The sequence below is a fragment of the Lampris incognitus genome, chromosome 21 (assembly GCF_029633865.1).
Source record: "Lampris incognitus isolate fLamInc1 chromosome 21, fLamInc1.hap2, whole genome shotgun sequence".
Classification (NCBI taxonomy): domain Eukaryota; kingdom Metazoa; phylum Chordata; class Actinopteri; order Lampriformes; family Lampridae; genus Lampris; species Lampris incognitus.
Window position 1 is genome coordinate 28,956,424 of NC_079231.1, and position 144,179 is coordinate 29,100,602.

The window sequence follows — 144,179 nt, forward strand, 5'->3', positions numbered from 1 at the left end:
TACTGTCAGGCCCTATACAGTTTAGTTTGTTTGGGTTTTGACGTCCTGTTTTAGTTTTGTGGATACCCTCACTTCCAGTCTGTGTTCATTCTAGGTGTCTTGACTCCGTGTGTTTGATTGTCCATTGTCTTCACCTGTGCCTCTATCTCCTCCCCTCGTGTGTATAAATGCCTGTTTCCCCAGTGTGTCTTTGTCAGATTGTCTGCATCACTTGTGAGTAGCTTTCCGGCAGTTTTCTTGTGTATGTTTCCTCGTGTTCCGACCCAGTTTTTCCTCTTAAGACCAGTTTAGTCTAGCGTTCTGTTACCGTAGCCTTATCCCACCGTTTGATGGTTTTGACTCTGGACTGTTTTTTGGACCTACCTTTCTGCCTCGTGTTTTTGTACTTCTGCCTGAGCTGACTGCCTTTTGTGTACCGACCCTGGACTGGTTAATAAACTGCCTCTCCACACCTGTCTGTCTCCGGTCTGCTCTGTGGGTCCCAGTTTGTCTGTCTGAACCTGACAGTGGTATGATAAAGTGCGGACAAATCAATCCTTGACAGCAATGTAGCATCGAAACTGGTGTGTAGAAGTAAATATGTGTTACTTGTTTTACCAGAGCAAAGGGGAGACTTGCCTTTTTGGTAAGCACAATGCACCGAAACAGGTCTTTGTATAATGTAATTGCTCGGGCTACTGATCTTAATTTCCTCTGAAGAAACTGAGGAAGGCTGTGTCAAGCCAGCTAGTTTACTTTGTTTACCGTCAATTTATTTTTTACAAAAACTGCTCATGAACGTCTTTCACTGTGCTAATATGATTGTTTTGGTTTTGTCTTGCGACCATGCAAGCCCGTTACAGCAATAGTTAACGATGGCTGTAACGATGCTATGACCAAATGTGGCAGTATGAGACACAGGGGTTCATTTGCAGCAACATAGACGTTATGCCATCATGCTGTTTAACTGCTGCAGCAACATGCTGTCTGTGCACTGTGACTGTCAAATGAATATATCACAGTCCGCTCTAGTTCTGGCTACTTTATTTTCCTTCCCGTTACAAATCGTTCTTCTTGTTTTTGCATTGACACAATTCCGGATGAAGTTGTTTTCTACTATCTAGCCACAGCTTCCCTCCCTATTTTCTCTTAACTACTGCATTATAGCCGTTTAAATCAACAATACAAATACAATGCAGTCTCTATAACAGATTAACAGAAATTAATGTACTACCTTCGGCTGCTCCCGTTAGGGGTCGCCACAGCGGATCATCCGTTTCCATTTCTTCCTGTCCTCTGCATCTTCCTCTGTCACACCAGCAACCTGCATGTCCTCCCTCACCACATCCATAAACCTCCTCTTTGGCCTTCCTCTTCTCCACTTCCCTTGGAGCTCCATATTCAGCATCCTTCTCCCAATATACCCAGCATCTCTCCTCCACACATGTCCAAACCATCTCAATCTAGTCACTCTTGCTTTGTCTCCAAACCGTCCAACCTGAGCGGTCCCTCTAATATACTCGTTCCTAATCCTGTCCTTCGTTACTCCCAATGAAAATCTTAGCATCTTTAACTCTACCACCTCCAGCTCCTCCTCCTGTCTTTTCATCAGTGCCACTGTCTCCAAGCCATATAACATAGCTGGTCACACAACCATCTTGTAAACATTCCCTTTAACTCTTGCTGGTACCCTTCTGTCGCAAATCACTCCTGGCAATCTTCGCCACCCACTCCACCCTGCCTGCGCTCTCTTCTTCACCTCTCTTCTGCACTCCCCATTACTTTGGACAGTTGACCCCAAGTATTTAAACTCATACACTTTCATCACCTCTGCTCATTGCATCCTGACCATTCCACTGTCCTCCCTCTCATTCACGTATTCCGTCTTGCTTCTACTGACATTCATTCCTCTTCTTTCCAGTGCATACCTCCACCTCTCCAGGCTCTCCTCAGCCTGCACTCTACTCTCGCTACAGATCACAATGTCATCCACAAACATCATAGGCCATGGAGACTCCTGATTGATCTTGTCCGTCAACCTGTCCATCATCACTGCAAACAAGAAAGGGTTCAGAGCCGATCCTTGATGTAATCCCACCTCCACCTTGAACCCATCTGTCATTCCAACCACACACCTCACCACTGTCACACTTCCATCATACATATCCTGCACTACTCCTACATACTTCTCTGCTACAATACCACACCTTCTCTCTCGGCACCCTGTCGTATGCTTTTTCTAAATCCACAAAGACACATTGTAACTCTTTCTGGCCTTCTCTACACTTCTCCACCAACATTCTCAAAGCAAGCATCACATCTGTGGTACTCTTTCGTGGCATGAAACCATACTGCTGCTCGCTGATCATCACCTCTCCTCCTCTTAACCTTGCTTCTATTACTCTTTCCCAAATCTTCATGCTGTAGCTGATCAACTTTATACCTCTGCCGTTACTACAGTTCTGCACATCGCCCTTGTTCTTGAAAATCGGTACCAGTATGCTTATTATCCACTTCTCAGGCATTCTCTCGCTTTCGAAGATGGTGTTAAACAATCTAGTGAAAAACTCCACTGCCATCTCTCCTAAACATCTCCATGCCTCCACAGGTATGTCATCAGGACCAACTGCCTTTCCACTCTTCATCTTCTTCATAGCTGCCCCCACTTCCTCCTTGCTAATCCACTGCACTTCCTGATTCACTATCCCCACATCATCCAACCTTCTCTCTCTCTCTCTCATTTTCTTCATTCATCAGCCCCTCAAAGTACTCCTTCCACCTTCTCAGTACACTCTCCTCGCTTGTCAGCATATTTCCATCTCTATCCTGATCGCCCTAACTTGCTGCACATCCTTCCCAGCTCGGTCCCTCTGTCTACTTAGCCTACTTCATTTAAGGCTCTTAAAAATCTGTTCCTGGTCCACATTAAATTGGAGAATTCAAAAGTGTTTTGTTATATGCTGCAAAGTAATGTGCCAATTGCCAATTTGAAATGGTAAATAATGTGCTGTTCTGTTGTATTAAGTGCAGTTGGATTAAGTGCAATTTTGTCATTTCTAGGAGCAAGCTGATCTTTTTTGCATATTAATTAACAAAATGACAATTATATAGCTAATTTATTATTTATTCATTGATCTCAATTTTACCAGGTGGAATCATTGACAACACGTTCTCTTTTGCAAAGATGACCTGATCAAATGTGGCAATAAACTTCAGCAAAGCCAACAGAAAACCCATGAAAAGGCAAACAAGACATTTTCAAAATAAAACATTAAAATTTCAGCGCCTCTAAACGGACAGCGCTCCGACATGCGGCGCCAAAACTCGTTGAGTAAACCGAGAGCCAGACTAAAGAGAAGCGCCACTTTGTCGTATTTCACGTCATTTTGCGCTTCTTTTTTGCAACCAGTTACAAGTACCTTACCGTTACCGGTTGTAACGGTACGGGACGGTGTAACGATGGTGTAAGCACCAGTTACTGGTTACACCGTCACTCATTAACCGGTAACTGGTAAGTCGCCGGTTCATGAGTGACGGTGAAAGCAAAATTAACCAAAAGTGACATCCGTGGTTCAGACTGTGGTGGAAATCATCAGTCAAAGAGATCATTACAAGAAGAAAGCCACTTTATTTTACACTGTACCTTATAAGGAATTGTATTCTTACAATGAATTTGTCTTCTGCATGTAACCATCCTATTGTACAGGAGCAGTGGGCAGCTGCAGCACCCGGGACCAACTCCAGTTCTTCTTTCCGTTCCCTTGCTCAGGGGCACAGACAGTAGTATTAACCCTAACATGCATGTATTTTTGATGGTGGGAGGAAACCCACGCAGACACAGGAGAACATGCAAACTCCACACAGAAAGGACCTGGGACGCCCTGCGGTTCGAACCCAGGACCTTCTTACTGTGAGGCAACAGTGCTGACCACTGGACCAACGTGCCACCCCTATAACCTTCAGTCTGTGTTTAACCAGTGTGTAGTTAAAGATAATTCTCTGTGATCCAGAGCAGATTCTGGACGGTCAGTATGAGCTGTTACCACCAGGCAGACGATACAGAGCTCAGCGGTGCAAATTGAATCGATGTAAGAACTCCTCTGTGCCTATCGGAATTTTAAACAGTAGCAGGTACAGAGGCTGTACTGCAGGACAAAAACACAAACTGACTGATGCCTCAGGTTCTGTATTTTGTTTTTAACGTTCCCCTGTATGTGTACTCTGTCTTCTGTTTGCTGGTGTTGTGTGCCCATCTATTTATCTATATATCACACACAATGCAAGGTCATTAATCAAAATGCAGGTCGGTCTTAGGCCAAATCTGACAACATAACTAAACCTTTTTCATGCCCAAAACATGTGTAAAAGTCAAGCTTAGTCATCAGACATAATCGTTGTTTGTATCAAACGTTCAATCTGTTTGCAAAAGAAAAGATCAATACATAATTTTAATCGCATGAAAAGCAGAGACACCTGTTGGGCAGGTGGTGCTACAATACTGCAGCTATGGAACTGGACATTACTAATTTCCCGCCCCATAACTAGTGTTCATCCATCCACTATCTGAACTGCTTATCCTGCCCCAGGCTCGTGGGGATGCTGGAGCCTATCCCAGCAGTGACTGGGCGGCAGGTGGGGAGACACCCTGGACAGGCCGCCAGGCCATCACAGGACACCCACACACATTCCTAGGGACAATTTATTATGGCAGAGTCACCTGACTTACGTGTCTTTGGACTGTGGGAGGAAACCGGAGCAGCCGGAGGAAACCCACGCAGACACGGGGAGAACATACAAACTCCACACAGAGGACGACCCGGGAATGACCCACCAAGGTCGGATCACCCCGCGGCACGAACCCAGGACCATCTTGCTGTGAGGCAACCACGCTAACCACTGCGCCACCATGCCGCCCATAACTAGTGTATAATACAGAATTACTGGAACGGAACCCTGAAGAAATGAATTCCAGTGGTTTGATGCTCCACCGGGCCACAGTAAGAAGGTTGATGCTCCACCAGGCCACAGAAACAAGGTTGATGCTCGACCAGGCCACAGTAAGGTGTGATGCTCCACCAGGCTACAGTAAGAAGGTTTCCTGCTCCACCAGGCCACAGTAAGAAGGTGTGATGCTTCAACAGGCTACAGTAAGAAGGTTTCCTGCTCCACCAGGCCACAGTAAGAAGGTTGATGCTCCACCAGGCCACTGTAATAAGGTTGTTGCTCCAGCGGGCCACAGTAAGAAGGATTGCTGCTCCACCAAGCTACAGTAAGAAGGGTTGCTGCGCCACCGGGCCACAGTAAGGAGGTTGATGCTCCACCAGGCTACAGTAAGAAGGTTTGCTTCTCCACCAGGCCACAGTAAGAAGTTGTCAGAAAAGGAGCAGATTAAGAATTCCAATAAGAATTATGATGATGATGAATACTGAATTAATTACCCTGTTACTGCAGGGTACTTTATATCAGCATGTGGCCACATGCATGCATGTCCACGAGTGGCAGCATGTCTGTACAAACACACGCGTGTAGGAAACGGTGAAACAAACAACCCTCTGATCTACAGTCTCTGAATCACACAGTGAGCACGGTCCCCGGCATCTGCCTACCCTGCTGGGATGGGGAGGCTTCATTAACATGTTCTGTGGAGCAACACCTCCGTATGTGTTCTGTAAAGATTATACACCAGTGAAAGGAAAGCGGTCGTGAATTATTCAGTGATGGAGGACTTGAAATTTTCCCTTACATGCAACAGAGGATGACAGTGAAGAACCCTCGTCCACATTCAGACCCAAGAACCGTGCAAACCAGGCGCTGGCTTGGTGCTGGGGTGCAAGACAAAGCTTCTTAGCCACGGTCCAAAACACTCTACTTTACAGCTCGGCATTCATTGTGTTCTGGGAAATGGCAGCATACTGAATAAGAGCTGAGGCCCTGTGGAAACTTAACTCAATTACAGGGCACGTGATAATTTAACTTAAACAAAACTGTTACGGGTGTTATGCTCGCGCACCAGAACCTGACCCGTGTGGCGAAACCCAAGACAGACAGACACGAGATGACTTCTAAATCTACAAAGGGGGGTTTTATTGTGGGAGGGAAATGTATGGTGAAAAAAGGCGTTCTGTTAGTGGGATGTGTGAATAAACTATGTGTGGTGTCCCGTGGTTTGCGTGTATAACTATGTGTGAGTGTTTTTAGCCTATGTGTGGTGCGGTATGTAAATGACCAGGAGGTGTTGAAGAAATGTGCGTGCACCTGGCGAGAAGGTCCAGTCCGTGATCCAAGAGGGGTTGTCCGAGAAAGTCCAGGTCCGAGATCCGGGAAGTCGAGTCCGAAAGGAGGGGTCCAGATAGAGGGACAAGGGGGGGAGATCGCAGGAGAGGTCCGGGGAGAAACGTGAAGGTCGCTGGGGACGAGGGAGACGCGGGGAGCCGTGGAAATCGCGGAGGGAGAGTCTTGGGAGGAAACAGAGACACGAAGATAAGACACTGGGGAATAAACAGAATGCAAGGAACGCTGGAGGGCTTGTCAGAACTTTACCGCAGGGTTCAGTACGTCGAAGCACTGAGAGACGTTCTGGGAGGCTTCTTGTAGAAGGCTGCCTGATTGCCACAGGTGTGCCTGATGGATGATGGCGAACACCTGGTGCAGTGCAGCGCTCGTCTCCTCAGAGCGCGAGCCGAGCGCTCGGATGTTTCCGGCACGTCCGAGCTGGGGGAGTGGCTTGAACGTGCCGGGGAGACAGCTCGGGGCGGTGTAACCACAACAACGGGTCAAGTTATAAAAATATACATATTGTTATATTTAAGGGAATGATTAATGTTGATTGTGAGGGCAGACACAGACAGCATGTATGTAAAGCAGCATGCTCGCTTATTCACAATTTCCTTGACAACGAACAGAAAGTATGTGCTGTAACAATTATTTTAAACATTTCTGTCAGTGTATATACCGCACATTTGGAACGAACCATGTCGTCACCACGGATGGGGCAATTTCCCAGTGCCCATAATTCAAAGAAAATAAATAGAAACATTGATCTTAGGTGAAAAACGGCCAATCTGCATGTTGCCTTGTGCCATGTGAACTCACGATACATTCAGAAGGCTGAACATTAAATAAAATTGATGCACCTTACACACAGCTTGCAGAATAGAATAGAATAGAATAGAATAGAATAGAATAGAATAGAATGTTGCTGCACAAAGCCCTGCAAAGTATTACAATAATGTCAATGTTAAGTACCTTTTGGCCGTGCAGATGGAGGACTCTGCAGAACGGAGTCGTTGCCACAGGTGGTGTTACCGACACCCAACAGACTGAGATCCACAGCGGCGTTCGTCGACACGTTACACCGATCCCGCGCGCAGCCGACCGGGAACTCAAGCGCGCTGGCATTCGTCGTGTTGAAAGCCATGTTCGTACCGCGTGTTCTGAACGGAGAACAAGCAAGCAAACAAAACAAAAAAATGACGGCGAGTAACTTGTCACATTTCTAAAAATCGACGTTCTTGTCGTCCAGTTTGACTCATGGTGTTGTCAAAAACTTTGCTTCTGCGGATGAATTCCGCCTGAGAGCACAGCGTGATGCGCTGCCTCTGGTATAAGGCGACTGGAGGGGAGCGGGATGAGGCTCCATCCCTTGGCCCCCCACCCACCGTCACTCAGCAGAGAGAGAGAGAGAGAGAGAGAGAGAGAGAGAGAGAGAGAGAGAGAGAGAGAGAGAGAGAGAGAGAGAGAGAGAGAGAGAGAGAGAGAGAGAGAGAGAGAGAGAGAGAGAGAGAGAGAGAGAGAGAGAGAGAGAGAGAGAGAGACTAGTTGACTTGTCCAGACGCATGCTGACGCTCCTGTGGCGCACTGCAGGGCGGGCTGCGGGAGGCTCGCCCCCACGCACGTGTAACCCACATGATTACATGTACCCTGTGACGTATGTAAGTTCCACGAGTGGCCTCTAGGAGGCACACGAGCTACAGAGTTTAAACCATGCAAACAACCGTCGACAATAGAGAAGAGAAATACGGATATTTAGAAATACGGACAACTTTGACTATGGATACCTGAATTATTGATATTTGAACTACGGATATTTGAGCTACAGGACATTTGAACTACGACAAAAAAGATCCCTCCCACGAAGCTTCCTTGGTGAGCCGCTAGCCAAAGCTAAAAAGTAAACAGCTTTCTGTGTTCCATGTAATCATAGCCATTTACGTAGGATGTCTTGATTTTATCCAAAGACAGATGATCTCCCGTTGAAGGAAGAAGGAAGACTCTTTTCTCTTGTGTTTTGTACGCTGCTGGAATCCTGGTGAGATAAGAGTTTAAAATCTTGAAATCTAAAGACTGACAATTTTCCATTGGTTGCTAAGCTAAGCCAACCCAGCTAAAACATATATCTATGATCCTTAGCAGTTCCCATATGATTCAGAGCTTTAAAACCAGTCAGGACACCCGGTCCATAGGGTTTATTTGATGTAGGAATGTTAGACATTTTAAGATAATACTATGCTTGTTGTTAAAAAAAAAACTGTAAGCTCCAGTTGCCACTAGCCACCGAGCCAACTCGGGCTACATGGCATGCATGGAACCCATAGCAGCCAGCTAGACGTGAATTCACGTTGATAGTGCCGCAGCCTGGCTGCGATGACATTTTTTTAACTGTTCTTACAGCAATAGGCTGTTGTCATTCAGCCGCATATTAGTTATGTGTAGGAAATGATTTAATTCTGAGAATTGACTCTCGATTTGGGTATTTTTATTTTGTTTGTAATTGTTTGATAGAGATTGCAATTAATAAGGAATCTGTACAATTTTGTGCAGACTGGTTTTTTTAGTACCCCGAACAACCCCCCTTGCGACACCCTTTTGGAACCCTTGGATACCCCCTTTGGATTGCCCCATCATCGCCCTGGATTTGGATTCATCATCATCACCTCTACATTAACTTGCCCCTGTGATTGTGGTAGGATCTGGACATCGCACCTTGCACAGATTGGAAGACTGAATCATTGCCCCTTTTCTTTTCTTTATTATTTTCTTTGAGTGCACTCATACTTTATTTTGGATTATTTTCTTTAATTTGTTAGTGTAGAATATGGCTGCATAAGTAATATATTAGAAGGGTATAAAATAGAATATAGATAGATATAGACAATAAATAGAATATTAGGAAGAACTTTTAAAAAGTATAATAGAGTAAAACATATATATATATAACACATCTAATTTAGTATTGATATTGAAATAACTTTACTTTGAACTGTTGAAATAAATTGGTTTTTTTATTGTAAACTATACCCACGAGTGTGTGTGTTGTCTTTGGGGTGAGTACTAGAATCCGGTCTAGAAAAAAACCTACACCAATCTCCACTGAACTTAGACATTAGACTGTAAACTGTCCCTGCGCAAGCATAGGCCCATTCCCCTGTCGTGCAGGTTACACACGGATCGTTTGAAGCAGCAGATCAGAACCCAACCCAGTTGTGTCTCTGGTCGCCGGCTGTTCTGTCGGCGCGCCAATATCAACACATGTTCGCTGTTTGATGCGCCAATTAACAGGTCTGACGCGCGTCTGGCCAGTGTTTGAATCATTTATGCTGCTGATACAGTGTGGTAACATGTTCAGCACGGCTGCTGTCAGGAATGGTAACCTGTTTGTTGCTGGCTGTCTGTACATCCTAGACATGAATACTTTGGCGAGCCGGTGTGGAAGAATGAGACATAGAGATCTCTCTTATAGAGAGATAGAGATCTTATTCTCAACTCCCGTGTGCCACACACCGCACGACACCGAGAGTGCTGATTAATTTTAACACCCCGTCAGAACCGAACGGAACTGACGGGGAAGGGGAGGCAAGAGACAAAAGAGATAGCTAATGTGTTAGCTGTGTCCCATACACCGAACCCAGGAGCGCTCCTTTATACTGCCCCTCCCCATGGTTGCCCAACAATGGCTTCCCATAACTACGTTATCGTCGAACATACACATATCAGTCACGGTACAGTCAGTCCATCAGATGGTCGTCCAAGTCAAACATCCAAACAATAACAACAATAATAATCACTACATGAACACATCATTTAAACATAAATCAACAATTTCAACGTGAACGTTTAACCGTCCCATAATCCCTCGCGCTTCCCCAGCGCATAGCCGTCATCAGTTCAGCGACAGTCTTCCCCGATCGCTACCCACCTGAGGGGTCAGTTGTCCTCGACAACCCCATCAACCAAGACATAGTCCCTCAAATGTCCTTTGGGCGAACAGTCCGCCCAAAGCACCGGAGCCGGCAATGCACGCGCAGCTCGTTGACAGCCAGGCCAGAAGAACCACCGCAGGAGGCGGTGGAGGGTCTTGGCGTTCCCATAGTGCTCCGCCCCCCACCGAACCATGGACCACCTGGAGAACCTGGCGACTTAGCACACGAGGCACCAATATCTGCAAGAGGCCACTCCCTCGTCCGGGAGCCTGCCACCTCCGGTGGTTGCCCCACTGCGAGTAGGCCCCTGCCTCAGGCCCTAGCGCTGACACCTCCGTCCACTTGGGGCGCCGCCCTATCTCCAGCCAACCCTTCACCAACGCAAGGGCCACGTCATCCTCCTGCTGCTGCGTGGTCAACGGGAACAACCTCTCCTCATTGCTGGCGGTCTGGACGGATGTCACCAGCGGTCTGGACGGATGCCACCGTCGGTGTCTAAGATCACTCAAACCACTCTGTGGTGGGCTGGCCTAGTGGTTGTGCCCAAAGCGAGATCAAATGAGAATATCAGGTTGCGTGTAGATCTGATACCCCTGAATAAGTGGGTCAAGCGGGAGAGACATGTCCTACCAGCTGTGGATCACACGTTAGCTATGCTCTCAGGAGCAAACGTTTTCACCAAACGGGATGCCATGTCAGGATTTTGGCAAATTCCTTTGACTGAAGACAGTGCTCTTCTGACCACCTTCATAATCCCATTTGGTTGCTACTGTTTCAACAGGCTGCCACCGCTACTCCACAGAGATGCATGGGAAACTGCAGCCGCCCAGGATACCCCTGTATGGTCCAGGCAGGCAGCCTTCGAATGTAAAAGGATATTTCAATGGAAATTTAGGGTTTGGAAACAAGACAACTGAACAGAACTGAACAGATGTGGTGGTCAACCTGATGAAACCGCTGTTGGGGCTTCCAGCCACTGAGGCCTTGACTCTTGTTAAATGAGTGCACACAGTTCAGGTGGGTGAAGATGTCAGAAATAGGTACCCCAAGGTGTTCAAAGGGTTGGGGAAGCTGAAAGACTCATACAAGACTGAACTGGAGCCAGGGGCCACACCATATGCCCTGTCTGCCTGACGTCGAGTCCCTCTTCCAAAGCGGGATAAAGTCAGGGCAGAACTGAATTGCATGGAAGAGACAGGAGTGATATCTAAGGTCACTCAACCCACTCTGTGGTGTGCCGACCTGGTGGTTGTGCCCAAAGTGAGATCAAATGAGAATATCAGGTTGTGTGTAGACCTGATACCCCTGAATAAGTGGGTCAAGTGGGAGAGACATGTCCAGCTGTAGATCACATGTCAGCTATGCTCTCAGGAGCAAACGTTTTCACCAAACGAGATGCCATGTCAGGATTTTGGCCAATTCGTTTGACTGAAGACAGTGCTCTCCTGACCACCTTCATAATCCCATTTGGTCGCTACTGTTTCAACAGGCTGCCATTTGGGATATCCTCAGCCCCAGAACATTTCCAGCGATGGATGAGAAAATTCTAGAGGGCTGTGAAGGAGTGGTATGCCATGCCAATGACATGTTGGTGTATCACAGAGATCAGGCTGAACATGATACCAGGCTGAACCAGGTACTCAGGAGACTGAGAGATGAAGGGCTAACTCTGAACAAGGACAAATGTGAGTTTGCCAGGAGAAAATTTGTTTTTTGGACACTGCATCGCCACTGAGGGAGTTAACCCTGACCCAAGCAAGGTCAAAGCCATTCTGGAAATGCCAGAGTGTTGCCGACATCAGAAGAGTGACTCCACATGTATCGGAGGAGACATGTGGGAGTCTGCAACCCTCCCCGGATCGGCAGAGAGGGTGGAGCAGCGACCGTGACGGCTCGGAAGACTGGGGTAATTGATTGGCAGGATACAATTGGGGAGAAAAAGAAAAAGGGGGTCAAAAAAATTAGGCAACGCAAATACAACATAAACACTGATGCACAAATAAACACATTTTTAGAATATGTTAGTTCATAGTTTATTTCATACAGTGCAGTAATCCAAAAAATGGTTGTTTCTAAAATTTATTTCTAGAAAAAATGTTAAGTATTGTTTTTTTATTTCTAAATGCATTACTAGTTTTCCCCCTTATCCCACCCGATTAACCCAATGGCATATGGCCGGAACTCTTATCGAATAACTCCCCTGGCTCACGTTTCCACAGGAAGGAGATAGTCGTTACACCAGCTTCCTTCAAACTAGGGTCGGCTGCTCTCGCTATTTTACATGCTGAAGCCTCGCATGGATTGCATCACCTTCAGGCCGCGAAGGAGGCTTAGGGAGAATGCTTTCAGTTGCTTGGCTGCAGGCGCCCGGGTGGGCCAGAGGGGTCGTTGGAGAACGACGAGTCCTCGAACACTAAACCGATCTACACCCACTATCCCTCGGGTAAGGGTGGCCTAATGAATGCCTAACGCCGTGGACGCTTTGGCCGTGACCGGTTACGGCGAGTCTGGGATACCAACCTCCCCGCCACATGACGAGTGGTTGCAAGAACTGCGGTTTATTCCGCTCGGCCACCAGAGCGTAAGTATTGTTTTTTTACCTCATGTGGGCATGATGAGCAATCACAGAGTGGCTAGTAACGAGAAAACCTAAGAAACAATAACAGTCAGCGTGTAAATACGTTGGACAGTGAGTGAAGTAATACTTGGGGTAGTATTGGTCGAGGATCAATGACCACACCGGGTTATAGAACTCAGGTTTAATCGTGGCTCAGTAGGCAGACGTAATAACCATACATGGTAGTGGTGTAACCATAATAACAGTCCGGGTAGTACATAACACCTAGTGTAGTTCCAGTAGATATAAATGGCGTTATATCACTACATCCCCCCTGTTTAGTTTTCAATTTTTACAGTATCAAAATACTCTAGAACATTCCAATGTGGTATAATCATTGATTGATCAGCATTGTACAGTCATTACACAGAGGTTGCCTTCTCTTTTTTTGTTTTTTTGTTTTAGACAACACACTCAGAATTGTCCATCTCAAAAAACAATAAACATATTCAGAGCCCTCCTTTTGTGTGTGATTGTCTCTACTCATAGTCCCTGTAGTGAGCTGGTTTGGAAACAGCTCTTCCATATCTTGTGCGTACTGTCTTGTGTGTTTCACAGGTTTGGCTGGAAGAAGTTCCAGCTGCATGAGTGTCCCGTTGAGGTTCTGTGAAGCGGGTTCTTGCGCTCCTCAGTGTATGGGGGTGGTGAATTTCCCGCAGGTGGCTCCTGCCACGTCTGAGTTTGTTCCCATTTGATGTTTGCACAATGTAGCTCCTTGGCTCATCGCACTTTTGTACGACGGTGGCTGGATACCAAGTCCCTTTTTCCTTGTTTAGGACAGATACGTGCTGTCCGGGACCGAGTGGAGGTAGTTCTCTGCCGCTGCTGCGGTCATGATGTTCCTTCATGTTTGCTGTTCTCTGCTCCAGGTGGAGTCGGTTTTCCTCCTTGCCTGGGTCCCCTCGACTCGGCAGCAGGGTGGTGACTGGCCTTCCGAAGATCAGTTCTGCTGGTGATGGTAGTTTACTGTCGATGGGTGTTGCTCTGACCTGTATTAAGGCCACTTGTATGTTACCTCCTTGTGTCATGGTTTTCTTCACAATGGATTTGATGTGTCGCACATGCCTCTCAATGAATCCATTGCTTTTTGGATAGTGGGGTGAGCTTGTCACGTGCCTGATTCCCCAGTCAGCCGTGAATTTCTGAAATGCGTGCCCTGTGTACTGGGGTCCATTATCTGTAAGTATCTCGTCAGGCCTTCCAAAAAGAGACATGTACATTTCCATTTTTTGTGCAACTGCCCGGCTGGACCCATGCATGGGCATTTCATCCACTAGAGGGAACTTAGAATATCTGTCCACGATCAGTAAATACTGATGTCCATCGATCTCGAATAGATCAGAAGCTAGGGATTGCCATGGTTTTGACGGTGTGTTGTGTGGGTTGAGAGGTTGCTTTGGATTTGCATCCTGATGTTCCATGCATATGCTGCATGACCTGCAGACTCTTTCAATGTCATCGTTCATTCTGATCCAGTAGACACTTTCTCTCGCCAGTCGCCGTGTCTTTTCGATGCCCTGGTGTCCTACATGCAGCTGTTCGAGTATAGAATCAGTCACGGAGTCTGGGATGAGCACCTGTCTGCCTTTGAATATAACTCCTGCTTCAACTGCGAGCTCATCTCTGAATGACCAGTACTCACGTAGTTGTCTTGGTAGATATTTGATGTTGTCTGGCCATCCCTGGTGGATCAGCTCTTTCAGTGCATTGAGTCTGGGGTCGCTGGTGGTTTCCGTGCGGAGTGCGTCCTGTTTCTCGGGAGAGAAGTTTATCATTGCAACAGTGAGCATCTCTGGATCCTCGACTTCTGCCTCTATTCCGTCAATGCGCTCGTCCAGCTCGATGTTGCTGTTGTTCTCAGGGTTGGGTAGTCGGCTGAGTGTGTCTGCCAGGACCATCTGGTTTCCTGGTCGATACGTGACCTCGTAGTTGTATCCTTGTGTTTTTATCAGCATTCGCTGAAGCCGTGGCGGGGCGCCATGCAGTGGCTTTGTGCATATGGTAACGAGGGGTTTGTGGTCTGTAACTACAATGAATGACTTCCCATACAGGTAGGTATGGTATCGCTGCATTCCATAGACTATGGCCAGCATTTCTCGCTCTATGTTGCTGTACCTGGATTGGCAGTCGTCCAGTGTCTTTGAGCCAAAAGCTATGGGTCTTTTGTTCTGCACTAATGCCACGCCCAGTCCTTTCTGTGATGCATCGACCTGAAGTGTCAGAGGTGTGCTTGGATCATAGTACTTCAGGCAGTCATGTTCGTTGATAACTGATTTCAGGTCCTCAAAGCTCTTTTGGTGGTCAGTGTCCCATGTCCAAGGCACGTCACTTTTCAGCAGCACCCTCAGTGTGTGTGCTTTGTCTGCGAACTTTGGGATGTAGGGTGACAGGTAGGTCAGCATCCCCAAGAATCTGCTCAGTTCATCTTTGTTCTGGGGTGTCGGCATTTTCTGGATGTCCCTGATTTTGGCTGGGTCAGGTTTGATACCTTTGTCTGTGTACAGGTTGCCAAAGAATGAGATGCTTGTCTGTTTGATTGTGCACTTGTTACTGTTGAACACAATACCTGTCTTGGCTGCTCTCTCCATCAGGTTGGTCAGGTTCCTGTCATGCTCCTCTTCGCTTGCTCCGTAGACTGCGATATCATCGGCTATGCTGACGACACCGTCGAGCCCCTCCAGGATTTGGTCCATCTTTGCCTGGAAGAGATCTTGAGAGACACTGAGACCAAATGGCAAACGTTTCCAGCAGTATCTACCAAATGGAGTTCGGAATGTGGTTAGCAGTTGTGACTCTTCCTCTAGGTGTACTGACCAATATCCAGCTTTTGCGTCAAGTTTGCTGAATATTTTTGCATTTGCAAACTTCGGGTTCAGTTCCTCCACAGTAGGAATCTTGTGTGGGCATCTCCTAAGGCTGGCATTAAGCTTTTGGGGGTCTAAGCATATGCGAAGGGAACCGTCTTTCTTTGTGCTGTATGCCAGACTCGAGCACCAGTCTGTGTGCTGTTCTACTTTTCTTAACACATCTTGTTCGACTAGGTTATTCAGTTCATCTTTCAGTTTGTCTTTGATGTGAATGCTGCACTTATGTGGTGGGTCTATGAATGGTTCAGCATCCTTTTCAGGAAGAGCTTGGCCTTTCCACTGAAGTTGCCAATTTTGTCAAACTGGTCTGGGTATGCTCTCTTTAGGTCTGCACTGTTAGATATGGTCATTTTGGGTTTTGTCTGTCTTGTGTTGACTTTTTTCTGGTTTGCATGTCCTTTCTCGGTCACTGCATCTACATTGACAGTCACTAGTTTTAACAGTTCACATGTTGGCAGCCCAACTATGGCTGGCCCTGGTACGTCTACAACATAGAACTTTGCATTGATCCATTTGGATTCTTTGTACTGGCATGGAATGTCAATGGTACCTAGGCAGGGGATGGCGTGACCACTGTATGCAGATAGCCTCCTGTTGGTTTTTTTCAGTCGTTTCTGGGTGCATGCATTTTCACCGTACATCTGCTTGAAGGTACGCAATGGGAGTGTGTTGCCTGACGCACCTGTGTCTATCTTCAGACGTAGTGTGTATCCACGACCAGGTAGGTCAGGTGGTGTCACCTTCAGGACTGTGTACGCCTCCTCTCTGGCCGGCTTGCTGTCTATGCTATGCATGCACTTTTCACTGATAGTTATGGAGTGGAACTGTTTCTGGTAAGTACTTTCGTTCTCACTGTCTGTTTCACTGCTACTCTCTACAGCATGTATGCGAGTCCTGCTCTGTTGCTTTTTGTCTATATAGGTTTTGCGCTTGTGCTGTTTGTCTTGTGGTGTGTGGGACTTACTTCCCCCACTCCTGCTCTGGCTGGAGTGTTCCTGGCGCTCTCGTTTGGCCTTCCTGCAACACCGCTCCCAGTGACCTTTTGCACCACATGCATTGCATTCATCATCATATGCAGGACATCGACGTGGTTTGTGGCTTCTCCCACAGTTACGACATATGCGGTCCCTGTCCACAATGTGGATTCTCTCATTGTGTGACAGGCTAAGTTTGTCTAACTGTTCATTGCATGCTGTCAGGGCTTCATATTTTCGTCCCTCGGCCAGAACCTCTGCTAAGGAATATCCTTTTGGTTTGCTGTATAAATCATTCCTCAGGGCATCATGGGGAGTGCTCGCAATAATAAGCTCAATCATACGCTCGTTAAGCTCTTCGTCTGAAAACTGACATTTCTGTGCTAGTGTTCTGGCTCTGGTCACAAAATCATCAATATTCTCATCTGGTTTCTGTCTGTGTTGCATCAGTTGCAGTCTATGGACTCTGAAATTTACGTTCAACTTTAGCTGTTTTTCAAAGAAGTCCCATAGTTTGGCAGGCTTTTTCTTTTCATCATCGGTGAGACCACTGGCGTTCAGTCTTTTTAATCCTTCATCTCCGATTCCACGACATATTTTCCTAGCTTGTTTAGCTGCGCCATTTATTTCTTCATCTTCTAAATACAGAGTCATTTTCTGTTTATACAGTGAAATTGCCTCACCCAGGTCCGGGTCTGACCAATTCATCGTCGGTAGACGCGATGCCATGACGTCTCCTGTTACTAGCTAGCTAGTTAGCTTTGCGGCTAGCTTAGCTCCGGCGCACTCTTGCTTGAATGATGACAGAAATTATCCACGGACAATTTTATCAGTCTATCTTCATTCTTCATAGAGAGTACTTTACCGCTGCCACCATGAAGTAATACTTGGGGTAGTATTGGTTGAGGATCAATGACCACACCGGGTTATAGAACTCAGGTTTAATCGTGGCTCAGTAGGCAGACGTAATAACCATACATGGTAGTGGTGTAACCATAATAACAGTCCGGGTAGTACATAACACCTAGTGTAGTTCCAGTGGATATACATGGCGTTATATCACTACAGTGAGTGGTGGCGAAGCAGTGTTTATGAGTAACTTACTCTGTCCTACGTTTTAAAGCGTGAGCGTGTTTCCACACGTGAACGACTTCATGCCCGTTCTTGACAAAACACCTGCAAAAAAAAAAGTGTAACAGCGACCTCTGTGGTCACACATTTCGGTGGTTACAGATTACGGTCATTTGACACTTCTGTGGCGCACTGCGTGGCGGGAGGTTTGCCACCACGGGTGGATTTAACCAGCTGTGTTTTTGGTCTCTGGCTCTTCTGTGGACGCTCCAACACCGGCACGTTCGGAGTTTGACGCACAGATTAACGCGTGTGACGCACATCCAGCCGTTTAAAACGGTGATGGCTTCTGCCTCACTGGAGTCAAGGGAACTAGACTGACGGACAAAGGGGGTTTAAATGTGTTCAAGTCTCACCTCTGGTTTAAACTGATATGGGCGACTACATTAAATCACTATGTTGCGCGTTTTTTAAGGTAGGCTTATTCAAAGATAAACCACACGAACACAATTTTTTTTAAGCTACATATAAGTGATGTAACACAGCCTTAGTTCCAATAGCTAACAAAAAAAAAAATGTGTCCGAGCACTTCTCCGCCCGCTGCGGGAACCGATCCAGGGTGTATTGCGCCACAAGGCGACGCCGCTAACCGCTCGACTGAAGGGGGCCGACCCACTGATGATTGGCCAGTAGGTCTTTTTTGTAGGATACAGTATTCACCCACACCCTGAAGCGTGCCCTCGCGATTCGTTAAACACGTGCTCCGAAGAGACTTATGAGAATCTGCGCGCTTCCGGATCCCACCGCTACCACCAAGCACATTTCCGCCTGCTATGGGATTCGATCCAGCTGGTACTGCACCACGGGGCGACGTCGCTAACCGCTCGACTAAAGGGGGTGAACCCCTGGCAATCGGCCAGTGGGGTGTTTTTGTAGGTTACATTAGGTCCATACAATGTTTTTACCTCCTAATGAGGACAATTCTGATTGTGATTCTGACTAGGCTAATGTTAGAGCACAGCCAGGCTAGGCTAACGTTAGAGCACAGCCTCACTAGGCTAATGTTAGAGCACAGCCTGGCTAGGCTAATGTTAGAGCACAGCCTCACTAGGCTAATGTTAGAGCACAGCCTGGTTAGGCTAATGTTAGAACACAGCCTGGCTAGGCTAACGTTAGAGCACAGCCTGACTAGGCTATCGTTAGAGCACAGCCTGACTAGGCTATCGTTAGAGCACAGCCTGACTAGGCTAATGTTAGAGCACAGCCTGGCTAGGCTTATGTTAGAGCAAAGCCTGGTTAGGCTAACGTTAGAGCACAGCCTGGCTAGGCTAACGTTAGGGCTAATGTTAGAGCACAGCCTGACTAGGCTAATGTTAGAACACAGCCTGGCTAGGCTAACGTTAGAGTGCAGCCTGAGTAGGCTAACGTTAGAGCACAGCCTAGGCAGAATTCTCTAGACCCTATGTTGTATCGATCCACCAAATAAGACTCATTTCAGCCAATTAGAACTTATTTGTCAGTGATAAGCGACCATGTTTCTGTCCCATCTGATATTGTGTGTGTGTGTGTGTGTGTGTGTGTGTGTGTGTGTGTGTGTGTGTGTGTGTGTGTGTGTGTGTGTGTGTGTGTGTGTGTGTGTGTGTGTGTGTGAGTGGGGTGGGGGTCAGAACAACAAGAGCCTACCAGCAGTGAGTAACATTTTAGTGTCTACTAACTAGTGTCCTCTTTTTTTGAAAACCAAAATATGGTCACCCTAGGTAAATATTAACTTTACATATTTATCATGTTCACATAATCTGTTGAACCGGTCCGCTCACTACCTGTGGGACAGCAGCGCTCCCGAATTACATTTTGTTTCAAGAGAGGAGAGAAACCTCCATACCCCGAGTAGCACTTCCCCGTATCTTTTCTATTTTCTTCTCTCAGCTTTAAGATAAAGTGTTAAACTTCACTTGGGGTCTTGTCTTTCTTTCCAACATCTCAACTCGGTATGGGCCACCTAACTCAAAAGCTGCTCTTTCACTCATCTGAACATTCACATATTTCCCAGCTATTCAGTTATAATGCACTACACAAAGTTCCCCAAGTCCCCAAGGGTCAAATCATGTCATGCATGCCAGGCCAAGGGCCAAAACGTCCAGGTGTTTTTCCATTGTGCCAGCAAAAGTTGTTGTATGTGCAGATGTAATTGTTGCTGCTATTACAATTAGCAGTAGTAGTAACAGTAGTAGTAGTAGTAGTAGTAGTAGTAGTAACAGTAGTAGTAGTAGTAGTAGCAGTAGTAGTAGTTTTAGTAGTAGTAGTTTAGGCCTGGGATTATTAAAGCCTGTGTTGAGGGTCATAAGAAAAAAATGCACTCTTGAAACAAAATAAGCCCAAAAACCAACCATTTAATTATGGAAAAAATGGACAAAAAAAATGAATGTAGGTTCGCCAGTCAGTGAGAGAAGTGAGAGTGACGGGATGAGGCGATCCTTCTGATGTCAGGCCTGTATTCTGTTGTGGCAAGCCTGAGGCACTGGCCAAGATGTGCACTGGAGAATCTGTTTCTTTCCTGGTTCTTCATCGATTTAATTGAAGAAAACGATGACTCACGTGTACGTGGAGGGGAACATTGTGAGTAGGAGCATTGCAACAGCGCTCATGGTTTTGAATTGAGCTTGGGGAACGATGTTGATCCAAAAGTCACTCACCCCAGCATCATCTTGTTGTGCTTTGAGCAAATCAGATGTTCCCATCTCCAAGACCTCCATCTGAAGAGTTGCCTCATCTATGGAAGGTACCAGCCTTCTGGCCTCTGCAGTCCACTGGTCGTCAGCCAAAACGGAGAACGGCTGTCTCAGGAAGAGGAGGATTAACATGGGAGTTTAGGGGAGCTTTCCAATCATTCCTTGAAGTTTTCTGCCAGGCTCGTCATGAAATCCTTCATCGCTGGATCCTCCCGCGTTTCATTCTCTCGCAATGCTCCTGCAGACATGGAAAGTGCAACTTTCTCCCGTGAATGTCTCTCTGCAAAAGGTTCAGCTTTAACCGGAAAGCTTCAACCCCCTCGTACATGTCCACAACAGTGTGGTTCTTGTACATGTCCGCGACAGTGTGGTTCTTGCCTTTTAGTTGCAGATTAAGGTGATTTAGATGAGACATGACATCATATAAAAATAACATGTGCCATCACCTTATTGTCACTTATAAACCTCTGATATTCGTGGGCTTTTTGGCTCCGCAGTCTGGATAAAAATGACACAAGCTCATCGTGCAGGTCGTACACCCTCTCCAACACACGGCCTTTGTTCAGCCAGCGAACATCATTATGCAGCAAAACATAATTGTGTTCCGCTGACATTTCCTGCAGCAATGCTCTGAAAAGGTGATGTTGCAGACTAAAACTCTCGCGAACTAAATGTACCAGTCTCGTCACAGTATCCATCACCTCCTTCATTTCCCCACACAGTTTAGTGCACAACACTGATGTGTAAATGATGCAATGAAATGCTAAGTGCTGGGTTAACAGCAGCAAGCCTGCTTGCCAAGCCCTTGTGTTGTCCTACATTTGACGGAGCCCCATCGGTGACAATGGACACAGCTTTGCTCAAATCCAAGCCACTCTTCTCAAAGAACTGTTAATTCTTTGAAGAGGATTTCGCCAGTTGTATCCCCAGACAGAGGAAGCAAACAAAGTAGTTCTTCCCAAAAGGTCTTCCCATCAAAACATCTCGTGAACACAGATTGCTGTTCCATATGGGTTCGGTCACAGGATGAGTCTATGGCTAGTGATTATGGCTTCTGCCTTCTTCAAATCGGTGAGTAGATTGGAAAAGCACTCCTCCACTAAAAGTTCTACTCTTCTTGTTGTTAGCCGACAATGGCACCTGCTTTAATAGCACCACAACCGTTTTCTTGTTTTCTCATCATGACTTAAAACTTCACCAACCATATCAGTTGCACACGTTTTATTCAGCTCAGCATCAGTGAACGTCTTCTTAGCTTCAGCAAGGTTCCATGAGACATGTAGTGATGCAGCTGCTGCAATCTCTTGTGCCGATGTTGATTTACAGATGGTAGAAACAGAGTGCTTGTATGGTGTCATCATATTTACTGTTTCTTTATCTGATTTTGTAGGGTAGTTGGCATTAAAACTGGCAACATACATAGTGTTGAAGTGCCGCTTGAGATCATCTGCCTTGCAGACAGCTACGGTCTGCATGCGTAATTATTATTATTATTATTATCATCATCATCATCACTGTTATTATTATTATTATCATCATCATCATCATCATCATCATCATCATCATTATCATTATTATTATTAGTGTTGTTGTTGTTGTTATCTCAAGTGTAACCTACAAAAGAAACCTACAAAACACTCACTGGCCGATCGTCAGCGATCGACCCCTTTAGTCGAGCGGTTAGCGATGTCGCCTCGTGGGTGCAGGACAACCAGGATCACAGCGCGCGGAAATATGCTCGGTTACACAAGCATGTCAGTTTGCCACGTGGTCCAGTAAAATAAAACGAAAGTGATCAGTGTTATGTCTGCACACATCGACAGTGCTTCATTTGATTTGGCGCTGTTCTATTGTGTTGGGATCATTTGGTGATGCCTGTGGCCTCTGGGTCAGTGGAAATAAACAACGCAACGGAGAGGTTGTGTCGAGCGACAGCGCTGTGTCCTGACGTGATTTCTAAATACAATATTGGCGACGAGGATGGCTGATATCTCTCTCCCACCACCTGCCCCCTTCCTGGCATTACCTGGCGAGCCTCCGGTTCCATGGAATCGCTGGCTACATAGTTTTGAAAATTACCTCATAGCCTCAGGGCTCGACGACGTGAGCCAGGCTAGGAAGATGGCTCTGTTGCTACACTGCTTGGGAGCAGAAGGCCATCGTGTGCTCGGGACTCTGGGGAACTTCACAAACTTTGACGAAGCTGTGGGACTTCTGAACACCCAGTTCGCTGCTCCACAGAGTGCCCTCCTTCGGCGATTTATATTCCGTCAGCGACACCAACTGCCTGGTGAGTCTGTGCAGCAGTACGTAGCTAATTTGCGAGGGCTAGCTAACTCATGCAAGTTTGGCGCGCTTCAGAACGAGATGGTTCGCGACCAGCTAGTCGAACACACCAACAACGCAAAGGTGCATGAGACTCTCCTGCTGGAAAAAGACGATCTGCTGCTGTCCAGAGCAATTGCCATCGCACTACAAGTTGAGAGAGCAGCTGAGTGTGCTGCTATGCTAAATACACAGCAAGTGGCCACCTCCAGTCAAGCTGCCAACGACTTCTCCCTCTACTCACTGCTGCCCCCCGGGACGCAACCCAGCCAGAGCGAGGTGGGCGCCGATTCCACTGGGGACGTCTTGCAACTGCAACGGCGGCGTTCTCGGCCCCGCCCTCAACAGTCCTGTGGTAACTGTGGATCTCGGTCTCATGCTTCAAGGGCTCAGAACTGTCCTGCCCGTGGCCAGACATGCCGTAGCTGCAGTAAGCAAAATCACTTTGCCAACGTCTGTCGATCTTCCCCGGCTGGGTCAGAGGGCCACCCCCCCCAGTCTTAAACCGCCATCATTCACAATGTGAACTCTGGGCCAGTGTCATTCAAATCATGCACAGTCAACATTAATGATGTGTGTATACCCCTGCTGTTGGACACCGGTGCAGGTGTGTCTCTCCTGAATGTTGATACATACAGTCAATTTTTCAGTTCACTGCCACTGTCCACACCCTCAGCTGTCCTCTGTGGGTATGGTGACACCAAAATCGATTTGGTTGGCTCTCTCCAAGTGACTGTCCGCTATGGAACCAAGCTGGTGCCCAATGCAGTTTTTCATGTGGCACGCCATGGGGCCAACCTGATGGGCCTGGACCTGTTCTCCGGTCTGGGGTTCTCCCTCTTAGACACAGGGGGGGCAGCAATCCTGACTGTTGCCACGCCTTGGCAGCAGAAGTGGCCATCACTGTTTGTGTGTGGCAAGACTGGCCAGCAGGCTCCCCCACCCCTGCAACCTCTCGCCTGGCCCTCTCAGCCCTGGGAACACCTGCAGTTGGATATCTGTGGTGAGATCCATGGAGTTCCCCACCACCAACGCTTCATGGTGGGCGCCTACGATCTACACTCAAAATGGCCTGAACTCACCACTTCCGGCACTGTGACGTCACAGGTCATCATCGACTTCCTGGACTCTCTCTTCTCTTGCTGGGGCCTCCCAAAGACCATCACCACTGACAATGGCCCTCAGCTGGTCTCTGCTGAGTTCACTGCTTATCTCAAAAACAAGGGCATCCGTCATATACGCACTGCATATTACCACCCCCAGGCCAATGGCGGCGTTGAACGTTTTCACCAGTCACTGAAGAACGGCCTCAGAGCACACATGGCCCAAGGGTGCTCTTTCACTCAGGCCATCCGTCACACTCTGCTGCACTATCGGGCCACACAGCACTCGACCACAGGTGTCTCCCCAGCCTCTCTCATGCTGGGCCGGGAACTGTACATGCTCCTTGACAGGCTCCGCCCCTCCACACCCCAGGCACCTCCCTCTGGGGTCAGAGCCTCAGTCACTCGTCAGCAGACGTGGATGAAGCAACGGTTTGATCAGTCAAAATGAAACAGGGTGCCAGACATCAATGCGTCAGACGGTCAGGGTCCGCAGGCCCCACGGGGACAATAAAATGGCTTCATACTGGTCCTCTCCTCTCCAAGTCACCCGTCAGCTGGGCCCAGCCACCTACCTCCTCAGCGATGGCACTCAGTGGCACTCCAGTTGTCTGCGGAAGGTGTCAGCTCCACCACACACAGCTGGTGACACAACCTTAGCCATTCCCTCAGCATGGCACGACGCCCCGGGGCTTCATGCAGCTCCTACATGGGCCCCAGACATAGGCCTCAGCTTCCCCTGCCTTCTCCCTCCCCACCTCGGCCTGCCCAACCTCAGGCCGCCTCGTGACCTGTTCGCACACGTTTACACCCTGGCCACCTAGAGGACTTTGTGTCAAACTTTCATGTTTGAAATCCTACCGGGGGGGGGGGGGGGGTGATGTTATGTCTGCACACTGGATCACCAGTGCTGCAATTAGTTAATGATAGCATTGTTCTGCTGTGCTGTGATTGATTGATGTGTGATGCCCAGTAGTTCTGTTATTGTTAAATCCTGCCGGAGTGGTGGGGGTGGTGGGGCGGTGTTATGTCTGCACACATCGACAGTGCTTCATTTGATTTGGCGCTGTTCTATTGTGCTGGGATCATTTGGTGATGCCTGCGGGCTCTGGGTTGGTTGATCGGGTCTGCATGTGACGCTGGGTCAGCCGAAATAAACAACGCAATGGAGAGGTTGTGTCGAGCGACAGCGCTGTGTCCTGACGTGATTTCTAAACACAATAATCAGTCCAGTCATATTTGAACTGACGGTTTTCATTGTAGACGTTGCGCTTTTTCACGCAGGCCATGTTCTTGGTTTAGGACAGTTACTGATTATCTGTGACTTAACTGGTGAGAGGCTTTGGCTAGTGAGAATGTGGAGTACGTCTTATGTCTACGCCCGCTCTATGGCATAGGTCAAGTGTGGAGTGAGGTCAAAATAAAGTAGAGCGGCACACACTTTATTTCACGTGTTATGACAGGAGTGTTAGTGCCAATGTGGTACTTAGAATTTGATTTCTTAGAAACTTTAATTTGTTTGATAGTTGTTCAGTTATATTTGTTATGTTGCATTTTCATATTATAATTCATTTTCATCTTGGTTATGTTATTCAAGTTATTATTTCAGATAACACATGACAGACACCGGTGACAGATTGTTACAGATCGATTGTGCGTCGGTTGATTGGTAATGCCTTGGGGCTCCAGTAGGGGGAGATCGCGCTCCTCTCCCTCACTTAATACATGAGTGAAGCGAGACCATCAGCGTGCTGTGATTTAATCTCCTTCCCTCTTACTCTGCCTATTTTAAGGAAATTACCGTACAGAATACGATGTGTTAAATATAATTGTTATCGTACCATTAGTTGTTATTATGAACAAATGTCTATAAGTTTTGTATGTTTTTGTTGTGGAAAAGTTTAAGGCTAACTCTGTTACTGTACAAGCTAGCGGTGTTGTTTTCCCGCTCGAGCATCAGACTGTATGTATTGTTGGTGTATGAGCCTGTCCGATGTGAATTCTCTAGTTGTACTTAATGTCATATTACAACTTAATACATGAGTGAAGCAAGACCACCAGCGTGCTGTGATTTAATCTCCTACCCTCTTACTCTGCCTATTTTAAGGGTGCAACATTTTGGAGGCACCGCTGGGATGTTTAACTTGAGGACCATCCCTGACCTGTAAGAGAAATCCAATGGTTGATCATCCCTCCTAACTACCCAGGCATCAGAAAGGAGCCAAGCAAAGCAACGGAGGTGGTTGTCCGGCAAGCATTGGTGACTTGTATCCTGAAGTGAGCCAAAGTGACCACTAGGGAGCAGTAAAAAAACAATCAAGCCAGGTAAACCCTCATTACACTGCTTATGCTAACCCCTGATAAAATGGAGTCTGAATTAGAAAAGCTGCAGCTGGAAATTAAAGGAACACTATAAACTGACTGTTGAGCAGCTGACTAAAGTGTGCAATGCACTTCAAATCTCAGGATCAGAAAAAGAGCATGACTGGTAAATCAGTCGGTTAGTCTCATATGTCATAAAATACTTTGAACGGGAAGAACTAGCTGACCTAGAGGATGAAGGTATGTCTGACCTCCTCAATGTTCAGGACATCATTGATAAAGTACAAATGGCCAAAGAACAGAATGCATGTGAAATCCTGAATCAAATTGAAGAACAGGAAAGACTCCAGAGGGAGGTAGAGGCACTAAGGCTGTCATTACGAGAAAAGGAGTGTGCAATGCATGACCTGATGAAAAATAGCATGAACTCCCCTCTGCGTTCAAGCACCCCAGTAAAGACAATGGCTGCAGTATCACCAAATGGCTCTCTGTTGCGCAAAGATTTTAAGATAGCAGGCCAAATAGGGGAGCCTGGACAAAAAGATAGACTCACCTTTTCTAGTCTGGCTAGGCAGATTGAAAATGGGTTCAGCAAAGGCTACCCAGAGTCAGAGGTCACAGATGCAGTAATCCGCGCCATCACACCAGGTCTGCAGTTAAGGAGTTATCTTGAAGGAAAAGAAAACCTTACGCAGCCTGCCCTTCGGAGAATCCTCAGGTCTCATTATCAAGAGAGAAGTGCCACAGAGTTATACAAACAGCTTACCTCTGAGGTCCTGGGTAGTAAAGAGACACCTCAAAATTTCCTGATCAGAACAATGGACCTGAGGCAGAAAATTATGTTCGCTTCCCAGGAAGTTGAATCAAGCCTCAAATATGATCCAGCATTAGCCCAGAGTCTCTTCATGCATACTGTCCTGACTGGCCTGCAGAATGACAATATTAAAAGTGATCTACAGCCTTACCTTCTGCAGACAAATACATCAGATGAGTTGCTGCTGGAAAAGGTGAACATTGCATGCGCTAATGAAAAGGAAAGACAGGACAAAAAGAAACATTCAGCCCCATCACGAGTAACTAATGTGAACACTGTCCAGTCTAGTGAACCCCCAGTTGAGAAGAAAAACCCCACCCAGCAAAGCACGATCACTCTTCCCCCTGATCTACTCTCAAAAATCAAAGAAATCCGCTCTGACATGGTGCTGCTAAAAGACCTGAGAGCTGAAGTTTCACACATCATGGAAACCATCCAAAAGTCCACGTCTGCACCTCCTTAGCCTTCCTCCTGTAATACTGAGCAAACCCGTATGCAGTTTTACCACCCGGCAGCCACCAGCAGCAGTGTAAGAGTACCGACCGGCACTAGGACCTGGACATGTGAGGGAAACAGCTCAGTTCCAACAAAAGGTTCGCACTGCAGCGGTACTACCCAGCACCACGACCCTGCCCTAGGTGTTTTGCTTGCATTCAGGCAGGTGAGCAATACTGTCAGCACTGCATCAGGTGCGGAAGTAGTGAGCATTACCATGCTGGTATGTAAGAGACCAGCCAGGGAGAGCCCTTTAAACTAATAGGGGTTGCTCCCACAGGACAAGGGGCAACCAGTAGTCTAGATAGGTCCCACCATTGTGGTAGTTGTGGACAAAAGAAAGAAAGTCAGGAACTAGAATGTTGACCGTCTTTAAAACTGCATTGTATTGCTCAAAACAATGCCAACAGACACACTGGCCTACAGATAAATATAATTGTAAGCCATATACATGTTCAGCCATTCATAAACAGGAAATGCAGTCATGTGAGGAGTCTAAGCATAGGAATATTAGAGACTCAGTTAAAACATCTACTGTAAGAGAGCTGGTAGGGAAGAAGTGTGTCATCAGATGTTTTCTCCACAAACAAAAAATTCAGGCCCTTTGGGACACAGGCTCACAAATGTGTGCTATAGATGAGGCCTGGAAGGAGAGTCACCTCCCTGATGTCAAGTTAAGAGATGTAGCAGAGCTAATTGACCCGCTTGACCCCTTACACATTGAGGCAGCCAATGGAACAGAAATGCCATACACTGGTTGGCTGGAGGTTAGCTTTGAACTTGCTGCTAAGGATAAAGAGCTTTACATACCCATGCTAGTGCTAAAAGGTAATCAGCAGCCTTGTCCCATCATTGGCTTTAATGTCATCGAGCACTTCATAGTGAACCGTATACTGGATCAGTCAAAACATAGAGACAAAGAAAAACTCTTGAAAACAGCAATGATAGCTTTCCCTTACCTCAGAAAGATTAAAACAAAAGCCTTTATTAATGTAGTGAGTGCAGGGCAGCCATACGAACACAGGGTGAGAACAGTAAATGAGAGAGTCAGTGTGCCTAAATGCAGCTCCATCCAGATTGAGTGCCGAGTACAGGCTCCATCTTTCAAGGAGGACAAGACACTGATTTTTGAGCCCCAGGAGAACCCACAGTGGCCTGAAGGACTTGAGTTTTGTGACACTCTAGTATCTGTGAAGGCAGGTATGACCCCAAAAATTGTTGTCAGTGTGCAAAATCCAACCAGCTGTGACATCACCTTGCCAGGAAGAACTGTTATTGGAACAGTACAGTCCATCAGATCAGTATATCCTGCAAACATATTCAAACCAGATTGCCCACCTACTGCATCAGTCCACAAATTCCAGGCTAAGAGCTCCAGTGAGGACACACCCACAGATGAGCAATGGGATCCTCCTGTTGACCTTACTCACCTGAGTGAACATCAAAGGACGGATGTAAGTCAGATGCTAAGAGAAGAGTCACAGTCATTCTCAAGGTCCGATGATGACATAGGCTGTGTGGATAACCTGCAAATGAACATTTCACTAAAAGACAATGAGCCAGTGTTACAGATATGTCTGTCTGTCCCAAAGCCTCTGTACCAAGAATTTAAAGACTACTTACAGGATCTGATAGCGCAGGGATGGGTTGAAAAATCCACTTCATCCTAATCTTTCCCAGTAGTCTATGTGAGGAAGAAAAGATAGTACATTGTGCTTATGTATTGATTACAGGGGGCTCAACAGAAAAACTCATCCTGATCGCCACCCCATCCCCAGAGTACAGGACATTATGGACAGTCTGGGTGGAAACACACTCTTTTCACTGCTGAACCAGGGTAAGACATATCACCAGGGGTTCATGGGCAAGGACAGTAAACATCTCACAGTCTTTGTGACCCCCTGGGGCCTATATGAGTGGGTCTGAATCCCATTTGGACTAATGAATGCACCTGAAGCATTTCAGCGCTGCATGGAAGAGTGCTTAGAGGGATTAAGAGATAAAATATGTGTGCCTTACCTTGATGATGTCCTTGTGTTTAGCAGAACATTTGAGGACCATGTTAATGATGTGAGGAAAGTACTTTAGCGACTAAGAGAGCATGGGATAAAACTAAAACCCAGGAAGTGTGACCTGTTTAAAGAGGAAGTATGGTACCTTGGCATGATTGTGTCTGCAGAGGGCAGCAGGATAGACCCCGCAGATACTGCTGCAGTGACAGCTCTGAAAAACAAACAGCCGCGTACCGTTGGTGAGTCAAGAGCAGTGCTAGGACTGTTAAGTTATTACAGACAGTATGTCAAGGACTTTTCGCGAATTGCCAACCCTCTGTATGACTTGCTCAAAGGACCTGCAGAAACGGACACCCTGCAAAATAAAAGGAGAAAATGGCAAACAAAACGAAACAGCAGAGCAATTCCATCCAGTACACCTGTTGATTGGACCGACATGCATAAGTCAGTCTTAGAGCAGTTGGTAGACTGTCTAACCCAGCCTCCTGTTCTAGGCTTTCCAGATTTCTCACAACCATTTATTCTCCATATGATGCATCGAGCCAGGGATTAGGTGCCATATTTTACCAAAAGCAGAATGGAAAGCTTTGTGTGATTGCCTATGGCTCTTGGTGTTTGACTGCAGCTGAGAAAAATTATCACCTGCATTCAGGTAAATTAGAGTTTCTAGCCCTCAAGTGGGCGTTCACAGAAAAGCTTCGTGATTACGTCTACTATGTGCCATTTTTCACAATTTATAGCGACAATAATCCTCTCACATATGTACTGTCTACCGCTAAACTGAATGCAACAGGGTGCAGATGGGTATCAGAACTGGCAGATTTCCACTTCACGGTTAAATATTGCCCTGGTAAGGAAAATATTGATGCAGACAGTCTGTCCAGGATGCCCATAGATATGGAGACATTTAGGAAAGAGTGCTCAGAAGAAATGTCATATGATGTCATTCGAGTGGCTTCACAGGCAGTTGAAAATCAGGATGAATCCAGTGTGTCATGGTCCATGGGCATCTCAGCCAAGTGTGCAACAGTAAGTACAGACACACCTGTCATTCCACTGGCAATAGAGCAGATCAAACAGGATCAGAGGAGTGATTCGACTATTGGACCTGTGATTCAGTATAAATTATCAGAGCAAAAGCCATCAGGTCCAGAACTGAAACAAGTCACCTCTCAGGTCACCCGCCTCCTCAGAGAATGGGACAAAGTAGAGATGAGCAGTGATGGAGTCTTGTACAGAAAAACAGTCAACAGAAAACAGCTAGTTCTACCAGAAAAATACAAAATACAGTACTAAGGAAACTCGATAATGAGATGGGCCACCAAGATGTGGACAGAACAATGTCACTCATATGGGACCGGTTTTACTTGCTCTATATGCAAAAAGAGGTAGAGGATTATGTAATGAGAAGATGTGCGTGTCTTAAACAGAAGAAGCCATGTCGTGAGACAAGAGCACCACTGACTAACATCACCACCACCCAGACGTTTGAACTAGTCTCTGTTGATTTTCTCCACCTTGACAAATGCAAGGGTGGTTATGAATACAATCTTGTCATCATCGATCATTGTTTATTGACAATATGTGATTTAACCCCTTATTTGCACTAAAAGCAAAATGTTGAGGTGTTGAGGACATCTATTTTGAGGGGGAGTATGTGGTACTTAGAATTTGATTTCTGAGAAACTTTAATTTGTTTGATAGTTGTTCAGTTATATTTGTTATGTTGCATTTCATATTATAATTCATTTTCATCTTGCTTATGTTATTCAAGTTATTATTTCAGATAACACAGATGACAGACACAGGTGACAGATTGTTACAGATCGATTGTGCGTCGGTTGATTGGTAATGCCTTGGGGCTCCAGTAGGGGGAGATCGCGCTCCTCTCCCTCACTTAATACGTACATGAGTGAAGCGAGACCATCAGCGTGCTGTGATTTAATCTCCTTCCCTCTTACTCTGCCTATTTTAAGGTAATTACCGTACAGAATACTACATATATGTAGCGATGTCTTAAATATAATTGTTATCGTACCATTAGTTGTTATTATGAACAAAAGTCTATAAGTTTTGTGTGTTTTCGTTGTGGAAAAGTTTAAGGCTAACTGTGTTACTGTACAAGCTAGCGGTGTTATTTTCCCGCTCGAGCGTCAGACTGTATATGAAACTGTCCGATGTGAATTCTGTAGTTGTACTTAATGTCATATTACAACTTAATACATGAGTGAAGCGAGACCACCAGCGTGCTGTGATTTAATCTCCTTCCCTCTTACTCTACCTATTTTAAGGGCGCAACACCAATGGGTCGGCGCAGACCTGATATTTGGCTCTCGCGGGCCAAGTCCGGCCCGCGAGCAGCTTATTTGGTTTCAAGGCACTACGCCTTCGTCTACAATTAGGCTAACAATCAGATACTAATACAGAAAATAATCAGAACACTTGCCTCAAGTTATGTGTGTGAAGAAAATGATAATGGTGAAGATGAATAATCACAGGCGGTCAGATTATTTTGTAGTTACTTATTTAATTTACTTATTTATTTTAGCAAATAGTTAAACTTTTTTTCGAGAACATTGTCAACTATTTGTACCAAAAGTCTTATTTGCTGTACATAGGTTGTGATTCACATGTTTTAAAAATCCACCAGTATGCAGGAAATTACATGTCTGAAAGTTAAATTTTCCCGGGAAAAAATAAAAATAAAAACAAGTACAAATGTACAGCTATAAAATAAACCCGCTCTATTTATGCTTCTGGACCTCAGTTAAACGTTTGCCCCGGCTGCGGCCCTGAGTGTAAAACGCCAACTCTCCCTCCAGTTCTGTGTTCTACTGCCATCTAGTGGCTGCTTCACACATTTTAGGGTATTACTTCAAAGTGAGTACAGTGGGTGAACAAAGCAAATAAACATGACATGAAAAACGATTTCAAGGCAGCTAAACGGGCAAGTTGACTGTCAGTCAGCACTCTGGTATGCGAGCTTTCAAAGTCACATAATGAACTCACGTGTGTACTACATTATGGTGTAGGCCATTTATACATCCATCTATCTATTATGGTATAGGTCATTTATCCATCCATCCATCATTATGATGTAGATCATTTATCCATCCATCCATCCATTATGGTGTAGGTCATTTATCCATCCATCCATCCATTATGATGTAGGTCATTTATCCATCCATCCATCCATTATGATGTAGATCACTTATCCATCCATCCATCCATTATGATGGGGGTCATTTATCCATCCATCCATCCATCCATCCATTATGATGTAGGTCATTTATCACAGTGACTTTCTCAATACTATCTCATCATACTATCACATATCAATCAATACCATACCATTCTCAATAAATCACTTCCTCATGACTAATTTAAACATCTCTCTCTCTTTCTCTCTCTCTCTCTCTCTCTCTCTCTCTCTCACTCACTCACTCACTCACTCACTCACTCACTCACTCACTCACTCACACACACACACACAAATTGTTTTTCTATACTTGTGTGGACCATCATTGACTAAATTAATTCCCTTGCCTCCTAATATAAACTTAACCGTCAGAACTACATGTCTATCCTTAAGCCTTAGCCTAACCGTAACCTAATCCTGACCCTAAACACAAGTCCTAAACCCAAGTCCTAACCCTAAACACAAGTCCTAACCCTAAACCCAAGTCCTTAACCTAAACACAAGTCCTAAACCCAAGTCCTAACCCTAAACACAAGTCCTAACCCTAAACCCAAGTCCTTAACCTAAACACAAGTCCTAACCCTAACCCTAACCCTATACTCAAGTCCTAACCCTAAACACAAGTCCTAAACCCTAAACACAAGTCCTAACCCCAAACACAAGTCCTAACCCCAAACACAACTCCTAACTTTAAACCCAAGTCCTAAAACTAAACACAAGTCCTAAACCCTAAACACAAGTCCTAACACTAAATTCAAGTCCTAACCCTAAACACAAGTCCTAACCCTAAACCCAAGTTCTAACCCTAAACCCAAGTCCTAACCCTAAACCCAGGTCCTAAACCCAAACACAAGTCCTAACCCCAAACACAAGTTCTAACCCTAAACCCAAGTCCTAACCCTAAACAAAAGTCCTAACCCTAAACCCAAGTCCTAACACTAAACTCAAGTCCTAACCCTAAACCCAAGTCCTAACCGTGAACCCAAATTCTAACCCTAAACCCAACTCCTAACTCTAAAATAGACCCTTAGAAAAGTGAGAACGAGCCAGAATGTCCTCGTTTTGCAAAACTTTCCTCGCTCTGGTGGTTAAAAACTCATATTGGCCCTCAAAAGTACAGCTGAACAAGAATGCACACACACACACACACACACACACACACACACACACACACACACACACACACACACACACACACACACACACACACACACACACACACACACACACACACACACACACACACACACACATCTGCCTATAGCTGCTGAGGACTAACTGGTCCTAAAGCCACTGCAATATGAACAGCCACATGTAATAACCCTATGCAAGATGTTGAACTTTAAAAGCCACTGCTATCTTTTATTGTCTCATTATCATTTTTACTTCCTCACTTATTTATACTAAATGTTGTTTGTCCTGTTTTTAACCTTGTTTTTTTTTATATCATTTACTTTGTCTAGTGTTGCTGGTCTGAGAGTCACCAAATGCAATTTTGTTGTGTGTACACAATAACAATAAAGTATCTTATCCTATCTTATCTTATCTTATCTTATCTTATCTTATCTTATCTTATCTTATCTTATCTTATCTTATCTTATCTTATCTTATCTTATCTTATCTTATCTTATCTTATCTTATCTTATCTTATCTTATCTTATCGTGCTTGAGAAGCTTGCATGTACCAATGATCCCAAGAGCTGTGCCGTCTGGAGCTTGGCTCCTGGTAGGGTCACCCTAGGTAGATAGGTCAAGGGGGAGCTTCCAGATGAAGCACGATCCAACAAAGATCCAACAAACACCTCAACAGCGGATCTGGTGGAAGATGTCTCCAGGTCACAACAGCAGTGAAGGCAGGTGAAGTCTGCAGCAGAGGGTGGTCCCCAATCGTCTTGATTCTCCATGCCATTGGACTCTGAACACCCCCTGCAAAGGACCGTGTGGTGGCTGCAGGAGCATCAGCCTCTCCAAGTAAAAAGCTGTCACGCACAGGCGTCCTCTCATTATGCGGCTCCAGGATCAACCTCTACACCCACTTGAGGACCCAGAGGGAGGACGGTCATACTCGACCCTGAGTGACCGCCGATGATGACGTAAATTGTTGCATGTTAGGCTTTTATAATGTGTTATTGGACGGTATGTTTTACATTTCTGGTTGAGACACCCAAGACTCTCTTTCATGTTCATATGTATTCTGTCTTGCTCCTACTGACTTTCATTCCTCTTCTCTCTAGTGCATACCTCTACCTCTCCAGGCTCTCCTCCACCTGCACCCTACTCTCACTACAGATCACAATATCTGCAAACTGCAAACAAGAAAGGGCTCAGAGCTGATCCTTGATGTAATCCCACCTCCACCTTGAACCCATCTGTCATTCCAACCACACACCTCACCACTGTCACACTGCCCTCATTCATATCCTGCAACACTCCTACATACTTCTCTGCAACTCCCGACTTACCACACCTCCTCTCTCGGCACCCTGTCGTATGCTTTCTCTAAATCTACAAAGACACAATGTAACTCTTTCTGGCCTTTTCTATACTTCTCCATCAACATTCTCAAAGCAAACATTGCATCTGTGGTGCTCTTTCGTGGCATGAAACCATACTGCTGCTGCTGATCATCACCTCTCCTCTTAACCTAGCTTCTATTACTCTTTCCCATATCTTCATGCTGTGGCTGATCAACTTTATACGTCTGTGGTTGCTGCAGTTCTGCGCATCACCCTTGTTCTTGAAAATCGGTACCAGTATGCTTCTTCTCCACTCCTCAGGCATCCTCTCACTTTCCAAGACTGTGTTAAACAATCTAGTTAAAAACCCCACTGCCATCTCTCCTAAACACCTCCATGCCTCCACAGATATGTCATCAGGACCAACTGCCTTTCTACTCTTTATTCTCTTTATAGCTGCCCTCAGTGATTAAAGTGGGCCGGAGCTACCCGGATCCCGACACCGGCACTTCCCCTCCTCCCCCAAGTCAACCGGAGCTGAGATACGGCACTCTGTAGACAGGAGTAATTTCAACCTTTTTGTCACAGTAAAATTTAAAACAAAAAACATGATGCAGCCAATTCACAAGCATTACAAAATAAATCGCAAATAAAGTCGTTCTTCTATTTTTATACTACTTTACTTTTTCTAAAAGTTTGAATGATATCGCGTCCTCACGTGACCCGCACCTGCCTGCTGTCTGGCTTCACCAGACTTGACATCAAAAGAGACTGGCTTCACACTCACGGGTCAGGGTCAGTTCACCACACCAGGCAGACAAGACTCGAGAGAGCGTTAACCTGCTACCTGCACTATTACCTTGGATTGGGGGGCATAAAGAGTGAGTATCTTCAGTGTATTTCCAATAGTATTTCCAATAGTTTTGTCTAGCTCTGCTGTGGTTTTCATTCAAGTAACTAACGTTAGCGAACGTAACGTTAGCTAGCTAGCTAACTAGCTATCTTCCACCCGGTAACATTGCTAGCTAGTTGTTGACGTTGCCGGCTAGTTGTTTGAATGCTGCTAGGCAAGCTAACTATCGGTAGCGTCCGGTAACGTTACCGGTAGCTAGCTAGTTATGTTTGTCCAACCTTAGCTCTGGCCATGCAATATTTTCATTCAAATAACTAACTAGCTAGCAAACCTTAGCTACCACTAGTTATTATTAGCTAACAATGCTAACGTCGGGACTACTGGACCAGTGGTTAGCTAGCCTAACGTTAGCTAGCTACCTATCACTCCCGCACTTTTGCCCACCTCTCTAATACAGAGATCCCCCACTTACCAAATCCCACTTTAACCCCTGGCTGCCCTCACTTCCTCCTTGCTAATCCACTGAACTTCCTTATTCACTATCCCTACATCATCCAAACTTCTCTCTCTCTCTCATTTTCTTCATTCATCAGCCCCTCAAAGTACTACTTCCACCTTCTCAGCACACTCTCCTCGCTTGTCAGCACATTTCCATCTTTATCCTTGATACTTGAAGTCTGGCGCTTCATTAACGGGGTGTCCATATTACTCCTGCTAAATATTAAGTCATATAACACCACCTGTGTGAGGCATCTATCCAAGATCTCAGGAAGGACTATAACATGACTTCCATAAATCGTATCGACAGATCTTAAATTATTACCGTTACTACAAATCAGAATATAAGCACATGGTATTGACTGTACTTCAACCGTTCCTCATTATATATTACAACACAATATTTACTATGCACAGTTAAGAGTGGGTCAAGTTACTGATAATTTATTAAACTGAATATCAGTCATAAATGCAGCGGTCATCAGCATGGTTTTTAGTTTTTTTGTTTTGTCTGCCCGAAATGTAGATGTGCTTCTATCCCGCCCCCCTTTTTTTCCTCCTCAGTTGTATCCGGCCAATTACCCCACCCTTCCGAGCCCTCCCGGTCGCTGCTCCACCCTCTGCCTATCGAGGGGCTGGTGACAACCCATGTCTCCTCTGATACATGGGGTGTCACCAGCCGCTTCTTTTCACCTGACAGTGAGGAGTTTCACCAGGGGGACGTATAGCAAGTGGGAGGATCACGCTATTCCCCCCAGTTCCCCCTCCCCCTGAACAAGCGCCCCGAACGACCAAAGGAGGCGCTAGTGCAGCGACCAGGACACATACCCACATCCGGCTTCCCACCCGCAGACACGGCCAATTGACCTTTCGCAAAGTCCCGCCCCCTTAGTTACTGTTGCTATGCCCGTCAAGCATTTCAGAACTATCCGGAAAGTAGCCGGAAAACACCAAAACATGAAGGAAGAAATCAGCGCATTGTGTGGGTAAAAGTAACGGTAATAATACGTTAGCTGTATTAGCTATCAATAGTAGCTAGTAGCAAGCTTAGCTTGGAGCAGACAGGTATTTTTGTTGATTTTGGATGGATTAAGCTGGCCATGGGGTCTGCTATACTGCCAAATCTATTGCCGACATTGCGCTTCTTGCGTTCTGTGTTTCGGGAAGGGAAAGAAAATTACACCCCCTCCAAACTTTTCAGATATCTAGTATCCGATTTGCAGATCCCATAGGCACACCGTTTCAGCATTTTGCTGTGTGTTTGAAAGCTTGACGGACAGTTGCTAAGGTAGGATTGGACAAGTACCGTTTTGGGGTGGTACTTTGCGAAAGGTCAATTGTGTTTGCAGGGACGCACGACCAAGCCGGAGGTAACACGGGGATTCGGGGATCCCCGTGTTGGTGATATTAATATTTTTAAGCATTCCTTTCAAAATGAAATGAACTGTATCAAGGTAATTCTTAGGTCGAGCAAAACCTTCCCATGATGCCTCTTGTCCATGGATGGATCAGTCAAGTCTAATTGGCTCAGGCCCATGGGCCGGAAGGGTCAGGACTCTTCAGCCAAAGCCTCTGTGTGAAGTTGCTGTTAGTAACTTTTGATTTCTCGCTGCAGAGTTGATGGGCTCGGTCATTTGTCTCAATAACAACTAGCCGTCACTGTGATTTTAGGCTCTGTCTTTGTTAGTATTAAAATTACTTCCGGCGTGCGACCAACGGCGGCGCGAACTGGCTTTTGCGGCGGCCTCACCCAGTGCCGACTATGCAGTGTCTTTGTCCACGTCTGCATCTAAGTTTGTGTCTCCGTGTGAAGTTTTTTATTTTGTTCGTCGATTTTTTCCGTTTAATGGCAGGGACAGTTGGTGTTGGATCTGCTGAGAGAGCTCACGGCCCTTTCCAGCGCTGTATGGCCCTGCCGGAGCTGTGCCCAAGAGGAAACACCGAGGCGGTCTGGCGGCGGCCTCGCCTAGCATCGACTGTGCAGTGTTTTGGTCTGCGTCGTCGTGTGGAGTGCGGGGGAGGTGTGTCGAAGGGGCCGGGCTGGGAGAGCTGCGTTGGATCGGCTGACGGAGCCTGGTCTGCTTCGTTCGATGAGCCCAGGGACCACGGCCCCTGCCTGGAGCTACGTCCGGGGAGGAAACACCGAGGGCGGTCTGGCAGGACGCAGAAGCGGGGCAGGCTAAGCTAACTGCTAGCCTGCAGACCGGCAGTTCCGACAGTCCTCCTGGCTGGAGTTCGTTCTCTGGACAGTGTTGGACTGCAGCTCACTCTACCAACTCATCTTCATCTATGTGAGAGCGTAGTCCTGCGTGTTTGTTGATAAAGCAATAGGAGAAGATGTTCGGTCTCAAAACCATCCGTTTTATTTAGCAGTAAATGGATAAAGCATACAGAGCTCTGGGTCTAGATCTTCCTATCCCTGACAAACAACAGATTGTGTCAGTTCACGAAGTCTGACTGTCTCTCCTTTCCCTGACCCAGTCTTTATACTATACAAAGTGTTGACTGAACATGAATGTGTGGTCTTCTTTGTGATTGGTCCGTTCATCTGACTCCATTTCCACCTCACTGATATCCGGACTCCAGGTAATCTTCTTCTACATCTGCTGTGACCTCCTTGTTGCAGCTGCCGTCGTAAAATCCTGTTCCTATTTCTGAAACCACAAATCACAGCACATCTTGTCTCTACTCCCCCTTGGCCGCAACGCCCTTATTGTTCCCTTTCCTATTCAGAGCTGCTAACCTTATCTAAGGTCAGCGACCCTCACTCCTTCCATGGAGATCGACACACTCTCCTTCTTGGGACATCTTATCCTTTTATTGCCCCCCACTTATCTTCCTATAATTTACTCTGCATCCCTCTGTCTGCTAACATACTCAGTACTTTTCCACTGCCGCTATAGCCCCTCATGTCCTTGTAACAAGCCCTGTTCCTCATGCAGATGCTTTCCCAATGATTAATATATCCTTATATCCCTTATTCCAATTAATACGTTGTAATCATCATTATTAAATATCACACCATTACATTTATCTACAACAGAGGAATTTTTTTTGGACTGTCTGTGTTTGTATGTTTTTGGTGGTGCCGTTTTGGGAAATTGTGGATGTGTGTTTCTTGTGTTGCACTGCTGTGGGCTGGGAGAAACGACATTTCGTTTCTGAATTAGCATGAGCCGATGTCGTGTTGGGGTGAGAGAGCTGCATGTCATTAAAGTGCTGTTTGATTTGAATGAGAGGCTTCTAGGCCTCTGTGTGAGGGGCCCATCGTCTCATAATGCACATTTACTGTTGTCCTTCCCCTCGGTATCCAGGCAGAAGGTCCGTGAATATTGTGTGAGACTTCAGGCAGTCTGGCCTGTTCACAACACCCTCCGGACAAAGCGTCTGTGTGTTAATACTTGTATTGTCGAGGCTTAAATATGCGAACTTTAACATTTCTCCATTAAAAAAGTTATTATATCCATCTGGATCGCTGAGTCGGGTTACATAATGACAACTGGTATCTTTACATAGCAGGAGACACTCTCCAGAGTCCGTATAACGCAGGTGAATTAGTTATGAGACCAGGTAAGACAACCACTGGTGCAGCAGCACACAAGTACGTGTTGGAAACCACTCCAGTAGGAAAACTACTGCGACGTGATGCCAGCGTGTTTTTGTCACACAGATGATCAATATAACTGTAGAACAATGTGAACAATGCCCCAGTGGTCTGCACTGTTGCCTCACAGCAAGACGGTCCTGGGTTCGAACCCCAGGCCGTCCCAGGTCCTCCTCTGTGTGGCGTTTGCATGTTCTCACCATGTCTGCGTGGGTTTCCTCCAGGTGCTCCGGTTTCCTCCCCCCATTAAAAAGACATACATGTTCGGGTTAATACTCATGTCTGTGCCCCTGAGCAAGGCAATGGAAAGAAGAAGTGGAGTTGGTCCCCGGGTGGTGCAGCTGCCCGCTGCTCCTATACAATATGATGGTTACATACAGACAACACACTCACTGTAACTGTACAATGTCAAAATAAAGTGTCTTTCTTTCACTTCATTTCATTCATGTGCTGATGTAGTTTGATGACATTGAGACTGCCTCTGTTAGCTTTCCTCTCAGGATCCATTGTTACCAGGGTGTAGACTATTTACTGGTGAGCTGACGGCATGCCAGTAAATAATGGCTGCTACACCTTGTTTGTAGTCCTGCTACACCTTGTTTGTAGTTCAAAGAAATGAGTGTCAACAGGCCTGTTTCTCTCTGCCTCCTACACCCAGTTATGTTGGAAAGCTGTTCTACTGTAATATCTACTGATTGATCTATTGCTCTACTGTAATATCTATTAATATATGTATAGATCTACTGTAACATTTACTGATTGATCTATTGATAGCTATTGATTGATGTATTGATCTACTGTAATATTTATATGATTGATGTATTGATCTACTGTAATATTCATTGATTGATCTATTGATCTACTGTAATATTTTACTGATTGATGTATTGATCTACTGTAATATCTATTGATTGATCTATTGATCTACTGTAATATTTACTGATTGACCAGCAGAATCACTACATCGTCATCACATATCAGATGGATAAAACAGGTATTTTAACTGTTAAAGTGTGAATGTTGTTTCCAGCCATGCAGTCAATCAACCACCTATAACTGCTGTAGCATAAAATGAGAGTTGTGGCTGGTGTAAAAAGTGGAATGATCCTTTAAATGGTGTTGCTATTAGAGAGGGGTGTTGATTGACAAAAAGAAAACAAACTTGAGATGAAATGTGTACAGCTGAATATATCTGAGGACAAGGATTATCCTGAAGACGATGATCAATACATGATCAATATATGAATGGATTTAGAGTTGAGCCAAACCTGCACACCTAGTGCTGAAAAACAATAGTATTTTCCGCCATGTTGATGATCTGTCAGCATGATGCTCAGCGTTTAGGGAGGTCAAATCTCTCACTGCATATTAAACTTTTTATAGAATATATTATGTATAATATACAATTATATATTATATATAATGATATAAATATATAAAATATTATTATATATAATTAATAATATATATAGTGTGTGTATGTATATATATGTGTGTGTGTATATATATAATATATTCATATTTATATAATATATATAATATGTATATAATATGTATCACAAAATAATATTGTATATATAGTATATATAAGACTTTCATTATCATGAAAGAAAATAGAAATATTCATATTTATCAGATCAGATGAGTTATTTTGTGAGATATATCTGGACAAGCAGCCTAATGTTAATTTTGAATTTCGTATTTCAGGACTTTGTCAAACATATCCCCTGCAGTCCTCCCCTGTGCATTTAACAAGCTCATGGTGAAAACTATCTAACACAACTTTAAGGGCAGGCTGAACTGACAGCTTCCTGTATATGTTGCAAGTGTTAGAATAAAAATCATCACAACATGTAAGTTCCTCTTTTTCAAACATGAAAAAATACAGAACGCTCACACCAGAAGGACCATTGATGACCATATAGATGTAATGATTCTTAGTATTACTGCACACGTGTGTGTGTGTGTGTGTGTGTGTGTGTGTGTGTGTGTGTGCATGACTGGTGAGTGATGATGAAAGTACAGAGAGGGTAAATCAGTGACTGATGTTGGCTATGTAGTGGAGCTGTGTGAGCAGTCCAAGGTGAAAAGCCGTCCGGGGAAAGGTTCTCCCGGGTGTTGTAAACTGGATACTGCCTCACAGGAAATACTTGGCTGGCTTCACTTGATGTTGTCATGTTTTATGGCTTCCCAGTCAGTTATCTTCTATCATGTGGATCATCCACTCATCTCATCTCATACCTACCATCCACTGCTGCACTTTTCTATCATGTGGATCATCCACTCATCTCATCTCATACTGACCACCCACCCACTGCTGCACCCTTCCATCACCTGCAGAACTGGAAGGCAAACGTTGATTTGAATGTGTGCTCAGAAACCGAAAATGAAGATTAAACAGAAATGGGTAGTGACAGGTACAATGTAAGGTCCCCACAATAATAATAATAATAATAATAATAAGGTCCATAGAATTTCAACACCTCCTCCACATGGCACGGACCGGGCAACGCAAGTATGGTAAGTCAGCAATACGAGCGGCCAAAGGGGCTCTGACAATTAAACACAATGATGCAATTACGACTAACTAAATCACCATACCGCATCGGTCGTCACGCGGGTCAACAAGGACTGCGATCCCCAGCGAGGAACCAGGCTGGGATCGAAAAGTCTGCTACTGGAACAAACTCTACCCATCAAGTATATAGGTACTCCACACTGAGGACATTGCTCACAGTGGCCTTCTATGTACAACAACCAAAAACCCAACAAACAGAACAAGACAGAAATGGTCTAGGGAAGCGTATAAAGATGTCATGGAAGTCCTCTACCCTGCTTCACTAAACCCGACAGTAACGTCAACGTCCAAAGCTGCCTACAACATCTGGCGAGAAAAACACCCCACGGACAAATTGAATCTGGGAGCCAACAAACTCTCCAATGTCAGGCGAGACTGTCGCAATCTCATTTAAAGATGTTTCCAAAAACCATCCAAGGTGAGAAGAGGAGGTCGTTCAATCCATTGTGGTATAACCTGCATTCATGGCTTGAATACTCGCCAAGGAAAGATTCAGCCTACTGTTATGCTTGCAGACACTTCTCACTGCCAAGTGTGTCAGAATCTGTTTTCACGTCAGAATCAGGCTTTTCACATTGGGGAAAAAAGCAATGTTCAAAGATGGTGGCTTTAAGTTGCATGAGAAATCTGAGTCTCACATGAATGCCATGTTTGAATGGAATGAGCACAAGAGGGTAGCACTTATAGATTCTTCTATATGTACACAGTATTGTGTTTATAAGCTGGTGAAATTGTTTTTTCCTTGTAACTGTACAGTCTGAGGTTACGTTTAGATCACTGGCCTTAAATCTGAATTAGGTTTTTAAACAACTGAAGATCCTGCATATTACAGTGTTTAAGCAAGATTTGCTGGTTAGGATAAATGTGAGGAGGGGTGTGCGTCCTTTTTTTCCTTTTCTTTTTTTTTGTCAAGTGAGCGAGTGTGAGTTGAGGTCTCTGTTGGTGAGATTACTGCAGTGTCTTTTCTTCTAACCAACTACACTGTAGCACATTTGAAGTTTTGCACAATTTTCTCAAGTAAATACTTTGTCCACACGGGCTTATTTATTTTAATTTTGTTGGCACTTTATACTGTTGTAGCACTCTCAACACCTATTGTGTGTGAACGAATTGCTTTTGGGTTCTTTTATGAAATATTTTGTTGAATCTTGGATTCTTGAACTATGAAATCAACTATAAATCCACCAAAGTAGTGAATACTATTATTTACAAAGTAGTTGTAACTATTAAAGGTACTACTAAATTCACTGACTGCTCCTTTAATATTAACCAGGCAAACAAGAAGAATTCTTAATAAAAGGCAAATTATTATTTTCAAAAGTGAAATAAAATCAAATACAGCAACCAATTCAGCAATACAGCCTTTCAGTGGTTATCTGAAAAGTAAATAAAAGTAGATATCAGTTTACCGTTTAAGCACACACAGGAAAAACTAAACAACTTCACATTCACTCACATCACTACCAAAGGCTAGCAATTTCCCATGGCGCGCACTTAGCTTCCTAGCAAGCTAACAATGCTATGGGCCCATAGTCTTACACTAGCCGGCCAACACTGCCCAAAACCCCACGTAGCAGGCCTGGCTCGGCGCTCGTGTTCGTGGCGGCCCGGTAAGACAGAAATTGGCCTCTTCACTCCGTAGAGCAAAACAAAAAGAAAACGAGCGTCTACCTTGCTCTCGTCGAACGTGGTCTTCTTCCGCTCAGTGGATACCTCGTTCTGGCCAAACTTGGTCAAGAAGCTCTCTCAGTGCGCCTTGGATCGTTTGGCCAACACAGGAACAACTCACACAGCGAGCACGGAGTCCATTTCGGAGAACTAGCCATCTCTCTCGTCCTCCAGCCTTCGCTAAATCACCGGTATCTCTCTCGTCTTCTCTCCTTTTCGAACTATCGCTCTCTTCCCATAATTCTCAAGTATAACCCAATCAGAATTGAGTAAATCTCTAGCAACCAATTAGAATTTACTGACATTACATGTATCTAGGCAGACATAGTTTCAACAGGTTTTCACTCACTAGAAGCAACAGATTTCCATACAAATTAAAGGAATAAAAGGAAACTTAAACATTATGCATAGGAACAATAATAATATGGCTATTCTCTTTAACAATACAGCTTCTGTAATGAATGAAAGATATTATTATTTTGAAGGTCCTGTCACGTGTTTAACTTGACCTACTCACGGGTGTACGTGCAGTGCGTGTGACGTATACAGGAAGTTAGACGCGCATGTTATGAAGGTTGTATGTTGGATGAACGCTAGTAAAAGCTACACAGTTAAGAACCTACGAAGTCGGCTCATTCTTGAATTATTCTTATGTCAGTTAGACAAGGCGTCTACGGACATTACATGGTGTCAGAATAGTCTGTGTATCTGAACACGAGCGGTCATGCCGAAGTTTAATCCGCCGAGTGAATTCAAGTTTGACTGCCCCGTTGAATGGCCGGAGTGGAAACAACGGTTTTCGCGCTTCAGGCTCGCGACAAAGCTGGATAAAGACGACGGGGAGATTCAAGTGAGTTCGCTGATTTATGCAATGGGCAGCGAGGCTGAAAAGATAATCAGCTCGTTTGACTTCGCGGCGGAGGGTGATAAAGTGGACTATGATATCGTACTGAAAAAGTTCGACGACTACTTTATTCCCCGCCGTAACATCATACATGAGAGGGCGTGCTTCTATCAACGTAGCCAGCAGCCAGGAGAGACAGCGGAGATGTACATCCGGACATTGTATGAGCTGTCTGAACACTGTGAGTTTGGGGACAAGAGGGATGAACATATCAGAGACCGTCTGGTAGTGGGCATAAAAGACAAAGTGCTCTCCCGTCAGTTCCAGCTCACAGCGGACCTTACTCTGGTGAAAGTCATTGAACAAGTGCGCCAGGCGGAGGCAATAACAAAGCAGCTCAGCCTCCAAGCTAACCAACCAGAGGCCCAGCTGGCTAACGTCAATATTGTCCGACGGCGGGACGGACGCCAAAAGAAAAAGGGCGGACAGCGTCATGGTGGCGGCAGTCCTGCAACCAACAAAGTAGATGAATGCAGGAGGTGCGGCAAGACGCAGCACACCGATGAGCGGAAGTGTCCTGCAATGAACAGTAAGTGCAACAAGTGTCATAAAAAGGGACATTGGGAGCTTGTATGTCACTCTAAAGTGGTGAGAGAAGTCACTGAAGAGGTTAAACAGCTGTACTTTCTGGGAGAAGTTGGCAAAGAGAGCAGTCAAGAGGATTGGACTGTTAGTTTAATAATAAGTGATGTACCAATAACCTTTAAAATTGACACGGGGGCTGACGCTACTGTTATCAACCAAGGGACATTTAAAAAGCTGAAGCCAAACATAAAACTGGGACCTCCTGACACATGCTTCATAAGCCCAGGTGGAAACATCAGCTGCATAGGACAGTTTCAAGCCACAACCAACTACAAGGAGAAACAATACTCCTTTCCAGTGTATGTGATCAAGGGGAGAGGCAGCTGTCTGCTGAGTCGTCCAGAGGCAGTGGAGATGGGTCTAGTGAAGCGGATGAATGAGGTCAGTGGAGTTTTCGGTTCAAGTGGACTGCTGAAAACAGACCCAGTGAAAATAGCTCTGGTGGAGGGTGCCCAGCCATACGCGGTGCATACAGCCAGGCGGATACCGCTGCCACTTGTACCACTGGTTAAGAAAGAACTGCAGCGCATGGAAAATGAGGGCATTATTGAAAAAGTGACTCAGCCCACAGAATGGTGCGCCGCTATGGTGCCGGTGCTGAAACCGAACAAGAAAGAGGTTCGCTGCTGCGTTGACCTCAGGAGGCAGAATCGAGCGGTGAAACGTGAGAAATACGTGCTGCCCACTATGGAGGAAATAATGCCAAGGCTCGCAGGGTCAAAGTTCTTCACAACGTTGGATGCAGCAAGTGGGTTTTACTAGATCCCCTTGCATGAAGACAGCAGGGGGCTCACCACTTTCATCACCCCATTTGGGAGGTATGCTTTCTGCCGCCTTCCATTTGGTATAACGAGTGCTCCAGAGATTTTCCAGAGAAAGATGGCGGAAACTCTGACCGGGCTAGAGGGCACAGAGGTGTACATGGATGACATCCTTATACATGGAGAGACTGAGGAAATCCATGACCGGCGCCTAGCAGAGGCGCTGGGGGTCATTGAAACAGCAGGTCTCAAACTGAACCAAGCGAAATGCAAGTTCAAACAGGAACAAGTCTGCTTCCTTGGTCACATCATCGACGAGGCAGGCATCAGACCTGACCCGGACAAAGTGGCCGGAATAGAGAACTTCCTCAGCCCCAGAACGTGACGGAACTCAAGAGGTTCCTCGGGATGGTGAACTATTTGGCAAAATACGTCCCAGAGCTGTCCACTGTAGGTCAGCCGCTTTATGGACTGCTTAAAGCAACGACAGAGTGGCTGTGGGGACCTGCACAGAACACAGCATTCCAAGACCTTAAAGCAGCACTCGCCACCGCCCCGGTACTCACCTTTTATGACGTCACTAAGGCTACGGTGGTGTCAGCAGATGCCAGCAGCTACGGGCTGGGGGGCGTTCTGCTCCAGCAGCACGGGGAACACTGGAAGCCCGTGGCCTACTGCTCCCGACGGCTGAGTGACGCAGAGACAAGGTACGCACAGATCGAGAAAGAGTGCTTAGCCAGCGTCTGGGCATGTGAAAGGTTCGAGAAGTACTTGTTTGGGCTTGACAATTTCAGACTTGTCACCGATCATAAACCACTAGTGCCTCTCATGAACAGCAAAGACTTGGATAATGTGCCCATTAGGTGCCAGAGACTGTTAATGAGGCTGATGCGTTTCAATGCAGTGGCTGAATACGCACCAGGCAAAACGTTAGCTGTAGCTGACGCACTCTCCAGAGGCCCAGAGCAGCGCTACGGAGATGGTGCTTCTCATGATGATGTTGTGGCACACATCGATGCCATCGTGTGCCAGGTGCCTGCCACACCTCAAAGGATGCAGGAGATAAAACAGAGCACGGATGGGGATCTGCAGCTCCAGACAGTGTTGGGCTTCATCAGACATGGCTGGCCTGAGTATGTCGATAAAGTGCCGGAGACAGTCAGAGACTTTTATCAGATGAGAGGGGAGTTATCTGCGGTAGATGGTTTAGTCATCAGAGGCAGTTGTATCGTCATTCCCACAGAGATGAGGGAGGTGATCTTAGAGAGAATACACGACGGGCACCAGGGGATAGTTAAGTGCAGAGAGAGAGCTAGCCAATCAGTGTGGTGGCCCAAAATGACAGAGCACATTACAACAAAGATACAGCAATGTCAATTCTGCAGAGAACACAAGAACACACAGAGAAAAGAGCCTTTAATGTCAAGTGAGCTCCCATGCAGACCATGGCAGAAAGTTGGCATAGACCTGTGTGAGCACAAAAAGCAAAACTACTTGATAGTGTCTGACTATTATTCCAGGTTTTTGGAGATCCTAAATCTACCAACAACTACTAGCAGTCAGGTTGTAGCTAGGCTGAAGGCTACATTTGCACGTTTTGGTATCCCTGAAATTGTAGTTAGCGATAATGGGCCACAGCTAGTTTCAGAAGAGATGAGGAGGTTCAGTGAAGATTATGATTTCATCCATGTGACTTCAAGCCCACACTACCCCCAGAGTAATGGACAGGCAGAGAGGGCTGTTCAGATAGCCAAAAGCATATTAAGACAGGAAGACCCTCTCCTCGCCCTGTTGACATACAGAGCTACACCCTCTTCTTCCACTGGAGCCAGTCCAGCGGAATTGCTCATGGGTAAGAGAATCAGAACCACCTTACCCACATTGCAGCATAACCTGAAACCGGCCTGGCCTAAAGAGGAACTGATCAAAACGGCTGACGCCGCAGCCAAATCGAGGCAGGCTTTCTACTACAACCGCAGGAACGGCGTGCGGACACTGCGCCCACTGAACTCGGGTGACGCAGTACTCACCAAACTTGATGGACAGAAAACATGGACAATGCCAGCAGTTCCTCACAGTCAGAGCTCCACTCCCAGATCGTACATAGTGGAGACAGCTCAAGGTGAACATTACAGAAGGAACAGGCGCCACCTGTTGGCCACACCCAAAACACTCACCTTTGTCAGCAAGGATCCTGACCATGTCACTCCAGGGGAGAATGGAAACACGGATGAGTCCCGAGCAGCAGAAATGCCACCTTCCACACCATATGTTACTCGCTCTGGCAGGGTGAGCAAGCCAGCAATCCGGCTGGATTTGTGAGGCGTATGGACTTGTGTACTGTGGGGGATTTTTTATTTTTTTTTGTGAAAAGGGGGTTGATATACAGGTTAGAAAATCATCTTAGAGGGGGAGATGTAATGAATGAAAGATGTTATTATTTAGAAGGTCCTGTCACGTGTTTAACTTGACCTACTCACGGGTGTACTGCTTCGCTGTCTGATTGGTGCAGGGGAACGCGTGAGCAAGCTTAGTGAAGTGGTCAGTAACCACTAAGACATCGACTGACCGCTGCTTACTGTCCTCAGCAGACCAGAAATCCATACATACAAGCTGCATCGGTGCGGAAGTTTTAATGCTATCCAGGGGCGCGCAAGCAGCTGGCTCTGGGGTCTTCCCAAACACACATCTCCGACAGCATCTGACATATGCTCTGATATCCCTCTCCATGTCAGGCCAATAAAAACGCTGCCTTGCAAGAGAGAGAGTACGGTCCTGGCCCTGATGACCAGCGTGATCGTGGATGCCAGACAGTGCCTTGTCTTTCAGACTCAGAGGTAAAACATACTGAGACCTCCTCTGCTTGGACACTGGGTCCTTTGTCACCCTGTACAAGACACCATCATTGACTTCCAACTTCTCCCACTGTTTCAACAGCCTGAGGACCTTCTGGTCAGCACCATGCCTCTCACGTCTCGATGGCCGCTTCCGAACAGCGACAAAGGGCAACACCTTGGAGATGCAGGGGTCCTGCTCCTGACTCAACCTGAGCTCCTCGGTGGATAACATTGGCAGTGTATCCTGACCACCCGACAGATGCTGAACGTGCTGGACCAAACTGAGTGCTGTGAATACTGATGCATCAGGCCAGTCACATTTGGCTTGACAAAAAGCCCTGACCTCAGCTGCATCACAAGCAAACCCAGATCGCGCACTACTCACTGTTTGGGACTGGCAACTGAGTCTGAAAACATCCTGCACAGAGTCCCCCTCAACCCCGTCGGCTTCCTGAACAAGGGCCGGGTAGGGCTCCCTAAGTAGCCTCTGACTGACGGGCTTGGAAAAAGCGTCGCGACTCAAGGCATCCGCCACCACGTTTTTCTTCCCTGGCAGGTGTTTGAGATCGAAAGTGTAAGACGCCAACTTAGACACCCAGCGGATCTCACACGCGTCAAGCTTCGGCTTTGTTAGGAGATAAGTCAGCGGATTATTATCTGTCCAAACGGTGAAGCTTTGACCCTTCAGCCAGTGGCTGAACTTTTCACAAACACTCCACTTCAGCGCCATGAACTCCAGTCTATGAGCTGGATACTTCCGCTGTGAGGCACTGAGGGACTTGCTTGCAAAACCAACAGGTCTGCCCTTGGACTCTCCTCGGGGCACTTGAGACAGCACCGCGCCGAGTCCGTCCAAAGACGCATCGACCGACAAAATGAAAGGCACCTCAAAGTCTGGATGGGCAAGCACCACACACTCCAGTAACATCTTCTTCAACAGATCAAATGCTTCCCCACATTCCACCGTCAAGTCTGCGGAGGTAAGCTTACGGAAGCTGCCATGGGGCTTCTTATCCTTAGCTGACCTCCCCCTCCTCTTTTGTCCAGCTGTAAGGGCGAACAGGGGCTTAGCCACGGAGGAGCAGTTCGGGAGGAAATGCTGGTAGTAAAATACCATACCAAGGAAAGATTTGATCCTACGAACAGAAGGCGTGCACCCATCACCTTCCATGAGATCCTGCACTGTCATGTTGGAGATGACCTCTACTTTGGAGGGATCGACAGACACACCTCCGCCATCAACCACGTGGGCCAAAAACCGCACCCGCTTCTGCAGCAGATGACACTTCTTCGGAGCCAGTTTCAAGTTGTTCTCCCTCAACCTCTGAAACACAGTGCGGAGCCTCGACAGAGCCTCAACCTCTGACGGCGCGAAGACAAGAAGATCATCAAGATAGCACAAAAGCTTCGTGAAGTTCAGATCCCCAAAGATCCCAATCATCATTCTCATGAAGGCTGCAGGGCTATTACAAAGGCCCTGTGGCATGCGATTGTATTCATGCAACCCAAGGGGAGTCGTGAAAGCAGTGTACTTCTTGTCATCTTCATGCATTGGGATGTTGAAGAAGCCAGAGGTGAGGTCCATCGTACTAAAGAGGCAGTTACCACCCAGCGCGGCAAAACAGTCCGACTGGTGTGGCAAGGGATGAGCGTCTTTCAAGGTCCGAGCATTCAGCCATCTGAAATCAGTGCAGATCCGAAGCCCGCCATCCTTCTTCCATACCATAACCAGCGGTGAAGCGTATGCGCTCGAGGACTTCCGGATAATCCCTTTCTCCTCCATATCAGTGAGAACCTGTCTCAACTTCTGATAGTGGGCTGGGGGAACCCTCCTGTAGGGCAAGCGAAAGGGGCGCTCATCCACCAGATGGATGCGATGTGTGTATCCTGTGACCTCGCCACAGTCCAGAGAGTCCCTGGAGAAGATGTCATGGTACTCGGTGAGCAGCTGAGTGAGCTGGGACTTGCATGCCTCACTAACCTGACAGGAGCTGAGATCAATGTCACTGAGTCCGAGCTCTGACAAACTCCTAGCCGGCTGGACAGGGGGACAGGCACTATCTGTGGCGTTGGACTCATGTCTCCCTGCAACTGATTGCAGTCCCTGGAAAACATTAAAGTCCTCAATCGCCAAGCATGGAAACACATCAGCCAACTTGCAGTTCCTTTTCAGTGTGATGGCTTTGTCAGATGGATTGACAACAGTCATGGGTACCCACCTATCACCCCAGAGCGGTGTGACAAGTCGACCTACGAGGACACTGCGTGGCATGGCCTTGGAGTCTGTCGGCTCCACAACAACAGTGCTTCCAGCTGACATAGGCACCTTAGCAGGAAGTCTGCCCCAGACTAAGTGCTCGTGCCTCGGTAAGAGTGTCACGGCCTGGGTGAGCTTAACAGTACCTATCTTCTCAGGAACTGCACCACCCCTCCAGCGCTCTACATTCGTGAACATGGACAAGAACTGTTCAACGTCAGGACTAGACGGATGTTCCTGTCTGGACGCGATGTCCCAGTACTCAGTACCACTCTTGAGTACATGGGCCACATGTTTAATGACGTTTGTGCCGACTATCAGATCATCATGCTGACCGGGCACGACCAGAGTGGGTATGACAAAGGAAACACCATAAAGCTGCATGTTGAGGTCATAAAAACCATCAGGCCTAGTCTCCAGACCACCGCAGCCAATCAAGACAATGTTCTCTTCAGGCTGCTGCTTCTCAGGTAAAACACCCCCAGAGCGGAGCTTCTCTACTGCATTTTCACTGATACTGCATGACATAGAGCCAGTATCCAACATGCCATTAAGCTGCACACTCTGGCTGACAAGAACAGGAGCATAGAACAAGTCACTGAAAGCCTGAATCCTCTGTGTCGCCTGAATGACCATACGCGAACCCTGAGGTGCTTTGGCACACTTGTCTTCATACAAGTGAGCCAGGTCGGAGACATCAGTGAGGGATACATCTACATTACCCACACCATCCCTCTCTAGGTGTGGATTTAGTAGTTTAACGGACGAGACTGACGACCAGCTCTTCCACCAGGCTGAGAACGGAGCTGGTTGGGCGGCTGAGGGTGAGGACAGTCCCTCTTCCAATGACCAGGAGACAAACAGTTTATACATCGGTTCTCCCGGCTGCAGTGGGAAAATGTGGAGTGATCCGGAGACTTACAAACCCTGCACAACCGCTGTGGTGCGTCTGGCACCCGCCCTGCGGCGCTAGCTGGCGGTTGAGTCAGCGTCGGTGTCCGGACTGCAGCGCTAACTGGAACCTGAGACTGCATTGTGACCAAATGGTCTAGCAAGCTCACCAAACTCCTCATATAGTCATCACCGCCAGAGACAGGTGCGGGAGACGGTGCGGGAGACGGTGTAGGAGACCTTGCACAAAATGGTGTAGGAGATGACGCATGAGCCGGGACGGGAGATGGCACCACCGGCACGGTCGTGTTCAAGTTGGGAGCCACGTCGACTACAGGGATGTTGTGACTTCTCTTATGCACACTATTGTAGTGTTACTATTCGTGGGTTACTAACTTAATCACTAATATATATAAGTACACGGAGACGAGGATGCGGCACAAGTCTGATCTTTACTGACGGAGACATCACACACTACTAGGCTCTACCAGTGTATTACAGAACTCAGTAGTGGTGACAGTCCAACACAATCGAGCACCGAGTGCTCGATCCAATACACCACATCCCTCTTTTCCAACTGAGATGTGGCCTACTCATCAGTTGCTTCAACAGTAGAACCTTTACCGAACCATTAACACTATGGCATTAACACTGAACAAGTCTTTTCTACTTGCATACTTCAATGATTAATACAGCATGTTTTTTAAATGACAGATGACTCTCATTAAACAACATAAACCATTTCCTTTTCACATTCTGGTGGTTAGCATGTAAACATTTTGAACATTCAGCAATCTTGCAACATTTCAAGTTAAACACACCTTGTACTCTTTGTTTCACCTTCTTTTTTTCTTTTTTTTTCTTAATAAACACTTGAATGATCACACAAAAGAACCCTGAGGTTAGTCATTGTATCTGGCAGGGCGCCTAACTGCTCTGCCGCACTTTGTGTAGCATGTGGGTGTACTGCCTGTAGTCACCGGAGGAGGGTCGTGTGGTGGCAGGTCATGTGGTGGTTAGTCGACTGGCACAGGCGCTTGTGAGGGTGAGGGTTGTACCTCTGAGTCAAAATGTTCATGACTGTCAGTGTCTCTGAATAGGCTCGGATGTATCTTCCTCAGATGTCGCCTGTTCCTTCTCTGCATCCTCCCAGCCGGTGTCTGCACAGTGTAGGACCGTGGTTCATCTCGCTGTCGGATGACAACGGCAGGCTCCCAGCCGCGCCGTGTTTACATGTGTACGGTGTCTCCTGGGGTCAACACTGGCAGGGGCTTTGCACACTGGTCGTAACGTTGTTTTTGGCGGAACTGCAGGTTCCGGATCTTGCTGTGAATGTGCTGTGGGACTGATTGTGTCAGCACAGCACTGGAGCACGGAAGTGTGCTTCGTAGAACTCTCCCCATCAACATTTGTGCAGGTGATACGTCCAGTCCTGTCACCGGTGTGTTCCTCAGTGACAGCAGCACCAGATGTGGGTCAGTGCCGGTCTGCATTGCCTTCTTCAGCGCATGTTTCACTGTCTTTATGGCTCTCTCAGCCATGCCATTTGAAGAGGGAAAACCTGGGCTGGAGTGTGTGAGCTTGAACTCCCATGAAGCTGCAAATGACTTCATCTCATAGCTGGCAAATGGGACATGGTCACTCACTATCTCCCTAGGAATCCCGTGTCTGGCAAACACAGACTTCATCTTCTGGATTACTGTGTATGCTGTTTTGTCAGATATGTTGAGCACTTCAGGATATTTGGTTAGGTAATCAACTAACAACAGGTATGACTGACCGTGTAGCTCGAAGATGTCAGCTCCGACTTTCATCCATGGCAGTTCTGGGACCTGATGCGGCATAAGTGGCTCAGCCTGCTGTTTGGGCTGTAGCTGCTGGAATTGCACGCACTTTTCCACCATTGCCTCTATATCTCGTGCCATGCCAGGCCAGTAGAGAGACTTTCTTGCTCTGGCTTTTGTGCGCTGCACTCCTTGGTGTGCAAGATGCAGCTTCTCCAAAATCGTGCTCCTGAAGCTCTGGGGTATGATGGTTTTGTCTCCGACCAAGACAATGTCATCTTCCATGTGTATAATGTCCTTTACTGCCCAGTAGGCGTGTAGTTTTCTGTCCAAACTTTTCTTCTTCATGGGCCAGCCTTTCTTGTGTTTCTCACACACAGCTTGCAGCACGCTATCTGCTGCCGTTGCTTTCTTTAATTGGCTGAGTGTTTCCTCGCTCAAGGCATCTGTGGCATCCAAGGCATACACAACTCTCTCATCACAAGGGTTTTCATCAATATGGTCACCTTCTCTGCTAGCTGTAGCGCGTGAGAGTGTGTCGGCAATGTACATGTGCTTGCCTGGTGTGTATGTTACACTCAGATCATACCTCTGCAGTTGTAAAAGCATACCTTGCAGCCGCGCAGGTGCTTTGCTTAGCGGCTTGCGCATGATGACCTCCAGAGGCTTATGATCGGACTGGACAGTTACTGGTCTGCCGTAGACATACTGGTGGAATCTCTTAGCAGCAAACACTATAGCGAGCAACTCTTTCTCTATCTGTGCGTACTTCTTTTCTGTGTCGGTGAGCGCTCGTGAGGCATAGCACACTGGGCGGTCGTCCTGCATCAGACAGGCTCCCAGTCCATCCTTTGAGGAGTCTGCTTGTAGAGTGAGAGGCTGCTTGTGATCGTAGTATCTCAGCACAGGGGCTTGTGTGAGGATGGTCTTTAGTGCCTTTAGCGCTGAGCTGTGGTGCGGGCACCATTGCCACGCTACATCCTTCTTGAGCAGCTGTCTGAGGGGTGCCGTGAGTGAGGCTTCGTTTGGTATGTATTGCGCTAGGAATTTTGTCATTCCCAGCAGACGTTGGAGACTTTGTTTGTCTTCCGGGGTTGGCATGTCGACAATCGCTTTGATCTTTGTGTCGTCAGCTCTCTGTCCTGCTGCCGTGATGACGTGTCCCATGTACTTTACATTATCAACTTTAAACTGGATCTTGTCCCTGTTAAATTTCACATGTGCGGTCTTGGCTCTCTCCATTACTTTCTGCAGGATTTCATCGTGTTCCCGCTCTGATGACGCTGCGATGATCATGTCGTCTGCTATAATGTACACACCTGGGATATCGCCGAAGGTCTCACAGTTCTTTTGTTGAAACACTTCGCTGGCCGATTTGATCCCGAATGGGAGTCTGAGGAAGCGGAACCGGCCCCACGGCGTGTTGAAGGTGCATAGCTTAGACGACGGCTCATCTGGCTTGATCTGCCAGTATCCATCCTTTTCATCTAGGATGGAGAAGACGGATTTTCCTGTTAGCCTGCTGCGCACGTCTTCCGGTGTAGGAATGGAGTAGTGTTGACGCTTGACTGCCTCATTCAGGTTGCAAGGATCCAAACATACCCTTAGCACACCATTTTTTTTCTTTGTGGCAACAAGACTGTTTACCATTCTGTAGGTTCATCGACAGGAGTTATGACTTTCCTGTTCTGCAAGTCTGTGAGTGTCTCTCTTAGTGAGTCCATGATGGAGAGTGGTACGTTCCTGCACGCGTGAATCACAGGCGTGACGCTGGGGTCAATGTGTATGTGATGAACTCCAGGAAATTCGCCTAATCCTGTGAAGACCTCCGCATACCTCTGCAGCAGCTCCTCTTTGGTGGCCGGAGGTTTTGCTGGTTGTGGGGACTCCACTGCAAGCGCCTCGACTCTTCTCACCAGCTGCAACTCTTCACACGCATCTCCACCCAGGATTGGCTTGTCAGCTCGGCTAGACACATGGAAGTACAATATAGCCGTATGCTTAGATGTGCGGCAATCTAGAGATGCAACACCATCTGAGGGTAGTCGTGCACCACCAAAAGCAATCAGCACAGTCTTTGTGGGCCGTAACTGAACGGGACCTGGTAGCTGCCGGAATACGCGCATAGGAAGCACATTTGTATCGGCGCCTGTGTCCAACTTGAAGTTAATTGCTACGCCTCTGACCGTGGCTGTTTCACGCCATACAGTGCCTTTAGCTTGGTGGGCTGCTTTGTTTTTGTATTTTCCAATCATGCCTATATATAAGGAATCAATTTCACTTTCTAGATTATGCACTGTCTTTGTCTTGTAATTGCCGCTTTTTTCAGTGCTTGATTTATACACCTTGGAAAAATGATTGTTCTCACCACATTTGTGGCACACTGCACGATAAGCTGGGCATTGACGAGGCTCATGTTTATTTCCACAATTGTGGCAGAGATTTGTTGCTACATGCCTCTTGCTGCTCGTTTTGTTCTTGTTCCAGCTGCCCGTGCGCGTTTGCCCTGTTGCTTTCTTCAATGCCTCCACTGAGGCGTCTTGGACAACATGTGACGTCTGCATCGCTTGTATTTGTGACTTAGCGAGCTCGGCTGATCTACATATCTCTACGGCCCTGCGCAAAGTAAGCTCATTATCACGTAACAGTCTTTCTTTCAAACGGGCATCATTTATGCTGAACACTAATTTATCCCTTATCATGTCATCTTCATGTCTGCCAAACTCACAGTCTTTGCTCTTCTGGCGCAGCTCTGTGATGAATCTGTCCACCGATATTCCTGCTGACATCGTGTGCGACCAGAATTGATGGCGTTCGAACACGATGTTCTTCCGAGGGCTGCAGTAGTCCTTGAAGGCTTTCAGAACGTCCTCCATCGATTCGTCGTCTCCTTCTGGGATGACGGTGAGTGTGTTATACACTTCCAGCGCCTCCTCGCCGATGGTGTGAAGCAGAATGGCTATTTTAACCGTCTCTTCCTTATCCAACGCACCTGAAGCGGTAATGTACAGCTGGAAACGCTGCTCTTATCTTCTCCAGTTTTCTGCGACATTCCCGGTAAGTATCAGCGGTGGTGGCGGCTTGAACTGTTCCATATTTGTGCGCAGGCTAGCACGTGTTAGCTAGCTGCCTCAGCTACCAGCGAACTCGTTGAAGTACCGCCCTCGAATTATACCGTAACTCCGTCTTCTGACACCATGTTGTGACTTCTCTTATGCACACTATTGTAGTGTTACTATTCGTGGGTTACTAACTTAATCACTAATATATAGTATAAGTACACGGAGACGAGGATGCGGCACAAGTCTGATCTTTACTGACGGAGACATCATACACTACTAGGCTCGACCAGTGTATTACAGAACTCAGTAGTGGTGACAGTCCAACACAATCGAGCACCGAGTGCTCGATCCAATACACCACAAGGGACATGAACCTGTGAACGGAACCTACGCTCTACCGCGCCTGCTTCACGTTGTCCACCTGCAGCAACACGAGACTTCCTCTCCAGCATGTACTCATCAAGCCTCTCCTGGATCTCGCTAGCAGACCATTTCCCTGCGGACTTGAACTTAAAAACATTGGCAAGAGACTGATCTGGACAGTGTTTGATAAACATCATGCTTACCTCGTGGCTTGGCTCTTCAATACTACGGCCTTGCCGCTTCAAGCATTCGTCAGCCACCTCCACTGTCTTATTAAGCCTAATCCAGTACTCCATAGGATCCTCACCTGGCTTGGGCAGCGTACTGTAAAAGTCCGCCAGGGGCATGCTCGAGTATGTGAGGTCACTAAAGTGTTGCTTCAGTACATCAAAAATAATGTGGGGGTTCGCTATGTGGTCGACAGATGTGTTGCGCAGCTTTATCCTCACCACGTCCCCTGCTTTCCCCATAAGATTAGCTAGAATATCATGTGACTGCTCACTAACTGGAATGGCTCGCTTCCTCAAATACAAAGTCATAAGGCTCTCCCACTCATGAACTGTAAACTTATCAGAGCTATCGCCCCTGAAAATAGGAGGCTCCCTAGCGTCTGTCTGCATTACTACTCTAACACTAGGCACTGTCTCCGAACGCTGTTCAGCAGACCTAGCACTGTCTGTGTGTGTGTTTCTAAGCATTTGTGTTTCCTGCAGCTTAGCAGTGATTGACTCTCCTATCTTCTCTGCTAACTGAGTAATGAGCGTGGCTAACTCACCCACTGGCTGCTCGCTGTTACCTAGCACAGCCCCTTCGCTGATACCTGGCCTGGCCCGTTCTACGTAGCGTGTGGAGGTGAACTGAGGAGTGCCAAATGTGGTCGGGTCTCTAGGCCCTGGTGCTCTGGTGTCTGGTTCCCCGCCCTCTAAGAGCTGCCCGAAACTCCTACCTACACCTAGCCGTAAACCCCCATCCACATCTAACTGGTACCCCCTCTCCATAGCACACTGGCGATCCAAAAGATCCTGATCAGCAATGTTACCCCCACCTACGTATGAACCACCGTCTGCCATGTTCCTACCTCTAACACTCAGATAAAATAAAAAATAAAATAAAAAAGTGAAAAGCTCAATTCATTTAAATAATTGAATCTAGAAAGCACTAAGAGATTGAAACAATCAGACACAATCAACAAATTCACCAATAGATTAATCACATATTCACATATCTAGTAGTTTACATCAATAGATTATTCACACGAGTCCTTCAATCACATCAACATTAACTTTTTTTCCTTTTTTTTTCGTGTGTTTTTTTTCCTTCAATATATACAAATGTCCTGTTCACAAGCCCAGCCCATGGTAACCACAGCTATGACTGTCCAGTGTCCACACAGCTCAACTCCAGTCCACTGTAACATGAGTGTACAGTCTATAGAAATACCTGAGGACGTCTGGGGCTTGATGACGACAGCAGCCACCCGCGGCGAGCAACTGATGTCGCTCTCAGGATCCAGGAGGGTCACGGCACCAATGTAACGAGGGCAGTTCTATGCTGTTCTATGCTGGTCAGCCTGCTGCACGCCCGTCACTCTCATCGTTAGCTCTGCGTTGTGTTCTAGTTGGGTGGGGCCCCAGGTGTTGTTGGGGGGGGGCCCTCAGTCTCTCATCATCATCATCATCATCATGATCAAGGAAGGAGGGGGGACACACAGGACTCTATTTGGCCCACCTTGCCATTTATTTTCTGTACGAAATCACAGGAAAGAAAAGGAAATAGAATGTTGTCTGTCTCATAACATAGCTATAGGACAGTCACCTCTCAGCTCTATAGCCAGCGCGAGCTGAATTCTTCTTTCCTTGCGGTTTCAAATCCTTCGACAAACGTCCAGTCCTCCAGCGGGAGCGGTGTTTCTTACAGACGTGGGGGTTGAAGCTCAACCACTGCCCGGACTTCACTCGTGTGCATTAGAAGGAGAAACCGTCCACGGGACTCCGATGTAAGAAAGGATAAAACAAGTATTTTATCCCACAGCTTGCAGTATCTTCTTACAGGGATACTCAAGGTTACGTTCTCCTCAACCAGCAAAACTGTGCTACGGTAAGAAACACGCGTGGCTCGGCTCGGTCGCTGCTTGAGACTCTCTCCACAAAACAAAAATGGCCTCACCCGCGTTCCCTCTTCCGTGTACCCACAAGACCTCGCTCTTAAAGCGACCGTACAGGTATATGACGGTCGTTATAAAACATACATAAAAGTAAATAATGACATAAAATAAAATGTAGTAAACACAAATAACAGCACACAGACAGGATTTGGTGATATTTCATACTCAAACAAAATAAAATAAAAACATTAATTTTAACCTGGTTACAAATACAACTCGGATCGAATCCCACTGTGAGCGGAAATACGCTCAGTTGCACTGGTGGCAGCGGTGGGATCCGGAAGCGTGCAGATTCTCAGATCTCTCTTCGGAGCTCGAGAATAACAAAGCGCGAGGGAGCATTTCCGGGAGAAGGTGACTCAGACGGCCCCCAGTAATTTTTTATTTATAATTTTCATCATGATTCATTAAGATGAAGCACAATTATAATTGTTATCATAAGACCATTACAGGTAATACAAAGATATACATATTTCTTCGAAACAATAAAATTAATTATGGTGCCCCCCTCCTCCTCCTTCCTATGGTCTGTGCGATGGCGCCTAACAAACTCAAGCCTGGCGCTAACTGAAACGTTAGCTACACACCGTGGCTTCGAACAGGCGACAGAGTCGGGAGCAGAGAAGCGAAAAGAGAAGAAGCAGCGGGGTGACGCTCGTGCATCACTTGCAGGTATGCTTTAGAAATGTTAATTCTTAAAATACTGTAAAGTGCTTAAATGTTAGCCTTGGAATGCATAACATATATAGCCTAATGGTAGGACAAATCTTGAGGCATCCAGCTTGCTAAAGTTAGCAAGCTAAAGATCTTATAACGTTAGCTGCAAGCAAATATCCCATAATCTTTAACGTTACTAGCATTGTTTAGGAGGCAAATATTGAAGTTAAGCTAGCAGTTACGTTACTTGGTTCAGATTTTCGGCAATACGGTGTATTCTGAAATAAATGATATTGCTGATATTGATGGATCTGAGATGGTGCAGGAAATCATGAACCTTCCACAACTCTCACCACAGACAACTGCCCTGGAGATGTGTTAGGGCTCGGTCTGTTGACCAACCTGGCAACCAGCAATGAGAGCGGGGGAAGGGCGCGTCTGAAACACCTGCAGCCTATCTACTCGTTAACCACTCTAGTATAAGTTTGTTTGCTTTCCAGAACTCGTCGCGAGTTCGTCCTGAACAGTCCCGTGAGTAAATTCTTCGTCTCGAGTTTTGTGACATTTCTGTGTCTCCCGGTGGAGTACAGATTGTAGTATTCTCCGTGTTTTTGCTTGTTTGACTATTCCCTTGTGTCAGTTCTCCTTGAGAGCTTGCTCGGAGAAGAACTCTCTTTGTGTTTTCCCCATTGGATTTTCCCATCGTGATTTTCTAGTTGAGATCAAGTTTTTGATATTCTAATTTCTCCTCTCTCACTGTGGATCTTATTACTCGGTTGGACTTCTACCTTAAAGGAGCAGTTTGTGTTTTTTCCCCTTTCGGACTTTAAAGGAGCAGTTTGTGTTTTTTCCCTTTCGGACTTTAAAGGAGCAGTTTACGTTTTTTTCCCTTTCGGACTTTAAAGGAGCAGTTTACGTTTTTTCCCTTTCGGACTTTAAAGGAGCAGTTTACGTTTTTTCCTTTTCGGATTAAGGGAGCAGTTTACGTTTTCCCATTTTTAAGAAGCTATTCTCAAGTTCCGCCTGAAGCGCCTTCCCCTTCTGTCCAGGCCCGGCCGGCTCTCCTCTACGAGTCCTGCCAGGTTGGTGCTTTACTTTGTCTTGTGTTGTCGCTATTGGGTTCGTTCTACAAACCATAACAGTACGAACTCGCCTTCACTATGAACCCAGACAACCCAGACGCCAATCCTGTCCAGGCTGCTCTCTATAAGCAGATTCAGCTTACAGCCTCCCACGGCCAGCAACTACAAGAGGCCGCTGTTGCCATGCAGGGCCTCCGGGCTCAGGTGCAACCCCTCCAGGCTTCGGTGGATTCTCTTTCGGCCCAGCAAGCGGCGCTCGCGAGCCAACAAGAGGAGGTTCTTAAGCAGTTGCAAACTCTCACAGCGGCTATCACCATCCAGCCAGCTGTCCCACCAGTTCCGGCCACCCCTCCTCCAGCAGTGCCCGCAGCCGTTGCCTTAGACAATCCTACCGTTTATGTTTCGGATTTCCGGGAGCCCAGTATCTCCAATCCCAAGCCTTTGATGGCAACTTTGAGACCTGTGCCACGTTCATCATGCAGTGTGAGCTTGTCTTCGCCCACCATTCCAGGGGGTTCACCACAGATGCTGCAAAAGTTGCTTACGTGACTAACCTGCTGACTGGCCGCGCTGCTCAGTGGGCCACTGCTTCCTGGTCCATGGGGGCCAGTTTCTGCTCTTCCTACGATGACTTTGTGGCTGAGCTTCGGAAGGTATTCCATCATCCAGTGTACGGTCAGGATCTGGGTGTCCGATTGAGCAGGATCCAGCAGGGCAGTGGCAGTGTCACTGACTACTCAGTCGAGTTCAGGCTGGCTGCGGCTGAGAGTGGCTGGAACGACCAGTCACTTCGGGTAACCTTCCGTAGGGGCCTCAGCGATGCCGTCAAGGATCAGCTAGCCACCCGGGAGGATCCTACCTCTCTCGACGACCTTATCAGCCTTGCCATCCGCATCGACGGACGTCTCCGCGAGAGAAGGCGCGAGCGAGGTCTACGGGGAACCGTTTCTACCTCTCAGCCATCCAGAGCTTCCGAAGGGGGCTCTTCTTCGTCGCACTCCACTTCCCCTGTGGCAAGCCTCTCCTCCTCCCAGACAGTGACAGAGGAGGAACCTATGCAGCTCGGGCGTACACGACTGACTCCCGCTGAACGTGAGGCCCGGTTCAAGGCAGGTCTCTGTCTTTACTGCGGTCTTAAGGGACACCGGATCAGCGAGTGTCCTACGCGGCCAAAAGATTAGGCTCACTGGGACCCCGGGAGATCCTAGTGAGCCGTCTTTCCTGTTCCCGCCATCCTGCTCCGGCTAACCATCTTGTGAGCGTTACCCTGGCTTGGGCAGACCAGCGGCTCACTGTAGGCGCACTCATCGATTCGGGAGCTGATGGGTGTTTCTTGGACTCTACGTTTGCTGCTCAAGCTAACATTCCATGTGAGGAATTGGAGAGGCCAATAGAGGCCTTTGCTCTGGATGAGCGCCGCCTGGCCAGTGTTACCCGACAGTCCTGTCCCGTGTCTCTCACTATTGCTGGAAACCATGTGGAGAGCCTTCAGTTCTTCGTCATCCAGTCTCCCTTAGTTCCTGTGATCTTGGGGCGTCCCTGGTTGGCTCAGCATGAGCCACACATTGCTTGGTCGTCTGGTAACATTTTGGAGTGGAGCTCCTCCTGTCACGCCCGGTGTCTTCAGGCCGCACCTGGTCCAGCAGTCCAGACTGTTCCGATTGCCCCTCCTCCCGATCTTTCCTCTGTTCCTCCCGAGTATCATGATCTCGGGGAGGTCTTCAGCAAGACGCGGGCTCAGTCTCTCCCTCCGCATCGGCCATATGATTGTGCTATCAACCTCCGTCCTGGGGCCTCTCTCCCTAGCAGTCGTCTTTACAGCCTTTCCATCCCCGAGAAGGCTGCTATGGACGATTACATTTCAGAATCGTTGGCGGCAGGGCTCATCCGACCCTCATCCTCCCAGGTGGCAGCTGGTTTCTTTTTCGTTAAGAAGAAGGATGGTGGTCTCCGACCCTGCATTGATTATCGCCAACTCAACGACATCACCATCAAGAATAAATTCCCCCTTGCCTCTGATGACTTCCACCCTCGAACCCCTGACCCAGGCGACTGTCTTCACTAAGCTGGATCTCCGGAACGCCTACCATCTCGTTCGGATCCGGAAAGGGGACGAGTGGAAGACAGCCTTTAAGACTCCCCGTGGTCATTATGAGTACCTGGTAATGCCGTTCGGCCTCACCAACGCCCCGGCGTTGTTCCAGGCACTCATGAATGACATCCTTCGCGACATGCTCGACCAATTCGTTGTCGTCTACCTTGATGACATCCTCATCTTCTCCAGGTCCCTCGAGGAGCATGTCCAGCACGTGCGGCAGGTTCTCGAACGCCTCCTTCGTAACCGGCTGTTCGTCAAGGCTGAGAAATGCCTGTTCCATTCTGAGTCAGTGGACTACTTAGGTTTTATCGTGGAGGGAGGCAAGACTCGAGCTGATCCTCGCAAGATCAAAGCGGTGGTGGAATGGCCGGATCCTAAGTCACGTAAGGAACTGCAGAGCTTCCTCGGGTTCGCAAACTTTTACAGGAGGTTCGTCCGAAACTACAGCTCTGTAGCAGAACCCCTCACCCGTCTAACCTCCCCCTCTCAGCCGTTCGTCTGGTCCCCAGCTGCTCGCTCTGCATTTCTGTCGCTCAAGGAGAGGTTCACCAGTGCCCCCGTCCTACTCCATCCCGATCCCAAGAGGCAGTTCATAGTTGAGGTGGACGCTTCGGACACCGGATTGGGGGCTGTGCTCTCCCAACGATCAGAGGCCGACCAGAAGGTTCATCCTTGCGCGTTCTTCTCCCGCCGGTTCCTTCCCGCCGAGGAGAACTACGATGTTGGTAATCGGGAGCTTCTCGCTGTAGTGGCTGCACTTGAGGAATGGCGCCATTGGCTGGAGGGGGCAGAGCATCCATTTACCATCTGGACTGATCATAAGAACCTGACGTTCATTCGGGCAACCAAACGTCTCAATGGTCGGCAGGCACGGTGGGCCAGTTTCCTCAGTCGGTTCGACTTCACACTGACTTATCGTCCTGGCTCCCGCAACACCAAGGCAGATGCTCTGTCTCGTCAACACCTTAAGGAACCTGTAACGGTGGAGCCAAGTCCCGTCCTCCCTGAGACCAAGGTCGTTGGCGTGGTGACCTGGGGCCTTGAAACGGTGGTCAAGCGCGCCTTGCGCTCCAGTCCAGCCCCGAGCAACGTGCCGCCTCGCCGACTGTTTGTTCCGGACTCAGTGAGGTCTCGGGTCCTCAAATGGGGCCACACCAGTCAGCTCGCTTGCCACCCTGGAGTCCACCGCACTTTCACTTTCATAGCTCGACGGTTCTGGTGGCCCACTATGAGGAGGGACGTCAAGGAGTTCGTCATGGCCTGCACCATCTGTGCCCGCAGCAAGGCCTCTCACCAGGCACCGGCTGGTCTGCTGCAGCCCCTTCCTATTCCCAGTCGGCCCTGGTCCCATGTGGCGTTGGATTTTGTCTCTGGACTTCCTCCGTCTCAGGGCAACACAGTGATCCTGACGGTGGTGGATCGCTTCAGCAAGGGTGTTCACCTGGTGGCTTTGCCTAAGCTTCCTTCTGCTTCAGAAACCGCTGACCTCCTGATGAGCCACGTCTTCCGTTTGCATGGACTTCCCAAGGACATTTTGTCAGACAGAGGGCCCCAGTTTGTTTCCCGTGTGTGGCGTGCTTTCTGCAAGGGGTTGGGCGCCTCGGTCAGCCTTTCGTCGGGATATCATCCGCAGACTAACGGACAGACTGAGAGGATGAACCAGAGTGTGGAATCTGCTCTCCGTTGCGTCGCTGCCAAGAAGCCAACCTCCTGGAGTCAGTTTCTCCCCTGGGTCGAGTATGCGGTCAACTCCTTGGTCAGTTCCGCCATCGGCCTCTCGCCCTTTGAGGCATCCCTGGGTTACCAGCCGCCCGTCTTCTCTGCACAGGAGTCCGAAGTGGAGGTTCCCTCCGTGCAGACTCATCTGGACCGCTGTCGTCGTGTCTGGGAGATCACCAGGGCTGCGCTGCTCCGTGCTACGGAACGTGCCAGACGAGGAGCTAACCGTCGCCGATCCACAGCACCAGCTTACCAACCCGGACAGAGAGTCTGGCTGTCCACCAAGGATCTCCCCCTTCAGTCCTCTGCCAAGAAGCTGAATCCCCGGTTCGTTGGACCCTTCGAGATCCAGGAAGTACCCAGTCCTGCAGTTGTGCGTCTTAAGCTCCCGGCCTCCATGAAGACCCATCCGGTTTTTCATGTGTCCCGAGTAAAGCCTGTCTCCGAGAGCCCCCTTATGCCTCCGGCCCCAGCTCCGCCTCCCCCTGAGATTGTGGATGGGCATCCACAGTGGAAGGTCCGTCGGCTGATGGACGTCCGACGCAGGGGACGGGGGTTCCAGTATTTGGTTGACTGGGAGGGCTATGGGGTGGAGGAACGAAGCTGGGTATCCCGCCAGCTCATCATGGACCCTGGTCTGCTCGCTGAGTTCTATCGCCGTCACCCTGACAAGCCTGGCAGGTCGCCTGGTGGCTCCCGTAGAGGGGGGGGGTACTGTTAGGGCTCGGTCTGTTGACCAACCTGGCAACCAGCAATGAGAGCGGGGGAAGGGCGCGTCTGAAACACCTGCAGCCTATCTACTCGTTAACCACTCTAGTATAAGTTTGTTTGCTTTCCAGAACTCGTCGCGAGTTCGTCCTGAACAGTCCCGTGAGTAAATTCTTCGTCTCGAGTTTTGTGACATTTCTGTGTCTCCCGGTGGAGTACAGATTGTAGTATTCTCCGTGTTTTTGCTTGTTTGACTATTCCCTTGTGTCAGTTCTCCTTGAGAGCTTGTTCGGAGAAGAACTCTCTTTGTGTTTTCCCCATTGGATTTTCCCATCGTGATTTTCTAGTTGAGATCAAGTTTTTGATATTCTAATTTCTCCTCTCTCACTGTGGATCTTATTACTCGGTTGGACTTCTACCTTAAAGGAGCAGTTTGTGTTTTTTCCCCTTTCGGACTTTAAAGGAGCAGTTTGTGTCTTTTCCCTTTCGGACTTTAAAGGAGCAGTTTACGTTTTTTTCCCTTTCGGACTTTAAAGGAGCAGTTTACGTTTTTTCCCTTTCGGACTTTAAAGGAGCAGTTTACGTTTTTTCCTTTTCGGATTAAGGGAGCAGTTTACGTTTTCCCATTTTTAAGAAGCTATTCTCAAGTTCCGCCTGAAGCGCCTTCCCCTTCTGTCCAGGCCCGGCCGGCTCTCCTCTACGAGTCCTGCCAGGTTGGTGCTTTACTTTGTCTTGTGTTGTCGCTATTGGGTTCGTTCTACAAACCATAACAAGATGCTCACATTTCTTCATGACAACCAACTTCAGGAGGTCTCTCCAAATCTCTGGATTGCTCCACGCATCGCATTACCCCTCCCAGTTACAGATGCCTCTGCTGAGCGAAGTTTTCAAAACTTAAGCTCATTAAAACATACCTGCGTTCATCAATGGGACAGGAGCGTATAAGCGGTCTTGCTGTCATCAGCATCAATGCAGAACTCGCTCAGAAGCTGTCATATGATGACTTAATTAACGATTTTGCAGCTAGGAAATGCAGACGCGTGCGTCTGTAGAGCTTCCTGCAACTGCTGAAAACGCCTATTCTGTAGTGCAATATATAGGCCTACTGTCTTTTAGTGTTTTTGGAAGCTTTGTAACTTATGTTTTGTGTGACTAATTGTATAGTTCTGTTTTCTTATTTGTATTTATATTCATTTAATTTTATCAAAAGTTGCAACATTGATAATTAAAATATAGTTATTTGGTTTATGTTAATGAAGAAGGTTGCACTTGTGTGTGAGTGTGTGTTGTTGTTATTGTTGTTGTTATTGTTGTTGTCTTAACTGTTCTATAGTGCAGTATATACTGACTTTACAAAGTTTGTGAAGCGCTTCCTGCAACTGCTGGAAATGCCTGTTCTAGTGCAATACATACTATCTTTTGCAGTGTTTGTGAAGTTGTGTAACTTTTCTTCTGTTTTGTGTGAATACTTGAACAGCTCTGTTTTTCTTATTTGTATTTATTTATATTTATTTAGTTTTAACCACAGTTGCAACATTGATAATTACATATATTTTTTGTTCGTATTTCCTGAATAAGATTTCACTTTCAAATATGTCTGTGCCATATTTTCTTACCAATACAAATATTTATACAAATATGTGGTGTGTTTTTTTTTCCTTGGGGGTGGGGGTGTGGCTGGTAGTTTGTGCACCACCACACGGCGGGGGAGGCACCACAAAGCAATTACGCATAGGGCACCCAAATGGCTAGCAGCGGCCCTGAGTACAACTCCTGTCGAATCCTGCAGCGGGCGGAAATTTGCTCGGTTACACTATCAGTGCAAGCATCCTTCAAAGGCTGACTGCGAACCGCTGTAGTGCAGACGGCCGTAAGGCTAGCTTACTATTAGCTAGCTTACCTTTAGCTTACTATTAGCTTACCATTTGCATTGTGGATAGAACCGCAAAACTGTTGCAACACCACGCCCAACTCAATTTTTTCAATATGTTCCGGGTTCACTTGAATATCGTTTTGTTTCAGCCAATCTGTGAAACTTTACACATCTGAAATGTTTTTGCCATATGGTACTTTTTCTTTTTTTTTGTAGCACATTCCAATCTCTTAAATTCTTCTTCTGTCAACTGCTAACCAAAGGGTTGGCGTTGACGGGGCAACGACAGTTTCAGAATTAGTATAACATAGCTCGATCAGTTCCCGCTGCGAGATTCGATCCGCGCTGCACTGCTGCACAAGGCGACATCGCTGACCGTTCGGCTAAAGGGGCTGACCCCCCAGTGAGTCTTTTGTAGTTTACATTAGTCACTTACTCCTGGAAGCGCGCCCTCGCGCTGTGTCATTCCGCGCTCCGAAGAGACTCATGAGGATCTGCACGGTTCCGGACACTTCCGTATCCCACCGCTGCCACCAATGTACCGTAGCTCAATCAATCAATGCCCGTTGCGGAATTCGATCCTAAGTGCACTGCACCACAAGGCGACATCGCTGACCGCTCGGCTAAATGGGCCGACCGGCCAGTGAATCTTTTGTAGTTTACAGTAGGCTTGTTATTTTCACTTTCTTCTGAGGCCAACTATTCATTGTTTTTCAGCAACACAAATGTTATCTTTTCAAATGCATCAATTTTTCTGTTTGTTTGACATGGCATTATTTGGAAGGGGTAACTCCTAGGCTACAGTGGTGGTTACTGTCAGCTAGCTAGCTGAAAAAGGTGGTCAGTGATAAGGGTCAGAGTACCAGTGAAAAACACACTTATGTGCAGTACATGTTATGTACACACGGCCATGGTAACTCTATTTAATGATCACGGTCATGTACGACCACAGATAACTCAGATAACTAGACTCGCTAGCCCTTGCCCCTGAATTCGCTACATTGGTGTCAGAAGTAGGATGGTGAGACCGTGAGGCCGTCGGAAACGCGTGCGCCCAGAAGCGTGAGAGAGTTAATATGCTGAGGCGCGGGGACGCGCTTCCTTAAAAACGGGGGTGTAACGACCACGGATGATGAGACTCGCTAGTCCTTGGCTAAGGGGTTGGACCCTTTAGTCGCCTGTGGTGCGGGATACCCGGGTTCGCCCCCGGGTATAATGAACTGGTCGTTGGTTAGGGTCGTTATGTCACTGTATTGTTTATAAGGGTCGGATACCTGCAGTCAGTTGAGACTGAAGAGGTCACACTGTGTCCAGATGAACTGATTCAACCTTCTGGGACATTTATGTTATGCCATATAACATCACGTGTAAAACCCGTTTCAACCAATCCCTTTTTGTTGCCGAACCCAACTGTTGTAAACTCCTGACAATCTTTAACTAAGCTGATATTGGGATCTTCCACAGCAGAGTTGTGTCAGTAGGGTGTATTCCAGCCGGAGATGCGTGTCTATCAGATGTGACAGTCGTACAACGTTTGCTTCAGAAGCCATTGGATAAACTTGGTACTATGCTGGCGTTTGGCGGCTTGGCTCTTCTGGTGCTCTCTCTGGCTGAACCGGCGGCCGTGGAAAAGTGAGTTGATGCATTTGTGTCATATATTGGTTGGCAGTTTTCTGAAACCGTAGAATGTTTAGTGAAACGAACACATCAAAATGTTTGTGCTCATCTGATGTACATGTAGAGATGATGTTCCTGAATGTTCTGTTTAAACGAGAGAGTTTATTTAGACAGTGACGCTTCGTTTGAAAAAACCCTGTAGCGCCGCATTATGTAATAACGCCGCATTATGTAATAATGTAATACATTTTCACATCATTATGTAATAATGCCACATTTCGTAATAACTTGCCGCATTTTGTAATACAATTCTTGAACGCAAAATGTAATAAAGTTTGCCGCATTTTGTAATAAGTTGTTACTTATTGCACCGGTTATTACAAAATGCGGATGTTACAATTTTGTATGAAGAAAATGTAATAATTTGGTGCATTATGTAATAAACCACCAAAATGTATGTCTTAATTTGAAAAAAACATATCGTCAGAACAACATTGATTTTAAGCATTCTAGCATGACTCAACTAAGAATTAATTTTACAAACTAGTAAGATGTTTCATTAGTCAAAACTTATTCAAATATAACTGTTTATTATAATCATAGAGAATGTGTTTGAATGTTCAGAGACAAAAACTGCACTAAATGCGTGTTACAGACACCAACATTATCAGTGCACTGAAATGTCAGGAGACATACACACATCTGCATTATGTTAAACAAATATTATGTGATTAGAAAGCAGACAAAAGATAAAAACAAATATGAAACAGAAAAAATAATGCAGTTTAATTAATTTAATAAACCATCAAAATTATTGTCCTTCATCTGCATTCATAATATGTATAACAATTAGGAAAAATTAAAATTCTCTAACTGGACTAGCATTATACATTATTTTTTGGTTTGGTTCACAACATAGTGGTGATAGCATGTGTGCGTGTACTAAAGCCAGCCACCAGGGGGAGATCCAAACACTTTAGCTTCAGTTTTGCCATGCCCTCTGACCACTTAAGATGGAAAATATTTGAAAGGCAACACGATGAAAGGTATGAACAAATATCAGATTTCAGATTCAGAGAATCTCTCAGAAATGTATGTTGATTGATTTGCAACTAATATGAAATGCTAACAGATTAAAGCCCAAACTTTTAAGTTAGTAACCATGATCTGATTAGCAATGATAAGCTAAACTAGCAGATGCTAGATTGGTTTTAGAAAGTTTCTGAAATTACAGATTAATTAATAACAGCAAACTACTGTAAGTTACCGTTATAACATAATACAACAACGTGATATATTCAATTAAACAAAATATTTTTGACAGCTCTACAGTTCAGCATAATTGTGGCCTGTACCCTTTGGGTTGTCTGCATGGGATATGGACAACAACAATCAATGACTAAAGATGTCTATGAAGTCATTGTGAAGGAACTAAAGGGAGAGTTCAATGTTCCTGTCAATGCACGTACAAGAGTGCAACAAAGTGCTCTGGTGAGGCTGTGGAGAAATAGGAATCTCTACTCTCTGAGCGAGGATGGAGAGACCTTGCTATGTGCCGGGAAGCCAGTAGCTATGAAGTCTGCAGTTGGTGGCATTGTAAAAAAAGGTCTGGATGACACAAAGGGATCAGGTGCGAGGAAGCTGAATAAGCGACTAAATGAGCAACACTCTGGCATTAGTGAAAGAAAGGTTCAAAAAACACTGGACTGCTCCAGACGCTACCAACTCCACAAGGCTAGATTTGGAAATAAACCCATTCCGAGGCCCATCAGGGCCAAGGAAGTACAGGATCGGCATCAGATTGACCTCCTTGATATGGGAAAGTGGAACATCAAGCATGGCCATTTCACATATCGATACATCCTCACTGTGATTGATGTCTTTAGTCGATACACATGGCTTAAACCATTAAAAAGTAAAGACAGCTCAGAGATTGCAAGACATCTTTATGATATCTACACTGAACATGGCCCACCTCAAGTTTTGCAGCATGATCAAGGCAGAGAGTTTAAAGGAGCTGTGCGAAGGCTGATGGAATCAATGCAAGTGAGAATAATTGAGAGTTCACCGTACCATCCCCAAAGCCAAGGAAAGGTAGAGAGGACCCACAGAGTGCTGAGGAAAAAGATCATGTATGACCTTGTGAATTGTCAGAGGAAAGGGGTTAACTGGGTTAAACATTTGCCGTCATATTCCCGAGTGCTAAATGAAGACCCAAAGGAAGTTTTAAGTTGGATGTCTCCATTTCAAGTATACTATGGGAGAAAAAGTAACACGGTGATGCATCCCCTGGCAGGTTCTCCATCCAGTGTCATTGGTGAACAATCCACCAATGATCCACAAAGTAATTTACCCTCCCTGAAACAGCGGCTCAGATTTGAGGAAAAACGAAGACAAAGACAAATGGCAAAGAAAGCCACTGAGCATTGCAGTAAACGGATGATCCGGCATGCATCTAAACAAAATCCTCCATCTTTTTATCATGTCAGTGAAGCTGTTTTGGTGAGAGTGAAAGATGGTGCCCATCGAGTTTCAAAACGGTATCGCGTGTTGCCTGGTAGGATCATGAAACGTAACATAAAGCTTTCAAAATACAAAGTTCAGTCCAAGATTCCTGGTGATGCTAAAGTGCAAGAAAATGGTTCTTTGTTTCTGATGTGACCAGTACAGCACGGCAACGAGAAAAAAGCGCTCTAAATCTTCGAAGTCAGTTCTAACTTTGCATCCACTTTTGATGACATACACACATGAAGACAGACTGAGGGACTATAACTCCTTAGACGTGAGTGTACGGTTTGACCCAGCACTCGATGGAAATTGCCAGTTTAGTGCCATAGCTGATCAGCTCGCTTCATTAGGAATATTCAGATCAGCAGCAACCCTAAGGGATGAAATAGTTCAAGATCTCAGCTCTAATCCATTTACCATAAATGGAACACCTTTGTCTCACTATGTTGATGGAAATGACTTGGATGTATACTTGGATAGCATGTCACAATTTGGGACCTACGGAGATCACATCACACTACAAAGGGCAGCTGAGATTTTCAATGTCCAATTTCTCATTACCTCCACACTGGGAACTGATGCCTCTTCTATTATATCTCAGTCTAACACATACTCAGAAAGCTTGCCATTGCTGGTCCTTGGACATATTGCAGAGGAGCATGGAGCACATTATCTCAGTCTGGAGGGGTCAGTGTCTTCATTCATTGAGCATATTGTGGAAGCTGAGAGGGAAAGGACATGTCAAAGATATGAGAATGGATCAAACCAAGAAGATGATGAACCAGATGTTCTCCATGATGATGCCCTGAATGAATGCCATGATGCTACGTTTGTTGAAAACCATCACCATTTCACGGATGAACCAGATGGCTGTGCTCTGGATGAACACCATAATGATTCCCTGGATATACCCCATGATGATGCCCTTCTATATGATGATGGAAATTGTGACATGCCCAACCTGCCCGACAGAATTGCTGGCATATGTTATTCAGTTGACACTACATGCTGACATGTCAAAGCTCGGTGTATTCAACAGGGTTTCTAAACTTTTGCAAGACCTTGCATCACGATTTCTTCCTCAAATCTACATCAGGGAATCTTTAGCTGAAAGCCTTCAGTTGGAACATGACAGTGACAGTGTCATTAGTATTATGAAGCTATATAAATCAGCTGGACGTGGGAGTGGTCTCTCAGCGAGATTAAAGGAGCTATTTGGAAAAAATAGCAAGTGGATGAGGGCCTGGGTCTTGTTGAGGCACACAAGCTGTGGACATTTCAAAATCAAGGACATTTTTTGGAAAACATAGTATGGGAAGGAAGGAGAGATATGATGTAAATAGTGAATGAATAAAGGAAAGAATGATAGGAGGAACTTCCAAATGTGACAGATCACATTTAACCTTGAACAGTATGTGTCTGTTGTACCTAGTTCAATAATTTTCTGACTGTTTATCTTTAATCTTACTAAGTGATGGTTGTTTTAAGAGAAGTTTATGTTGGAGGAAAAGGTATTTCTACTGTTGCTACTAGAGAAGATGTTTTTTTCAAGTCGTAAGTAAATTTCATGTATATTGGAAATATTGCAAATCTTTTTGTTAATCGGCAAGTGCGGCTAGCCTTCTTTTTTATTTTAATAACGTGATTAGAAATATCTCATTTTGATTTGAAAGATTGTTTAGGCTGTTTTTAGTCAGTTTATACTATTGTTAACCACTATAGAAAATGACATATATGTTGCATTAACACAAATGGAACTGGAATAAAGTTTTTTCTATTCCATATTTGTTTCTGTCTTTTGTCTGCTTTCTATCACGTATATATGCATAACATAATGCAGATGTGCGTATGTCTCCTGGCATTTCAGTGCACTGATAATGTTTGTGTCTGTAACACGCATGTAGTGCAGTTTTTGTCTCTGAACATTCAAACACATTCTCTATGATTATAATAAACAGTTATATTTGAATAAGTTTTGACTAATGAAACATCTTACTAGAAAAATTAATTCTTAGTTGAGTCATGCTAGAATGCTTAAAATCAATGTTGTTCTGACGTTATGTTTTTTTCAAATCAAGACATACATTTTGGTGGTTTATTACATAATGCACCAAATTAATACATTTTCTTCATAAAAAAGTGTAACATCCGCATTTTGTAATAACCGGTACAATATGTAACAACTTATTACAAAATGCGGCAAACTTTATTACATATTGCGTTCAAGAATTTTATTACAAAATGCGGCAAATTATTACGAAATGTGGCGTTATTACATAATGATGTGAACATTTATTACATTATTACATAATGCGGCGTTATTACATAATGCGGCGCTACAAACCCTGTTCTGTGAGGACAGAAACAAAGGTGCCGCGTGCTGAAAACAAATCAATGCTTGTCCGCTATGTGTAATGTGTTTGTTTGGTACATGTGTGAAACAGAGCAGAGCACGATTACTACAAATATCACCCCATCACGGAGGTGAGAACCCCCCCCCCTCCCCGACACACCATATCAACTCAACATACAGGTGCAGATGCACACACATACCTACATATCATGCTCCCATCCACAGATCACCTCCTGGATGAACAAAATGTTTAAGGAAAACCCTGATGTTGTGTCCCTGCTTGAGTACGGAAAGACCTACGAGAACAGAGCCATAAGTTTGCTAAAGGTAACCCGTCTTTCCCACAGCTCATTTCCCAATAAACCAGCATGAGGAACCAAGGCTGCACACGTCCAGAAAACATTATGAAGGTGCAAGGCAACACTTAGAACAAAGGAGTAAGGTCTACACACTGCCATGCTCCCAAAACGAATTTATTCAGCAGCAGCGTGTCCAGCCGTCAGGCCTGAGGAACAGCTGACTGAAGGAAACCTTTCCACCAATAAATTAGTTTTGGGAACATTTCAGTGCGCAGACCTTACTCCTTTGGGTTAACGAGCCAGCATTCCATCATAAATTAATTGTAATTAATTATAAAATTACTCCTTTGTGTTCACAAACCAGCATACCATCATACATTAATTATAATTAATTATAATTAATAATAAAATTACTCCTTTGTGTTAACAAGCCAACATACCATCATTACTCCTTTGTGTCAATAAGCCAGCATGCCATCTTAAATTAATTACAATTAATTATAATTAATAAAAAATATTTCTTTGCGTTAACAAGCCAGCATGCCATTATAAATTAATTATAATTAATAGTGAAATTACTCCTTTCTGTTAAGAAGCCAGCATGCTATCATGATGTGTTAACAAGCCAGCATGACATCATAAATGCACATGTGTTGAATGAGATAACGTATGGATGTGAGAAGACGTGAGCTATTATGTCCACATGGTGAAAATGTGTTCTGTTAGTCAACTAGATTCTGCACATGATGAACTGGACTAGATAGGACTCCGGTGAAATGCAAACGTGTCGTTACAAAGTGAACTACTGGTGATGGAAATGGAGAAACGTAGGGAGCAAAAGTTCTCCATCAAGATGACACTCTCCTTCATTTCTCCTACAAGATCTCTCCCTCATTTCTCCAGCAGCGATGAGACTCTCCATCATTTCTCCTACAAGATGAGACTCTCCTTAATTTCTCCTACAAGATGAGACTCTCCTTCATTTCTTCTACAAGATGAGACTCTCCCTCATTTCTCCAGCATGATAAGACTCTCCTTCATTTCTCCTACAAGATGAGAGTCAACCTCATTCCTCCAGCATGATAAGACTCTCCTTCATTTCTCCAGCAGGGATGAGACTCGCCTTCATTTCCCCAGCAGGGATGACACTCTCCTTCATTTCTCCAGCAAGATTACACTCTCCTTCATTTCCCCAGCAGGGATGATACTCTCCTTCATTTCCCCAGCAGGGATGAGACTCGCCTTCATTTCCCCAGCAGGGATAAGACTCTCCTTCATTCCTCCAGCAATATTACACTCTCCTTCATTTCCCCAGCAGGGATGATACTCTCCTTCATTTCCCCAGCAGGGATGAGACTCGCCTTCATTTCCCCAGCAGGGATGATACTCTCCTTCATTTCTCCAGCAATATTACACTCTCCTTCATTTCTCCAGCAGGGATGATACTCTCCTTCTATTGTTATTTGCAAAGCTTTTTATTAGCTTGTAGCGTGAGCTACACACACAGCGTCAACAGCATGATACACACAGTGTGCACGAACCGGAACTCTAGAGTAGAAGAAGAGGTGGTATACTGTAGAGCAGTGCAACAGTGCCATCTATTGGCGATGTCTATTGGAAAAGTACTACATTCAACACTCCCACTTACTTTTTCAATAACATTAAGTCCCTTTAAATAATATTACAGAGCCGTGCTCTCCTTCACAAAAATAATGTCATCAAACTTTAAACAACAACAAAAAATCTCCCTTTTTCAAATACTGTTGTTTACACTGTTTTTATCTGGAACTCTTTTTCACATTTCAGATTCAAGAATCACATTTTTCAGACTTGCTTTGATCAGGCAGCGTTCAGCGTACACCTGTCAAGCACATATAACCACTTTAATTAAACAGCGAAAAGTCCAATTTCTCCCCTGAGATACTCAAACTTTTGTTTGGTCAGTGGCTTGGTCAATATATCCGCTTTCATATCATTTGTTGGACAATATTGCAGTTCTATTTGTCCATTCTGCACACATTCACGGATGTAGTGATAGCGAATGTCTATGTGTTTGGTCCTGGAGTGGTTCACAGGGTTCTTTGCGATTGCGATGGCTCCTTGGTTGTCTTCCAGGATCACTGTGGACATAGACTCCACTCCGAGATCACTAAGTAATCATCTCAGCCAGATTCCTTCCTGAGCGGCTTGACTGAGTGCCATGTACTCGGCTTCTGCTGTTGAAAGTGCAACTGTTGGTTGTTTCTTGCTGAGCCAGCTCACCGCTCCTCCACTCAGTAGAAAGATGTTGCCTGTTGTTGAGCAGCGATCATCCTTATCTCCAGCCCAATCTGCATCTGAGAATCCAATCAAAGCTCCAGAGGCTGACTGCTCATACTTGAGAGCAAAGTTCACTGTCCCTTTCAAGTAACGAAGTATCCTCTTCACAGCAGTCAGATGTGAAGCATCTGGATTTGCGTTGAACTTTGACACAGCACTCACTGCTTGAGCTATGCCTGGTCTTGTAACCATTGCAGCATACAGCAGACTTCCTACCATTGACTGATAGGCATGTTGGTCCACTGGCTTACTGACACCATCACTCTTCCTCAACTTGACGTTGGCATCAGCAGGAGTTGCTACAGGATTTGCATTGTCCATTCCATATTTCTGAAGTACGGCTTCAATGTATTGCTTCTGATGAAGAATGACACAGTTCTTTTCTTTATCGTGAATCACAGAGATGCCCAGTATATAGGACAGCTCACCCATGTCCTTCATCTTGTAGTGCTCCTTGAGAGCCACTTTTAGCCCGTTCATGCTTTCAGTTGACTCTGTTATCAGGATGAGATCATCAACATAAACCGCAAGTATCTCAAGCTCTTGTCTTAATCTCACAAACACACAGGGGTCTGATGTGCTCTGTTTGAATCCAATTTCCATCATGAACTCTGTGAAGGCCTTGCTCCAGCAGCGAGGAGACTGTTTCAGTCCATAGATTGATTTTTTCAGTTTACACACCAGGTGCTCCTGTCCTGGTTTTATGTAGCCCTCTGGTTGCTGCATGTAGATTTCCTCTTCCAGGTCTCCATTAAGGAATGCAGTTACAACATCCATCTGGTGTACATGTAGATTGTTTTGAATAGCAAAGGACAGTAATGTACGAACAGAGCTGAAGCGTACAACTGGTGAAAAGGTTTCATCGTAGTCAGCACCATACAACTGAGAGTAGCCCTTGGCAACAAGCCTACACTTGTATCGTTCCACTCTTCCATCACTATGATGCTTGACTCTGAACACCCATCTCGATCCTACTGCTTTTCTTTCTCTTGGTAAATCCACCAAGTCCCAAATCTCATTTTCCAGCAGCGACTCATATTCCAAGTCAGCCGCCTCCTGCCATTCTTTTGCATTAGGACTCTCCAATGCTTCTTTTAGTGTGATTGGCTCTGTCACATGACACATATTGGCATGATGATCAACAGTCATTATATCAGCGAACTCATCATATCCATATCTCCTTGGCGCATTTCTGGTTCTGCCGCTTGTTCTGACAGTGCTGCTATCAGCAGTGACTGCATCATCTTGTGTTTCACTGTCATCTGTTTTCATGTTTATCTCGTTCTCTGAACAGGGTACTTTCACTTCCTGCTTCTAGTCGAAGTTTGATTCATCAAAGATTACATCACGACGGATTAGAATCCTCCTCTTCTCTTCATCGTACAGGCGATAGCCCTTGGCATTGTTTGCATATCCCACAAAACGAAGCTTTATAGCCTTTTTGTCCAGTTTCCGTCTCTCTTCATCTGGGACATGTGCATAAGCAATACAGCCAAACACCTTCATGTGACTCATGTTAGGTTTCTTTCCACACCATCTCTCATAGGGTGTCTCTTCCTTCAGAACAGCTGTGGGCAGCCTGTTCTGTATGTAAGCTGCTGTGGCTATAGCCTCTGCTCAGAACATCTTCAGCAACTTTGCATGAGACAGCATGCTTCTAGCTGCTTCGACCAACGTCCTATTTTTTCTTTCTGCAACGCCATTTTGCTGTGGTGTGTGAGGTACAGTCATTTCATGGTGGATGCCTTGAGCCTTCAAATATTCTTGAAACTCCTTTGAGGTGTACTCACCACCATTGTCAGTTTTCAGCCTTGCAACGTTCAGGCCACACTCATTTGAGAATGTTCTCTCAAATTCCTTGAACTTATCTAGTACCTCATTCTTCTGTTTCATGAAGTATACCTTGCAGCATCTTGAATAGTCATCAATGAAAGTCACAAAGTATTTTGCTCCACTTATCGACTCAGTCTGCATGGGACCACAGACATCACTATGAATTAGCTGCATCTTGCATTTGGAACGGATTCCTCCAATCGACTTGAATGGCTTTTTAGCCAACTTGTTCCTCCAATCGACTTGAATGGCTTTTTAGCCAACTTGCCTTCCACACATCCTTCACAAAAAGGAATCTCTTTCTCTGCGGAGAAGTCCACTCCATTTACCAGATTTTTTTAGCTCCTTCAGCTTGGTAGTGTGACCAAGGTGCTGGTGCCACAGGCTGGCAGCTACTGATGCACTGTGATAGATAGATTCACTTCCTTCAATGTCTAGCTGATACAGTCCATCAACTCTTTGTGTTCCCATTCCTTTTAGTGTTCCATCTTTTCCACGTAGGTAGCAGCGAGACTTTTTGAACTGCACTGTATTCCCTTTTTTGGTAGCAGCTCCCACTGAGAACAAATTCCCAGACAGCTTTGGAACATACAGTACAACATACATTGTGGCATTTTTTACATCACTTGATTTGAAAGTCATTTTCATGTTGACATTTCCAATTCCTAGAGCGTCAACCACCCTGCCGTCACCTAGTTTCACCGACTGTGCTTTTGAGAATTGCTGATATTCTTGGAGAATTTCTTTATCACAAGTCATGTTCTTTTGATTCTCCAGAATCAATTATCCATTCAACCTGTCTTGGTCTGTCAGTGCTAGCCTCTGTGACTACAAAAACACTTTCAGAGGAATCTTCCTCATCCTCACAGGTCATGTTTTTGGCCTTGTGAATTTTCTTTTTTGTTTTATTTTTCAAGCTTGGACAGTCCCGCTTTATGTGACCTTCTTTCCCACATTTATAACATCTCCACGTGCTTTTGTCTGCTGCTCCCACTGACTTGGAGCCATCCTGCACATTTCCTCTAAATTGTGATGACATGGCTGATGCACCACCTGACGGAGCACCACTTGAATCATTAGCATTCACTCGCTTTTGCTCTTCATTTATTAATGCTTGCTGAACAAACTTCAGTGTCAGGTTGTCAATCTTTGTTTCTAGTGCAGTGACAATCGTAGCATAGCTTGGTGGCAAACTGCCCAACAGTGTTACAATTTGATTTTCCTCTTCAATCACAGATCCTATGGCTGCTAGCTGATCAGTTAGCTCCTTCATTTGTTTCAAATGATCAGTTAAGGCATCTCCTTCCTTCATTTCACATCGGAAATATCTTTTCTTCAGGAACAGTTTATTTGCCAAAGTATCTCTCCCAAAATGGGCTTTCAGCGTGGTCCACGCCTCTTTGGGAGTCTGGCAGCTCGTTATCAGATACAACTGGGGTGTACTTACATTCAGCACCAACATAGAGAATGCTTTCTCTCTCCTTCTAGTGAACTCAGCTTGTGCTGTTGCATTAGCATCTGCAGCTAGTGTTTCAGTCTCCATTAACATACCCCATAGTCCTTTAGCCTTTAGCAAGTGTTCCATTTGAAACTTCCATGTTGCCCAGTTCTCTGGTCCGTTCAGCCTGTCAATAAACAGCTTATCCTCCATTGTGAATTCCCACAATACTGTTTACTCCACACAACCGTGTACAACAGCTTTCAGCGATGTTCTGGGCCCTTAACCTATTGTTATTTGCAGAGCTTTTTATTAGCTTGTAGCGTGAGCTACACACACAGCGTCAACAGCACGATACACACAGTGTGCACGAACTGGAACTCTAGAGTAGAAGAAGAGGTGGAATACTGTAGGGCAGTGCAACAGTGCCATCTATTGGCGATGTCTATTGGAAAAGTACTACATTCAACACCTTCATTTCTCCAGCAGGGATAACGCTCTCCCTCATTTCTCCAGCAGGGATGAGATTCTCCATTTTTCCAGCAGGGATGAGACTCTCCTTCATATCTCCAGCAGGAATTAGACTCTCCTTCATTTCCTCAGCAGGGAGTAGACTCTTCTTCATTTCTCCAGCAAGATTACACTCTCCTTCATTTATCCAGCAGGGATGAGACTCTCTTTCATTTCTCCAGCAGGGATGAGACTCTCCTTCATTTCTCCAGCAAGATTACACTCTCCTTCATTTATCCAGCAAGATTACACTCTCCTTCATTTATCCAGCAGGGATGAGACTCTCCTTCATTTCCCCAGCAGGGATGATACTCTCCCTCATTTCTCCAGCAAGATTACACTCTCCTTCATTTCTCCAGCAGGGATTAGAATCTTCTTCATTTCTCCAGCAAGATTACACTCTCCTTCATTTCTCCAGCAGGGATGAGACTCTCCTTCATTTCTCCAGCAAGATTACACTCTCCTTCATTTCTCCAGCAGGGATGAGACTCTTCTTTATTTCTCCAGCAAGATTACACTCTCCTTCATTTCTCCAGCAGGGATGAGACTCTTCTTCATTTCTCCAGCAAGATTACACTCTCCTTCATTTCTCCAGCAGGGATGAGACTCTCCTTCATTTCCCCAGCAGGGATGAGACTCTCCTTCCTTCATATCTTCCAGATTGGCTTGAAAGGTGAAGTCAGGAAGAAAGCGGTGTGGATGGACTGTGGCATCCATGCCAGGGAGTGGATCTCTCCTGCCTTCTGTCAATACTTTGTTCAACAGGTAAGTGTGTGTATGTGCGCGTGTGTGTGTGAGTGTGTGTGTGTGTGTGTGTGTGTGTGAGAGAGAGAGAGAGGGAGAGGGAGGGAGAGAGTGAGAGCGTATGTATGTGTGAGAGAGAGTGCGTGAGAAAGCGTGTGTGTGTGTGTGTGTGTGTGTGTGAGAGAGAGAGAGAGAGAGAGAGAGAGAGAGAGAGAGAGAGAGAGAGAGAGAGAGAGAGAGAGAGAGAGAGAGAGAGAGAGAGAGTGGGGTGATGGCTTGTCTGCAGAGTGAGAACATAGATAGATAGATAGATAGATAGATAGATAGATAGATTATCTGGTTATATTCTTTTTTTAATGGTTATTGTGACTCAGGTCCTGCAGACATACCAGACGGACAGCGCAGTACAGGAGCTTCTGAAGAACGTGGACTTGTACGTGACCCCGGTGCTGAACGTGGATGGCTACGTGTACACCTGGAAGAACGACACAGTCAGTATGAACCCCCTGCTTCCCCCAACCCCTTGATCAGTGTAGCTCAGGAGGCGGCTAAACTTCACACGGAGTGTCTAAAGAAAGATGTTAGACCCCATAAACATACCCCCCACAAGTACAGTTAATAAACAACCCCCCCATAAGTGCAGTTCATAAACATACCCCCCACAAGTACAGTTCATAAACAACCCCCCCCATAAGTACAGTTCATAAACAACCCCCCATAACTATAGTTAATAAACATACCCCCCATAAGTACAGTTAATAAACAAACCCCCCATAAGTACAGGTAATAAACATACCCCCATAAGTACAGTTAATAAACATACCCCCCATAAGTACAGTTAATAAACATACCCCGATAAGTACAGTTAATAAACATACCCCCCATAAGTACAGTTAATAATCATACCCCCCATAAGTACAGGTAATAAACATACCCCCCATAAGTACAGTTAATAAACATACACCCCATAAGTACAGCTAATAAACATACACCCCATAAGTACAGTTAATAAACATACCCCCCATAAGTACAGGTAATAAACATACCCTCCATAACTACAGTTAATAAACATACCCCCATAAGTACAGTTAATAAACATACCCCCCATAAGTACAGTTAATAAACATACACCCCATAAGTACAGTTAATAAACATACCCCCATAAGTACAGGTAATAAACAACCCTCCATAAGTACAGGTAATAAACATACCCCCATAAGCACAGTTAATAAACATACACCCCATAAGTACAGGTAATAAACATACCCTCCATAAGTACAGTTAATAAACATACCCCCCATAAGTACAGTTCATAAACATACCCCCCCATAAGTACAGCTAATAAACATACCCCCATACGTACAGCTAATAAACATACCCCCATAAGTACAGGTAATAAACATACACCCCATAAGTACCGGTAATAAACATACCCCCCATACGTACAGGTAATAAACATACCCCCATAAGTACAGTTAATAAACATACACCCCATAAGTACAGCTAATAAACATACACCCCATAAGTACAGTTAATAAACATACCCCCATAAGTACAGTTAATAAACAAACCCCCCATAAGTACAGGTAATAAACAACCCTCCATAAGTACAGCTAATAAACATACCCTCCATAAGTACAGCTAATAAACATACCCCCCATACGTACAGGTAATAAACATACACCCCATAAGTACAGTTAATAAACATACCCCCATAAGTACAGTTCATAAACATACCCCCCCATAAGTACAGTTAATAAACATACACCCCATAAGTACAGTTAATAAACATACCCCCCATAAGTACAGGTAATAAACATACCCTCCATAAGTACAGTTAATAAATATACCCCCATAAGTACAGTTAATAAACATACCCCCCATACGTACAGGTAATAAACATACACCCCATAAGTACAGTTAATAAACATACCCCCATAAGTACAGTTCATAAACATACCCCCCCATAAGTACAGTTAATAAACATACACCCCATAAGTACAGTTAATAAACATACCCCCCATAAGTACAGGTAATAAACATACCCTCCATAAGTACAGTTAATAAATATACCCCCATAAGTACAGTTAATAAACATACACCCCATAAGTACAGTTAATAAACATACCCCCATAAGTACAGGTAATAAACATACCCTCCATAAGTACAGTTAATAAACATACCCCCATAAGTACAGTTAATAAACACACACCCCATAAGTACAGTTAATAAACATACCCCCATAAGTACAGTTCATAAACATACCTCTCATAAGTACAGTTCATAAACATACCCCCCATAAGTACAGCTAATAAACATACACCCCATAAGTACAGTTAATAAACATACACCCCATAAGTACAGTTAATAAACATACCCTCATAAGTACAGTGAATAACTAACTTTGTGTTTAGAAAAAAAGCAAAACCAGGAAAACGCTGAAACCTAAGCCCCTCCCGCTAAAAGATTGTTAGGTTTTGATTGTAGCTACAACCTCATCGCATATAAATACAGATGAATTGCATATAAAATACAGATTAATTGCATATAAAATACATATTAAGTGCATATGATATACATATTAATTGCATATACATACAGATTAATTGCATATGATATACATATTAATTGCATATAAATACAGATGAATTGCATATAATATACATATCAATTGCATATGCGATATATATATATATATTACATGTATATACATGTATATCAATTGCATTTAAAATACATATTAATTGCATATAATATACATATTGATTGCATATGATATACATATTAAATTGCATATAAATTGCATATAATATACATATTAATTGCGTATAATAACATATCAATTGCACATAGATACAGATTAATTCCATATAAGGTACAGATTCAAAATGTTTGGCACATTGTATCGTCTCACTTCTATGACGTAATATCTCACTTAATACGAAACATGTTGTCTTTTCGGGCCGCTGTAGAGACTGTGGAGGAAGTCCAGGTCACCGGGACCAGAAGGCTGTGCCTGCAGCGGCACCGACCTCAACCGCAACTTCGATGCAAACTGGGGATGTCAGTGTTGTTTGGTTCCTCCACCTTAAACGCAGTTGATGGTGTCTAAGTCCACATGATACGGTCAGTTGTCTCACGGATCTCTGGGCTGTCTCCGCAGCGGTTGGCATATCGTTAAACTGCTGCTCGGAAGTGTACTGTGGTCGACACCCTCTGTCTGAGCCGGAAGCCCGAGCTGTGGCGGACTTTGTGGGCAAGATGAAGGACGACTTCATTCTCTTCCTCACTATCCACTCCTATGGACAGCTGCTCCTACTTCCCTATGGACACCCCAACGTCCTTGCCCCTAACTTGGATGAGCTGGTGTGCACAACTGGATGCAAAAACATTTATCCACTTTTCTTACCCAAAAATTTGCCTAAAGCAGGGCGTCCGGGCAGCGTAGTGGTCTATTCCTTTGCTACCAACACGAGAATCGCCGGTTCGAATCCCCGTGTTACCTCCGGCTTGGTCGGGCGTCCCTACAGACACAATTGGCCGTGTCTTCGGGTGGGAAGACGGATGTGGGGATGTGTCCTGGTCGCTGCACTACCGCCTCCTCTGGTCGGTCGGGGCGCCTGTTCGACTGGGGGGAATAGCGTGATCCTCCCACGCGCTATGTCCCCCTGGTGAAACTCCTCACTGTCAGGTGAAAAGACGCGGCTGGCGACTCCGCATGTATTGGAGGAGACTTGTGGTAGTCTGCAGCCGGATCGGCAGAGGGGGTGGAGCAGCTGACCAGGACGGCTCGGAAGAGCGGGGTAATTGGTCAGATATGATTGGAGCGAAAAAGGGGGGGAAATCCACAAAAAAAGCTGATATAGCATAGCTAACTGTCATGTTTCAAACCAGCCATTACTTTTGCAAATTATAATGCCTGGTTTTTTATGACTGCAATGCAGAGTGTTGTGCAGTGGGGCTCAGGTGAGCATACACACAATGTGTTGGGTGATCAAATATCCCAGTGAAGGTCTTTGTCAGGCAAGCACGTCATACAGCAACTGATGTCTGCATTGTAGATATCAGTGTGTGCTAGAGATGAGTGCACAAAATATTTTGCATACTACAGTGGAAACTGGGCTTGAAATTGTGTAGTTCATTTAGGGGTGTAAGAAAATATCGACACACTCAAGTATCGCGATATTATCTTTTGTGATACTGTATCGATTCGCAAAACCACTATATCGATTATAATTGTTTGCATGTAAAGGTTCGTGACAAACACTGTGTGTTGTGTATAACCCCACGACCGCTAGACAGCAGTGTTGTAATCTATCTTCAGCCATTTGACTCTTCCACTCCAACCCAACAACATAAACTGAGACAGGACGTAGCATAAGCACAAAGAACACAGGCATATGAAACCACAATATATCACCTTTCTTACAGCATCACAATATATTGCTATATATTGAATCATAACCCTGTGTCGTGATACGTATCAAATCGCCAGATTCTCCTCAATACACAACCCTATAGTGTTATTACAGTATCTCATACCTGTGATCTGATAAATTAATGTGTTCATTCACCATGCAGACATGCAGTACCTGCACCAGACATGTGACTTGCTTTATATTCCTGACTCCTTGTAATTCTCTCTACTAACTGCAAAATGTACAGTGACCTCAAACGCGGTGTAACTGTACGACTCTTCTGATGCCAGGTGGTTATCAAGTCATTACTAGAAGAGTGGCTGTGAATGTTCTCATTCATCCAGGTCATGGTTATCCAAAGGAATTGAATCAAGTGCAACTGGACTTGGTATGAAGACGTTTCGCCTCTCATCCAAGAGGCTTCCTCAGTTCGTGCCTTTCTGACTAGACCAAGCCAGTCTGACTGGCTGGTGATGAAACTCAGATATTTATCCTCTTTGGAGTCGTTATCAGAGCTATTGATGTCCATGGCTCTTTGTGTTCCGATGTTTAGCAACGCCCGTCGTTATCAGAGCTATTGATGTGCATGGCTCTTTGTGATCCGATGTTAAGCAGCGATGGTCATTGGGGGTGTTAGTTTCAACTTCGTTAGTTCTCCATTTAGTGGTCATGAGAGTCATTGGAGCCGTTAGTGACCGACTGTTGTTCTTGGAGGCTAGGCTTCTTGAGTCTCCTGGGTAGAGATGATAGGACGGCATTGTAAGGGGAGACAGGTGGTGTCGCAGACCTCCTCCTCTGTTGAGGGATGGTTTTTCAAGTTTCGCATAAATGGCTTCCTTCACCCTTCTTTCAAACCATCTATCTTCCCTGTCCAAAATGTGTACGTTGCTGTCCTCGAAAGAGTGTGTCTTCTCCTTTAGGTGTAAATAGACTGCTGAGTCTTGTCCTGAGGAGTTTGGCCTTCTGTGTTGGGCCATCCGTTTGTGTAGTGGTTGTATGGTTTCTCCTATGTATAGGTCAGTGCAATCCTCAATGCATTGTACAGCATACACCAGATTGCTTTTCCGGGTGTGTGGTACACAGTCCTTGGGATGAACCAGTCTTTGTCAGAGTGTGTTGCTGGGTTTGAAGTATACCGGGATGCGGTGTTTGTTAGAAATTCTCCTGAGTTTCCCGGAGACCCCAGAAACATACTGGATGACTGTGCTATTCCTTCTGTTCCTTTTCTCCTCATCGCTCACCCGGTTAGTCTTTTTGGAACGTGTTGCAGTTTTCACAAAGGCACAAAGAGCCATGGACATCAATAGCTCTGATAACGACTCCAAAGAGGATAAATATCTGAGTTTCACCAGCCAGTAAGACTCGCTTGGTCTAGTCAGAAAGGCACGAACTGATGAAGCCTCTTGGATGAGAGGTGAAACGTCTTCACGGATATATACCAAGTCCAGTTGCACTTGATTCAATTCCTTTGGATACTAGCAGAGTTCGAAGTTTTCAGAGGTGATCAATCACCACACCCCTTAGGACTCCTTGATCATACAGTCATATCTGTGCACAAAACAGTTTAGGCTGACAGGCCCAGTGCAAGATTAGCCTTGGTCTCTGTCACACACACACACACACACACACACACACACACACACACACACACACACACACACACACACACACACACACACACACACACACACACACACACACACACACACACACACACACACACACACACACACAAAGCTAATATGCCTTGGCCTTGCTCCCTAGATGGAGGTTGGGTTGGCTGCTGCAAACGCCATTAAGAATGTCCATGGGATGGAGTACACTGTAGGGACATCACCAAATGTGTTGTGTAAGTACAAACACCGCTGCAAGTTTTCCTCTTGATAAGTGTGCACTCATTCCCCCAAATGTGTTTACAGAAGCTGTTTGGCAGAAGGCAAAACATGCCAATATATCTTCGACCACACTTAAACTCAAAGCACGTGACCAACACATTGACCCCTGACACACTGAGTTGGCATCCACAGCCACTGGCAGGCTGACTGCTACTTGGCCCGCACATTACAAGATAGAACAAAGACAGATCCTCCTTTGCATCAACCTTTGCATTTTATAACTACAAGATTTGTGTACTGTGGATCAAGGAACTTAAATTTCTGCTGCTGCTGCTGAATCTGTTCTAAGCCACTTGGGATATGGGTTGAATACCATGAATGTAACATGTGGTCACAACCTTTATCTCTCTAGACGCCAATTCTGGATCCTCTCGAGACTGGGCTCGATTGATTGGAATCCCCTTCTCCTTCACCTTTGAGCTTAGAGATAAGGGACAATATGGCTTTTTGCTACCCGAGTCGCAGATCCAGCCAGCCTGTGAGGAGGCCTATGCCGGAGCCATGCACATTGTAAGCTATGTCCATGACAAGACCTTCAGCAGTGCTGCAGATGTAGCCAGAGCAACCATGTGGACATGGCTGTTTGCAGTGTATGTCACCAGCAATAGTCTTTGTTAAGATGGAAAAACTGCACGGGAAAAATGAACCCAGGTAGCATTTCTACGTCACCTGTCCTGCAGCTGGATGCAGTCCCACCTACCTGTCCATCAGCTGAAGGCCGACTTTTGCATAGCCTGGATGTTGAAATATCTAATATAAATATAACCCCTGTTGATTCAACAACAGCAACATCAAATATTGCAATTTTATTTCTTATTCAAGGCAAGAGCTACAGTCCTGTAAAAGCTGTAATTAACAGTTTACTTTTATTTTTGAAAAAGAGCAATGCTATAGAATATTGTTTTGACATTGTGTTACCATGTGATTCATGACTCAGTTCAGCAGGTTGGATTACCTGCCCCTGAAGACGAGACCATCAGAGATTCAAAGCAACATTTACTTTAAACTGAGTGATTTTGATATTCCATGGATGTACTGTATGCCAAATGTGAGTGGCTGACGATGATTTGAATTTTCTCTAAATGACAGCTACCGTTGACAGCTGCAATAAACCGAAGTTAAAGAAAGGAAGAAAAGAGTATGTTTAGTAATTTGCAAATAGAACGTTTTAAAAATTGCTTCAGTATTTACTTATGGTAACAGAGGTTTGGCGTTATTTCGAATAAGTTTATAGTTGCAAATCAGCCGTTGCATAAATGTTAAAACTGTCATGGTTGTGTGGTCTGGGTCAGATGTGTTCCCCATTACCTGATTGGCTTGCCATTTCGGTTGCTGCCTCTGATTGCCCCATGATTGCCCATTTACCTGACTGCCCCTGCTTTACTCACTTGTTCCCCATTCCCTGATTGGCGAGCCTGTTCCTGCCCTGCTCTGCCCTGCTCGCTTGTACTCCATTCCCGGACTGGCTCTCCAGCAAGTTGTATGTTCCCACTGGTTGCTCTGGCGCTTTGTCGGATCGTCGCAAACACGTGCTGACTCTTGGTTCATGCTTCATGCCTTGCCCCGAGCCTTTCTTGCTGTCTGTCGCTACTGTTCCTGTAATGTATGTTCGGTTGCCTTATTAAAGCTTTGTTCAAGCCCAGCCTGTCCTTGCGGTCTGCATTTGGGCCCTCGCGTCCTGCTCCCGGCGCGACAGAAACACATGAGCCTACTATTGGATTCATGCTTTATTTCTGTTCTTCTCTTGAACCACCTGTAATTCTATAAAACAATAGAACCTACATCTGGCATGTGGTGACACCAAAACAGAATAACCTTTATACTTATATATCAACTCCCATATTTTCGTAATGTGTGTGTGTGTGGTGTTAGTGTGTGTGTGTGTGTGTGTTAGTTAGTTAGTGTAGATAGCGGGACCGAAAACTAAAGCATTTATGATCCTAATTCTTTTTGGAGGTGGTAGATATTGTCTCAGTGCATAGAGAAAATACATAAAGTACGTAATGCAAATAGGGAAATTACATACTACATAGTAAAGTTAAATGGGTTTCAAAATAATTTTATTTGCCCAAGATTACCTAAACATAATGAATGTTGCCTGTCCATATTGCATGGCCCAAGATCATGTAATAGACCATGCCATGTTATATGTTTCAAGGTTGTAGAAAACACTTTCTTCTTCTGCCCTCCATCTTCTTCTCCTTCTCCTCCTCCTCCCTCTTGACCTCGTCCTCATCCTCATCCTCGTCCTTCTTGGTTGATGCTAGATCCAACGGGGTGTAGGCACGGAAGTAGCCGTGACTGGCTGTTGCGTTGACCAATAAACAGCGCGGAACCTCGAAGCGCATTGACTTGAAACAAACGATGTGCACTAAAATATTTAGCTAGCTAGCTTAAACTAACCTTAACATTGCCAGATCGTACTGTAACCCTAAACCTGTCTCTAACCCCTGCACCGCTATTGCTATCGCTAGCTAACTAACGTTAACTTAATTCGCCCCAACTATTGCTCTGTCTGTCGGTCTGGCAGTCAGTGCGCTTCGAGGTTCTGCGCTGTCTATTGGCCGACGCAACAGCCAATCACGGCTACTTCCGTGCCTACTCCCCGTTGGATCTAACATCAACCCTTCCTCTTCTTCTTCTTCTTCTTCATCTTTCGGCTGCTCCCATTAGGGGTCGCCGCGTTGTTGTGAATCCCATGGCACTTCTAAGCAAGACACGCCCGCGTAGCATCCAGGCGCTAGGATTCTGGGAAGACGCGCCCCTGCTCTGCTTCTAATTAGCTAACCTTCACCCTAACCCTAACCTTAACCAACCCAACCAACGGAGGCAAAGAGTAGTACTGGCTCTGGCCAATCCTGGCGCTTGAATGCTACGCGGGGCGTGTCTTGCCTAGAAGTGCCGTGGGATTCATAATAACGCGTGTAGCGAATTCGGGGTGGGGGGGCAGCCGGGATCAATGTCCATATCTTCATGTCCTCTGCATCTTCCTCTATCAGTCTGTCAGTCCAGCCCTTCAGTCGACTGGTTAACGTAGTTGCCCGTGGTGTGAGAGAGCCGGGTTCGCGTCCCGGCTGTCCCCCGAATTCGCTACATCTGTATCAGAAGTGGGGTGGTGAGACCGTGATGCTCTCGGAAGCGAGTGCGCCCAGATGTGTGAGGGAGCTGGTATGCTCAAGCGTATGCAAAGGACGGGGTAACGAGCATGAATGAGTAGACTGTAATGGTCTGTTCACTGGCCCCCAAAATCAGTAGTGCGGCAACTACAGTTAATTCAAAATGTGACAGCATGTGTCCTCACCGGAACTAAAAAGTATGAATGAGTAGACTCGCTGGCCCTGGCTAATTGGTCGGAATCTTTAGGCGACTGTAATGTAGTCGCCCGTGGTGTGGGAGACCCGGGTTCGCATCCCGGCTGCGGTGGTTCCCGGCTGCATCCCCCCCCCCTCCTGAATTTGCTACATATGCAAATTGCCATGACCATCAATTAGCGTTAAAATAGTCACATGTATTATTCACAGAGGATTGGGGATAGTTGTAATCACAGCATTGTAAGATGGTGACAGATGTACAGACAGACTATCATGAGAAAGTTATGACGTTACTTAGCAACATGAATACTTATGAGCCCCTTAAACGAGATGCAGGCAGTGGTTACCAGAAAAAGGTTATAGATTGAGTGAAGCTGTTAGAACAGGACAATGTTACTGACAGAGTTTAGCACCACAGATTATGAGCTACACCTAGTCTGTATGGGTTACCTAGGATAAATAAACAGGGCGTGCCATGACGGCCTATTGTTAGTATGATTAACTCAGTGACCTATAACCTCTCCAAGTTTATGGCATCTTTTCTTAGCCCGTTGGTAGACAGTAATGAACATCACATTCAGAACACTGTGGATGTTGTGGATGAGGTGAGGGACGTCATTATGGAGAGGGATGAAACAATTGTCTCTTATGATGTTACGTCTCTCTTCACGTGCGTTCCTGTTGATGCAGTGGAGGTAGTCCGTATGAAATTACAAAACGACCTCACCCTTAGCAATAGGACCACCCTTAATACTGACCAAGTGTGTCTGCTCCTGAAGCTGTGTCTTCAGTACACCTAATTCACATACAGGGGGCAGTACTATAGGCAGAAGCATGGGCATGGTATGGGTTCCCCAGTCTCACCTGTAGTGGCCAACTTGTATATGGAGGAAGTGGAAAGGAGGGCTCTGATGTCTTATCCCGGGACACCACTTAGCCATTGGTTCAGATTTGTGGACAACACCCGGGTTAAAATTAAATCTCAGGCTGTAGCTCATTTCACCGACCACATTAACTCTGTGGACACCACATCAAGTTCACCAGGGAGGATGTGGAACATGACAGGGTAGCCTTCTTAGACTGTTAAGTTGCAGTTGGTGATGGGGGACATTTGGTTGTTGATGTTTAACATAAACCAACACATACTGATCAGTACTTAAGGTTTGACTCTCATCATCCACTGGAGCACAAACTAGGAGTCATCAGGACGCTGGACCACCGAGCTGACAACGTCCCCACCGACACAGGGGCCAGAGAAGGATATAAATCCCTCATTAAACAGGGCCTGGTTAAGTGTGGTTATCCTAACTGGGTGTTTGTCAAAGCCAGGAAGACCCCAAACAGTGCACCAGCCGATCCAAGAGAGAAGAAGGACAACAGCTGTCTAAGTGTAAACCAGTGGTGATTCTGTCTGTAGCGGGAGTGTTGGAACAGTTGAGATGCATATTTTCCAAACACTGCATCTCAGTTGCTTTCAAACCCCAGAAATTGGTCCCCCCCAAGGATCAGGTCCCCCGGCACAAACAGAGAAATATAGTGTAGCTGTTAAGTGCCAGGAGAATTGCCATGAATTGTACATCAGGGAAACCAAACAGACTCTGAGAAATAGGACCAGGACTCCACAGTCTACACCATCTACAGACCAGTGGCCACTCTTTCAAGGATGAGGATGTGCGCATCCTTGACAGGGAGGAATGCTGGTTTGAATGGGGAGTCAAAGAGGCCATCTATGTGAAGAGGGAACGATCATCCCTGAACCGAAGAGGGGCCATGGTACATCTGTCATTATCTTGCAATGCTGTGATTGCAGCTATTCCCCAACCCTCTGTTAATAGTACACATGGTCATTGTAACTCTGTGAGTAATGTATAATTATCCAACAACATCCTCTAGGTAAGGTCATGTTGTTGAAGAACACCTTTGCCACCTTTGACTACCCAAACCTGACGCTGGCTCAGAAAACTGTAAAAACAGCTGTCCCAGCCGCACTACCCAGTCATTTCTGTGCTTCTGTGTTGCAGCCTCAAGTGGCGTTTGAAGCTCATGTACACAGACATTTTGACTGAGGATTATGGTCAAATGTTCTACCTTTAGTTGGGATTCTAGCTGTAGCATATTGAACCATCTGAAGACTTTCGGTACTAGCATGTGGCAGACCTGAAAACAGAACATTACAGTAATCAAGTCTGGATGAAACAAATGCATGAATTAGAGTCTCTGCATCAGCCATGGACAGGAAAGGATGAATTTCCGCTATATTATGTAAGTTAAAAAAAGACAGTTTAGGTGATTTCTCTAATGTGCTTATCACAGGAAAGGCTGGTATCAAACGTACGACCAAGGTTTTTGGCTGCCACACTTTGAGAAATCACAGAGTTTCGATTGTTATTGTTATTGTTACTTGATCAAGTTGGTGTCTGTGTCTAGCAGGGCCAATGACCAGCATCTCAGTTTTATATACAAGTAAAGTACAGTTGTATACTTTGCCCATGAAGCTTTTGGACATAAGACAACTTTGGTAAAGGTTTCAGATGCTTTGGTGACTTGGGCAGAGGTTGTTGATTATTCAACCATAACGAGACTCGATAGTAGAGACATACCTGTTGGGCATACATGCTTGCCTCCAATGTCCTGTGTTGTTGTTCCATTTATTTCTTCAGTTTTTATTTTTTTGTTTGTTTGTTTGTTCTTTCTTTTTTGTGTGACTGCTGTCTGCAAGTGCTAGAAGCTGCTGTGCACTGGAGTCAAATTCCTCGTAAGCATAGGCACACTTGGACAATAAAGTTGATTCTGATTCTTAATCTGATCCTAATTCTGATTTTGATTCTGAATCTGATCCTGATTCTGATTCTGAGGCTGGGGTTAAGATCACGTTTGAGTTAAGGCAGCTTGAAAACTCTGGTGAAGGCTGGGATTTGTTAAAACCACTGAAATAATTCTTAGCTGAACGCTAAGGGGGCCGCCTGTGTAATAAATTAAACAGCCCATATTATGGATGTGTATATCACAGCAGATTCCCTGCTAACTCCCCTGGTAGAAGGCCAAGGCAGGATAGTGAATCACAGAATATTAGTCTAGCAGGAGGGGCCCTCAGATTTTGAGGTACCCCTACCCGAGTTAGAACAAAACACAACCATGTTTTTTCATATCCCATATGGGTCCCGTTAATGAAATGGATGGTTGTGGAACTTAATTTTTTTGGGAAATAAGTTTTTTGGGCTATTCTTAGACCTACCCTAATATCTGAAAAAGAGCCAAATTAGGCCAGTCTGGATAGGGGTGAGGTGACAAAAAAGCCCATAATTTCATAATGCTCACTCAAATTTGCATCAGATTTGCTGTGATTTGACCCAAGTAACTGTCCAACAACATCGATGAGTTACAATGTAATTTTTCCAAAGAAATACTCGAATATTGTCCTGCAAACATGACTTTAGTGTAGGCGTAAATTGTCAGTCTAGCAGGATGGGCCCTCAGACTTTGATGTACTGTACCCCTACCCAAGTTAGGACAAAACACAACAATGTTTTCTTTTTATCTTCAGTGTCTCCCATTCAAGAAATGCACTGTTGTGGAACTTTATTTTTGTGGGAAATTAGTGAAATCAACTGAAGAAGTGATGCACCCCATAGAGCCAATAAAGATCTTTCTGGGGGTGATAGGGTTACAATGCGCAGTCTAGTTTTCCAAAGGAAGCTCTGATCCACCTATAGTTTTGTGTGAGAGTAGTAAGGTATCTTGTGCACATGGATTACCTGAATTTATGTCGATAATTTGTTTTAATTATGTACTGTTGACCTCTAAACACAGTGATGAATAGGCGGAAAGCATAAGTAAATTATTTTTCATGGTGAATAACACAAAACCTTTTAATTTGAACAAAATCAAAAGGTTTTGGAAGTCAATATCCTTTTCATTTACCATAAGCTATTCCTTCCTGAAAGAGATATATTCATTTTTTAGTGTTAATTTGGGATATGCAATCCATATCACCCTCTGAAGTCAATAGGGTAATGAACAAAATACAGCACCACATTCCATTCACACTCTCAAACATGGATTGATTGCTCTTTGGTGTGCCTCCTTGTTTTTTCCCTTGTTTATTAAATTCCAACTGCCATTTTTAAACTGCCTCATCCAGAGGATTGTCAATGTTATGTGGCAGAAATAAAAAAGGAAGAAGAAACAATCACCACCAGTCTAATGACAGATCAGGTAACACAAAGGTCTAATTTATTTTTTATATTCTTAAATTGAGTATAACATGTTTTGTGTTGAAAGAATTATTATTATTTTAGCTAGCTTAGCCAGCTTACTATTCCTTTAGCTAGCTAGCATACCACTGCACAGTGCTAATGGCAGTTATGCACAAAGCTAACTCTTGACAGTGTGTGTGTGTGTGTGTGTGTGTGTGTGTGTGTGTGTGTGTGTGTGTGTGTGTGTACGTGTACGTGTACGTGTGTGTGTACGTGTCTATGCGTGTCTGTGTGGCAAATATGTTAACTGTGTTTTCCGTATTCACCAGCTGTGTCTGAGTCCAGCACAGTCAACAAGCCAAACACTGGCACTAAATGAAAAGCTATGCCTGATATATGGAGAAGCTCTGCGAGATGATAAAAAAAATCCATATATTATGAACCCCAAATTGGAAGGACTAAAAACAATATTGAAAATTGCCCAGGAACGAAATGACGAGGTTCACAAGAGACTCTCTCTCCACCAAAGCCTGAGTTCCCCTGCTGTGTGTCTCTGTGGGCTGGTGGGTGTGGATGGCATGGGCTGATGATTCATTATTTGGAGATTAGTGGGAGGCAGTTTGGCCTCTGCGTAATCCAGCCAGCGGGCATTCTGAGATGAGCGCAGCTTCCTGAACAGCAGGCTTTGTATGAGGCAACATGTTGTTTGTTATTGTGTCAGATCCCTTACCTGACCTGAAATTCAAGAAACGCAAACCTCCGCTGACATGACAAGAGCCCGGTACCCAAAGAGAAGCGCTCCGTGGATGGGAGTACTGAGGACAGACACACATTACACGACACATCTGGCATAAAACATTGTCATGAACAGCGGACAATGAGCCTGAATGAGGAGGGAGAATGAAGATCAGCAGTCAGGAACAATTCATTGTCATTTCTTACATGTACTTGCATACACAAAGAAACGAAACTTCGTTTCCCCCAGCCGTGCAACACAAAAAAATACATCCACAATACCCCAAAAACCACCAAAAACATACAAACACAGAGGAAAAAACAAACAAAACACAAACCGTTAACAACACAGTCCAGTCAGTGCAGCGCAGTCCAAAAAAATTCCTCTGTCCAGAGAACGAACTCCAGCCGGTCTATAGGCTAGCAGTTAGCTTAGCCTGCGCCGCTTCCGCATCCTGTCAGAACGCCCTCGGTGTTTCCACAGCTCCAGGCAGGGGCCGTGGTCCCTGGGCCCATCGGACGAAGCTGACCAGGCTCCCCCAGGCGATCCAACGCAGCTCTCCCAGCCAGTCCCCTTCGACACACCTCCCACGCACTCCACACGACGACGCAGACGCAGACCAAAACACTGCACAGTCGATGCTAGGCGAGACCGCCACCAGAACGCCTCGGTGTTTCCTCTCGGGCACAGCTCCGGCAGGGCCATACAGCTCCGGAAAGGGCCGTGAGCTCTCTCAGCTGATCCCACACCAGCTGTCCCTGCCATTAAACGGGAAAAAAATCGACGAACCAAATAAAAAACTTCACACGGAGACACAAACTTAGATGACGCCGCCGCAAGATAAGATAAGATAAAATGCTTTGTCAAATTTCATTTGGTGACATGTCTGTCAATGTTCTCATTCATCCAGGGCATGGTTATCCAAAGGAGTTGAATCAAGTGCAACTGGACTTGGTATATATCCGTGAAGACGTTTCAACTCTCATCCAAGAGGCTTCCTCAGTTCGTGCCTTTCTGACTAGACCAAGCTAGTCTGACTGGCTGGTGATGAGACTCAGAATTTATCCTATTTGGAGTAGTTGTCAGAGCTATTGATGTCCATGGCTCTTTGTGTCCCGATGTTTACCAACACCCGTCGCTAACAGAGCCATAGATATGAGTGTCTCTTTTGTGTACCGATGTTTGGCCGCGCCCGTCGTTATCGGAGCTATTGATATGCGTGGCTCTACTGTGCTCCGATGTTCAGCCGGGCCCGTCATTCATTTGGTGACTATCAGACCAGCAGCACTAGACAAGGTAAATGATTTTAAAAAAAACAAGATAAAAACAGGACAAACAACATTTAGTATAAACTAGTGAGGTAGTAAAAATAAGAGAGGTAGTAAAAATGATAGTGAGAGGATAAAAGACAGCAGCGGCTTTTAAAGTTCAGCATGGTGCATGGGGTTTTTGGACGTGGTTGTCCATATTGCAGCGGCTTTATTACCAGTTAGTCCTCAGCAGCTATAGACAAGTGTGTGTTTTTGTGTGTGTGTGTGTGGGGGGGCTGTTCCTTAGCCTGTAAGTCCGGGTTTTGATGGTGTGCGGGATTTGATGGTGCGGGTTTTGATGTGATTGGTTGTATTCTGCCTCAGGACCCAGCATAACAAGGTCTGTAACAAACGTGTCATCTCCAGGCTGTTAGGGGCTGTCGGGCATTTGCCCCCTCTCATCTGATCACAAGTCACTTATGTACAACCCTCAAAGGAAAAGCCTTTATTTATAACTGTGAGCCGACTGTCATGGGAACCTTACGTTTTAACTTTTCTCAATTAGCAGATGTTTTATTCAAAGTAATTAGCAAAGAGAATCCAGAATGAGCAGTGATACCAAAGGTATTCCAAAGGAAATGTTTTTTTTTGTGATCAAATATTTTTTATTTTATCATTTTTTAAACAAGACACACAAATGAACAATAATGCAAACAAAAACCCACCCACAAACGAGAAAAAAAGGAAAAGAAAAGAAAAAAAACTACAGAAAAATTTGCAAAAAAGAAACAGCATACAGTACTCGGTCAATAAAGTTCTTCAACTCAGCGGCCACAGAATTCCACATGTCTATAATTCCAGCCCTTGCTCCATGGATCCTTGCTGTCGAGAGCTCCAAATATACAATGTCCAGATATAAGAGGGACCAATGACGAGATGACAAATCACCTGGAGCTTTCCAACGCATAGCAACCATCTTCTTGGCTGCTATGAGTCCCGCAAGCAATATGTGCTGCTTGATTAGTGGTACATGTAGTGCAGAGAAGTCATTGAGAAGTAATACCGCAGGCTCAGCGGGTACAGTAATCGACAAAAATTGGGACAATTTATCAGCAACCATTTCCCAAAACCCTTTCACCCTTGGACATTCCCAGACCATATGAAAGAAGGTTCCAACCACATTCAGCGAACAAAGTGTACAGTTTGGGCTATCAGCAAGTTTCATACAAAACCTCTGTTGTGGGGTGCGATATGTCCGATGTATAAAATTATAGTGTATCTGCTGATGATCTGGATTCCTAGACGCTAAGAGAATACTAGACCACACCGTCTCCCAACAGAACTCAGTATCCAGATCGGGCACATCTGTTCTCCAAATTGTGTCCAGCGCAAGGGGTTTGTATGTTCTTTCCAGGATAAAGCCATACAGCACAGAAATTAAACCCCTAGTACTAACCTTTTCACTAATTATTCTATAAAGTGGATGCACTGGGGGAGAAGAGAGCCACGGCACCACGTGAGCCTTCATGGAAGCCCTCAACTGAAGATAGAAAAAAAAAGACCAGGCCGGTAAATCATATTGATTCCTGAGATCCTCAAAAGAGCGCAGACCACGGTCATCACACAGATTACCAAGAGAGTGTACACCCCTACTGGACCAGCTATTATGCGGGATAGGACGACGATCAACTCGGAGACCTTGGTTGTAAAATATAGGAGGCCAAACGTTCCACTTAGCGGTGATCTTACATGCCGACTCCACAGATCTCCAGACAGCAACCCGGTGTGATATGATGGGGCCAAATCGTTTCCTACACTGGGCAGTAGAAATATTAGAAAACAGTAAATCTGCTAGTCGTATGGGGTGAACCAAGTTTTCTTCCAAAGATTTCGACGCGACCTCTGCACCAGGATCGAGCCAGGTCGGAAGTGAACGCAAGGTGTAGGCCCAACAGTAATACTTTAAGTAAGGGAGCGCAACGCCACCATCTGATCTGTTACCATTCATGGTCGTGCGTTTGAGGCGAGGAGGCTTGTTCTTCCAGACGAATTTGGTAATCGCTGAATGGAGTCTATCCCAGTACCGAGGAGGGGGCGGAAGAGGGAGCATAGAGCTAACACAATTAACCCGCAGCAATATATTCATCTTGACGATGGAAACCCTAGCACGAATGGAATCGGGCATTGAAGCCCATCTAATCATGTCCTCAGAGACCTTCTTAAAGGTCAAGTCGAAGTTAGATTTTGTTGTGACTGTCAGAGACGGAAAGATGTCAATCCCTAAATATTTGAAGTGGCTTACAATCGGAACAAGCGGGGGAAGTACGGCCGACCGCATGGCCTCGTTCAGGGGCAATAACGCTGATTTTGTCCAATTAATTCTGTAACCCGATAAGGAACTAAATTGGTCAAAAATATCCAGGAGAGGAGGAATTGATTTGGGGGCATCGGCTACATACAGGAGACAATCGTCCGCGTATAACGAAATAAGGTGAGAGGTACCATTGAGCACGAGGGGAGCAACGAGATCAGACTGCCTAATAGTCTGTGCTAGGGGTTCCAGTGAGAGCGCAAACAGCAGGGGGCTAAGGGGACAACCATGCCTGGAGCCCCTGGCTATATCAAACAAGGGTGAAGAAGTCTTCCCGGTAAGAACTCTAGCAGTAGGGTTAGCATACATCACCCTAATCATATTAATAAAGGGATCACCGATACCCATGGCAGCCAGCACAGACCAGAGAAAAGACCACTCAAGGCGGTCAAAAGCTTTAAGAGCATCAAGTGACAGCACAGCAGCAGGCGATCTAATGCTAGAAGCTTTGTCAATAATGTGGAGCAAACGTCTGACATTGTCAGAGGCCAGCCTTGTTCTGATAAACCCAGTCTGGTCGCAGTGTACTAACTTAAGCATATAATTTTGGAGGCGGCCTGCTAAAGTTTTAGCGTAAATCTTAACATCAGCATTCAGCAGAGAAAGAGGTCTATAATTGCCACATTCAGTGGGATCTTTGCCTTTCTTCAATAATAATTAAATAATAGCAATATTCACATCCCTTGCGAGAGACCCTTCATCAATAGAAAACAATATCATGTTGAGAAGGTGTGGACCCAGAACTTCCCAAAAAGTTAAATAGAATTCGGGAGGGATGCCATCACACCCAGGCGATTTGCCTCTGTGCATAGCCTTAACCGCCTCCTTCAACTCATCCAGAGTGACAGGAGAGTTCAGTGAGGCAGATTCCTCTTCTGTGAGACGAGGTAGTACGAGATTGTCTAGAAAATCTTTATGCTTGGCTGCATCTGGAGTAACCTCAGAGGCGTACAGGTCTACATAAAAGGACTGGAATACCTTGTTCACCTGCACAGGATCAGATCTGACTACGCCATCAGCATCCTTGACAGCAGAAATATCAACAAAATGTTCATTAGATTTCAAACGCATAGCAAGCAGATGACTCGGCCTTGCCCCATTAAAATAATAAATCTGCCTTGTGCGGTGTATTTGGAATTCAGCTCTTCGTTTAAGGAGAGAATTTATTTCTTTTTTAACTAAATTGCGCTGTAAGGCTGTGCTGTCACTGTATTTGGCCTGTAACTGACTGTCCAGAGCGATAAACCTATTTTCAAGATCACAAAGCTTCCTAGCCCTCGTCGAAGTATATACTGTAGTATTATTCAAAATAAAACCCTTAATCGCATTCCAAAGAATCCTTGGGTCACCAACTGATCCGACATTAATAACTAAAAAGTCTTTCATAGCAGCCACAAACTGTGTCTTAAATGACTCATCATTCAGGAGGGAGGTGTTGAAGCGCCAGCGAGGGGCCTTGTTTAAAGAAGGGTGGATAGAGGCCTTAGCTAACACTGCTTTGTGATCGACAAGGGTCATGGGCACAAATATAACATTATCAATATTTTGGAATAAGCCCTGCGAGACAAAAATATAATCGATCCTCGAGAAGGACGTATGCCTTGCTGAATAAAATGAGAAGTCTTAGCAGATGGATTAAACCTTCTCCAAAGGTCCATCACACCCACCTCATCAGCCCACCTTACGAGCATATCCGACGCCGCCTTTTGGTCATGCGATGCACTACTCCCTGATCTGTCCAGCACATTATTCATGACCGCGTTACAATCGGCCCCCACAACGAAAGCACAATCGGAATATTTTAACATAGTGACAGTAAGTAGATTGAAAAAGTCTTTGACACAGCCATTAGGAGCATACGCAGATACAAGAGCAATACGCCGCCCTTCAACAAAAACCTTAACCAAAGTTAAGGTCAGAGAAACACTAATGCACAACCATATTTAATCTGCGGCGGCAGAGTAACGCTACCCCTCTCGTTCTACTGTTTGCGCACGATGATGCCACAACCTTGAAATATGTATTAGCTAGTCCGTTCACATCAGAGGATAATCTGTGGGTTTCTTGTGTAGCCCAGTGCTTAATTGAGCTACTGTATGAAGCTACAATAAATAAGATAAATAAATAAGTTACAGTTCATCTGATAAATAAGCTATATTCTCTTCATGGTTATATACACTGCTATTTACAATGGTTACAAGTTGAGTGTATCAGTTATACAGTTAGCCCTAATGCCAGTTCGCTCATGGGCCTTGTTTATTTCAAGTGTTTACAGTATGGTTGCTGCCCATTGCTAATCTTTTCCTCTATCTGGATGATTATGTCATTCATCCCTTTTCTTTGTTTTCATAGGTCACTGTTTACTGTAACTAGCCAACCCGTATGTATGCTGAGATAAGGGGCGGGACATAGAAGTTTGACATCGGTGATTTGAGGTAAAGCGGTCAGAAAGCTAGACGACGAAGACGAATGAACCGAAGCTTCTCTGTGTTGTAACGTTAGCTGTTTGTACACAACGTTGGATCAACGGATTGTGACTCCTGTGGACTCGTGTGTACTTATAGGATATCCCAGAGGTAAATACATGTTTCTGGAACTATTGTGTAAAACTGTGACTACTCGTTGTTGTGTTAGAAGAGTGTTATAAGCTAATCGCGGCTAGCGGTTAGCCTAGCCGCTAGGCTAGCTACCGATTCATTCATAATCATGTTAGCTAACGAGTGTTGCTAACGCTAGCTAAGTGACAAGTTGCTGCTAGGTTAAAACGAGCTGGTATTTGGACTTGGTCATTTAGTCTATGCTGTTGATTCAGGATCGACAGTCGTGGTGTGTGGACCAGTGAAGGAAAGCTCTTCGGATGGACAACAACGGAGACCGTTTCTCTTCTTGGTGCCTGTGACTGTTCGTGTTGCTGTGTGTGTTAGGATTCTTCGCGCCATTCGTCGCCTCTACTTCTCCGACCTGCGCTCACGGTGGAGCGTCTGTCGCCATTCCCCCCCTCATCTCTGCCTCTCTTCAGCTCTCTTCTCTTCTCCCAGCCTGCTTTGGCTACTCATCACCTTGGCCCGGGTTCCGTGAGTACCGGTACCCATCCCAAGTCTGCACGTGCTTTTATTTATGCTTGGTCGGTCAGTAAACAAGCGAAGTGGCCCGGACAGTTTTTAGGCCAGCGTTCACTTTCAACAACAACAGGCCCGCAACGGTAACCACGGTGACGGACTGTTACAGTTGTAACAATAGGAACTATTGTTAGGAACCATTGTTTAGTTCCTTGTTTACACAGGGGTCGATTAGGTTGTTGCACCTGGAATAACGGACCGAGCATGATGCATAACCTTACGTGCCGAAGTTATTATTAAAGTTTATAGCCCCGTGGGGTTGAAACGAGTTGTAACGTCTCATTAGTAGAAGGTAACAACACACTTTAACATGGTGGCAGCGGCGGACGACTCGGTTTGAAGTTTGGTGCGGAAAAGTTTCTAGGAGCGGGAGAGCGGTTAGTGTTCCTAAGCAACGTTCAGTATATGTTAGCATTAGCTGCTAGCGTGAGACTGCCGTGTGACATGGATGGGCTTAAACCACCGCAAACGTTATGTCTGGACTCAAGCAACCGTTTGAGGACATGGAAGACCTGGAGGGACGAGTTTGCTCTGTATGTGGATTTAGCCATGGCTGACGCCGATGACAAACAGAAGATGAAACTGTTCAGCTATCTTGTCGGGGAGAGCGGCAGGGAAGTTATGGACACGTTACTGGGCAACACACCGAAGGATGCATGGACGTTAGATGACGTTATCGAGAAGTTTGATGATCACTGCGACCCCAGCGTTAACGAGACTGTGGAACGTTATCGTTTTTTTCAAAAAACCAGGGCACCAGTGAAAATATAGACCATTATGTCATGGAACTGAGAGTGTTGGCAAGAACATGCAACTTTGGGACAGTGAGAGACTCGCTCATTCGGGATCGGATTGTGTGTGGAGGTAACAACACAATCGTAAGAGAAAGACTGCTCCGAGAGAAAAACTTGACACTGGACACATGTTTGCAGCTGTGCAGAGCCGCTGAGCTCTCAAAGGACAATGTGAAAACCATCTCGGGATCGATGGTGGAAGAGGTACATGCAGTGCAAGGAGCACAGTATCGGAAACAGACGAGCAACACTGTGGAGTGCAGATATTGTGGAAAAACGCATGAGAAAAGTAAACAAAAGTGCCCAGCGTTTGGGAAGAAGTGCACAAAGTGTGGAAAAGAGAACCACTTTGCAGCAAAATGCAGAGTAAAACCGGAACTAAGGAAAAGGAAATATGTGAGTAAAATAACAACTGAATCTGAGAGTGATGAATATGAAGATATTATCACCTGTGTAAAAGAAACTGAGAAAATGAAGAAAACTCAGCTTCTCTATGCTGGCATGCTTCTAGGCAAGGACATGATCAAATTCCAAATAGACTGTGGTGCCAGTTGCAATATCATCCCAATTAACCTGCTGAATCCAGATGCCAAATTAGAACACACGGAGAGTGTACTAGTAATGTACAATAAAACCAAATTAAAACCACTGGGAAAATGTAAAGTGAAAATAAGAAACCCGAGAAACAACAAGCTATATCGCTTAGAGTTCCAGGTGGTGAATGGAGCTGGTACAGTGCCTCTGCTGGGTAGGAGAGCCAGTGAGGCCATGAAATTGATAAAAGTGCAATATGAAAACATCATGACAATAGACAGTATCGTCACAACAGAAACAACAACAGGACAGTGGATAATGGGACAAATTAAAGATGAGTATGCTGATGTGTTCATTGGCGATGGCTGCCTCGAGGGAAAATACAAAATAGAGGTGGACAGCACAGTGAAACCAGTACAGCTGCCAAAGAGGCGGGTCCCAGTCGCCATGATGAAACCACTGAAGGACGAGCTACAGGACCTACAGCAAAGAGGGATCATAACACCTGTGGAATGCAGTACAGATTGGATCAGTGCAATGGTGGTGGTACAGAAACCAAGTGGGAAACCAAGAGTGTGTATCGATCCCAAGCCTTTGAACAAACCTCTAAAGCGCAGTCACTTCCCACTGCCAACCATTGAGGACATTTTACCGGACTTGTCAAAAGCAAAAGTGTTCACAGTGTGTGATGTCAAGAGTGGATTCTGGCATGTGCAGCTGGAGGAGGAGTCCAGCTATTTAACAACATTTGCCACTCCATTCGGACGTTACAGGTGGCTGAGGATGCCAATGGGGATAAGTCCGGCCCCAGAAATCTTTCAGAGAAAGCTCACACAAGCGCTGGACGGTGTACCGGGCTTGTACATTATAGCTGACGATGTACTGATCACAGGCCAAGGGGAAACACAGGAGGAAGCTGAGCGTGACCATGATGGAAAACTGAGACTGTTTCTTGAAAGATGCAGACAAAAGAACATCAAGCTGAACAAAGACAAATTCAAGCTGAGACAAAAGGAGACCACATACATTGGACACCGCCTGACGGCTGATGGACTCAGGGCGGATCCAGAGAAAGTGCTTGCCGTTGAGAAGATGCCGGCACCGACTGATGTGAAAGGAGTGGAAAGGCTGCTAGGTATGGTAAATTATCTAGCCAAGTTTTGTCCCCACCTCTCAGACCAGTGCATAGTGTTGAGAGATTTGACACACAAAAACAGGGAGTGGAACTGGACAGCACAGCATGAGGAGGCTTTCCTCAAATTGAAAGAAACTATAGCAAAGGTCCCAGTACTGAAATATTACAACCCAGATGAGGAACTCACAGTGCAGTGTGACGCTTCAGACACAGGTTTAGGCACAGCGCTCATGCAGATGGGTAAGCCAATAGCATTTGCAAGCAGAGCACTCACTCAAACAGAGCGTGGGTATGCACAAATAGAAAAGGAGTTCTTAGCAATGGTTTTTAGCATGGAAAGATTTCACCAGTACACATACGGCCGAAAAGTGATGGTGCAAAGTGATAACAAGCCGTTGGAAACAATAGTGAGAAAACCTCTACTAAGTGCACCCAAAAGGCTGCAGGGAATGATGCTGCGCATACAAAAGTATGATCTAGATGTAGTATATGTGCCAGGTAGAGACATGCTGCTAGCAGACACTCTGAGCAGAGCTTATCTTCCTGAGAGTGCACCGGATGCAGAACTAGAGACTGTCAACATGGCACAACACTTACCTATCGCAGCAGACAGGCTACATGATACACGATCTGCCACAAAAGAGGATGAAACACTGCAGCTTCTCATCAAAATGATGCAGCAAGGATGGCCTGACGATAAGTCAAAAACACCAAGGGAAATCAAGCCCTACTTCTCATTCCAAGAGGAGTTAAGCCACCAAGATGGAATAGTGTTCAGGAGTGAGCGCGCTGTCATCCCTGATGCATTGAGGAAAGACATCACTTGCCGCCTACACGCATCACATCTGGGTGTGGAAGGATGCCTACGGAGGGCTAGGGAGTGTGTCTATTGGCAGGGCATGAACGACCAAATAAAATCATATATAGCAAAGTGTGACATCTGCAGATCAATGGACATTAAACAACAAAAAGAAACACTAATGTCACATGATGTGCCAAGCAGGCCGTGGGCAAAGGTGGGCACGGATCTGTTCATGTTTGAAAACAAAGACTACCTCATAATTGTTGATTTTTTCTCAAATTTTTGGGAAATAGATTACCTGGCAGATACCAAGTCAACCACAGTGATACGGAAGCTGAAAGCTCATTTTGCCCGCCAAGGTATCCCAGATATTGTAATCTCGGACAATGGCCCACAGTATTCGTCACAAGAATTCCAGAAGTTCAGTCGACTGTGGGGATTTCAACATAAAACCTCATCACCAGGTTACCCGGAAAGCAACGGCAAAGCTGAGTCAGCTGTTAAGACAGCAAAAAGACTCTTGCTCAAAGCCAAGGCTGCTCAGCCAGAGAGTGTTGAACCCGGACATTCAGAGAGTGTTCCTTCTCGCAGTGTCTTAGCAGGAAACAAAACCAAGAACACTGGTGACAGGGCCAACCCTGTTACCACCAGATCAGGCCGCTCTGTTGTGCAGCCGCAGCGATACAAAGACTTTGTGACCTCACATAGATGAATGGATCTGTAGCACTAATGGTGTTAGGGTTTGCACCCGACCCCAAGAGCACAAACACAGAAGGCACAATATAGCGGGACCAACAGGCTAATTTATTGAAGAGAAAACTCAGGAAGTCCACTTTCACCAGGAAACGCGAAGTCCACCTTTAAGCCGGGAACCGTGGAGTCGCCCTTTAATCCGGGAACAGTGGAGTCGGCCCTTAATCCAGGCAGGAGGGGGGGTAAACAGGAGGATACCAAAGGAGAACGGAAAATCACAGCAACGCTGGAGTGAAGAAATCCTCTTCGTAAACGGAAAGCAGCGCACAGGGGAAGGGGAGCAACGAGGAAGGTCCAACAGAGAAATCTCCAGGGAAGATCCAGGTAAGTAAACAAACTTCGATGAGCAGGACAAGCACAAGTACTCTCCCAGGGAACGGCACGAACTGGCAACAAGCTGAGAGTGACACAGCCAGATATAGGGAGGTGATTGCCAACAGGTGAGTGGAGGGGTAACGAGGAAACAGGCATCAGGTGGAGTTGGCAGAGCTCCGGGTACGCTTACAATGCAGAGCGGGTGTGGAGCGGGGAGACGTTGAGCCTTGGCCAAGGTTACACTGCAGAGCGGGTGTGGAGCGGCGAGACGTAACAGTACCCCCCCCTCTACGGGAGCCACCTGGCGACTGACCTGGCGCCCCCGGGTGGGCACGGTAGAAGTCGGCGAGGAGAGAGGGATCCATAATGAGCTTCCGCGAAATCCAACTGCGCTCCTCAGGTCCATAACCTGCCCAGTCCGCGAGATACTGGAACCCGCGGCCACAGCGCCGGACTTTAAGCAGCCGGCGGACCTTCCATTGAGGATGACCATCTACAAATTCCGGAGGCGGAGGCTCAGGAACCGGGGGCATAAGAGGACTGCTGGAGACGGGCTTAACTCGAGAGACGTGGAAGACAGGATGAATGTGCATGGAGGAAGGCAGCTTCAGCCGAACAGCTGCCGGGCTCAGGACTTTCTGGACTTCAAAAGGACCAATGAAGCGGGGCGAGAGTTTCTTGTCGGTTGTCTGGAGGGGAACGTCCTTCGTGGACAGCCAGACCCTCTGTCCCTTCTTGTACTCCGGCGCAGGGGTACGTCGCCGGTCAGCCCCTCTGCGAGCGCGCTCCCCAGCCTTGAGCAGTGCTGTCCGGATGGTCCTCCAGACACGCTGACAGCGTCGCAAGTGGAGCTGTACGGAGGGAACGGCCACTTCATCCTGCTGTGGGTCGAACAGGGGAGGTTGATACCCCAGGGATGCCTCGAATGGAGAAAGTCCAGATGCAGAGCTGACCAGGGAATTGGTGGCGTACTCTACCCACGGTAGGTAGTCACTCCAGGTGGAGGGCTTGCTGTTACATACACAACGCAACGCTGTCTCCATGCTCTGGTTTGCCCTCTCGGTCTGACCATTTGTTTGGGGGTGGTAGCCCGAAGACAGACTTACTGTGGCTCCGATGCCTTTACAAAATGCACGCCACACTTGTGAGGTGAACTGAGGACCTCTATCGGAGACTACATCTGATGGCAGGCCATGAAGCCAGAAGACATGTTGCATCAAGAGGTCCGCGGTCTCAGCAGCCGAAGGAAGTTTGGGAAGGGCTATCAGATGGACGCCCTTGCTGAAACGGTCTATGACGGTGAGAACCACAGTGTTTCCCCGAGAAGGTGGTAGTCCGGAAACGAAATCCAAAGCCACGTGAGACCAGGGGCGGCTAGGAATAGGGAGTGGCTGCAACAGACCAGATGGCGCCTGGTGAGAGGCCTTGCTGCGGGCGCAAACAGTGCAGGCCGCTACAAAGCTCTTGACATCCTCCCGCATAGTTGGCCACCAGAAGCGCCGAGCGATGAACGACTGGGTACGACTAACTCCTGGGTGACAGGAGAAACGACTGCTATGACCCCACTGAAGAACTCGAGACCGAACAGCATCTGGGACGAAGAGGCGACGGGGTGGCACGTTACTCGGAGCGGGTTGAGCACGTTGGGCAGTGCGAACAGCCGACTCAAGACCAAAAGTGACCACACCGACCACTCTAGCCGCAGGGAGGATGGGTTCAGGCTCTTCAAACGCGCCTTCCTTCGGGTGTAGCCGAGACAGGATGTCAGCCTTTACGTTGCGTGTCCCAGGACGGTAAGTCAGAACATAGTTGAAACGACTAAGGAAGCCAGCCCACCGAGCCTGACGACTGTTGAGACGTTTGGCTGCCCTCAGGTGAGTCAAGTTCTTGTGGTCCGTCCAGATGAGAAACGGGTGCTCAGCGCCCTCGAGCCAGTGGCGCCATTCCTCCAGAGCAGCCACTACAGCCAGTAACTCCCGGTTTCCAACGTCATAATTCTGCTCGGCCGGCAGAAATCGGCGGGAGAAAAAGGCGCAAGGATGGAGTTTCTGGTCCTCAGCCGACCGCTGGGAGAGCACCCCCCCCTACGCCTGAATCCGAGGCATCAACCTCTACCACGAATTGTCTCTTGGGGTCAGGATGGAGCAGCACTGGGGCCGAGATGAACCTTGTCTTGAGGACTTGGAAAGCAGAGCTGGCAGCAGGAGACCAGATGAAGGGTTTGGCTGGGGAGGTCAACGCAGTAAGCGGTTCTGCCAGCTGGCTGTAGTTGCGAATGAATCTCCGGTAGAAATTTGCGAACCCTAGAAAACTCTGCAGCTCCTTACGGTTGGTAGGTTCCGGCCAGTCCACCACTGTCTGGACCTTGCGGGGATCTGCTCTGGTCCGTCCCTTCTCTACGATGAATCCCAAGTAATCCACAGAGGGGGAGTGAAACAGGCACTTCTCCGCCTTGACGTAGAGTTGGTTCTGGAGGAGGCGCTCCAGTACCCTGCGAACATGCTGGACGTGTTCCTCAAGAGACTGGGAGAAAATGAGGATGTCGTCCAGGTAAACGACGACAAACACATCCAACATGTCACGGAGTACGTCGTTCATAAACGCCTGAAACACTGCTGGTGCGTTTGTGAGTCCGAACGGCATCACCAAGTACTCATAGTGGCCTCGGGGTGTTTTGAAGGCGGTCTTCCCTCATCGCCTTCCCTGATTCGCACGAGGTGGTAAGCGCTCCTCAGGTCTAGCTTGGTGAAGATGGTCGCCTGTGAGAGAGGCTCAAAAGTCGAACTCATAAGTGGAAGCGGGTACTTGTTCTTGATGGTGATTGCGTTCAGTTGCCGGTAGTCAATACAAGGTCGAAGTCCCCCGTCCTTCTTCTTCACAAAAAAGAACCCTGCAGCAACAGAGGAAGACGAGGGCTTGATGAGACCTGCAGCAAGGGACTCGGTGATGTACTCATCCATGGTCGCCTTCTCAGGGAGTGACAAGTTGTAGAGGCGGCTACTAGGAAGAGTAGCCCCAGGACGGAGATCAATGGCGCAATCATACGGGCGGTGAGGCGGGAGTGACTTAGCACGGGTCTTGCTAAATACCTCACCAAGGTCATGATACACAGGGGGCACGGAGGAGAGATCAGGAGGCAGGGGAGTAGGCGAGCTCAAAGGCGTAGCACTAGGAGCTGCACGAAGGCATTGGGCATGGCAAGTAGAGCCCCATCCAAGGACTGTGCCTGTGGACCAAGAGATGTGGGGTTCATGGTGTCTGAGCCAGGGGCGTCCCAAGATAACTGGATTAAGCGGGGAACGTATGATGTAAAATTGCATTGTCTCTGTGTGGTTACCTGCAACGGTGAGAGTAACGGGGACGGTCCGCTGTGTGATACAGGCTAATCTCCGGTCATCCAAGGCAAACGCATCAATGGGGGTCCCAAGAGACTCAAGGGGAATGTCTGCCTGCGAGGCAAAGTCAAGGTCCATAAAACTATCATCTGCTCCGGAATCAATCAGGGCTCCAAGGGAAAGTCTCTGGCCCGCCCAGACTAAGGCAATAGGAACAAGATGGCCGCGAGATTCGGACCCACGGGAGAAGGAAAGGCGGCTTACTAGGATCTCCCTTGGTCCTGGTAAGCCTAATCTTTTGGCCGTGAGGGACAGTCGCGGAGTCGGTGCCCCTTAAGACCACAGTACAGGCAAAGACCTGCCTTGAATCCGCTCTCCCGTTCAGCAGGAGTAAGTCTAGCACGTCCTACCTCCATCCGCTCTTCTACATCCCCAGGTGGCGTTGTCGCGAAAGAGTCAGAGGAGGGATTGGCCGGGGAAACGGGAACAGCGGTTCGGTCTGACGCAGAGGTAGTTCTGGGATTGAAGGAAGTTCCACGCAAGGCCTTCTCACGCTTTCTCTCCCGGATACGTCCATCAATGCGGATAGCGAGAGCAATGAGGTCATGCAGAGATGAGGGTTCTTCTCGGGTAGCAAGTTGATCCTTCACCGCCTCGCTCAATCCTCTACGAAAAGTGGCACGCAGGGCCTGGTCATTCCATCCGCTCTCAGCGGCAGCCAGGCGGAAGTCGACGGAGTAATCTGTGACGCTGGCGCCGCCCTGCTGGATGTTATTCAGTCGTGAGTCAGAATCCCGACCGCTTACCGGATGGTGGAAAACCTTACGTAGCTCTGCGACAAAGTCTCTATAAGAGTTACAGTAGCTGGCCCCCATGGACCAAGAAGACGTAGCCCACTGCGCTGCTCGACCACTGAGCAGGTTGGTCACGTAAGCGATCTTAACAGCATCACTGGAGAACACGGTGGGCTGGTGTGTGAAAACAAGCTCACACTGCATAATGAAGGTAGAGCAAGTTTCAAAGTTACCGTCAAATGGGCGTGGACTGGTAATGATGGTTCCACGGGGTAAATAAACAGGAACCGGAGGATCTACTGGAGCGGCGGCCACAGGGGGCGCACTTGCTGGCGGTACAGGCTGGTTCAGCTGCTGGTTGGCAAGAGCTGCTGAAATGGTCTGCAGTTGTTGCATGATCTCTGCCTGCTGACTCGCCATCGCCGCCTGCTGGACAGCTAAAGCTTCCACAGAAGCTTGCAGGGGTTGAACTTGAGACTGGAGACCCTGCACAGCAACCGAAGCCTCTTGTAATTGCTGGGAATGGGCGTTGGTAATCTGAATCTGTTTTACTAGGGCTGCTTGCACCGGATTGGCTGTGGGTGTGCCGTCTGTGCTGGCTGGGGTCGTCATGGCCAGTTCGTACTGTTAGGGTTTGCACCCGACCCCAAGAGCACAAACACAGAAGGCACAATATAGCGGGACCAACAGGCTAATTTATTGAAGAGAAAACTCAGGAAGTCCACTTTCACCAGGAAACGCGAAGTCCACCTTTAAGCCGGGAACCGTGGAGTCGCCCTTTAATCCGGGAACAGTGGAGTCGGCCCTTAATCCAGGCAGGAGGGGGGGGGTAAACAGGAGGATACCAAAGGAGAACGGAAAATCACAGCAACGCTGGAGTGAAGAAATCCTCTTCGTAAACGGAAAGCAGCGCACAGGGGAAGGGGAGCAACGAGGAAGGTCCAACAGAGAAATCTCCAGGGAAGATCCAGGTAAGTAAACAAACTTCGATGAGCAGGACAAGCACAAGTACTCTCCCAGGGAACGGCACGAACTGGCAACAAGCTGAGAGTGACACAGCCAGATATAGGGAGGTGATTGCCAACAGGTGAGTGGAGGGGTAACGAGGAAACAGGCATCAGGTGGAGTTGGCAGAGCTCCGGGTACGCTTACACTGCAGAGCGGGTGTGGAGCGGGGAGACGTTGAGCCTTGGCCAAGGTTACACTGCAGAGCGGGTGTGGAGCGGCGAGACGTAACAAATGGACTTTGGGGGGGGCATGAATGAAAAAGAAAAAAAAGTGAATCACAAATGTTGTGCAAATGTATGAAAGGTTCTAAAAAAAAAAGAAGAAGAAACTGAAAAGAGAAAGGATGTAACAATAGGAACTATTGTTAGGAACCATTGTTTAGTTCCTTGTTTACACAGGGGTCGTTTAGGTTGTTGCACCTGGAATAACGGACCGAGCATGATGCATAACCTTACGTGCCGAAGTTATTATTAAAGTTTATAGCCCCGTGGGGTTGAAACGAGTTGTAACGTCTCATTAGTAGAAAGTAACAACACACTTTAACAACAGTGTGTGAGTGTGTGTGTGAATGGGCCGACCATTTTCTTTTATTTGTGATACATGTACATATTGATTGTACATTGAGTTGACTTGATTTGGGGAATTACTTTGATTATTGATTAGAATTGGAATAGGCTTGTAGCCTATTTGTTTAATTGGATTTTGTATATTGTAAATTATTGTGATCTTTCTATTATTATGTTCATTCACTAATTAATACAAATACACTTTCTTTATTAACCTTTGTGTGGTTAATAAATATTCGCCATTGGTATTTGTATTTAAAGCAAAAGTTTTGCGTCCTTAATTAAATAGATAAGATCCTAAAATATAATTACATTAAAGGTACACATGGTATATTAAAGGTACGTAAGGAAGTTATTCTAACCACTTCCTCTAGTTGATGGAGGCACTAAGCGTCAAATTTACATAGTTTATCACTTCAGGTAATAGCGACCAGTATTAATTAGAAGAACTCAGGCCCCGCCCACATGGGAGGGGTTACAAAATGGAGGCACCGCTGGGATCTAGAGTGGTTTCCAAACAAAACTAAATAGTCAACTCAGTGAAGAAGAAAGCCAAAAGTAGTTTAACCCCAGTTAAAGTGACGCAACACATAGAAAAAGCCAAAACTATGTTTGTAAACAAGCTAAAGAACTGGTGTAGAGGAGAGGCAGTAGATGAGAGACACGCGCTGCTGACTGTTGTCCCAGGCAACCCAGAAATAACCAAAATAGTAGAGGTCCTACAGACTATTAAGTGCCTGGGACGCGTGCGCGTTAGAGGTAGGATGTTAAGTGATACATCAAACGAACTCCTAGTGCTCTGTGAGTGCAGCGGAACAGTAACCGATTCAAATGTTCCCCCCGAAATCCCCCCAGAAGAGGGAGTGAAAGCATGGCCAATCTACATTGTGCCTGAGGAGCGAGACGTAAATGACGAGTTCAACGCTAAACTGCACGCGCTGCTCCAAGCTGAGGGCAAGTCAATGGGAGATATGAGGGCCCTATTCTCCGAACCAGAGCCAGCCCCCTCTTCCGCGGAGTCCATCATCCGTGCTGTTGGTGACCTGCTAGACAAAACATCAAAGCCCCCGTCAGAGAGTAGAGGATACCGACGCCTGCGCACCTTCTCCGGTACTGTGCCCACCCCAGCAGGGGAAGAGTCGTTCGACCACTGGATGGAGCAGGCCTACCTGATGGTGGAGGAGAGTGACTGTGCGCCCAAAGAGAAGCGGAGAAGAATAATGGAAAGTCTAAAGGGGCAGGCACTGGAAGTAGTGAGGGCTGTGCGCTTATCCGAACCCGACATCACTCCAGAAAAATGCTCGGAAGCTCTGGAAAGTGCGTTTGGACTAGCAGAGTCAGGAGATGATCTCTACTTCGCGTTCAGACTGCAGCGCCAACAATATGGAGAGAAGCTGTCCGATTTCCTAAGGCAACTGGAGCGCACTCTGTCCAAAGTGGTGCAACGAGGCGGCCTCCCGGCCAGCAACATGGATCGAGCTCGAGTGGTACAACTGCTTAAAGGAGCAGTGGATGCTGACCTGATGATGATCCAGCTGCGGCTGAGGGAACGGAGGGATAACCCGCCCACGTTCCTGGATCTGCTGCGAGAGATCCGCACAGAAGAAGAGTATGAAGCCTCCAGAGCTAAGCTAACTCAGTCGACAGTGCGCAGTGCGAAACCCGACAACAATCTGTCAGAGATCCAAAGCCTGAGAGCAGAGATAAAGGAAATTAAATCAATGTTCGCTGCACTGGCTACAGATCCTCACCAAGTCAAAGAAGGAAGGGGAGAGAAACCAGCACCAGTCACAGAGGCTAGGCATGATCCTGAAGTTGTCACTTTGAGGAAGCAGGTGCAACACCTGACACAGAAAATGAACTTAAAACAGTTCCATGCCACTGCAACCCAATCGACTGTGATGGCGGTCGGCAGCACTCCCACTGTTCCAAACACCCCTACCAGACCAGCCGCCGACTCCAAGGAGTACATATGTTACCGTTGTGGAGAGAGTGGACATGTTACAGCAAGGTGCAAAAACCCTGAGAACCAGAGCAAAGTCATCCAGAAGCTAATTGGAGCTCTAAAGAACGGCCAGAGTAACAACTCAGTCTTCCCATCCTGCTACTAGAGCTAATGTGAACGTCAACAGCAAGAAGAGCGAAATAGGCCACTTTAAGTCACCTGACCTGCCAGAAGGTCTAATAGGGCTCCCAGCCATGGAGCCGTTAAAGGTCAATGGGCACATGTGTGACGCGCTGTTAGACAGTAGCTCACGAGTAAGCATAATCTTTGAGTCCTGGTATAAGCGTCACCTGTCAGATGTACCCATCAACCCTGTGAGCAGACTAGACATTTGGGGTTTGAGTGACTCTAGTTACCCTTACCTAGGCTATGTTGTGGTGGATATGGAGTTCCCTAAGAAAGTAGCTGGAACCCCCACCACCCTGCCAGTCCTGGCCTTAGTTTGTCCTGACACCCGTGATCATTGGCACCAATGCCAAAGCCAGCCTCCCAAAACGTCTCGCCCAGCTGAGTGAAGATGGCCCCGGAGTGTTCATGGCGCGAACCCTTGGCATACAGAGTCGCTGCTCAGAGTCCACCAGCGTGGTTCAGGAAGGAAATGAGGATGAGGTGGGATGCGTGATGTGGCAGGGCCCTGGCTCATTGGCCCTAGGTGCCGGACGCAGCTGTCAAGCCATCTGTAAAGTGGAGACAAAGCAGCCACTGCACGATGAGATCCTAATGGTAGAACCCTCCAAAAGCCCCCGCCCTGCAGGAGTGCTTTTACAGTCCATGGTGATCCCAAGTCATGCTGTTGATGTGAACAGGTTCTCAGTGCTAATCCAGAATGAGTCCCTCAAGGATGTCACCATACCTGTCGGAACCAACCTAGGCCGCCTGTGCCACACTGATGTAGTCACAGCAGTATCAAGACAACCGTCTGTCTCAGAGAACTTCGATTCCAGTCTGCTTGACTTCGGAGACTCCCCTGTACCTGAAGTATGGAAAGCACGACTCCGACAAAAGCTGTCTGAAAGGGGCGACGCATTCTCTCTACACGACCTGGATGTAGGACGGGCAAGAGGAGTGGAGCATAGCATCCGCATGTCAGACACGAGACCTTTCCGTGAACGCTCCAGGCGCATCGCACCTGCAGACATCGATGACGTGAGGCAACATATCCAGAAGCTGTTGTCTGCAGGAATCATCAAGGAATCCAGAAGCCCGTACGCTTCACCCATCGTAGTGGTCAGAAAGAAAAATGGAGAGGTCCGGATGTGTATAGACTATCGTGCACTGAACAGCCGCACAATCCCCGACCAGTATACCACACGACGAGGCTCTGGATTGCCTGTCTGGCAGCAAATGGTTCTCTGTCCTTGACTTGCGGAGCGGCTACTACCAAATAGCCATGACAGAGAAGGACAAGGAAAAAACTGTGTTTATCTGTCCCCTTGGTTTCTACGAGTTCGAAAGAATGCCCCAAGGTATCACAGGAGCGCCTGCGACCTTCCAAAGGCTGATGGAGAAAGCAGTCGGAGACATGAACCTCCTGCAAGTACTGGTCTACCTCGATGACCTGATCATCTTTGGCAAGACGCTAGGAGAACATGAGGAGAGACTGCTGAAAGTCCTTGACCGTCTCTGTGAAGTTGGCCTCAAACTCTCCCTCGACAAGTGCCGTTTCTGTCAGACAAAGGTCAAATATGTGGGCCACATCGTCTCTGCTGAGGGCATCGCTGCAGATCCTGGGAAGATCGAGGCTGTCACCACCTGGCCCGACCCACAACCCTGAAGACGTTACAGTCATTCTTGGGCTTCTGTAGCTACTACCGCAGATTCATCCACAACTACTCGCCCATTGTCCGTCCCCTAACGGAGCTGACGAAGGGGTATGCCCCCACCCAGCGTGGGAAGAGACCCGGAAAAGGAAAGAGTGAGGTCTACCTGGATGAGAAAGAGCCCTTTGGAGAAAGATGGGACCAGGCGTGTACTGAGGCCTTCGAGAAAATCAAACACTGCCTCACCAACGCCCCAGTCCTGGCGTTTGCTGACCCCAGCAAACCTTACACCCTGCACGTGGATGCTAGCCTGGCTGGACTCGGCGCAGTGCTATATCAGGACTACACAGAGGGCCTGAGGCCAGTGGCATTTGCCAGCCGAAAGCTGAGTTCTTCAGAACGGAACTACCCCATCCACCAGCTAGAGTTCCTGTCGCTGAAGTGGGCGATCGTTGAAAAGTTCCACGACTATCTATATGGAGCCCACTTCTCTGTCAGAACAGACAACAATCCTCTGACGTATGCCCTGACCACGGCAAAGCTTAATGCAACTGGTCATCGCTCGCTGTCAGACTTGTCAGTGTACAACTTCGACATCACCTACAGACCGGGCCGGAATAACATTGATGCAGACCTACTGTCCAGGCCCCTCCAGAGTGTGTGCCCGACCTATACGCTTTCCCCACAAGCGTGCACATGAACACCCATGGACAGTTGTCCAGACAAGAGCTCATTGCGGCTCAGGGCCAAGATCCTGTGATAGCAGCAACTATTCATGCAATGAAGCATGGTGAGTGGCCCGAGGATGTAGCCCATACTCCTGAGATCTCATCCATGAAGCAAGAAATGGGGAAGTTCGTCATGAAGAATGGACTACTGCACCGTCTGAGCCGGAGCCACTCAGGAGAGAACTACCAGCAGCTCGTGCTACCAGCTGAGTTTAAGCCAGTGGTCCTGAAGTGCCTGCACGATGACTTAGGTCACTTGGGAGCAGAGAGAACCACTGACATGATAAGAAGCCGTTTCTACTGGCCGAAGATGGCTGCCAACGTCGAGCAGTATGTAAAGAACTGCGGTGCGTACATTCTGAGGAAAACGCCAAGCCACAGAGCTGCTCCGTTGCACCAAATAACCAGTACTGGGCCACAGGACCTCGTCTGTATCGACTTCCTGTCCATGGAGCCAGATTCCAAGGGAATCAGCAATGTGTTGGTCATAACCGACCATTTCACGAGATATGCCCAGGCCATCTCGACCAAAAACCAAAAGGCCCTCACTGTCGCCAAGGTACTGGTGGAGACTTACTTCAAGCATTACGGATTACCAAAGTCCAAGCTGATCAAAGAACTCCTAAAAATATATGGCATCCGGAAGTCCCGAACAACCCCCTACCACCCACAGGGTGATGCCCAGCCGGAGAGATTCAACCGGACTCTATTGTCCATGCTGGGCACGCTGAGTGAAGAAAAGAAACGACACTGGAGTCAACATGTCGCGACTCTCGTACATGCTTACAACAGCACCAAATGTGATGCCACCGGATACTCTCCATAATATCTGATGTTCGGGCACGAAGGTAGACTCCCCATCGATGTAATCTTCGGGGCACAGCTCAATGATGAAGGAGAACATCTGCACTCGTCCTATGTCACAAAGCTCCAGCAAGATCTTCAAAAGGCGTATCAGATGGCTACGGAAGCCTCCAACAAAACACACCTGCGCAACAAAAAGGCAAACGACAAGAGAGTGAGATGTCAGAAAATAGAGCCTGGTGACAGAGTGCTACTCAAAAACCTTGGCCTCACAGGGAAACACAAGCTGGCAAATCGATGGTGTGAGACTCCTTATGTAGTCACAGAGAAGATGCCGAACCTGCCAGTCTTCAAAGTGAAACCCGAGAGCGGGGAGGGAAGAGTCAAAATTCTACACCGAGATAATCTCCTGCCTATTGGAGAGCTGGTGCGGATGCCAGTGGCGGACAAAGCTGACCCTGTGCCGTCAAGGCCAAGAACTCGAACAGCCTGTCAGAACAAGAAAAAGAGAGTGACAACTTACTGCCAAGTACCACAAGAATCCGATCCCTCCTCTGATTCATCTGATCTGGAGTACAACTACTCCCAAAGGCCATCATACCGAGCAGTATTCATTAGAAGAACTCAGGCCCCGCACACATGGGAGGGGTTACACTTGTAAAAGGATGATGTCTGCCCCCCTCTTACGAACCACCTCCATCAGTGCAATATGTTTGCTATGGTGATTCAGACCATTGGCATTAAGGCTAATAAACGTTAGAATCGCCATGGGCTGAGAGTGTAAAAACGGCTGACTAGACAGACCACTGACCTGGCATTCGTCCGAGTGAAAGATACATCAATGAAAACAGTAACAAACAAAAAACCCCACCTAAACCCACCCACATAACATTAACCCCATTGCACACACAGGCATAGAGATGTTCCTGCATTTCTCTAGGCTGTGACTGGTATGCAAAGCAATGCTTCTATCCAGCAAATTCGACCAGAATTATATTCAAGAAACAACATGAAAGATAAGCAGTATATGAAGATAATTAGGCCACTACAAACAGTAGCCCAGAAACAACCATCGACGATAACATTAGAAGTAGTCCTACAGCCAGAGGAAGTGCGACCAATATTGAATTATAGCCTAATGGCTAGGCCTGAGTCGGGAGGGGAGAAAAAAAACACATACTGTATTATGAAATAAAAAATAATAATTGCAAAAAGCCTCACCTCCCCACACTATAAAAACAACATAAAAGATAAGCCTAAACAGTATATGTAGATAATTAGGCCACAACGAAAAGTAGCCCAAAAACAATCGACCTTAAAAGTAAAACCATAGGCTATAGGCCTAGAGCCCAGGCGGAGGCGGAGAAAAGTGTAGGCCTATTACGAAAATATTGATAGGCCTAGGCCAATAAGCCACTAACCTAACCTTACTCGGTAATGAGGGATTGGCCTATCACACAAACCACACTTCCATGGTAGGGCACAGGAAATAATAACATTCAGAAGTAGGCCTACAGCCAGAGGGAGTGCGACCAATATTGAATTATAGCCTAATATATGGCTGAGTCGGGAGGGGGAAAACAAAAACACATAAGCCTACTCAACAAAATTAGCTTAATGATAAATGTATTATGAAATGAATTACAGAAAGCCTCACCTCCCTACACCTTAGGCTAGATAAATAAACAGCCAGGTAGGCTATAATAGTACGTTGTGGCAGGATGAGGAAAAAACACAGGAGACGAATGCGAGTTTGCTGTTTATTCCTCAGCTCCAAAACCAAAACTAAAGCAGGAACAACCCTGCACCAGCAAGCCCGGCAACGTAAACCACGCCCCCAGCTCACAGTCCTGCTGGGTGAGAGGCATAGCCCCTAGTGTCCGCCACACAGCCCCCCCCCCCCCGAACACCCAGAAGGGACTCCTGGATAGAAAATTAGTGTCTCACTGGAGGCTTAAGCAGCCTGCCATAACGGCTGCGCCGTCCCTCAGCCGGAACAGTAGGTGAAACACTGTCCAAAGTCAGCTGAGAAGCAGAACGCTGAACCCGTGAAGACACTGCCGGGGTCCTGGAAGGAGGACGACCCCGACGGGGAACCTGGGCCGGAAACACAACTTCGCCTGCCACCCTGTGCGCCGGTTTAAGCCTATCAAGCGTGACACGCTCCCTACGCCCACCCATATCCAGCACAAAATCCTTAGGACCCGTCTCAAGAACCCGAAATGGGCCATCGTATGGGGGTTGGAGGGGCGAGCGGTGAGCATCATGCCGTACAAAAACAAAGCGAGCCGACATGAGCTCCGCAGGCACGAACGACCGCGGAAAACAATGGTGAACGAGGCCTGGAACACGAGTGCTGTCGGACAAAAAAGGATAAAAGGCCGGACGGGGTCGAGGAGCGGAACTCCCAGGCAAAAATTCCCCAGGGACGCGGAGCGGCTGACCGAGCACCAGCTCAGCGGGCAAAGCGTCGAGGTCCTCCTTAGGAGCCGAACGCAACCCGAGCATAACCCAAGGTAAACGATCCACCCAGTTACCATCCGAGAGCGCAGCACGCAGCGCTGCCTTGAGCGACCGGTGAAAACGTTCACACAAGCCGTTAGCCTGAGGGTGGTACGCGGTAGTGCGGTGTACCTGCACACCCAAGGATCGCGCAAGCGCCGACCAGAGCTCTGACACGAACTGGGGGCCCCTGTCTGAGGTGATATCTGACGGAGCGCCGAAACGGACGACCCAGGAGGAAAGAAAAGCGCGTGCAACATCCAAGGATGTTGTGGAGGATAGAGGGACAGCCTCTGGCCACCTGGTGGTCCGATCCACCATTGTGAGCAGGTGCGTAAAACCCTGCAAAGAAGGTAGAGGGCCCACCAGGTCCACATGCACGTGGTCGAAACGTCTGGCCGGGATCGGAAACGGTTCGAGGGGCGACTTAGTGTGCTGGTGGACCTTAGCGCGCTGGCACGCTACACATGCAGCGGCCCACCCCTTTACGTCCTTGCGGAGGCCAGGCCAGACGAACTTGGAACCGACCAACTTCACCGACGCCCGAACTCCAGGGTGCGAGAGGGAGTGAATCGAATCGAAACCTCGACGGCGCCAGGCCAATGGAACAACGGGGCGGGGACGGCCGGTGGAGACATCGCAGAGGAGGGCAGGACTGCCTTCCTGCATCACAGCGTCCTCCAGCTTGAGGCCGGTACGCGTTTACCTAAGGGCAAGGACGTCCGGGTCGCTGGGCTGGTCGGCAGCCATAGCGGAGAAATCCACACCGAGGTGCACAGGACACACAAGCACACGCGACAGACAATCAGCAACAGGGTTGGACTTCTCGGCCACATGCTGAATGTCCGTTGTGAACTCGGAGATTGCCGCTAGGTGGCGCTGCTGACGAGCAGACCACGGCTCAGTCACCTTGGACATGGCGAAAGTCAGCGGTTTATGATCCACATAAGCCGTGAATGGGCGACCCTCCAGCAGGAAGCGGAAATGCCGGGTTTCAAGGTGCAGTGCCAGCAACTCCCCGTCAAAAACGCTGTACTTGCGCTCGCTATCTCGCAGTTTGCGGCTAAAAAATGCGAGTGGCTGCCACGCATTCGCCACACGCTGTTCAACCACAGCCCCCACGGCTATGTCAGACGCATCGGTCGTTAAAGCTATGGACGCCGTGGGTGTGGGATGGGCGAGGAGGGCAGCGTTAGCCAGGGCGCACTTAACTCCGTCAAAGGCCTGGACCCGTTCGGGAGTCCAGTCGACAGGGTCGTTAGCCTTCTTAAGCCGCAGGGCTTCGTAAAGTGGCTGAAGGAGGTGGGCAGCGCGAGGGAGGAAACGGTTATAGAAATTCACCATGCCCAAGAATTCCTGCAATGCCTTAACAGAGACCGGGCGGGGAAATTCCGCCACCGCTTGCACCTAAGAAGGCAACGGGACCGCGCCTTGCGGCGAAATGCGGTGACCCAAGAAGTCAATCACCGGCAGTCCAAACTGACACTTGCCCGGGTGACTATCAGGCCGTGTTCGTCCAAACGACGGAGAACCTGTTTCAGGTGCGCCAGGTGCTCTTCAGCTGACGGACTGGCTACTAATATGTCGTCGAGATAAACGAACACGAAATCAAGGTCACGCAACACCGAGTCCATCAGCCTCTGAAAGGTTTGCGCAGCCCCCTTCAAGCCAAAAGGCATGCGCATGAACTCAAAAAGCCCAGATGAGGTGATCACTGCTTTCTTGGGCACGTTCTCTGCGCGCACGGGAACCTGATGATAGCCGCGCACAAGGTCCACCTTAGAGAAGATAGTGGTACCTGCCAGGCGTATGGAAAAGTCCTGTATGTGTGGGATGGGATAGCGGTCATTGGCGGTGACGTTGTTCAGGCGACGAAAGTCGCCGCAAGGCCGCCACGACCCATCCGCCTTGGGCACCATGTGAAGCGGCGAGGCCCACGGGCTGTTGGAACGCCTCACTATACCCAGACGCTCCATGATGGCGAACTCCTCCTTAGCTATAGCCAATTTTACCGCGTCGAGGCGCCGCGCGCGCGCAAAAACTGGCGGCCCCAGAGTGCGAATGAAATGTTCTACCCCGTGTTTAGTAACCGCAGCGGAAAAGGCAGGCGTAGTCACCGATGGAAAATCCGCCAGCAAACGCTGAAAAACATCCCCTAATGCTAAAAAGTTAGCGTGTGTTAACGGCTCCCCCTGTCTCGCACGGAACACTGGCGAAAGACACAGCATCAATTAAACGGCGGTTTGCAACATCAACCAGCAGACCATTAGCACACAGAAAATCCGCGCCGATGATAGGAACAGTAATGGCGGCCACTACAAAGTCCCATTCGAAATGGCGCCCGTGGAAACAAACAGTCACCAACCTTGTGCCAAACGTCGCAATGGACGAACCGTTAGCTGCACTTAACTGTGGGCCGCCGCCTTCGGTCGACCTGTCTGTCTTAGCAGGAGGGAGTAGGCTCTTTTGCGAGCCTGAGTCCACCAGAAACCGTCTTCCTGACATCGTGTCCTTAATGAAGAGTAGCTCACTACGTCCGCCAGCGCCCACAGCTGCTACTGAGCGCTGGCCCTGGAGTTTCCCGCCGCCTCAAACGTGCACGGAGGGACGCAGCGCCTCGCCTTGCCGCCGAACCGCTGGTGGAAGAAACAGAGGCCGCTCCCGCGCCGTCTCCGGGCAATTACTCCAGCCACCAGCGCCGGGTCCGCGTCCTCCGACGCCGGCTGCAGAGGCTCAGATGCCACACTCTGCACAGAGAACCGTCTGGTAGCCAGCAGCACCCAATCGGCCTCCTCAGCCAAACCTTGGCGGTCACCAGCGGCCAGACACGGGGAGTTAGCCAAAGCCGCGCGCACAGGAGACGGGAGCTGGCGCAGGAAGATATGCGGGAAAAGGAACCCACCTTCGTCCGAGCCTAGCAGCGACAGCATATTGTCCATGAGATCCACAGCCGTCCCGTCGCCCAAACCGGATAGGGAAAGGATTCTATCTGCTGTCTCCACGGCAGATAGACTGTACCTCCGGAGCAGAAGATGTTTGAGGGCGACGTATTTACCGTGTTGCGGAGGGGCGCGCAACAGCTGCATGGCCCGGCGTGTGGACTGCTTGTCCAGTGCAGCGACGACCAAATAGTATCTGGAGTCGTCCGCGGAGATTCCACGCAGGTGGAACAGCGCCTCGACATGCTGGAACCACGAGGCCGGGTCGCTCTGCCAGAACTCTGGGAGTTTCACAGCCGCGGCGAGAACGGCCGGCTGTGAGAGTTGGGGCGGCGTGGCCGAAGTGGATTCACACTCCTCTTCTGCTCCAAACATGTTCAATTCGGGGTCACCAGTGTGGCAGGATGAGGAAAAAACACAGGAGACGAAGGCGAGTTTGCTGTTTATTCCTCAGCTCCAAAACCAAAACTAAAGCAGGAACAACCCTGCACCAGCAAGCCCGGGAACGTAAACCACGCCCCCAGCTCACAGTCCTGCTGGGTGAGAGGCATAGTCCCTAGTGTCCGCCACAACGTATAATATATATTATTAAACTGGCAACTTCTTCAGGTCATTGAAGACGGCCTTAAAATGGCGCATAAATCTTATCCAAACTGGCGTCCAATAATGTAGGCTAGGCCTATGTAGCCCGTGGAATTAGATACCACACAGGACACAATTACTTCCGGGGTTCTTGTAGCTTTAATTTTATTGTTTGAACCTTCGAATGCAGATCGTTTTATCGAGTGCATACATTCCCGTGTCTTTCGAGCAAACAGCTCATAAATGTTCACAGATGTGGCAAGTTTAACAGAAAAGATTTTAAAAAGGGAAATAATAAATACAAAATACGGTGCAAAATACGGCAGTGGACTATGTACGTTAAACAGGGTTTAACAAAGACATGTGGAACTTCCTGAAGATCGCGCATCTTCTCACTCTGTCAGTTACCTTTAAACAGAATTAAAATGCATATAAAACCTTTACATCCCAAATACAATGGCATGGTGTGGCTTTATTCACGCCAACATTACCTTGTCATGCCTGCAATGGCGAACAGCGGTCGACGGCTCGCGCCCAAAATCACCGAACATCAACTCCAGTAGCGTCTAAATCAAACCATCTTGTCAAATTACCGACATACAATATTGTTTGGAATAATGTTACAGGTATATTTCACAAGATATTTACCCTTACTTACTACGGAGTCAGAGCCTCGTCACACCGCAATCTTCAGGCGCTCCACACAAGAAAAAAAGAAAGAATACCCAAGATGCACTTGGATAATTTGCACGGAGTTACAATAAAAGTCCGCCACTGCCACTTACTGGTCAAAACATGCAATGACAACCAAAACTATAAAAATACACTCACAATCTGCCTCACAATTTAAATACATCAAATGACATTTTACATGGCTTGACAGTGTAACAATTACATATATTAACAGTTAAACTATACTAAATTTAAGTGGAAAATCATTTAACATATTTAACAGATTTACCACCCGGCTACATACTCCCCTGCAAATATAGTCAACGTCCTCGGTGACTACGAAACATGAACTGACTCAAATACTCCCTGCAAGGCCTTTTCAAAGAGAGCAGCACCCAGGCTTGTCAAAACCTTAGAGACCATGTCTGTGCTGACTGAGACTGCATTACAGGCTGACTTTGGCAGATGAAATGGGTTTGAATGAGATCCAGCCATTTCCCGCTTGCTTTTCCTAATGGCAGGTTTAGGTGCATAGGTTCTACGTCCTGCTCCACCAGCATCCTCTGTTGGTGCGGGCCTGTCCCTGTTTTCAATAATGGGCAAGTCACTGTCGCTAACGTTTGGATGCACATCATTAACACATTCTGTTTCTGTGCCACAATTTCTCATATCTGAATAACCTTCCTCAGGTCCTTCACCGTCACTCTCATCTGTGGGTGCTGTCACGGGTAAACTAACACTTTCGGCTGCAAGAGGCAGGTTAGGTACTTGCACAAGCCTGCGAGGAATGACTTCATCAACAATAACAAAATCAGCCTCAGGTGACTCAGGCTCATCCTCAGCTACAGGCTGTGTAGTGGTCTGTAACCTAGTTCTAGTTCTTGGTTTGGGAACTGGTTTCACACAAGGTCGCAACTCTGACCTATGAACTCTTTTAATGGGACCTCCCTCAAAAGGTTCAACAGTGTGTGTGGTACCCTGGATGTCAACTACCTTGTAGACTGTTGAGGTCCATGTGTCCTGAATCTTATGTCTACCTGGGGGTCTGTGACGTAGGAAAACCAACTGACCAATGTCCACAGGAGGACAATACACCTTCTCATTTTGCAGTGAGATCCTCTCAGCTGCCTTCTGCTCTGAGTACTCTCTGGCTCTCTCATGTGCCTGTCGGAGTCTCTCCTGATGAACAGACAACCAATCCTGTTTCCTGTCTGACACACACTCACGCCCTAATAAAGCATCTACTGGGAGATGTGGCTGTACCCCGAAAAGCAAATAATAAGGCGAGTACCCTGTGGTGGAATGAGGAGTGACATTATAGGCATATACTACTTCAGACAGATGCTCTGGCCAACGCTTTTTTTTCTCTGGTGGGAGTGTCCTTAACAAGTCATGGAGTGTGCGATTGTATCTTTCACACTGACCGTTTCCCTGTGGCCTGTAGGGAGTTGTCCATGTCTTTTTAACCCCATAGAGTTTGCACAGCTCTGCTATAATTTCACTCTCGAAATTTCGACCTTGGTCTGAGTGCAGTCTCTCTGGGACCCCATATTTCATGAACCACTCCCTGAGCAAAACTTTAGCTGTAGTGTCAGCCTTCTGGTCTTTGGTAGCATACGCTTGTGTGAACTTTGTAAACACATCGGTCACAACAAGGACATTTTCACGGCCATCTGAAGCTGCCTCCAACACTGTAAAATCAACAGCCACCACTTCTAGAGGTCGGGAGGCCAGGAATGCCTGAACTGGAGCATGGATTTTTGGCTGAGGCATCTTGGTCAAAATGCACCGCTCGCAGTTTTTAACCCAGCTTTCCACATCCTCGCATAGCCCTACCCAAAAACACCTCCCTCTTAGCAAGTTTACAGTGCACTCTATGCCCTGATGTCCCATGTTGTTATGTACATTTTCTAGAACTTGGTCCCTCAAACAACTAGGCACGAGTAACTGCCACACTTCTCCATGACGTGGGTCTGTGATAACCCTGTACAACAACCCTTCTCGTTGTTGTATGCATCTCCATTGTTTCAACAATCTTTTCACTTGACTAGACAGAGCTGCTCTCTCTCTGGGACATGGCCTCCTCCCCCGATCCCAAAATGCCCTAAACTCTTTTAGGGTGGGGTCACCGGCCTGAAAACCTACCAGCTCCTCTCTGGTATAACCTGGCAGTGTGGGGGTGTTGCCCTGTTTAGTACCTGTCTCACCAGACCTCGACTCCCCAGCACGGATCGGTCTCACTTTGTAACACTGCAGACCTCTAGAGACAAGACCAGGATCCAGAACTGTTCCTCGCTCAATCAGGTTACACACAGTGATACAGTCGTCAAAATCCGAGTCAGGGTCTGTTTCAGGCTCCCCTGCAAACTCCTGCCTAGAGAGAGCATCTGCGGCGGCATTACTGCAACCAGGACGGTACTTAACCTCGAAATCAAAAACAGACAGTTGCGCTACCCACCTCTGCTCTATAGCACCTAACTTGGCTGTCTTGAGGTGGCAGAGGGGATTGTTATCAGTCAGGACAACAAACTTTGAACCAAGCAAGTAACCCCTGAATTTTTCAGCAACTGCCCATTTTAAGGCAAGCAACTCCAACTTCATGCTACTATAATTTCGGTCATTCTTCTCAGCCTGGCGTAGTCTGCGGCTAGCATATGCTAGGACACGTCTGGTGTCACCTTGCTGCTGACACAATACAGCGCCTAATCCATGCTGACTAGCATCTGTCTCAACTACAAATGGTTGTGTGAAATCGGCAAAACCCAAAATGGGAGCAGAGGTAAGTTTTTCCTTTAACTGCTCAAAGGAAGAGTCACACTCTGGTGTCCACATATTACAAAACTGGTGACCTACTTTCCCTGTTTTTTTCACACCTGAACATTTGTTGACTAGGTCATGCAGTGGCCCGGCAATCTGTGAGAAGCCTCGAATGAATCTCCTGTAGTAACTACAGAAACCCAAGAACGACTGCAGCTCTTTGGCAGTGGTTGGGACCTTCCAGTTCTTAACAGCAGAGACCTTGGAGGGGTCAGTTCCTATACCTTCTGCTGACACCTGATGACCCAAAAACTTTACTGACTGTTGTAGAAACGCACACTTCTGCAACTTCACCTTAAGGCCCGTATCTGCCAGTCTCTTAAACACAGTCTCAAGTCTCTCCAAATGCTGCTCAAATGTCTCTGAAAAAACCAAGATGTCATCTAGGTAGACCAGGAGTATCTGAAAAATGAGATCATTCATAGTAACTTGCATAAGTCTCTGAAATGTAGCTGGACCATTACAAACACCAAAAGGCATTCTCACGTACTCATACAGACCAAACGGTGTAGTAAATGCAGTCTTAGTCCGATCTCTCTCATGCATAGCTACCTGGTGGTATCCGCTCGCCAGATCTATGGTCGAAAAGAACTTTGCCCCTCTCAGCGCATCAAAACTCTCATCAATTCTCGGGAGCGGGAATGCATCACGTCTTGTCTTTGAGTTGAGTTTCCTGTAATCGACACATAGCCTCAGACTACCATCTGCCTTTCTCACTAGTACTATGGGCGAAGCATAAGCACTAGAGCTTTCTTGAATGACCCCTTTTTTAAGCAGCTTGCCAATATGTTCCCTGACTTCACTGTACTGTGTGGGTGGGATTCGTCTGTATGGCTGTGTTACAGGTATGTCATCTGTCAGATGGATCTCATGTTGTACTTTGTCAGTGTGGCCTAGATCTTCATCTTCTGTTGCAAACACAAAAGAGTACTTCTCCAGTAACAAAGTCAGCTGTGCTTGCTGTTCTGGGCTACCACAAAAATTGAGCTTGCCGAGAATTTCCTGCACATCTGTCGGTGTTTCGGGGTGTTCACTGATACTCACTTGTTCAGTGTCTGCTGAGATTCTCTGGAACTGTACCTCACAAAGCTCATCACTTTTCACACAGTCTACCTGAGTCAAAACCCCTAGCCTAGTCCGTGGCCCTAGCCAGATATCTTCATCAGACATGTTCATGACTCGGACTGGAAAAATGTGATTGCCCGATGAAACCAAAGTAGGCACAACAACCAAACCTCCAGGAACGGGGACACCCACAGACTCCAGCAACAAAAAAGAACCATCCTCACTCACGGTCCTGAGTCCCCTAGCCATAACTGTAGCAGCAGATGAAGCAGGTATATGGACTACATCCTTACCAGCTACCCTAGCGAAAGAGAGTCTGTCTGTTGCATGTACTGCATGAAGATGATTAAAAGCCTCTCTCCAGTTTGAGTCAAACCTCTCCTGCAGTGTGGTGTCAAACTCAGTGTGTACTAGCTCTCTGCATTTTTTGACAATGTTCATCCCTATTAGACCTGGAACAGAGGAAGAGTGTTCAGAATCTTTAACTATCAGAAAACCTCACTCTGGGATAGTCAGACCCATGGCTTCTACATCAAGCTCCACATAGCCCATATAGGGTATGTCTAATCCATTAGCTGCAGTGATCTTTAACCACTCAAATGCCGGGTGAATGTCTTCACCTTTCACTGACAGGTGTTCCCTGAAAAAACTCTCAGAAATTGTACTGACCTGGCTACCAGTGTCAAGTAAGCAGGACACTGTAACACCTCGTAGTTTCACCTCAACAGTTTTACATTCTCCGACTGCACGCTCTAAGATCCTGCTTCTGTCTGGAGTCTCTTTTGGTGAGCCAGCTTCCTCCCCTCGAGTTGTGTGGCTCATGACAACTGAGGGTGCGAGTTTTCCTGCACTACATAAGAACTAGGTGTTGCGTCCCCTTGACCCCCTCTGGCCTGTGAGCATTTTCTTGCAATGTGACCTATGCCTCTACACTTGAAACAGATAGGCTGACCATCTGGTGTGAACTTTGGCTGGGGTCTAGGTCGTGGCTTGGGCTCTAGGAATGTCTGTTGAGTGCTGCGCTTACTCAGTTCACCTACAGCAAAGGCTAGATCAGCGAGTGTTTTGCCTAACTCTGCTAGCTGTTTTTCTTGATGGGCTACTGCTCTCCGAACATCATTTAATGCAATACCTTGGTCATTGTTTGTTTTAATAATAGAGCACTGGGTTTCCGGAACCTCTGATGTAACTTGGTTGCTCTTTATGACCCTGGGACGATGAGACCTGCTGTCCTCCATCTCCCACAGGAGGGCCTCGTTCCTCACATCTAGAAGACTGCTCTCTGGTTTGTCCCTAACCATTTTCTTGAGTTCACGCCTGAGTGCTGCTTCTCTTAAACCCTCAATAAACCGGTCTCTGAGCACAGTTTTCTCATTAGGTATTACATCTGTGGACTGTTTCACTACAGAGCTCAAAATCTGGGATAGTGCATGGGAGTAGTCACGGAGGTCTTCTCCATCAGTTTGGTTACGGTTGTAAAAGGTCTGCAAAGGCTGTGTGGAACTGCGCTTTTCCCCAAATGCATTGCTCAGGTAAGAGTATAAATCACTGGGCCCCACTGACTGACCCCTCATGCATAGTCGCACCTCTTCCAATGCAGGGCCATGCAATAGAGATAGTATATAGTCACATTGTTCTTCTGTTGTTTGCTCTCTGTATCTTAAAACCCTTTCAACCTCTTCAATAAACTCTTCGACAGATCTCCTGTCTGTACCACACTCCCCACTAAATGCTTGGATCTGGCGTTCTCTTGAAACGTAGATGTATGAACGTGTGGGTGCACTGTTATCACTTGCTCTCTGAGCCCTTGCTTCACCATTTAACCTGGTGAGCTCATCTCGCAGTCTGGCAAGCTCTTGCATGGTGGTCTGCATTTCTTTTGTAGCACCTTCACCTATACCCATTATGCCACCTGAGGTGTGGCCATTATCATTACGTGAACTCCCTTCATCACCAGAATCCCTAGACATAATGATATATTAATCTTTACTCAGTCCAGTATAAATGAGGATATTTAGTTCAAAACCTGGTTCAAGGATACTACAAGGACAGTCTTTAACTTGGAGCCTTGCTGGATCTTGGTCTTTGTAGCTGAAGTTAGCGCTGGAGTCCTCTACGCTGGTACGGCTGAGTCGTGTGAAACAGGAAGCACCAGAACCTCTTAGATGCCCTCACGTCGTCTCTCGCTGGTCACCACCTCCACAGCAGGATGGCTTCAGACTCAACACCAACGGACGTCACCAGCAATCTTCGCCACTGCCGTATTTTTTTTTTAAGTAAAAATAAGCCACTCTGTTGCCAATTTAAAAAAAATGTTTTAGCTACACCCCACTCCTGGTACCAAAATTATGTAGCCCGTGGAATTAGATACCACACAGGACACAATTACTTCCGGGGTTCTTGTAGCTTTAATTTTATTGTTTGAACCTTCGAATGCAGATCGTTTTATCGAGTGCATACATTCCCGTGTCTTTCGAGCAAACAGCTCATAAATGTTCACAGATGTGGCAAGTTTAACAGAAAAGATTTTAAAAAGGGAAATAATAAATACAAAATACGGTGCAAAATACGGCAGTGGACTATGTACGTTAAACAGGGTTTAACAAAGACATGTGGAACTTCCTGAAGATCGCTCAACTTCTCACTCTGTCAGTTACCTTTAAACAGAATTAAAATGTATATAAAACCTTTACATCCCAAATACAATGGCATGGTGTGGCTTTATTCACGCCAACATTACCTTGTCATGCCTGCAATGGCGAACAGCGGTCGACGGCTCGCGCCCAAAATCACCGAACATCAACTCCAGTAGCGTCTAAATCAAACCATCTTGTCAAATTACCGACATACAATATTGTTTGGAATAATGTTACAGGTATATTTCACAAGATATTTACCCTTACTTACTACGGAGTCAGAGCCTCGTCACACCGCAATCTTCAGGCGCTCCACACAAGAAAAAAAGAAAGAATACCCAAGATGCACTTGGATAACTTGCACGGAGTTACAATAAAAGTCCGCCACTGCCACTTACTGGTCAAAACATGCAATGACAACCAAAACTATAAAAATACACTCACAATCTGCCTCACAATTTAAATACATCAAATGACATTTTACATGGCTTGACAGTGTAACAATTACATATATTAACAGTTAAACTATACTAAATTTAAGTGGAAAATCATTTAACATATTTAACAGATTTACCACCCGGCTACACCTAGATCAGATTATTATTGTGTGAAAAAAGCGACCAGATAGGCTAATATAGAAACGAAAAATATAGCCGTCTGGCCGACTACAAGTAGCACACAGACATCAAACTCAAGAACAGGGCACCTACCCCAGCAAAATTACACATTAGTGAACGGCATCAGACGTCAGTCCAGGTCCACAAACGAAGGTCAGTGGCAGCTAGTAGCGGAGATTAGCCGCCAAGATCAGGCTGGACCCAGGGCAAAGACGTGACGCTCCCCGGGTTTGGGGAACAGGACCAGACCGGCGCTGAAGTTGTAGTGGTATCTGAAGGAGGGGTGGTCCTGTCGCAGCCTCCTCCGAACCTCATCGAACTTGGCCCGTTTCTGCGCGTGGACGGTAGAAAGATCCGGAAAGATGTGAATCCGTGCGTCCTTGTATTTAAGAACACCCATCTTCCGCGCCTTCTCCAGAATATCCTCCTTCTCCCTGAAGGTCTGCAGGCAGAGCAGGTAGTGCCTGGCCGCGGGACGGTTCCCTTCTTCCCCGCTCCGCACGCGTCCCACACGATGAGCTCTCTCAACTCTGGGCAGAGTGGTCAGGTTCAGCATGTCTTTCAGGAACCTCGCAGCAAACTCGTGCTGTGGAGGCGACTCAGAACTCTCCGGCAGGCCAATGATTCTCAGATTATTCCTCCTAGACCTCGATTCAAGATCAGCACAGCGTTCGGTCAGATATTCCACCTGAAGTTCCAATTTACCGATTTTTCCATCTCTGGTATCACCCTTGTTCTGGAGCTCGAACACGTCCGCTCGGTTCAACTCGACAGACTCCTCGCATTTCGTAATGGCGGATTCCAGCGCACGCGTCTTCTCAGAGAGGCACTTGTCCATCTGATCAAACTTGGCTAGAATCGGGTCAATGTGCCCCTTGATCTTCTCGTCAAACGTGTCTCTGAATTCTCTGACCATGTTCTGTACCTCCTCCATCATTTTGGCCAGCGGCTCAATCTGTTTCTGCTCTTCTCTCGACGAGCGGCCCGTCTTCCCTCTGGGAAGAGACTTGTTGCTAGCAGGTGCCTGGCTGGACCTGCTAGCATCGGAATTTTCATCCCCAGACGACATTCTTCGGCCAAAAAAATCTAACAAAAAGTCAAAATACACTGCGATAACGTGAACTTGAATACGAATGTCAAGAATACAGGATTTTGCTCGATAGAAATATGAAATAAAGTCACGGGCCTCCGGAGCTCACAGCAAACGTGGCATTCCGCTCGCTGGCCAAACCGGAAACCCCAAAGGAAATGTTGAGTGGAGTCAATGCGGCAGGGAAAAAACATTTGCTCAGTTTGAAAGTGAAAAAGACAGCGTGCATGAAAGTGGGTGAATCAGATATTGCATCTCAATAGATGGACCAGATGTAGAACACCTAGAGAGCTCCACATACTTGGGTTGAGTTAAGAAAAAATGACAGTGATCGTACAGATGACATAAAAATCAAAATCACCCTCACAAAGAAAAGAATGATAGAGATGGTACCAGTATGGAGAAATAAGGGAATAAGAAAAGAAGTGAAAGTCAATCTACTCAAAGCACTCATCTGGTCAGTGTTGTCATACAGAACTGAAAGTTTGACATTGAAGACAACGATCGTAAACAGGGTTGAGGCTGCAGAGATGTGGCTTTATCGTAGGATGCTTCCAATAAGTTGGACAGAGATACGAACGAATGTGAGCATCCTTAATGAATTAGGAACAAAAATAAGACTAATGGCACATATAATGAAAAGAAAGTTAACATTCTTTGGGCATACCTGTCGTCCAGATGGAAGTAAATTAACCAAGACAGCGGTTTTGGGAACTATGCCAGCAAAGTGCAAGAGAGGCCGACCAGAAGGGCAGTATCATGATGACGTCAGAGAATGGCTTCGTCTGAAAATATTGGAGGCAACTAGATCAGCTCAGGGCAGAGAGAACTGGAGGAGACTTGTTTGGCAAGCATGTCATCCTGATGGTGCTGGCAACCCTCGCTAACGAGGAGGCCCTGAAGAAGAAGAAGAAGAAGAAGAAGAAGAAGAAGAAGAAGAAGAAGAAGAAGAAGAAGAACGACCATGACCAACAGCATGAAATAGTAATGTATCATAGCCAGGAATGAGTATACTGTTAAGTGCAATTAGTGTAAGTGTGCAATATTTACATCATCAGTACTGCTGCACATAATAGGGACTTCACATGACACGTTAGCTGGACAAGGCTGCAAGTCAGTTTCACGGTCATGCTTAGGGCCAGCTAATGTTTAACTGAGGTCTGCAAAACGTTACATGATACACCAGCACCTGGCACTCAATTCCAACGAAGCAGAAGTAACTGGAAAAGTTAACCTATTTAATAATTGATTTATCTGCAGATTTTACATGGAGGTCTTTGTTTGCTGAAATCTGATTGGCTGAGGAGAAAGCTTAGCAGGTTGTGTGTGGGTCATACAACACTGGACAATGAAGATTTTGCTTCCTGAACACTTGCGTGTATTTCATGGATTCTGATGGCTGACGGGGTTAAAATCAGGGTACATTTGAGAAAGTCTGAGTTTTGTCCAGTGACCGCGGGGTATAATTGTATATTGGGTTAGACCATGTTTGGCACATATAGATGAAGAGTGGACCCAGAGAAGTCATTGTTAATTTCTTGGCCTACATCCTGCTGCCAAGATGTTTTGACAGGGAACAATGTGGAGCTCTGAAGAGAGAAGATCCTCTCATGAGACGATCCCCTGCTGACGTAGGGGGTGGTGATAAAGCATCAGTGGAGGGGCTTGTGGGCTGAGAGGGAAACTGTCTATCATAATCTCTAATTATTTTTTTCAGGAAGCAAAACGTTTGTACAATGTACTTTGTCCTATCAAGTGGTTCTCAACGGGGAGCCAAAGCCCACTAGAGGGCCTCGGAGACCTCCGAGGACTGAACTGAAAGAAAATAATTGAAGAATAACAACATAATGATTAAATTGTCAAACATCAATCAATAGTATTAGACTGAACAAAACTATGTATAAGTTCATACCTGTGTACAATAACACTTTTTAGACAACATGTTGCCTGATGGATCCATCACAGTCTTCCTCTGATGAAGAAATAGCAACATTACATGACTTGCAGACCTCTTCATCCCGTCCACACTTTTCACTGCAGCACAAAAACTTTTTTTAATTCATCTACCGAAATAAATGTCAGCTGATCCAGAGCAACCAAAGACTCAAACTACATAGTTTTATGTTTCCTCTTTAAAGTAGTAAAGCTGCTTGAGAGGGCAGCTTTACTACTTTAAAGCTGCATGAGAGGACAGCTTTATTACTTTAAAGTAGTAAAGCTGAATGAGAGGGCAGCTTTACTACTTTTAAGTAGTAAATCTGCATGAGAGGGCAGCTTTTGTTATGAAGAATATCTGCATTGACAAATTGTGTATCTTAGAAATCACGTTTACTTATTCCTGCTTCAGAAATGCTCGTGCTTATATGTGACTGTAATGTAGGCACTCACAAAAGCATTTATCTGAATGGACATGAAGGCTGTTTTATGAATTGCTGATTAATTTTATGCTGAGTGAGAAAAAAAACAACAACGTAGGCAGTGTAATAGCTGTAGGTACCAATATGTTTTCTGTTCATAAACAAATCTTTGAAAACAAGCATTTTTATCATCATTACAGCAAAGGTTCCAAAGGGAAAATACCCTGGCCTGTGTGTGTGTGTGTGTGTTGGGAGTGGGGGCTTGGGGGACTATTCTCTTGAGCGCTTGGGGACCTTAGAGGGAAAAAAAGTGAAAACCAAGCGATGGTCCTGCCACATGGTGTAGATGAAAGTTTGGCTGCTTGTGTTAAGCTGTGCGGTGTTACTTGTCTGGTGAGCAGCATTTTTTTAACAGGTTTTCCTGCTAAACCTGCTTGCTGGCTCTGGCCCTGCCCATCCTATTCTCCTTCCTTCTCTGGTTGCAGAGAAAAGGCTCTTTCCTCTGCTATCGTGAAGGTCTACTTGTTCTCACCTGTCACTTTTTAAACTGCTTCATATCTCTTAATAGTTGGTAGCTATAGCTGCCTCTCCTTGTATCTCTGGAGCAATCCACCTGCTTTTAATCCTCTTTGCCTTTCACGCAGCAGCAGTATGAGTGGTAAGCTTTGGACAGAGGAGCAGTTCAACTGCCCCGTGTGTCTTGACCTTCCCAATGACCCGGCAACAATCCCCTGTGGACACAGCTATTGCATGGCTTGCATCAAGGACTACTGGAGCAAGGATGAATCCAAAGGGGTCTACAGCTGCCCGCAGTGCCGGCAGACCTTCTGTCCCAAGCCTTCCTTATCCCGGAACACAATGCTGGCTGAAGCTGTGGAGCAGCTCCGGAAAGGAGCTCTCAAATTGGACTTGCGTGACTCCGTTCGAAGTACCTCCAGTACAGCCCCCTCATCTCGATCGAAGGGTTCGAGGCAGCCGCTCTCCTCGGTAGTGCCGTGCAACATGTGCCATGGAAAGCAGAGGGTGGCAGTTAAGAGCTGCCTGGTGTGTATGAGCTCCTACTGTGAAGCCCACCTGAAACCCCACCAAACCCAGCCGGCCCTGAAGCAGCATGAGCTTATAGTGCCCACGGGCCAGCTAGCTCAGAAGATCTGCACCCAGCACAAGTATCTGCATGAGTTCTACTGCCGGCAGTGTAAGATATTTGTCTGTTGGCTCTGCACCAGCAACGAGCACAAAGGCCACGAGAGTGTCTCCACCAAGGCTGAGCGCATAGAGAAGCAGGTAAGGCAGCGCTGGACTACTGCACAAGCCTGCCTAGGGGCCCTAAAGATGAGGTGGTCCATAAGGGCTCCCCGCTTAACATGTCGATGTTTGAATTGTGCAGCAGTTCCTCAAGTCAGTTCTTTATATTTAATTTATTACTCAGCTATGTTACTGATGAGTTCCTCCTGTGTGCATTATTTCGCTCCACTTTCATTGACTGATGACAAACTTGGAATCTAAATTGATCAGTATTCAGAGACACCTAATAAGCAAAAACAAAAGATGTATAATCTGACCAAGAGCACCGGGAGTAGTCTCTTTTGACTCACTATTGATCCTGGTTGGTCAGTTAAAGCCTTTGCGGTCGGTTATTTACATTCGTTATTTCAGAATAGCAGACTTTTGTGAAGCTGCAGCCTCATCATCATTCCTGTTCTGTCCCAAATGAGTGCTTAAAGAAGCCTTTGTAGGCTAATGTTTGCAAGCAAGCTAAAAAGAAAGAAATCTGGTCAAAGTAGCTTTCATTGATTATTTTCTGTCAGTTTATTGACTTCTTTCGTAAGTTAAAGCCATGTGATAAGCTGAATAACCCAGTCAGGTGGTCTTCTGTTGAAATGGACTGACCTTGGTGGAGGTGAGGAACTTCACCTCAGAGTGGATTATGCCTTTCATGTAATAATGTGTACCATGTACATCAAGGCCCTTCATTCTGTTGTCTCACCATGGACTGGGTAAAGTTTAGGTAACCAGAGGGTGATAGCCTTGAGTAATAGTGAAGCACTAGTTGAGGAGGTCTGTATACTGCATGGGGGTACCTGTATATACCATCCTATATACCATCCTATAGCGGTCATGTGTATGTACCATCCTGTAGTGGTCAGTGGAAGTTGGGCTGACGTGGGCATATTCTGTTGTGCTGAGTGGCACGTACTCTTAGATATGTCTCAGTGAGATATACCCTGTATATTTGTATTACATTCAACTAAACTACAACCCCAACATGTATTTGTCCCAGACAGAACCTCAAACTCCCAGGATTCCCTCCGAAAACTATGCATCTCGCTGCTAGCCTAAACCCCACCTACAAACACACGCAAGAAATACACACACAAGTTCACTTCTATCATCAATTAGCCAATGGATACAGGAAGGAAACCCAACACACACACACACACACACACACACACACACACACACACACACACACACACACACACACACACACACACACACACACACACACATTGAGACACTGAGAGCTGATGGTCTATTGTTTCGCCATTAATATGAACCTGTCTCCCTTCCTGCTTGCTTTTGTTCCCACTTGTGGCTTTCTGTTCAGGGTGTTCAGGGTATTTGTGTTCGGGGTTTTCAAGGTGTTTCTGTTCAGGGTGTTCAGGGTATTTCTGTTCAGGGTGTTCAAGGTGTTTCTGTTCAGGGTGTTCAGGGTGTTTCTGTTCAGGGCTTTCAGGGTGTTTCTGTTCAGGGTTTTCAGGGTTTCAGTGTGTTTTTGTTCAGGGTTTTCAGGGTATTCTGTTCAGGGTGTTCAGGGTGTTCAGGGTTTTCAGGGTGTTTCTGTTCAGGGTTTTCAGGGTGTTTCTGTTCAGGGTTTTCAGGGTGTTCAGGGTGTTCAGGGTGTTTCTGTTCAGGGTGTACAGGGTGTTTCTGTTCAGGGTTTTCAGGGTGTTACTGTTCAGGGTGTTTCTGTTTAGGGTGTTCAAGGTCTTTCTGTTCAGAGTGTTCAGGGCGTTTCTGTTCAGGGTTTTTCTGTTCAGGGTGTTTCTGTTTATGGTATTCAAGGTCTTTCCGTTCAGAGTGTTCAGGGTGTTAAGACTGTTTCTGTTCAGGGTTTTTCTGTTCAGGGTGTTCAGGGTGTTTCTGTTCAAGGTGTACAGGATGTTTCTGTTCAGGGTTTTCAGGGTGTTTCTGTTCAGGGTGTTCAGGATGTTTCTGTTCAGGGTGTTAATGTTGTTTCTGCTCAAGGTTTTTCTATTCAGGGTTTTCCGGGTGTTTCTGTTCAGGGGTTTCAGGTTGTTCAGGGTGTTAATGTTGTTTCTGCTCAAGGTTTTTCTGTGCAGGGTTTTCCGGGTGTTTCTGTTCAGGGTTTTCAGGGTGTTTCTGTTCAGGGTTTTCAGGGTGTTCAGGATGTTTCTGTTCAAAGTGTTCAGGGTTTTCAGGGGGTTTATGTTCAGCGTTTTCAGGGTGTTTCTGTTTAGGGTGTTCAGGATGTTTCTGTTCAGGGTGTACAGGGTGTTTCTGTTCAGGGTTTTCAGGGTGCTTCTGTTCAGGGTTTTCAAGGTGTTTCTATTCAGGGTGTTCAGGGTGTTTCTGTTCAGGGTTTCCAGGGTGTTTCTGTTCAGGGTGTACAGTGTGTTTCTGTTCAGGGTTTTCAGGGTGTTTCTGTTCAGGGTTTTCAGGCTGTTTCAGTTCAGGGTTTTCAGGCTGTTGCTGTTCAGGGTTTTCAGGGTGTTTCTGTTCAGGGTGTTCAAGGTGTTTCTGTTTAGAGTGTTCAGTGTGTTTCTATTCAGGGTTTTCGGGGTGTTTCTGTTCAGAGTGTTTCTGTTTAGGGTGTTCAAGGTGTTTCTGTTCGGGGTTTCAACGTTGGTTCTGTTCAAGGTGTTTCTGTTCAGGGTGTTCAAGGTGTTTCTGTTCAGGGTGTTCAGCGTGTTTTTGTTCAGGGTTTTCAGGGTGTTTCTGTTCAAAGTGTTCAGGGTTTTCAGTGGGTTTATGTTCAGGGTTTTCAGGGTGTTCCTGCTCAGGGTTTTCAGGGTGTTTATTTTCAGGATTTCCAGGGTGTTTCTGTTCGGTGTTTTTCAGGTTTTCAGTGTGTTTCTGTTCAGGGTTTTCAGGGTATTTTTGGTCAAGGTGTTCAGGGTGTTCAGGGTTTTCAGGGTGTTTATGTTCAGGGTTTTCAGGGTGTTTCTGTTCAGGGTGTTTCTGTTCAGGGTGTTCAGGGTGTTTCTGTTCAGGGTGTTAAGGTTGTTTCTGTTCAAGGTGTCTCTTTTTAGGGTGTTCATGGTGTTTCTGTTCGGGGTTTCAACGTTGGTTCTGTTCAAGGTGTTTCTGTTCAGGGTGTTCATGGTGTTGCTGTTCAAGGTTTTCACGGTGTTTCTGTTCAGAGTGTTCATGGGGTTCATGGTGTTTCTGTTCAGGGTGGGGCCTTCTCGTCACATGGAAATGGTTGCTCCTTTTGTCACTTGTTGTGGGGAAGGTGAAAACAGCCCCAGCTACATTCCATTCTATTTGTAATGCACCAACCCGTCCTGGTGTTTGCATCTGTGTCCAGCAGTCTCCATATGGCTGTCTGAGAGACATGTGATGAGATGTGATGTAGCAGCAGCTGACACAGCAGCCTGTTGAGCTACATGATGAATGCATGTGAAGCTGCTCTGTGTGACTGCTGATCTGTGTGGCTGCTGCTCCATGTCGCTGCTGCTCTGTGTGGCTGCTGCGCTGTGTGGCTGCTGCTCTATGTGGCTGCTGTTCTGTGTGACTGCTGCTCTGTGTGGCTGCTGCTCTGTGTGACTGCTGCTCTGTATCTCCTGCAGAAAGTGCTGTCAGAGATGCAGACAGACAACCATGAGAGACTGAAGGAAAGAGAGAAAGAGCTGAAAGAGATGAAGAAGGTGATGGATACTATGAAGGTCGGTGAACAGCTGATCTTAGTCAAACATAATGTGTACCTGCCTTTACTGCCATGACATTATGAGACGCTACCTGCTGGTGTGGAGTGATGGGGTATCACACTGAGAATAAATGATAATTATAAATACATCATCTAGCCAGGCAACTCCCTGATACTGATACTGCTGAGGCAATCACTGTTTTTTACTTATTTTGGATTTGTTTGTTGGAACAAGCAGAATTTAAAATTGTTGCAGACTTATATTTGAATACGCACACACACGAGTCCTGTTCATCACCTGCATCTGTGAGAGAGGGAGAAGTCCTTCATCATTTGTCTACCTCATGGAAAGCATTTTAATGCGTGAAAGATACATTTAGACATTCAAAATAAAATTTAAATTAATTTAATTAATTAACTTTTACATGCATACATTTGGTTGTATATATATATATATATATATATATATATATGTGTGTGTGTGTGTGTGTGTGTGTGTGTGTGTGTGTGGATAAATATAATTGTTGAGCTCTTTTTTCTGCATCCAAGGTTTCATTGCAACATCCCGTGGACACATATAATATATATATATATATATGGATAATTATTATTTTCCTTGTATAACAGGGACTGGTGAGAAAATGCCAACGTTCTTTTAACCCCTATTCCCATTCTAGTTAGTTAGCACCATATTGCACCTGCATGAAGAGAAAAAACACTTGTTGTGGTCTAGAGGATGCTAAAATCTGCATCCCTGCATGTGACCCCCCCCTCCCCCAGCGCTCAGCAGACCTGGTGCACAGTGATACGCAGTTGGTGCTCTTGGAGCTTCAGCGCTCGGTGGAACGCCTGCAGGAGCTGGTGGAAGAGATGCTGGACCAGGCAGGCCAGGAGAAGATGGCCCAGGCCCAGGAGGTGACTGAAAGCCTGGAGGCCAAGATCAAAGAGCTGAGGATGAGGGACAGACAGATGAAAGAGCTGGCCCGCTGTGAGGATCACATCCACTACCTCCAGGTGGGCAGGGAGGAAGCCAAGAATGCAATGCTACACAGGGTTATGACGTGGGTGTGTGTGTGTGTGTGTGTGTGTGTGTGTGTGTGTGTGTGTGTGTGTGTGTGTGTGTGTGTGTGTGTGTGTGTGTGTGTTGCCTCCGGCTTGGTCAGGCGTCCCTACAGACACAACTGGCAGTGTCTGCGGTTGGGAGGCCGGATGTGGGTATGTGTGTTGGGCGCTGCACTATCGTCTCCTCTGGTCGGTTGGGGCACCTGTCCAGGGGGGAGGGGTAACTGGGGGAATAGCGTGATCCTCCCACGCGCTACGTCCCCCCTGGTGAAACTCCTCGCTGTCAGGTGAAAATAAGCGGCTGGTGACTCCACATGTATCGGAGGAGGCATGTGGTAGTCTGCAGCCATCCCCTGATTAGCAGAGGGGGTGGGTGGAGCAGCGATTGAGATGGCTCGGAAGAGTGGGGTAATTGGCCGGATACAAGTACAGTTGGCGAGAAAAAAAAGGGGGGGGGGCAAAATAATTTGATTACAACATCAAGTAATGATCCCCTGTAGATATGTGTAAGTGCAGGACCTATATCCCCACAGACGTGTGAAGACATCTGCTCTCCTCTGGAGACAGAAGACCTTCCTCGTGTGCAGACGATCCAACAGGCATCATATGAACCAGTGCGAGACGCCATCCTGGATCTCAGAGAGCGCATAGAAGACATTTGCAACCAAGAGCTCGGCAAAATCACCAAACAAGGTCTGTCGAAAGAAGCACATCCATTTAAAAAAAAAACATGCGTATCCTCTGCATATATGCAGACACAAAGGGTTTGTCAGCAGGGCATTGTGATGACTGCTGCAACACGTGACGTGGTGCTGCGTCACGTTTAATTATGTCTTTTCTTTTTCAGTAAATGACACAACTTGGTTTGTTTTGGGAGACAGCAGTGGTGAGAACAGATTCTATTCTTTATAGATACAGTCACAATCAGATTATGCAGTACTGCATGCTTTTAATCCTGTTTTGGTTTGGTTTGGTTTGGTTTTTTGTTTTCTTTTTTACGATTTCCTGTTTTTTTCTGAGTTGCTGAGCCTTTTTTTCAGACACACTGTCACTCTAATCTGTTGCTAGGTAACAGGAGTGGAGGACAGAAGGCGGGCATTTTAAAACGTGAGTTTCCTATTCTCCGTTTCAGCACATTGTTTCCAAATATAAAGTCTGATGATGTCAGAGAGTCTGATGATGTCAGAGAATCACGTTCTCATCGACTTTGAAAATGAATGTGAATGAATGAAGAAAGGGACTAAGGGAAATAAATGTGTAATGGAAAATTTTATTTTGCTTGATAGTGAACGATTCATCCAATTCTCAAGACTCTTGCTTGTATCTAACTGGTGGTGTGTGTATATGAATAGTCTGCTGTATAATATGGATTATTAATCTGTCTTCCTGTCATAGTGTTTTCTGGTCTGGGCTCTCGCAACACAACACATGGGGAGCAGGGTGAGTACCTCTGCAGCCTGTTCACATCACCTCATGCATCTTTCAGTACACACACATGGAGCAAACACACTTTGTTTAATGTCCTGCAGCTTCAACACCAAGGATCCAGAGGGTGCGGGGCCCGGAGAGCAGAGGTATTACATGCTGGTGTCAACTTTATACTTCTTTATAACGAGCGTGTTCATAACCTCACCCGAAAACACCTGACATGCATATTTTATTTACAACTTCTTTTTATAGGCTTGGGCCTCACAACTCCAGATGTAAGAAGCAGGGCTATACCACGAGGTGAGGTGTGTGTGTGTGGGGGGGGCAGTTTGATTACAATTGAATCAAAGGTCAATAAAGGCACATGCAGTAATAAATAGGGTCCAGGCACAACATTATAATTGGTGCAAAGATGAGACATTTCAGACATTATTAGTTTACCATGGCTGTTATGGTGAGCTTGCAGAGATGGATGGAAAGGTGTCAGAGATGGTGTGGAAGACGGGTGAATTTTAGGGATTTTTTGTTTTTTGTTTTTTTTTGTTTGTTTTGCCAGGTATCGTAGAAACTGGTAGAACGAGGGAGGCAGTGAAATAAACTGAAGGTGTTTTGTCAGAGTTGTCTCTTCACTCGTTCATCTGTCTACTGCGTTGTTTGGTCCAAATTCTGAGAGTTTTATCTTAAATGGTTCTTTTGATGAGGTTCTAGTTGGATGTAAAGTTTTGCATCTCGACTCAGATGGTCATTTTTTCTGGCACAGAATGGGACAACAACTCCTGCGTTGCTTAAATGAGTGCTGCTGACAACATAACAGCCTTCATGCTTGGTGTGGGGCAACAAAAAAAAAATCCAGGTGTTGAATTTTCAGGAGGAAAAGAAACACTAGACCGACCAGGATTTCACTCCTACCTAAAACGACAGTGGGTGATCATTTTGACCGCCACGGTGTTTAAACTCTATATTGTGTCGAGATAAATACCCAGATATTAATGCATTACATATTTTAGTGTGTCTGTTATGAAACTAACTGACACCAAAATTAACATTTTAACAACTTTAATACTATTTTAAACAATTTAAAATGCCCACTGCTCAACGCTTGTAAATACTGCAAGGCCTTGGTGGTAGTCATGGTGCGTCTGTAACCAGACATGTTGGGCATA

General features: G+C 46.5%; 3 protein-coding genes across 3 annotated transcripts in view; all 3 read left to right on the forward strand.

Moving 5' to 3' along the window:
- The first annotated feature begins 69,675 nt into the window (after positions 1–69,675).
- Positions 69,676–89,368, forward strand: LOC130131451 (carboxypeptidase O-like). Its single transcript, XM_056301127.1, has 9 exons — positions 69,676–69,740; positions 74,678–74,717; positions 74,812–74,913; positions 81,646–81,750; positions 82,104–82,220; positions 84,702–84,792; positions 84,893–85,095; positions 87,912–87,996; positions 88,395–89,368. Exons 1-9 carry the CDS (start codon positions 69,676–69,678, stop codon positions 88,658–88,660), a joined length of 1,074 nt encoding a protein of 357 aa, XP_056157102.1. The 3' UTR covers positions 88,661–89,368.
- A 24,457-nt stretch (positions 89,369–113,825) lies between these two features.
- LOC130131452 (paraneoplastic antigen Ma1 homolog) lies at positions 113,826–115,172 on the forward strand. The gene has a single exon (XM_056301128.1). It carries the CDS (start codon positions 113,826–113,828, stop codon positions 115,170–115,172), a length of 1,347 nt encoding a protein of 448 aa, XP_056157103.1.
- A 21,114-nt stretch (positions 115,173–136,286) lies between these two features.
- Positions 136,287–144,179, forward strand: part of LOC130131453 (tripartite motif-containing protein 16-like) — a 23,032-nt gene continuing 15,139 nt past the window's right edge. Inside the window, exons 1-5 of the mRNA XM_056301129.1 lie at positions 136,287–136,919; positions 140,450–140,545; positions 141,307–141,540; positions 142,122–142,281; positions 142,436–142,474. Of these exons, the coding sequence (XP_056157104.1) occupies positions 136,287–136,919; positions 140,450–140,545; positions 141,307–141,540; positions 142,122–142,281; positions 142,436–142,474 (1,162 nt within the window). The remainder of the gene's footprint in view (positions 136,920–140,449; positions 140,546–141,306; positions 141,541–142,121; positions 142,282–142,435; positions 142,475–144,179) is intronic.

Coding starts and splice junctions, on each gene's coding strand:
- LOC130131452 (XM_056301128.1), top strand. CDS start 113,826: ATGTTAAGTGATACATCAAACGAACTCCTAGTGCTCTGTGAGTGCAGC.
- LOC130131451 (XM_056301127.1), top strand. CDS start 69,676: ATGCTGGCGTTTGGCGGCTTGGCTCTTCTGGTGCTCTCTCTGGCTGAA. Junction 69,741..74,677: donor GAACCGGCGGCCGTGGAAAA/GTGAGTTGATGC, acceptor TGTGTGAAACAG/AGCAGAGCACGATTACTACA. Junction 85,096..87,911: donor CCCCTAACTTGGATGAGCTG/GTGTGCACAACT, acceptor CTTGCTCCCTAG/ATGGAGGTTGGGTTGGCTGC.